At 40.2% G+C, this 144179-nt stretch overlaps 1 protein-coding gene and 2 non-coding genes across 4 annotated transcripts; 1 reads left to right on the top strand and 2 right to left on the bottom strand.

The window, feature by feature from the left end:
- Positions 1 to 81344: 81344 nt before the first annotated feature.
- PPP4R2 (protein phosphatase 4 regulatory subunit 2) lies at positions 81345 to 139298 on the bottom strand. Of its 2 annotated transcripts, XM_070391036.1 has the most exons (9): positions 139040 to 139298; positions 138078 to 138159; positions 98486 to 98656; positions 86815 to 86908; positions 85624 to 85661; positions 84650 to 84724; positions 84294 to 84437; positions 83311 to 83603; positions 81345 to 83099 (listed from the first exon to the last, which is right to left on the bottom strand). In XM_070391036.1, exons 1-9 carry the CDS (start codon positions 139071 to 139073, stop codon positions 82783 to 82785), a joined length of 1248 nt encoding a protein of 415 aa, XP_070247137.1. In that variant the 5' UTR covers positions 139074 to 139298; the 3' UTR covers positions 81345 to 82782. The 2 variants fall into 2 exon arrangements, with proteins under 2 accessions (XP_070247137.1, XP_070247138.1); XM_070391037.1 differs by lacking the exon at positions 84294 to 84437.
- Positions 119884 to 119990, bottom strand: LOC138992834 (U6 spliceosomal RNA). The gene has a single exon (XR_011468162.1). It is a non-coding gene; the product is annotated as a U6 spliceosomal RNA (small nuclear RNA).
- Positions 124010 to 124140, top strand: LOC138992861 (small nucleolar RNA SNORA21). Its single transcript, XR_011468185.1, has one exon. It is a non-coding gene; the product is annotated as a small nucleolar RNA SNORA21 (small nucleolar RNA).
- Positions 139299 to 144179: the final 4881 nt, after the last annotated feature.

Raw genomic sequence — 144179 nt, 5'->3', positions numbered from 1 at the left:
AGACAGTTTTCCTACAGAATCTTCAAGGTTTAAACTGTTTCATTTAAAATAGGCCCGCCAATTCAGCCTCAATTGTAAATAGAAACAGTATTCTCTTTATTTAAAAGATTTTTACACAAAACCTGACCTCTCTAAATATTAACTCTTAATGTTTGAAAGAAATCTCTTCAGAAAAAAGCCAAGAAATTTAGCCGGAATTGTAAACATTATCAGTATTCTCGTCATATCACAGCTTTCTACCTCTAATCTCGTAATTTAACATGGCCTTAAGGATAATATGGGTCTATTTACTTCTATTTCAAGTGTTTCCTACAGGTTCCTAATCATTTCCATGTAGTGTCATTGTGTATTTTAAGAGTGTTACCAAAATGAGGCAGTTTCTTAGAAATATATACATGAATCTTCAGGGTTTAAACTGCTTCATTCCAAAAACGCCAGCCATTTCAGCTTCCATTGTAAATAGGAACTGTATTCTCTTCATTTTAAGGCTTTATACACAAATTCTGAGCTTTATAAACAGCTGTTCTTAATATTTGAAAGCATTTTCGTCAGAAAAACGCCAAGAAAATTAGCCGGAATTGTAATCTTTTCCAGTATTCTCGTCATTTCACAGCATTATACCTCTAATCTTGGTGTTTGACCACGGCCATAAAGATAGTATGGCACTATTTAATGTATTTCAAGTGTTTTTAAACGTTCCTAATCATTTCCATGTACTACCTTTGAGTATTTTAGGAGTTTTACCAAAATGACACAGTTTTCTTAGAAATATATACATGAATCTTCAGGGTTTAAACTGTTTCATTCAAAAAACTCCCGCCAATTCAGCCTCAATTTTAAATAGAAACAGTATTTTCTTTATTTAAAAGCTATTTACACAAAACCAGAGCTCTCTAAATAGTTACTTTTAATGTTTGAAAGAACTCTCTTCGGAAAAAAGCCAAGAAATTGAGCCGGAATTGTAAACATTATCAGTATTCTGGTCATTACACAGCTTTATACCTTTAATCTCAGTGATTGAACACGGCCATAAGGTTAGTATGGGTCTATTGACTTATATTTCAAGTGTTTCCTACAGGTTCCTAATCATTTCCATGTACTGTCATTGTGTATTTTAAGAGTTTTGGCAAAATGAGGCAGTTTACTTAGAAATATATACATGAATCTTCCGGGTTTAAACTGTTTCATTCCAAAAACGCCAGCCAATTCAGCTTCAGTTGTAAATAGGAACAGTATTTTCTTCATTCGAAGGCTTTATATACAAATTCTGAGCTCTATATACTGCAACTTTTAATGTTTGAAAGAACTTTCGTCAGAAAAACGCCAAGTAATTTCGCCGGAATTGTAAACATTAACAGTATCGGGGTCATTACACACCTTTATACCTTAATCTCGGTGATTGAACAAAACCACAATGATAGTATGCCTCTATTTCCAAGTATTTCAAGTGTTTCTTACACATTTATAATCATTTTGCAGGACTATTTCTGTCTATTTAAAAGTTTTACCCAAGATAGACAGTTCTCCTACAGAATCTTCAAGGTTTAAACTGTTTCATTCAAAAAAGGGCCACCAATTAAGCCTCAATTGTAAATAGAAACAGTATTCTCTTTATTTAAAAGATTTTTACACAAAACCAGAGCTCTCTAAATAGTTACTTTTAATGTTTGAAAGAACTCTCTTCGGAAAAAAGCCAAGAAATTGAGCCGGAATTGTAAACATTATCAGTATTCTGGTCATTACACAGCTTTTTACCTCTAATCTCGTAATTGAACACGGCCTTAAGGATAATATGGGTCTATTTACTTCTATTTCAAGTGTTTCCTACAGGTTCCTAATCATTTCCATGTAGTGTCATTGTGTATTTTATGAGTGTTACCAAAATGAGGCAGTTTTCTTAGAAATATATAAATGAATCATCACGGTTGAAACTGTTTCATTCCAAAAGCTCCTGCCTATTCAGCCTCCATTGTAAATAGGGACAGTATTCTCTTCATTCGAAGCCTTTATATACAAATTCTGAGCTCTATATACTGCAATTTTTAATGTTTGAAAGAACTTTCTTCAGAAAAACGCCAAGTAATTTTGCCGGAATTGTAAACATTAACAGTATCCTGGTCATTACACAGAATTATACCTCTAATCTCGAGGATTGAACATGGCCACAATGATAGTAAGGCTCTATTTACTAGTATTTCAAGTGTTTCTTACACATTTCTAATCATTTCGCAGGACTATTCCCGTGTATTTAAAAGTTTTACCAAAGATAGACCGTTTTCCTACAGAATCTTCAAGGTTTAAACTGTTTCATTCAAAAAAGGGCCGCCAATTCAGCCTCAATTGTAAATAGAAACAGTATTCTCTTTATTTAAAAGCTTTTTACACAAAACCTGAGCTCTCTAAATAGTAACTCTTAATGCTTGAAAGAACTGTCTTCGGAAGAAAGCCAAGAAATTGAGCCAGAATTGCAAACATTAACAGTATCCTGGTCATTACACAGAATTATACCTCTAATCTCAGGGATTGAACATGGCCACAATGATAGTAAGGCTCTATTTACTAGTATTTCAAGTGTTTCTTACACATTTCTAATCATTTCGCAAGACTATTTCTGTGTATTTAAAAGTTTTAGCAAAGATAGACAGTTTTCCTACAGAATCTTCAAGGTTTAAACTGTTTCATTTAAAATAGGCCCGCCAATTCAGCCTCAATTGTAAATAGAAACAGTATTCTCTTTATTTAAAAGATTTTTACACAAAACCTGACCTCTCTAAATATTAACTCTTAATGTTTGAAAGAAATCTCTTCAGAAAAAAGCCAAGAAATTTAGCCGGAATTGTAAACATTATCAGTATTCTCGTCATATCACAGCTTTCTACCTCTAATCTCGTAATTTAACATGGCCTTAAGGATAATATGGGTCTATTTACTTCTATTTCAAGTGTTTCCTACAGGTTCCTAATCATTTCCATGTAGTGTCATTGTGTATTTTAAGAGTGTTACCAAAATGAGGCAGTTTCTTAGAAATATATACATGAATCTTCAGGGTTTAAACTGCTTCATTCCAAAAACGCCAGCCATTTCAGCTTCCATTGTAAATAGGAACTGTATTCTCTTCATTTTAAGGCTTTATACACAAATTCTGAGCTTTATAAACAGCTGTTCTTAATATTTGAAAGCATTTTCGTCAGAAAAACGCCAAGAAAATTAGCCGGAATTGTAATCTTTTCCAGTATTCTCGTCATTTCACAGCATTATACCTCTAATCTTGGTGTTTGACCACGGCCATAAAGATAGTATGGCACTATTTAATGTATTTCAAGTGTTTTTAAACGTTCCTAATCATTTCCATGTACTACCTTTGAGTATTTTAGGAGTTTTACCAAAATGACACAGTTTTCTTAGAAATATATACATGAATCTTCAGGGTTTAAACTGTTTCATTCAAAAAACTCCCGCCAATTCAGCCTCAATTTTAAATAGAAACAGTATTTTCTTTATTTAAAAGCTATTTACACAAAACCAGAGCTCTCTAAATAGTTACTTTTAATGTTTGAAAGAACTCTCTTCGGAAAAAAGCCAAGAAATTGAGCCGGAATTGTAAACATTATCAGTATTCTGGTCATTACACAGCTTTATACCTTTAATCTCAGTGATTGAACACGGCCATAAGGTTAGTATGGGTCTATTGACTTATATTTCAAGTGTTTCCTACAGGTTCCTAATCATTTCCATGTACTGTCATTGTGTATTTTAAGAGTTTTGGCAAAATGAGGCAGTTTACTTAGAAATATATACATGAATCTTCCGGGTTTAAACTGTTTCATTCCAAAAACGCCAGCCAATTCAGCTTCAGTTGTAAATAGGAACAGTATTTTCTTCATTCGAAGGCTTTATATACAAATTCTGAGCTCTATATACTGCAACTTTTAATGTTTGAAAGAACTTTCGTCAGAAAAACGCCAAGTAATTTCGCCGGAATTGTAAACATTAACAGTATCGGGGTCATTACACACCTTTATACCTTAATCTCGGTGATTGAACAAAACCACAATGATAGTATGCCTCTATTTCCAAGTATTTCAAGTGTTTCTTACACATTTATAATCATTTTGCAGGACTATTTCTGTCTATTTAAAAGTTTTACCCAAGATAGACAGTTCTCCTACAGAATCTTCAAGGTTTAAACTGTTTCATTCAAAAAAGGGCCACCAATTAAGCCTCAATTGTAAATAGAAACAGTATTCTCTTTATTTAAAAGATTTTTACACAAAACCAGAGCTCTCTAAATAGTTACTTTTAATGTTTGAAAGAACTCTCTTCGGAAAAAAGCCAAGAAATTGAGCCGGAATTGTAAACATTATCAGTATTCTGGTCATTACACAGCTTTTTACCTCTAATCTCGTAATTTAACATGGCCTTAAGGATAATATGGGTCTATTTACTTCTATTTCAAGTGTTTCCTACAGGTTCCTAATCATTTCCATGTAGTGTCATTGTGTATTTTAAGAGTGTTACCAAAATGAGGCAGTTTCTTAGAAATATATACATGAATCTTCAGGGTTTAAACTGCTTCATTCCAAAAACGCCAGCCATTTCAGCTTCCATTGTAAATAGGAACTGTATTCTCTTCATTTTAAGGCTTTATACACAAATTCTGAGCTTTATAAACAGCTGTTCTTAATATTTGAAAGCATTTTCGTCAGAAAAACGCCAAGAAAATTAGCCGGAATTGTAATCTTTTCCAGTATTCTCGTCATTTCACAGCATTATACCTCTAATCTTGGTGTTTGACCACGGCCATAAAGATAGTATGGCACTATTTAATGTATTTCAAGTGTTTTTAAACGTTCCTAATCATTTCCATGTACTACCTTTGAGTATTTTAGGAGTTTTACCAAAATGACACAGTTTTCTTAGAAATATATACATGAATCTTCAGGGTTTAAACTGTTTCATTCAAAAAACTCCCGCCAATTCAGCCTCAATTTTAAATAGAAACAGTATTTTCTTTATTTAAAAGCTATTTACACAAAACCAGAGCTCTCTAAATAGTTACTTTTAATGTTTGAAAGAACTCTCTTCGGAAAAAAGCCAAGAAATTGAGCCGGAATTGTAAACATTATCAGTATTCTGGTCATTACACAGCTTTATACCTTTAATCTCAGTGATTGAACACGGCCATAAGGTTAGTATGGGTCTATTGACTTATATTTCAAGTGTTTCCTACAGGTTCCTAATCATTTCCATGTACTGTCATTGTGTATTTTAAGAGTTTTGGCAAAATGAGGCAGTTTACTTAGAAATATATACATGAATCTTCCGGGTTTAAACTGTTTCATTCCAAAAACGCCAGCCAATTCAGCTTCAGTTGTAAATAGGAACAGTATTTTCTTCATTCGAAGGCTTTATATACAAATTCTGAGCTCTATATACTGCAACTTTTAATGTTTGAAAGAACTTTCGTCAGAAAAAACGCCAAGTAATTTCGCCGGAATTGTAAACATTAACAGTATCGGGGTCATTACACACCTTTATACCTTAATCTCGGTGATTGAACAAAACCACAATGATAGTATGCCTCTATTTCCAAGTATTTCAAGTGTTTCTTACACATTTATAATCATTTTGCAGGACTATTTCTGTCTATTTAAAAGTTTTACCCAAGATAGACAGTTCTCCTACAGAATCTTCAAGGTTTAAACTGTTTCATTCAAAAAAGGGCCACCAATTAAGCCTCAATTGTAAATAGAAACAGTATTCTCTTTATTTAAAAGATTTTTACACAAAACCAGAGCTCTCTAAATAGTTACTTTTAATGTTTGAAAGAACTCTCTTCGGAAAAAAGCCAAGAAATTGAGCCGGAATTGTAAACATTATCAGTATTCTGGTCATTACACAGCTTTTTACCTCTAATCTCGTAATTGAACACGGCCTTAAGGATAATATGGGTCTATTTACTTCTATTTCAAGTGTTTCCTACAGGTTCCTAATCATTTCCATGTAGTGTCATTGTGTATTTTATGAGTGTTACCAAAATGAGGCAGTTTTCTTAGAAATATATAAATGAATCATCACGGTTGAAACTGTTTCATTCCAAAAGCTCCTGCCTATTCAGCCTCCATTGTAAATAGGGACAGTATTCTCTTCATTCGAAGCCTTTATATACAAATTCTGAGCTCTATATACTGCAATTTTTAATGTTTGAAAGAACTTTCTTCAGAAAAACGCCAAGTAATTTTGCCGGAATTGTAAACATTAACAGTATCCTGGTCATTACACAGAATTATACCTCTAATCTCGAGGATTGAACATGGCCACAATGATAGTAAGGCTCTATTTACTAGTATTTCAAGTGTTTCTTACACATTTCTAATCATTTCGCAGGACTATTCCCGTGTATTTAAAAGTTTTACCAAAGATAGACCGTTTTCCTACAGAATCTTCAAGGTTTAAACTGTTTCATTCAAAAAAGGGCCGCCAATTCAGCCTCAATTGTAAATAGAAACAGTATTCTCTTTATTTAAAAGCTTTTTACACAAAACCTGAGCTCTCTAAATAGTAACTCTTAATGCTTGAAAGAACTGTCTTCGGAAGAAAGCCAAGAAATTGAGCCAGAATTGCAAACATTAACAGTATCCTGGTCATTACACAGAATTATACCTCTAATCTCAGGGATTGAACATGGCCACAATGATAGTAAGGCTCTATTTACTAGTATTTCAAGTGTTTCTTACACATTTCTAATCATTTCGCAAGACTATTTCTGTGTATTTAAAAGTTTTAGCAAAGATAGACAGTTTTCCTACAGAATCTTCAAGGTTTAAACTGTTTCATTTAAAATAGGCCCGCCAATTCAGCCTCAATTGTAAATAGAAACAGTATTCTCTTTATTTAAAAGATTTTTACACAAAACCTGACCTCTCTAAATATTAACTCTTAATGTTTGAAAGAAATCTCTTCAGAAAAAAGCCAAGAAATTTAGCCGGAATTGTAAACATTATCAGTATTCTCGTCATATCACAGCTTTCTACCTCTAATCTCGTAATTTAACATGGCCTTAAGGATAATATGGGTCTATTTACTTCTATTTCAAGTGTTTCCTACAGGTTCCTAATCATTTCCATGTAGTGTCATTGTGTATTTTAAGAGTGTTACCAAAATGAGGCAGTTTCTTAGAAATATATACATGAATCTTCAGGGTTTAAACTGCTTCATTCCAAAAACGCCAGCCATTTCAGCTTCCATTGTAAATAGGAACTGTATTCTCTTCATTTTAAGGCTTTATACACAAATTCTGAGCTTTATAAACAGCTGTTCTTAATATTTGAAAGCATTTTCGTCAGAAAAACGCCAAGAAAATTAGCCGGAATTGTAATCTTTTCCAGTATTCTCGTCATTTCACAGCATTATACCTCTAATCTTGGTGTTTGACCACGGCCATAAAGATAGTATGGCACTATTTAATGTATTTCAAGTGTTTTTAAACGTTCCTAATCATTTCCATGTACTACCTTTGAGTATTTTAGGAGTTTTACCAAAATGACACAGTTTTCTTAGAAATATATACATGAATCTTCAGGGTTTAAACTGTTTCATTCAAAAAACTCCCGCCAATTCAGCCTCAATTTTAAATAGAAACAGTATTTTCTTTATTTAAAAGCTATTTACACAAAACCAGAGCTCTCTAAATAGTTACTTTTAATGTTTGAAAGAACTCTCTTCGGAAAAAAGCCAAGAAATTGAGCCGGAATTGTAAACATTATCAGTATTCTGGTCATTACACAGCTTTATACCTTTAATCTCAGTGATTGAACACGGCCATAAGGTTAGTATGGGTCTATTGACTTATATTTCAAGTGTTTCCTACAGGTTCCTAATCATTTCCATGTACTGTCATTGTGTATTTTAAGAGTTTTGGCAAAATGAGGCAGTTTACTTAGAAATATATACATGAATCTTCCGGGTTTAAACTGTTTCATTCCAAAAACGCCAGCCAATTCAGCTTCAGTTGTAAATAGGAACAGTATTTTCTTCATTCGAAGGCTTTATATACAAATTCTGAGCTCTATATACTGCAACTTTTAATGTTTGAAAGAACTTTCGTCAGAAAAACGCCAAGTAATTTCGCCGGAATTGTAAACATTAACAGTATCGGGGTCATTACACACCTTTATACCTTAATCTCGGTGATTGAACAAAACCACAATGATAGTATGCCTCTATTTCCAAGTATTTCAAGTGTTTCTTACACATTTATAATCATTTTGCAGGACTATTTCTGTCTATTTAAAAGTTTTACCCAAGATAGACAGTTCTCCTACAGAATCTTCAAGGTTTAAACTGTTTCATTCAAAAAAGGGCCACCAATTAAGCCTCAATTGTAAATAGAAACAGTATTCTCTTTATTTAAAAGATTTTTACACAAAACCAGAGCTCTCTAAATAGTTACTTTTAATGTTTGAAAGAACTCTCTTCGGAAAAAAGCCAAGAAATTGAGCCGGAATTGTAAACATTATCAGTATTCTGGTCATTACACAGCTTTTTACCTCTAATCTCGTAATTGAACACGGCCTTAAGGATAATATGGGTCTATTTACTTCTATTTCAAGTGTTTCCTACAGGTTCCTAATCATTTCCATGTAGTGTCATTGTGTATTTTATGAGTGTTACCAAAATGAGGCAGTTTTCTTAGAAATATATAAATGAATCATCACGGTTGAAACTGTTTCATTCCAAAAGCTCCTGCCTATTCAGCCTCCATTGTAAATAGGGACAGTATTCTCTTCATTCGAAGCCTTTATATACAAATTCTGAGCTCTATATACTGCAATTTTTAATGTTTGAAAGAACTTTCTTCAGAAAAACGCCAAGTAATTTTGCCGGAATTGTAAACATTAACAGTATCCTGGTCATTACACAGAATTATACCTCTAATCTCGAGGATTGAACATGGCCACAATGATAGTAAGGCTCTATTTACTAGTATTTCAAGTGTTTCTTACACATTTCTAATCATTTCGCAGGACTATTCCCGTGTATTTAAAAGTTTTACCAAAGATAGACCGTTTTCCTACAGAATCTTCAAGGTTTAAACTGTTTCATTCAAAAAAGGGCCGCCAATTCAGCCTCAATTGTAAATAGAAACAGTATTCTCTTTATTTAAAAGCTTTTTACACAAAACCTGAGCTCTCTAAATAGTAACTCTTAATGCTTGAAAGAACTGTCTTCGGAAGAAAGCCAAGAAATTGAGCCAGAATTGCAAACATTAACAGTATCCTGGTCATTACACAGAATTATACCTCTAATCTCAGGGATTGAACATGGCCACAATGATAGTAAGGCTCTATTTACTAGTATTTCAAGTGTTTCTTACACATTTCTAATCATTTCGCAAGACTATTTCTGTGTATTTAAAAGTTTTAGCAAAGATAGACAGTTTTCCTACAGAATCTTCAAGGTTTAAACTGTTTCATTTAAAATAGGCCCGCCAATTCAGCCTCAATTGTAAATAGAAACAGTATTCTCTTTATTTAAAAGATTTTTACACAAAACCTGACCTCTCTAAATATTAACTCTTAATGTTTGAAAGAAATCTCTTCAGAAAAAAGCCAAGAAATTTAGCCGGAATTGTAAACATTATCAGTATTCTCGTCATATCACAGCTTTCTACCTCTAATCTCGTAATTTAACATGGCCTTAAGGATAATATGGGTCTATTTACTTCTATTTCAAGTGTTTCCTACAGGTTCCTAATCATTTCCATGTAGTGTCATTGTGTATTTTAAGAGTGTTACCAAAATGAGGCAGTTTCTTAGAAATATATACATGAATCTTCAGGGTTTAAACTGCTTCATTCCAAAAACGCCAGCCATTTCAGCTTCCATTGTAAATAGGAACTGTATTCTCTTCATTTTAAGGCTTTATACACAAATTCTGAGCTTTATAAACAGCTGTTCTTAATATTTGAAAGCATTTTCGTCAGAAAAACGCCAAGAAAATTAGCCGGAATTGTAATCTTTTCCAGTATTCTCGTCATTTCACAGCATTATACCTCTAATCTTGGTGTTTGACCACGGCCATAAAGATAGTATGGCACTATTTAATGTATTTCAAGTGTTTTTAAACGTTCCTAATCATTTCCATGTACTACCTTTGAGTATTTTAGGAGTTTTACCAAAATGACACAGTTTTCTTAGAAATATATACATGAATCTTCAGGGTTTAAACTGTTTCATTCAAAAAACTCCCGCCAATTCAGCCTCAATTTTAAATAGAAACAGTATTTTCTTTATTTAAAAGCTATTTACACAAAACCAGAGCTCTCTAAATAGTTACTTTTAATGTTTGAAAGAACTCTCTTCGGAAAAAAGCCAAGAAATTGAGCCGGAATTGTAAACATTATCAGTATTCTGGTCATTACACAGCTTTTTACCTCTAATCTCGTAATTGAACACGGCCTTAAGGATAATATGGGTCTATTTACTTCTATTTCAAGTGTTTCCTACAGGTTCCTAATCATTTCCATGTAGTGTCATTGTGTATTTTATGAGTGTTACCAAAATGAGGCAGTTTTCTTAGAAATATATAAATGAATCATCACGGTTGAAACTGTTTCATTCCAAAAGCTCCTGCCTATTCAGCCTCCATTGTAAATAGGGACAGTATTCTCTTCATTCGAAGCCTTTATATACAAATTCTGAGCTCTATATACTGCAATTTTTAATGTTTGAAAGAACTTTCTTCAGAAAAACGCCAAGTAATTTTGCCGGAATTGTAAACATTAACAGTATCCTGGTCATTACACAGAATTATACCTCTAATCTCGAGGATTGAACATGGCCACAATGATAGTAAGGCTCTATTTACTAGTATTTCAAGTGTTTCTTACACATTTCTAATCATTTCGCAGGACTATTTCCGTGTATTTAAAAGTTTTACCAAAGATAGACCGTTTTCCTACAGAATCTTCAAGGTTTAAACTGTTTCATTCAAAAAAGGGCCGCCAATTCAGCCTCAATTGTAAATAGAAACAGTATTCTCTTTATTTAAAAGCTTTTTACACAAAACCTGAGCTCTCTAAATAGTAACTCTTAATGCTTGAAAGAACTGTCTTCGGAAGAAAGCCAAGAAATTGAGCCAGAATTGCAAACATTAACAGTATCCTGGTCATTACACAGAATTATACCTCTAATCTCAGGGATTGAACATGGCCACAATGATAGTAAGGCTCTATTTACTAGTATTTCAAGTGTTTCTTACACATTTCTAATCATTTCGCAAGACTATTTCTGTGTATTTAAAAGTTTTAGCAAAGATAGACAGTTTTCCTACAGAATCTTCAAGGTTTAAACTGTTTCATTTAAAATAGGCCCGCCAATTCAGCCTCAATTGTAAATAGAAACAGTATTCTCTTTATTTAAAAGATTTTTACACAAAACCTGACCTCTCTAAATATTAACTCTTAATGTTTGAAAGAAATCTCTTCAGAAAAAAGCCAAGAAATTTAGCCGGAATTGTAAACATTATCAGTATTCTCGTCATATCACAGCTTTCTACCTCTAATCTCGTAATTTAACATGGCCTTAAGGATAATATGGGTCTATTTACTTCTATTTCAAGTGTTTCCTACAGGTTCCTAATCATTTCCATGTAGTGTCATTGTGTATTTTAAGAGTGTTACCAAAATGAGGCAGTTTCTTAGAAATATATACATGAATCTTCAGGGTTTAAACTGCTTCATTCCAAAAACGCCAGCCATTTCAGCTTCCATTGTAAATAGGAACTGTATTCTCTTCATTTTAAGGCTTTATACACAAATTCTGAGCTTTATAAACAGCTGTTCTTAATATTTGAAAGCATTTTCGTCAGAAAAACGCCAAGAAAATTAGCCGGAATTGTAATCTTTTCCAGTATTCTCGTCATTTCACAGCATTATACCTCTAATCTTGGTGTTTGACCACGGCCATAAAGATAGTATGGCACTATTTAATGTATTTCAAGTGTTTTTAAACGTTCCTAATCATTTCCATGTACTACCTTTGAGTATTTTAGGAGTTTTACCAAAATGACACAGTTTTCTTAGAAATATATACATGAATCTTCAGGGTTTAAACTGTTTCATTCAAAAAACTCCCGCCAATTCAGCCTCAATTTTAAATAGAAACAGTATTTTCTTTATTTAAAAGCTATTTACACAAAACCAGAGCTCTCTAAATAGTTACTTTTAATGTTTGAAAGAACTCTCTTCGGAAAAAAGCCAAGAAATTGAGCCGGAATTGTAAACATTATCAGTATTCTGGTCATTACACAGCTTTATACCTTTAATCTCAGTGATTGAACACGGCCATAAGGTTAGTATGGGTCTATTGACTTATATTTCAAGTGTTTCCTACAGGTTCCTAATCATTTCCATGTACTGTCATTGTGTATTTTAAGAGTTTTGGCAAAATGAGGCAGTTTACTTAGAAATATATACATGAATCTTCCGGGTTTAAACTGTTTCATTCCAAAAACGCCAGCCAATTCAGCTTCAGTTGTAAATAGGAACAGTATTTTCTTCATTCGAAGGCTTTATATACAAATTCTGAGCTCTATATACTGCAACTTTTAATGTTTGAAAGAACTTTCGTCAGAAAAACGCCAAGTAATTTCGCCGGAATTGTAAACATTAACAGTATCGGGGTCATTACACACCTTTATACCTTAATCTCGGTGATTGAACAAAACCACAATGATAGTATGCCTCTATTTCCAAGTATTTCAAGTGTTTCTTACACATTTATAATCATTTTGCAGGACTATTTCTGTCTATTTAAAAGTTTTACCCAAGATAGACAGTTCTCCTACAGAATCTTCAAGGTTTAAACTGTTTCATTCAAAAAAGGGCCACCAATTAAGCCTCAATTGTAAATAGAAACAGTATTCTCTTTATTTAAAAGATTTTTACACAAAACCTGACCTCTCTAAATATTAACTCTTAATGTTTGAAAGAACTCTCTTCAGAAAAAAGCCAAGAAATTTAGCCGGAATTGTAAACATTATCAGTATTCTCGTCATATCACAGCTTTTTACCTCTAATCTCGTAATTGAACACGGCCTTAAGGATAATATGGGTCTATTTACTTCTATTTCAAGTGTTTCCTACAGGTTCCTAATCATTTCCATGTAGTGTCATTGTGTATTTTATGAGTGTTACCAAAATGAGGCAGTTTTCTTAGAAATATATAAATGAATCATCACGGTTGAAACTGTTTCATTCCAAAAGCTCCTGCCTATTCAGCCTCCATTGTAAATAGGGACAGTATTCTCTTCATTCGAAGCCTTTATATACAAATTCTGAGCTCTATATACTGCAATTTTTAATGTTTGAAAGAACTTTCTTCAGAAAAACGCCAAGTAATTTTGCCGGAATTGTAAACATTAACAGTATCCTGGTCATTACACAGAATTATACCTCTAATCTCGAGGATTGAACATGGCCACAATGATAGTAAGGCTCTATTTACTAGTATTTCAAGTGTTTCTTACACATTTCTAATCATTTCGCAGGACTATTTCCGTGTATTTAAAAGTTTTACCAAAGATAGACCGTTTTCCTACAGAATCTTCAAGGTTTAAACTGTTTCATTCAAAAAAGGGCCGCCAATTCAGCCTCAATTGTAAATAGAAACAGTATTCTCTTTATTTAAAAGCTTTTTACACAAAACCTGAGCTCTCTAAATAGTAACTCTTAATGCTTGAAAGAACTGTCTTCGGAAGAAAGCCAAGAAATTGAGCCAGAATTGCAAACATTAACAGTATCCTGGTCATTACACAGAATTATACCTCTAATCTCAGGGATTGAACATGGCCACAATGATAGTAAGGCTCTATTTACTAGTATTTCAAGTGTTTCTTAAACATTTCTGATCATTTCGCAGGACTATTTCTGTGTATTGAAAAGTTTTACCAAAAATAGACAGTTTTCCTACAGAATCTTCAAGGTTTAAACTGTTTCATTCAAAAAAGGCCCGCCAATTCAGCCTCAATTGTAAATAGAAACAGTATTCTCTTTATTTAAAAGATTTTTACACAAAACCTGAGCTCTCTAAATATTAACTCTTAATGTTTGAAAGAACTCTCTTCAGAAAAAAGCCAAGAAATTTAGCCGGAATTGTAAACCTTATCAGTATTCTCGTCATATCACAGCTTTCTACCTCTAATCTCGTAATTGAACACGGCCTTAAGGATAATATGGGTCTATTTACTTCTATTTCAAGTGTTTCCTACAGGTTCCTAATCATTTCCATGTAGTGTCATTGTGTATTTTATGAGTGTTACCAAAATGAGGCAGTTTTCTTAGAAATATATAAATGAATCATCACGGTTGAAACTGTTTCATTCCAAAAGCTCCGGCCTATTCAGCCTCCATTGTAAATAGGAACAGTATTCTCTTCATTCGAAGGCTTTATATACAAATTCTGAGCTCTATATACTGCAATTTTTAATGTTTGAAAGAACTTTCTTCAGAAAAAAGCCAAGTAAATTAGCCGGAATTGTAAACATTAACAGTATTCTGGTCATTACACAGCTTTATACCTCTAATCTCGGGTATTGAACACAGCCACAATGATAGTAATGCTGTATTTACTATTATTTCAAGTGTTTCTTACACATTTCTAATCATTTCGCAGGACTATTTCTTTGTATTTAAAAGTTTTACCAAAGATAGACAGTTTTCCTATAGAATCTTCAAGGTTTACACTGTTTCATTCAAAAAAGGCCCGCCAATTCAGCCTCAATTGTAAATAGAAACAGTATTCTCTTTATTTAAGAGCTTTTTACACAAAACCTGAGCTCTCTAAATAGTTATTTTTAATGTTTGAAATAACTCTCTTAAGAAAAAAGCCAAAAAATTGAGCTGGAATTGTAGACATTATCAGTATTCTGGTCATTACACTGCTTTATACCTTTAATCTCCATGATTGAACATGGCCATAAGGTTAGTATGGGTATAGTTACTTATATTTCAAGTGTTTTATAAAGGTTCCTAATCATTTCCATGTACTGTCATTGTGTATTTTAAGAGTTTTATCAAGATGAGACAGTTTTGTTAGAAATATATACATGAATCTTCAAGGTTTAAACTTTTTCATTCAAAAAAGTCCCACCAATTCAGCCTCAATTGTAAATAGAAACAGTATTCTCTTCATTTGAAAGCTTTTTACACAAAACCTGAGCTCTCTAAATAGTTATTTTTAGTGTTTGAAAGAACTCTCTTTGGAAAAAAGCAAAGAAATATAGCTGGAATTGTAAACATTATCAGTGTTCTGGTCATTACACTGCTTTATACCTCTAATCTCGGTGATTGAACATGGCCATAAGGTTATTATGGCTATATTTACTTATATTTCAAGTGGTTTCTACAGGTTCCTAATCCTTTCCATGTAGTGTCATTGTGTATTTTAAGAGTTTTACCAAAATGAGTTAGTTTTCTTCGAAATATATACTTGAATCATCAAGGTTTAAACAGTTTCATTCAAAAAACTCCTGCCTATTGATCCTTAATTGTAAATAGGAACTGTATTCTCTTCATTTAAAGGCTTTATATACAAATTCTGAGCTCTATATACTGCAATTTTTAATGTTTGAAAGAACTTTCTTCAGAAAATCGCCAAGTAAATACGCCGGAATTGTAAACATTAACAGTATTGGGGTCATTTCACAGCTTTATACCTCTAATATCGGGGATTGAACACGGCCACAATGATAGTAAGGCTCTATTTATTAGTATTTCAAGGGTTTCTTACCCATTTCTAATCATTTTGCAGGACTATTTCTGTGTATTTAAAAGTTTTACCAAAGATAGACAGTTTTCCTACAGAATCTTAAAGGTTTAAACTGTTTCAATCAAAAAAGTTCCGCCAATTCAGGCTCAATTGTAAATAGAATCAGTATTTCTTTATTAAAAAGCTTTTTACACAAAACCTGAGCTCTCACAATAGTAACTCTTAATGTTTGAAAGAACTCTCTTTGTAAAAAAGCCAAGAAATTGTGCTGGAATTGTAAACATTATCAGTGTTCTGGTCATTACACTGCTTTATACCTCTAATCTCGGTGATTGAACATGGCCATAAGGTTAGTATGGGTCTATTTACTTCTATTTCAAGTTTTTCCTACAGGTTCCTAATCATTTCCATGTACTGTCATTGTGTATTTTAAGAGTTTTGGCAAAATGAGGCTGTTTTCTTAGAAATATATACATGAATCTTCAGGGTTTAAACTGTTTCATTCCAAAAATGCCAGCCATTTCAGCCTCAATTGTAAATATTAACAGTATTCTCTTCATTTTAAGGCTTTATACACAATTTCTGATTTCTATAAACTGAAATTCTTAATGTTTGAAAGCACTTCCTTGCGAAAAAAACAAGTAAAGTAGCCGGAATTGTAAACATTATCAATATTCTCGTCACTTCAGAGCTTTCTACCTCTAATCTCGGTGATTGAACATTGCCATGAAGATAGCACGGCTCTATTTACGTGTATTTCAAGTGTTTCTTACAAGTTACTAATTATTTTCCTTGATTATAATGGTGTATTTTAAAAGTTTTATCATAATTAGACAGTTTTCTTAGAAGGATATACATGAATCTTTAGGATTTAAACTCTTTCCTTCAAAAAATACCAGTCAATTCATCCTCACTTGTAAATATAAACAGTATTCTCTTCCTTTAAAGGTTTTATACACAAATTCTGACCACTATGAACAGGAATTCTTAATGGTTGAAAGCACGTTCTTGTGAAAATGCCAAGTAAAGTAGCCGGGATTGTAAACATTATCAATATTCTCGTCACTTCAGAGCTTTCTACCTCTAATCTCAGTGATTGAACACGGCCGTAAAGATAGCACAGCTGTATTTACGAGTATTTCAAGTGTTTCTTACACATTTCTAATCATTTCCCTTGACTATAATTGTGTATTTTAAAAGTTTTACCATAATTAGACAGTTTTCTTAGTAGGATATACATGAATCTTTAGGATTTAAACTGATTCATTCAAAAAACGCCAGCCAATTCAGCCTCACTTGTAAATATAAACAGTATTCTCCTCATTTAAAGGCTATATACACAAATTCTGAGCTATTTGAACTGCAATTTTAATGTTTGAAAGCACATTTTTAGGAAAAACGCCAAGTAAAGTAGCCGGAATTGTAAACATTATCAGTATTCTCATCACTTCACAGATTTCAACCTCTAACCTAGGTGATTGAACATGGCCATAGGATAATATGATTGTATTTACTTGTATTTCAAGTGTTTCTTACAAGTTTCTAATCATTTCCATGGATTATCATTGCGTATTTTAAGAGTTTTACCAAAATTAGACAGTTTTCTTAGAAGTATATACATGAATCTTCAGGATTTAAACAGTTTCATTCAAATAACGCCATCTAATTAAGCCTAAATTGTAAATATAAACAGTATTCTCGTCCTTTAAAGGATTTATTCACAAATTCTGACCACAATAAACAGGAATTCTTAATATTTGAAAGCATATTCTTGTGAAAACACCAAGTAAAGTAGGCGGAATTGTAAACATTTTCTGTATTCTCATCACTTCACAGCTTTCTACCTCTGATCTCGGTGATTGAACATGGCCACGAAGATAGCACGGCTCTATTTAATTCTATTTCAAGTGTTTCTAACATGTTTCTAATCATTTCCCTTGACTCTAATGGTGCATTTTTAAAGTTTTACCAAAATTTGACAGTTTTCTTAGAAGTATATACATGAATCTTCAGGATTTAAACTGTTTCATTCCAAGAAAGCCAGCCAATTCAGCCTCACTTGTAAATATAAACAGTATTCTCCTCATTTAAAGGCTTTATACACAAATGCTGAGCTCTTTAAACTGCAATTCTTAATGTTTGAAAGCACATTCTTCGGAAAAAGACCAAGAAAAGTATCCGGAGTTATAAACATTATCAGTATTCTCATGACTTCACAGATTTCTACCTCTAATCTCAGTGATTGAACAGGGACATAAAGATAGCTCGTCTCTATTTACATGTATTTCAAGTGTTTCTTACACGTTCCTAATCATTTCCATGAACTATCATTGTGTATTTTAAGAGTTTTATCAAAATTAGACAGTTTTTTTAGAAGTATATACTTGAATCTTCAGGATTTATACTGATTCATTCAAAAAAGGCCAGCCAATTTCAGCCTCGCTTGTAAATATAAACAGTATTCTCCTTTTAAAGTCTTTACACACAAATTCTGAGCTCTTTAAACTGCAATTCTTAATGTTTGAAAGCACATTCTTTGGAAAAAGGCCAAGTAAATTAGCTTGAATTGTAAACATTATCATTATTCTCGTCACTTCAGAGCTTTCTACTTTTAATCTCGGTGATTGAACATGGCCAGAAAGATAGCACGGCTCTATTTAATTCTATTTCAAGTGTTTCTAACATGTTTCTAATCATTTCCCTTGACTATAATGGTGTATTTTAAAAGTTTTACCAAAATTTTACACTTTTCTTCGAAGTATATACATGAAACTTCAGGATTTAAACTGTTTCATTCACAAAAATCCAGCCAATTCAGCCTCACTTCTAAATATAAACAGGATTCTCTTCATTTAAAGGCTTTATACACAAATACTGAGCTCTTTAAACTGCATTTCTTAATGTTTGAAAGCACATTCTTTGGAAAAAGGCCAAGTACAGTAGCCGGAATTGTAAACATTTTCAATAATCTCGTCACTTCACAATTTTTCACCTCTAATGTCGGTGATTGAACAAGGCCATAAAGATAGCACAGATCTATCTATGTGCATTTCAAGTGTAAATTACACATTTCGAATCATTTCCCTTGACTATATTTGTGTATTTTTAAAGTTTTACCATAATTAGACAGTTTTCTTAGAAGAATATACATGAATCTTTAGGATTTAAATTGTTTCATTCAAAAAACACCAGCCAATTCAGTCTCACTTGTAAATATAAACAGTTTTCTCCTCATTTAAAGGCTTATACCCAAATTCTGACCTTTTTGAACTGCAATTCTTAATGTTTGAAAGGACATTCATTGGAAAAACGCCAAGTAAATTACCCAGAACTGTAAACATTATCAGTATTCTCCTCACTTCACAGCTTTCTACCTCTAATCTCGGTGATTGAACATGGCCACGAAAATAGCACGGCTCTATTTACTTCTATTTCAAGTGTTTGTTACACATTTCTAATCATTTCCCTTGACTATAGTGGTGTATTTTAAAAGTTTTACCAAAATTAGAGAGTTTCTTAGAAGGATATACATGAATCTTTAAGATTTAAACTGTTTCATTTATAAAAAAGCCAGCCAATTCAGCCTCAAGTGTAAATATAAACAGTATTCTCTTCATTTAAAAGCTTTGTACACAAATCCTGAACTCGATAAACAGAAATTCTTAATGTTTGAAAGCACGTTCTTGTGAAAACGCCAAGTAAAGTAGCCGGAATTGTAAACATTTTTAGTATTCTCCTCACTTCACAGCTTTCTACCTCTCATCTCGGTGATCGAACATGGCCATAAAGATAGCATGGCTCTATTTACTTCTATTTCAAGTGTTTCTAACACATTTCTAAACATTTCCCTTGATTATAATGGTGTATCTTAAAAGTTTTACCAAAATTAAACAGTTTTCTTAGAAGGATATACATAAATCTTTAAGATTTAAACTGTTTCATTCAAAAAAAGCCAGCCAATTCAGCCTCACTTGTAAATAAAAACAGTATTCTCCACATTTAAAGGCTTTCTACACAAATTCTGAGCTCTTTAAAGTGCAATTCTTTTTTTTAATTAAATCTTTATTGTTCAGATTATTACATTTGTTCCTCTTTCCCCCCCCCATAACTCCCCTCCTTCCAGCTCCCACCCCATCCTCCGCCCTCACTCCCCACCCACTGTGTTCATCCATAGGTGCACGATTTTTGTCCAGTCTCTTCCTGCATCTCCCACACCCCTTTTCCCCCCAAGAATAGTCCATTCCCTTTCTATGTCCCTGATTCTATTATAATCACCAGTTCATTCTGTACATCAGATTATTTATTCACTTGATTCTTAGATTCATTTGTTGATAGATGCATATTTGTTGTTCATAATTTGTATCTTTACCTTTTTCTTCTTCTTCCTCTTCTTAAAGGATACCTTTTAGCATTTCATATAATACTGGTTTGGTGGTGATGAACTCCTTTAGCTTTTCCTTATCTGTGAAGCTCTTTATCAGACCTTCAATTCTGAATGATAACTTTGCTGGATAAAGTAATCTTGGTTGTAGGTTCTTGCTATTCATCACTTTGAATATTTCTTGCCACTCCCTTCTGGCCTGAAAAGTTTCTGTTGAGAAATCAGCTGACAGTCGTATGGGTATTCCCTTGTAGGTAATTGAGTCTCTTTCTCTTGCTGCTTTTAAGATTCTCTTTGCCTTTTGCTCTTGGCATTTTAATTATGATGTGTCTTGGTGTGGTCCTCTTTGGATTCCTTTTGTTTGGGGTTCTCTGCGCTTCCTGGACTTGGAAGTCCATTTCTTTCACCAGGTGGGGGAAGTTTTCTGTCATTATTTCTTCAAATAGGTTTTCAATATCTTGCTCTCTCTCATCTTCTGGTACCCTTATAATTCTGATGTTGGTACGTTTGAAGCTGTCCCAGAGGCTCCTTACACTATCTTCATATTTTTGGGTTCTTTTTTCATTTTGCTTTTCCGGTTGGGTGTTTCTCGCTTCTTCGCATTTCAAATCTTTGACTTGATTCTTGCGCTCCTCTGGTCTGCTGTTGGGAGTCTGTATAATATTCTTTATTTCAGTCAGTGTATGCTTACTTTCTAGATGATCCTTTATCACACCATCAAGGGTCTCATTAGATTTCCTGTACATCTCATCAAGTTTATCGACAGACTCTAGAAGCCTCTTGAGAGACCTCAAAAGTGTGGTTCTGAACTCAATATCCTCCCTTGATAGTTTTGTCCTGTTTCTTTGTCTCCGCATTTTTTACGCTTTCTTGGTACACCCCCTAGTGGTCTTTGTGCGCAGTCTTGTTGTAGTTAAGCCTTGATTGTTATAGTTAATACTAGAGGGATTTGACCTCCAGGCCGACTGGCTGTGGTAATCAGCTGTGTCTGCAGTAGAAGAACTTGTGTCCTCTAGGGAGGTGCTAATCTAGCCTTTGCCTGAGGCTATCCAAAAAATGCCTCTGTGCAGGGCTTGGGCAGGGCAGGTCCCACCGGATCAACATGGCAGAGGAGGGAGCAGTTATGGCTGCTCTCAGTCCATCCCCAGTGGCTCTGCCTCTCTGTCCCAGCAACAGCTGCAAACCTCGGAGGGACCGTAGCCAGACAGTCCTGCTTCTCCCATTTGAGTCTGGGTCCCTAGAGACTCGCCTGGATCTGGATCTCTGAGTCTGAGGCTCCCTCTGGATTAAAAGAGACAAATACGCCCTCAGCCACCAGCCTGCGCTGCGTGCACTCCCCACCTTAGTATTTTACTTCAGCACTGCGCCTCCTCTGATTCTCGGTTCCTCCTAGTTGTAGAACTTCCACTCAGCCAGCCTTCCTGTGGTTCTTGATGATGTCCGTTCCGTCTTTTAGTTGTATTTTTGAAGTGGTTGTTCGAGGCAGCAAACTCCGGTGTTAACCTATGCCGCCATCTTGGTTTCTCCCTAAAGTGCAATTCTTAATGGTTGAAAGCACATTCTTTGGAAAAAGGCCAAGTAAAGTACTCGGAACTGTAAACATTATCAGTATTCTCATCACTTCACAGCTTTCAACCTCTAACCTCAGTGATTGAACATGGCCATAATGATAGTATGGCTCTATTTACTTGTATTTCATGTGTTTCTTACACGTTCCTAGTAATTTCCTAGGACTATCATTGTGTATTTTAAGAGTTTTTCTACAATTAGACAGTTTTCTTAGAATATACATGAATATACAGGATTTAAACTGTTTCATTCATATAATGCCAGCCAATTCAGCCTCATTTGTAAATATAAACTGTATTCTCTTCCTCTAACGGCTTTATACACAAATTCTGACGTCTATAAACAAGAATTCTAATGTCTGAAAGCACTTTCTTCTGAATAACGCCAGGTGCAGTATCTGGAATAGTAAACATTATCAGCATTCTCGTCATTTTACAGCTTTCTAATCTCGGTGATTGAACATGGCCATGAAGATAGTTTGGCTGTATTTACTTGTATTTCAAGTGTTTACTACACGTTTCTAATCATTCCTATGGACTGTCATTGTGTATTTTAAGAGTTTTACCACAATTAGACAGTGTTCTTAGAAGTATATACATGAATCTTCAGGATTTAAACTGTTGCATTTAAAAAATGCCAGTTTTCAAAAGAGGACATTCAGAAAGCGAAGAGACATATGAAAACATGCTCAAAGTCACTAATCATCTGAGAGATGCAAATCAAAACAACAATGAGTTACCATCTCACACCTGTCAGAATGGCCATCATCAACAAATCAACAAACGACAAGTGCTGGAGAGGATGTGGAGAAAAAGGAACACTTGTGCACTGCTGGTGGGAATGCAGACTGGTGCAGCCACTATGGAAGACAGTATGGAGTTCCCTCAAAAAACTAAAAGTGGAACTCCCATTTGACCCTGTGATCCCACTTCTAGGAATATATCCCAAGAAACCAGAAACACCAATCAGAAAGGATCTATGCACCCCTATGTTCATAGCAGCACAATTCACCATAGCTAAATCTGGAAACAGCCTAAGTGCCCATCAGTAGATGAATGGATTAGAAAACTGTGGTACATCTACATGATGGAATACTATGCTGCTGTAAAAAAGAAGGAACTCTTACCATTTGCAACAGCATGGATGGAACTGGAGAGCATTATGCTAAGTGAAATAAGCCAGTCAATGAAGGAAAAATACCACATGATCTCACTCATTCATAGAGTGAGACCATTATAAACTTTTCAACAATAATAGATACAGAGGGAGGGCTGCCTCAAACAGAATGTCAAACTGTAGCAAGAAGGCCGGGGAGGGTTGGGGGGCAGGAGGGAGGGGGGTAAAAGATCAACCGAAGGACTTGTATGCATCCATATAAGCATAACCAATGGACATAAGACACTGGGGGTTATGGAAGGCCAGGGAATTATCAAGGGGGGGGGGGAGGACACATATGTAATACCCTTTGTAATACTTTAAGCAATAAAAAATAAGAAATAAACTATAAAAATAAATTAATTAATTAATAAGAGTAATGCAAAAAAAAAAAAAAAAAAAGACGCCAGCCAATTCAGCTTCACTTGTAAATATAAACAGTATTCTCCTCATTTGAAGGCTTTATACACAAATACAGAGCTCTATAAACGGCAATTCTTAATGTTTGAAAGCACTTTCTTTGGAAAAATGCCAAGTAAAGTAGCTGGAATTGTAAACATTATCAGTATTCTCATCACTTCACAGCTTTCTACCTCTAATCTCGGTGACTGTACACATCCATAAAGATAGTATGGCTCTATTTACTTGATTTTAAGTGTTTCTCACACGTTTCTAATCATTTCCCTTGACTATTGTGGTGTATTTTAAAAGTTTTACCACAATTAGACAGTTTTCTTAGAAGTATATGCAAGAATCTTCAGGATTTAAACTGTTTCATTCATATAATGCCAACCAATTCAGCCTAAATTGTAAATATATACAGTATTCTCCTCATATAAAGGCTTTATACAAAGATTCTGAACTCTATAAACAGAAATTCTTAATGTCTGTAAGCACTTTCTTCTGAATTACGCCAGATAAAGTATCTGAAATTGTAAACATTACTAGCATTCTCATCATTTCACAGCTTTCTACCTCTAATTTTGGTGATTGAACACGACCATAAAGATAGTACACCTCTATTTACATGTATTTCATGTGTTTCTTACACGTTCATAATCATTTCCCAGGACTATCATTGTGTATTTTAAGAGTTTTACTACAATTAGACAGTTTTCTTAGAATATACATGAATATTCAGGATTTAAACTTTTTCATTCAATAAACACCAGCCAATTCAGCCTAAATTGTAAATATATACAGTATTCTCCTCATATAAAGGCTTTATACAAAAATTCTGACCTCTAAAAACAGGAAGTCTTAATTTCTGAAAGCACTTTCTTCTGAATACGCCAGATAAATTATCCGGAATTGTAAACATTACTAGCATTCTCATCATTTCACAGCTTTCTACCTCAAATTTCGGTGATTGAACATAGCCATAAAGATAGTACACCTCTATTTACATGTATTTCATGTGTTTCTTACACGTTCATAATCATTTCCCGGGACTATCATTGTGTATTTTAAGAGTTTTACTACAATTAGACAGTTTTCTTAGAATATACATGAATATTCAGGATTTAAACTTTTTCATTCAAAAAACGCCAGCCAATTCAGCTTCAATTGTAAATATAAACAGTATTCTCCTTATTTAAATGCTTTATACACAAATTATGACCTCTATAAATAGGAGTTCTTAATGTCTTAAATCACTTTCTTCTTAATATAGGCAGGTAAATATCCAGAATGGGAAATATAATCAGTATTCTTGACATTTCACAGCCATCCAACTCTAATCTCGGTTATTGGACATGGCCCTAAAGATAGTATGGCTGTATTTACTTGTATTTCAAGTGTTTCTTACACGTTCCTAATCATTTCCCAGGACTATCATTGTTTATTTTAAGAGTTTTACCACAATTATACAGTTTTCTTAGAAGTATATACATAAATCTTCAGGATTTAAACTGTTTAATTCAAAAAATGCCACCAATTCAGCCTCAATTGTATATATAAACAGTATTCTCGTCATTTAAAGCCTTTATACACAAATTCTAAACAGTATAAACAGGAATTGTTAAAGTTTTTAAGCATGTTCTTTGGAAAACGTGAACTACTGTTGCCTGAATTGTATATGCTTACTTTCTAATTTCTTTATCGTAGCATCGAGGGTCTCATTAGTTTTCGTGAGGCTCTGCACAAATTTATGGCAAGCCCTCAAAATTGCGATTCTTAGCTCCATATCCTCCATTTCTGTCATGTTTTTTTGTCTCCGCATCTTTTATGCTTTCTTGGTGCACCCCCTTGTGGTCTCTGTGCGCAGTCTTGTTCTAGCGAAGCCTTAATTGTTGTAGTTAACACTAGAGGGATTTGACCATCAGGCCCCTGAATTGTAAACATTATGAGTATTCTCGTCATTTCACAGCTTTTACCTGTAATCTCAGTGATTGAACACAGCCATAGATATGTTACCTCTCTATTTACTTGAATTTCAAGTTTTTCTCACACTTTCCTAATCATTTCCAGGGAGTATCATTGTGTATTTTAAGAGTTTTACCACAACTGGAGAGATTTCTTAGCACTATAGAATGTATCTTCAGGATTTAAACTGTTTTATACAAAAAACGCCACCAATTCAACCTCAATTGTAAACATAAACAGTATTCTCGTCATTTAAAGGCTTTATACACAAATTCTGAACTTTGTAAACAGGAATTCTTAATGTTTGAAAGCACTTTCATCTGACAACGCCAACTTCTGTTGTCGGAATTATAAACATTATCAATATTCTTGTCATTTTACAGCTTTCTACCTGTATCCGGGTAATTGAACACAGCCATAGAGAAATTACGAGTCTATTCATTTGAATTTCAAGTGTTTCTTACACTTTCCTAATAATTTCCCAGAAGTATCATGTGTAATTTTAAGAGTTTTACCACAATTAGACAGTTTCCTTAGCAGTATATACATGAATCTTCCGGATTTAAACTGTTTTATTCAAAAACAGCCTCCAATTTCCCCTCAATTGTAAATATAAACAGTATTCTCGTCATTTAAGGGTTTGTACACAAATTATGAGCTCTATTAACAAGAATTCTTAATGTTTGAAAGCACTTTCATCTGAAAACGCCAAGTACGGTTTCTGGAATTGTAAACATTATCAGTATTCTCATCATTTCACAACTTTCTCTTATAATCCTGGTGGTTGAACATGGCCATAGAGATATTCCGTCTCTATTTACTTGAATTTCAAGTGTTCCTTACAGGTTCCTAATCATTTCCCAGGAGTATCGTTGTGTATTTTAAGAGTTTTACCACAATTATACAGTTTTCTTAGCAGTACATACATGAATCTTCAGGATTTAAACTGTTTTACTCAAAAAATGCCATCAATTCAGCCTCAATTGAAAATATTAACAGTATTCTCATCATTTAAAGGCTTTATACAAAAATTCTGAGCTCAGTAAATAGGAATTCTGAATGTTTGAAAGCACTTTTCTTTTTTTTTTTAATTTAATTTTTCGCTAAAAGTATTACAAAGGGTATTACATAAGTGTCCTTTTTTCCCCCCCGCCCTTGACAAACACCTGCCCTCCCTTACCCCCCAGTGTCTTATGTCCATTAGTTATGCTTATATGCATGCATACAAGTCCTTCGGTTGATCTCTTGCTCCCCTCCCTCCTGTCCCCCACCCCTCCCTGGCCTTCCCACTGCAGTTTGACAATCAGTTTGAGGCAGCTCTGCCTCTGTGTCTATTATTGTTCAAAAGTTTGTAATGGTCTTAATTATCCATGAATGAGTGAGATCATGTGGTATTTTTCCTTCATTGACTGGCTTATTGCACTTAGCATAATGCTCTCCAGTTCCATCCATGCTGTTGCAAATGGTAAGAGTTCCTTCTTTTTAATAGCAGCATAGTATTCCATCGTGTAGATGTACCACCGTTTTCTAATCCATTCATCTACTGATGGGCACTTAGGCTGTTTCCAGATCTTAGCTATGGTGAATTGTGCTGCTATGAACATAGGGGTGCATATATCCTTTCTAACTGGTGTTTCTGGTTTCTTGGGATATATTCCTAGGAGTGGGATCACAGGGTCAAATGGGAGTTCCATTTCCAATTTTTTAAGGAAACTCCATACTGTCTTCCATAGTGGCTGCACCAGTCTGCATTCCCACCAGCAGTGCACAAGTGTTCCTTTTTCTCCACATCCTCTCCAGCACTTGTCGTTTGTTGATTTGTTGATGATGGCCATTCTGACAGGTGTGAGATGGTACCTCATTGTTGTTTTGATTTGCATCTCTCCGATGATTAGTGACTTTGAGCATGTTTTCAAATGTCTCTTGGCTTTCTGAATGTCCTCTTTTGAAAGGTGTCTATTTAGATCCTTTGCCCATTTTTTGATTGGATTGTTTATCTTCTTTTTGTTAAGTTGTATGAGTTCCGTATAAATTTTGGAGATTAAGCCCTTATCAGATATGACGTTGGCAAATATGTTTTCCCACGAAGTGGGTTTTCTTGTTGTTTTGTTGATGGTTTCTTTTGCTGTGCAGAAGCTTTTTATTTTGATGTAGTCCCATTTGTTCAGTTTCTCTTTAGTTTCAACTGCCCTAGGAGCTGTATCAGTGAAGAAATTGCTTTGGCATATGTCTGAGATTTTGTTGCCTTTGTATTCTTCTAGAATTTTTATGGTTTCCTGTCGTACATTTAAGTCCTTTATCCATTTTGAATTTATTCTTGTGTATGGTGTAAGTTGGTGGTCTAGTTTCATTTTCTTGCATATATCTGTCCAATTTTCCCAACACCATTTATTGAAGAGACTACCTTGGCTCCATTGTATGTTCATGCCTCCTTTGTCAAAAATTAATTGAGCATATTGGTTCGGGCTAATTTCTGGACTCTCTATTCTATTCCACTGATCTATATGTCTGTTCTTGTGCCAGTACCAGGCAGTTTTGAGAACAGTGGCTTTGTAATACAGCTTGATATCTGGCATTGAGATCCCACCTACTTTGTTCTTTCTCAGGATCGTTGCAGCTATTCGGGGTCTTTTTTTATTCCAGATGAATTTTTGGGGAGTTCGTTCTAGATCTTTGAAGAAGGCCATTGGTATTTTAATGGGAAGTGCGTTGAATTTATAGATTGCTTTGGGTAGTATGGACATTTTAATGATGTTGATTCTACCAATCCAAGAACATGGCATGTTCTTCCATCTGTTTTAGGTCTTCCTCTATCTCTTTTTTCAACGTCCTGTAGTTTTCTGAGTAGAGGTCTTTTACCTCTTTAGTTAAGTTTATTCCTAAGTATCTTAATTTTTTTGGTGCAATGGTAAATGGGATTGTTTTTATAATCTCTCTTTCTGAAAGTTCACTATTGGTGTATAGAAATGCCTCGGATTTCTTGGGGTTAATTTTGTATCCTGCTACATTGCCAAATTCATGTATTAAGTCTAGTAGTTTTTTGATGGAGTCTCTAGGGTTTTGTATGTATAATATCATGTCGTCTGCAAATAAGGACAGTTTTAGTTCCTCTTTTCCAATTTGGATGCCTTTTATTTCTTCTTCTTGTCTAATTGCAATGGCTAATACTTCCAGTACTATGTTGAACAGGAGTGGTGAGAGTGGGCATCCCTGTCTTGTTCCTGTTCTTAGGGGAAATGGTGTTAGTATTTGACCATTGAGTATGATGTTGGCTGTGGGCCTGTCATATATGGCTTTTATTATGTTGAGGTATGATCCTTCTATTCCCACCTTGCTGAGAGTTTTTATCAAAAATGGGTGTTGGATTTTGTCAAATGCTTTTTCTGCATCAATTGATATGACCATGTGGTTTTTTTCTTTCAATTTGTTTATGTGATGTATCACGTTTATTGATTTACGGATGTTGTACCATCCTTGCATCCCTGGGATAAATCCTACTTGGTCATGGTGTATGATCCTTCTGATGTACTGCTGGATCCGATTTGCTAAGATTTTGTTGAGGATTTTGGCATCTATGTTCATGAGGGATATTGGCCTGTAATTCTCTTTCATTGTGTTGTCTTTACCTGGTTTGGGTATTAGGGTGATGCTAGCTTCATAGAAAGTGTTTGGAAGTGTTCCATCCTCTTGAACTTTTTGTAGTAATCTGAGGAGGATAGGCTTTAGTTCTTCCTTGAAAGTTTGGTAAAACTCCCCTGAGAAGCCGTCTGGTCCTGGGCTTTTGTTTGCTGGAAGCTTTTTGATAACTGCTTCAATTTCTTCCATAGTTATTGGCCTATTGAGGTTTTTAGATTCTTCCTGATTGAGTTTTGGAATGTTGTATTTTTCTAGGAATTTGTCCATTTCCTCCAGGTTGTCTAGTTTGTTGGAGTAGAGCTGTCTGTAGTATTGTTTAACAATCATTTGTATTTCTGTGGGGTCTGTTGTTATTTCGCCTCTATCATTTCTGATTTGGTTTATTTGGGACCTCTCTCTTTGCTTCTTGGTGAGCCTGGCTAGGGGTTTGTCAATCTTGTTTATCCTTTCAAAGAACCAGCTCTTGGTTTCATTGATTTTCTGTATTGTTTTTTTGGTCTCTATTTCATTGATTTCTGCTCTAATCTTCATTATCTCCTTTCTTCTGCTCACTCTGGGGTTTTCTTGTTGCTCTCTTTCTAATTCTTTGAGTTGTAGAGTTAGATGATTAACTACCATTTTTTCTTGTTTTTTGAGATAGGCCTGTAGAGCTATAAACTTCCCTCTCATGACTGCTTTCATTATATCCCATAGGTTTTGGATTGTTGTGTTTTCATTGTCATTAGTTTCCAGGATGTTTTTAATTTCTTCTTTGATGTCATTGGTAACCCAATCAATATTTAATAACATGCTATTCAGCTTCCAAGTGTTTGAGTATTTTGGGTTGTTTTTATTGTAGTTTATTTCTAACATTATGCCATGTGGTCTGAGAAGATGCTTTTTATGATTTCAATCTTCTTGAATTCTGGAGACTTTGTTTGTGACCCAATATGTGGTCTATTTTTGAATATGTCCCGTGAACACCTGAGAAGAATGTATATTCCAGGGCTTTGGGGTGAAGTGTTCTGAAGATGTCAATTAAGTCCATCTGATCTAGTGAGTCATTTAGGATTGCTGTTTCTTTGCTGAGTTTTTGTCTAGCAGATTTATCCAGTGATGTCAGTGGTGTATTAAAGTCCCCTACTATGATTGTATTGTTGTCGATCTCTCCCCTGATATCTTCCAGGAGTTTTCTTATGTATGTGGGTGCTCCTGCATTGGGTGCATATATGTTTATCAGGGTTATATCCTCTTGTTTTATTGATCCCTTTAGTATTATGAAGTGGCCTTCCTTATCTCTGGTTATGGCCTTCACTTTGAGATGTATTTTGTCTGATATAAGTATTGCTACCCCAGCTTTCTTTTCATTTCCATTTGCCTGAAAGATATTTTTCCATCCCTTCACTTTCAGTCTGTGTGAGTCCCTTCTAATGAGGTGGGTCTCTTGTAGACAGCAGATGTATGGGTCATGTTTTTTTATCCATTCAGCCACTCGATGTCTTTTGATTGGACCATTTAGTCCATTTACATTTAAAGTTATTATTGAAAGGTACTTGTTTGTAGCCATTTCTATTTTTTTGTGGCTGCTTTCTTTCTGGGCTTTTTATTTCTTCTTTTTACACCAGTCCCTTTAGCATTTCTTGCATTGCTGGCTTGGTGGTGATGAACTCCCTTAGCCTTTTTTTGTCTGTGAAGCTTCTTATTTCCCCTTCAATTTTGAATGATAGCCTTGCTGGATAGAGTATTCTTGGATTCAGTCCTTTGCTTTGCATCACTTTGTAAATTTCCGTCCATTCTTTTCTGGCCTGATGTGTTTCTGTTGAGAAATCGTTTGATAATCTGATGGGGGATCCTTTGTAGGTAACTCTCTGTTTCTCTCTTGCAGCCTTTAAGATTCTCTCTTTGTCTTGTACATTTGCCATCGTTATTATGACATGTCTTGGTGTCGGTCTTTTGGGGTTCATCTTGCCTGGGACTCTCTGTACTTGTGTAACTTTTTTCTTCCCCATATCTGGGAAGTTTTCTGTCATTATTTCTTCAAATAGATTTTCTAATCCTTGCTGCTCTTCTTGTCCTTCTTGCAGCCCTATTATGCGTATGTTACTTCGTTTCATGTTGTCCCGAAGCTCCCTTAGGCTCTCCTCCTGTTTTTTAATTTTTTTCTCCAGTTGCTGTTCAGATTGAGCTTGTTTCTCTGCCTTATCTTCTAACTCACTAATTCGGTCTTCTGCTTCTTCTAGTCTGCTGTTGAAACTTTCCATGGTGTTTTTGATTGTAGCTATATCACTTTTCATTTCTTCCTGATTCTTGCATAGGTTGTTGATTTTCTCATCCATCCGGTGAATGAATTGTACAACCATTATTCTGAATTCTTTTTCTGTCATGTTGCATGCTTCAACTTCATTAATTTCCTTTCTTGGTGATTCCTCATTATCTTTCCTCTGGGTGTTGTGTCGTCTCTTCATTCTGATTTTCTCCTGATGGTTCAAAGGTCGAGTTGCGTGGGCCTGGGCCGTGTGCAGTGGGAGGCTCCCACCACCCTAGTGTCACTGAAGAGCTCTGACACTAAGATGTGTGGTTGTTGTTGGTTGGTGGGAACCAGGCTCGCTCTGTGTCAGTGTTGCCAACACTCAATGTGGCCTCGCACGTGCCCTTAGAATTAGGGACCCTGCCTGCACTGTGCTGAAATAGAGACCCTCCTGGAGCGTGTTGAAAATCAGAGGAGAGCCCCCTAGCTTGCGCCAGGAGTCAGAGTTCCCCAAGAGTCCAGTATCAGAGTCTCTGTTGTTTCACGTGACCTCACCTTGAAAATCAGGGTCCCTGTGTGCCCTTGCACCAGGAATTGGATTCACTGGCTCTTAGTATGAATGCACAGGAAATCAGGATCTCAGGCGCAGGTGATAAGAAACACAGTCAAGTCACTGGTGCTTGGTGCTGCCTCCTGCCCTGAGAAACAGGGTCCCTGGGCCTGTGCTAGGCGGACAAACTCCCATTTGCGCAATTGCTCCCAGCCCAGGGCTCCGATGCCAGCAGGTCACGCAGGATTAGTTCCTGGTGCTGTGCGCGCTTTTGTTCCCAGCCCAGGGCTCCAAAGCCAGCAGTGCGCACAGGAATAGTTCCTGGAGCTGTGCGCGCTTTTGCTCCCAGCCCAGGGCTCCGAAGCCCGCAGTGCGCGTAGGATCAGTTCCAAGGTACTCGCGCACTTCCAGGCCAAAGTTCCCGCAGCGCTGAGGCCCCGGCAAGGGGTAGGTCTATCAGTTAGTTACTCTGGCGCTGCCCGCGAGCCTGGGGGAAGGGGGGATGGGCTCTGGTACTCACAGATCTCCCGCAGGGATTTCTGAACTTTTGTTGTCCGAAGGTCTTTAGCTGTGGTCGCAGGTCTCTGTCCCCAGTAGCTGCAGGGTCCTGGTATGCTTCTGAGATCAGACTGGGTGGTGCTGAGGCCAGGATCCTAGTCTCAAGCAGCTCTGTTTCCCAAGATGGCGTGGTCGCTGTGCCTTTGCTGGCCGCCCAAGAGTGTCCGCACCAGGAGCGGGACTCCGCCGCCTAAGACTGCCGGGTTTAGCAGCCCCTTAGAACACCTGCAGAGTCTAACTGTCCCTAGCTCATACACACTCACCACACTCGTCCACACACTCCTCTATCACTTCCTTGCACTCTCACACTCTCTCCCTCCCTACCTTCCTGCTGGTCGCCACTTTTCCTCCCCTTCGAAAGCACTTTTCTTTGGAAAACATGAACTACTGTTGCCTGAATTGTAAACATTATCAGTATTCTCATCATTTCACAGCTTTCCACCTGTAATCTCGGTGATTGAACACAGCAATAGATATGTTACCTCTCTATTTACTTGAATTTCAAGTGTTTCTTACACATTCCTAATCATTTTCCAGGACTATCATTGTGTATTTTAAGAGTTTTACCACAATTAGGCCATTTCCTTAGCAGTATATACATGAATCTTCGGGACGTAAACTGTTTTATTCACCAACCGCCACCAATTCATCCTCAATTGTAAATATAAACAGTATTCTCATCATTTAAAGGCTTTTTATTAAAATTCTGAGCTCTATAAACAGGATTTCTGAATGTTTGAAAGCACTTTCTCCTGTAAACGCCAACTTTGTTGTCGGAATTATAAACATTATCAATAGTCGAGTCATTTCACTGCTTTCTACCTATATCCAGGTGATTGAACACAGCTGTAGAGATATTTCCTCTCTATTTACTTGAATTTCAAGTGTTTCTCACACTTTCCGAATCATTTCCAGGGAGTATCATTGTGTATTTTAAGAGTGTTATCACAATTAGTTTTCTTAGCAGTATATACATGTATCTGCAGGATTTAAACTGTATTATTCAAAAAACGGCAACAATTCAACCTCAATTTTAAATATAAACAGTATTCTCGTCATTTAAAGGGTTTATACACAAATTCTGAGCTTTGTAAACAGGAATTTTTAATGTTTGAAAGCAGTTTCTTCAGAAAACGCCAACTAATGTAGCCGGAAATGTAAATATTATCAGTATCCTCATCATTTCACAGCATTCTACCTGCAATCTCCGTGATTGAACACGGTCATAGAGATATTACGGCTCTATTTACTTGTGTTTCAAGTTTTTCTTAAACATTCCTAATTATTTCCCGCGACTATCATTGTGTATTTCAAGAGTTTTACCACAATTAGACAATTTTCTTAGCAGTATATACATGAATCTTCAGGACTTAAACTGTTTTATTCAAAAAACACCAACCAATTAAGCCTCAATTGTAAATATAACCAGTACTCTATCATTTAAAGGCTTTATACACAAATTCTGAGCTTTGTAAACAGGAATTCTTAATGGTTGAAAGCACTTTCTTCTGAAAACGCTAATAATAGAGCTGGAATAGTAAATATAATCGGTATTGTCATCATTTCACACCTTTCTACCTGTAATCTCGGTGATTGAACATGGTCATAAAGATATTACTGCTCTATTTACCTGTATTTCAAGTATTTCTTACACATTCCTAATCATTTCCTGGGACTCTCATTGTGTATTCCAAGAGTTCTAACCACATTCAGAGAGTTTTCTTAGCCTTATACAAATGAATTCTTAAGTTTTAAACCACTTTATTCCAAAAACGCCAACCAATTAACCATCAATTGCAAATATAAACAGTATTCTCCTCATTTAAAGCCTTTATATACAAATTCTGAGCTCTATAAACTGGAATTCTTAATGGTTGAAACCACTTTCTTCTGAAAACCCCAACTAATGTAGCCGGAATTGTAAATATTATCTGTAGTCTCCTCATTTCTCAGCTTTCTACATGTAATCTTGGTGATTGAATATGGCCATAGAGATATTACGGGTTTATTTACTTGTATTTCAAGTGTTTCTTACACGTTCCTAATCATTTTCCGGGGCTATCATTTTGTATTTTAAGAGTTTTACCACAATTAGACCATTTTCCTAGCAGTATATACATGAATCTTCAGGATTTAAAGTATTTTATTCAAAAAACGCCAGCCAATTCAGCCTCACTTGTAAATATAAACAGTATTCTCCTCATTTAAAGGCTTTATACACAAATTCTGAGCTCTATAAACAGCAATTCTTAATGTATGAAAGCACTTTCTTCAGAAAAGTCCAACTAATATAGCCGAAATTGTAAATATTATCAGTATACTCATCATTTCACAGCTTTCTACCTGTAATCTCAGTGATTGAACACGTCCATAGAGATATTACAGCTCTATTTACTTTTATTTTAAGTATTTCTTACACATTCCTAATCATTTTCCGGGGCTATCATTTTGTATTTTAAGATTTTTACCACAATTTGACAGTTTTCATAGCTGTATATACATGACTCTTCAGTATTTAAAAAACTTTATTCGAAAATCGCCAACCAATTAAGACTCAATTTTAAATATAAACAGTATCCTCATCATTTAAAGTCTTTATACACATATTCTGAGCTCTATAAACATGAATTCTTTTTTTTAAAAAATATATTTTATTTGATTTTTTACAGAGAAGAAGGGAGAGGGATAGAGAGTTAGAAACATTGATGAGAGAGATCGATCAGCTGCCTCCTGCACGCCCCCCACTGGGGATGTGCCCGCAACCAGGGTACATGCCCTTGACCGGAATCGAACCCGGGACCCTTGAGTCCGCAGGCCAATGCTCTATCCACTGAGCCAAACCGGTTCGGCAACATGAATTCTTAATGGTTGAAACAACTTTCTTCTGAAAACGCCAACTAATGTAGCCGGAATAATAAATATAATCAGTATTCTCATCATTTCACAGCATTCTACCTGTAATCTTGGTGATTGAACACAGCCATAGAGATATTAAGGCTTTATTTTTTTGTATTTGAAGTATTTCTTACACATTCCTAATCATTTCCCGGGACTCTCATTGTATATTCTAAAAGTTCTAACCACATTCAGACAGTTTTCTTAGCCTTAAGACCCCACTGCTGCTGAGTTCCATCCAGAACCTGATAGAGAGCAGCTGCTGCTGTAGCCGGCCCTCATCTGAGTGTGCTCCAGCTTCATGCAGAGCACAAGTCATGTCTGCAGGTGTCCCAGAGCGTTCCCCTAACTGGGAATGGCCATCAGCGTGGAAAAGACGGTCTTTAGTGAAACAGATCTCTCCAGAGACGTCAGCCAGCCATGCAAAGTCTATAGAGTTATTCCAGGATCCGAGATCAGATCTGCAGGCTTTGTAACAGCCAGAGTCAATGGCTTAAGGTATGTATTTAAACTCCAATATCTTCTCTTAGACTCAGTGTCATAGAAAATATGTGAGCAAATTTGTGTGGCTGTATTCCCATAAAGCAGTATTTGTAGACACCAGAGTGTGTGTTTCACATAATTGACATGTTTTGGGCTGCAAGGCATAGTTTGGGCTCCAAGACAGAGGCCCAGGCTGCCTGGGTCCTGGGCCACCATTGAACTCTCTGAGAGAGGAACAGGCCCCACTGTGGGCCTCACTAGGCATCTCTGAATGAGGAGCTGGGCTCTTCAATGCTGCCCTCTGCTCTTTAGGATGAGATCAGGATCTATAGGGCTAGGTTTTGCCCTCTGATGCCCCAAGGATTAGCTCAGTGGCTTTGGAGCTAGTCTGGGCTGCCAGGCTGATGTCATGCTGCACATTGACACGTCCCAGGCTTTGTTGTGTGTTCGCATTGGCAACTTACAATTAGTTACATAGAGCACCAGGCTGGCCTGCAGGGAACAGACACTCATTCCAGCCCACCCACTGCTGCCGAGTTCCATCATGAGCCTGTGCCAAGAGCAGCAAAGGCCATGGACTGGTTTCATTGGAGTGTACCCCAACTTCACACAGAAGTATAAAAGCATTTACAGATGGTCCAGTGTTCCTATTATCAGGAATGTCTAAATATTGCCTAATTAGATTGTAAAAGATTGTTCTTAGGGAAATTGACTTCCAAAATTATTAACCAGCTCAGTAATGGAGTCCAAGCCTTAGCTGGTTTGGCTCAATGGATAGAGCATTGGCCTGTGGACTGAGGGGTCTTGGGTTTGATTGCAGTCAAGGACACATGCCCGGGTTGCGGGCTCGATCCCCAGTGTGGGGCGTGCAAAAGGCAGCCGATCCATGATTCTCTCATCATTAATGTTTCTATCTCTCTCTTTCCCTTCCTGTCTGAAATCAATAAAAATATATTTTTTAAAAATGGAGTCCAAGATCCTAGAGCAGAGGTCTGCAATCTGTAACAGCCAGAGACTCGACGTCTGTTGGTCTCTGTAGAAACTCCAAGCCTCTCCTCATAGTTTGACAGCAACCATAGACCTTGTGTAAGCAAGTAGCTGTGGTTCTATTAGAATAAACCTTTTTGTGGAAAATTGAGTATCTTTCATAAATCAACCTGTGTTAGGCAAGAAGACATCCCTGAGAACCTGAGAGAAATAAGCACAGGGCCTAGGCTGCTGGGCCCTGGGACTCACGGGGACATTTCTGCTTCAATAAATGGAGCAACAATGTAATGGGCTTCCTCTCCCCACCGCTAGGAACACATGACTCTTTAGCCAACACTGTACGTCAGTGCCAACAGACTCACTAGATCCTGCTTGGATTTGCTGTATTTCAGGCTGATCAGATCCACCGTGAGTTCAGTGACTGGACAGGGCCCAGTGCCCCTGCTTTTGGGGTTCAATGTCTCCCGTCACATTTAGACTTTCCCATTGAGAGGGTGCAGTTCCCAAGTTCTGGTTTTCATAGAAGAGTCTTCGTGCAGCCCTTCAAATACGCTGTTTCCAGTCATCAATATAGTTCCCAATGTATTGGTGAAAGGTATGCCATGTGCGCACTCCCAGAGTAGGCAATAGGGCTCAAATGATCAATACACTCCAACAATTCCACCTCCCTACACTACTGAACTGCTTCTTTATTTAAAAGAGACCATGGGAAGCACTTCCATGCTGCCCCCTTTGGGCCATCCTTGGATGCATTTGTCTACCAACCATCCCAATCAACTTGTAGAGCCTTGTGAAATGACCCACACTGCAGATATTAATGCAGGCTCTTCCTGTGGGCCCAAATGAATAGGTTCCCTCTCGTCCAAATTTATGTTTCTTTGAACATGACCTCAACCATTAATTATTTCCACACAGATTGCATAATTTTCTGCCTGGGGAAATTACAGTACTCACATAGTTCTTCCATAGAGTAGCACACTACCTCAAGGTCAAACTTTCCCTTCACCTCAGTTCCCTGCTGGGGTTTGAGTCTAGTCAAGGTGGCAACTGCCACAGGAGAGGTCACTGCCTTTATTACTATTGGTCCTTCCTCTTGCACATTTCTCCAGTCTCTGACAAACCCTGAATTATTCCAGTTTCATCCAATACCGGTTACAACACTTCCATGATCCATCCCATTTTTTCTCACATCTGGGTTAAAGCCATTATGAAAAACTAGAGGCCTGGTGCACGGATTCATGCACCAGTGGAGTCCCTCAGCCTGGCCTGTGCCTTCTCACAATCCGGGACCCCTCGGGGATGTTGGACTGCCAATTTTGGACCGATCCCTGCAGGCCTGCGGGGATCGGGTGCTCAACATACCCCGAGGGATGTAGATACTTGAAGTGGCAGGTGGCTGGGGAGGAGCCCGTGTCAGGGCCAGCCTGACAAGGTTGAGCCAGGCTGAGACAGGGAGGTGGGAATTGAGAAAAGAAAGAAAGACAGGAAAGCGGGATTGGGAGGACTCCAATTCTCGAGGAACTGAAGTGAAGTTTATTAGTCACACAATCTTATTTATACACAACACACTGAATAGGAGGTCTGTCAAGAGGAATGTATTCTTTGTTCCTCTTAATCTCTAAGGGAGAGACACAGCAGAAAGACAAGTTCTCGGTACAGCATATCTCAGTAAATAGTTACAGACTTCTTGGTAAGCCATGAAAGGCTGTTCTCACTCTACTGATAATTGCCATCCAAACAAGTCTGGGAAAACTGTGTGGGTAAGGGTCACAGCCTTGTTAGCCCCTTTAGGTGCAAGGACCTTGCCAGCTTACATCTGGCCCCCAACAGATCCCCCTTCTTTGTTTTTTAGGTGAAGTTCATGTTTCAGTGTCCGACAGTTTTTTATGTGTACATGTCAGCAGTAATATTTCAGTTCTGGATGGTGGACAAATGGTGGCAATGCAGGTCCAACCTTCTCTGGTTTGGTCCTGGGCAACCTGCAGCGACGCACAGCTGCTGACCGCTAGCATGGGAAAGCGTCTTCACCATCTTCATTTCTGGACTGCTTCTCTTCTTGTTGTCTCACGGGGACACTGCTGTTCTGTGGCTGGAGCAGTCCTGATAATTCTCTTCTGTTGCAGGAATTCACATGGTCTTGGAGTTGTTTTCTGAAAATATACAAATGTATTCTCGACCAAAGGTTAATAATTATTTTTGGGGTCCTATTTGTTTTTGCTAAATGAATTTCCTTTGGCTATTTTTGACACCACGTATGTTTTTCATGTGTGTCTTGCTGTTAGCATTACAAATGAAAAAAATTTTTCTAGATGTAAATTAGTTACAGGATATTTTTCCTTATATGGTATTCTTCCACTATCTTTCCACTATCCTCCCCTTTTTTATTTTTTAATATTAGGAGGTTTTTGGAAATTTTATAATGCAGTCTAGATAACTTTAAATTTTAATTTTTTGTACAAAAATATGACTGCTTTAGGTATATTGTATGTTAAGCAATTTTTTCATGAAATGAAAATTTTAGTTAATACTTCTTAAGCTAATTTTAATTAATCTGAAAACTAGACTACTATTTTACTGTTAAATTTAATAATCTAATAACAATCTTAGTTTACACTGTAAATATTAATGGAAAGGATTATTCTGCATCCTTGAGAAGGCCCTGAGCATTCCTGGTGTTAAGCTGGATTTAGATATAGGGTAGCTGCTGTTAGCTAAGTCTCTGTGTTTTCTGGGTATCGATCTCGGCTGGGCTAAGTCTCTTTCTGTTATCTGGGTCCCAATTTGGGCTGGGCATGGGAAGCAAGAAATAGCCATGAGGACAGGAGACCTCCCTCAGAAGGGGCGAGTGTTCAAGCCCCTGTATAGTTGGGGGGATGAGGATCTCTGCCCCACCTCTGTTGGCCCCCAAGTTCTCTCCTGAGGCCCCCTGCAACTGTGCCTAGGTCGTTCCTCCCTGAGGAATCTTACCCGTCATTGACTAACCAGCCATCCTCCGGGGCCAAGCAGGGTGATGTGAGGTTTAGTTCTGTCTCCTTGATAGCCTATGCCCCTGTGGCCTCCATTCCCAGTAACTGCCTTTGGATCCCCTTGCCTGCTGATGGGGCCCCGGCATTGAGCATGGGGAACCCAGGTTTCTTCTCTAGAGAGGGCCCAGCTTACGCTATTGGGCAAGAGACAGATCTATGGTACCAGCCACCATGAGGCTTCAACCTCAGTATGAACAGAGAGCTTAGGTAACAGCTATGGGCAATTGAAGAGGGACCCCCTTGGTAAAAAGGTCAAGAGAGGTCAATATACAATGCTTAAGTGCCTTCCCAGGGGGCCTTCCACACAGTGGAAGGGATTAAATCCTTTCCTCTTCTTAAATTATATTGCTGCCAAACATCTAAAGAGTTAGTTTGTAAGTTTGTTTGGGATAAATGTACAATATGCTGTTGTAAAATATTAAAAATTATTAATGAGCTTTTGTTATTTTAAATTATATCTTAAAATTCTACTGCTGTATTTTAAGAAATATTAAATAAAATAACTTGTTTTGCCCTTAGAGGCAAAAACTTAAAATATATATTTATTAATATTTATTTGATAAAGCTTTCTATGTGATTTCAAGTATTTTAAATTGGCTTTATTTACAAATCCTTTAAGAAGAGAGAATAAACTTTTGAAAACATTTCAGGGCCCATGAAATGTCCTAAAGTCATTCCTTGGTTATAGTTTTGAAATCTAACTTGAAAGACTATTAAATATATATGTGTATATATAATTTAAAGATTATATACCTTTTATAATTATTAAGAGATATCAATTAAATTAAAACTGATCTTTGTATTTAAAAATTTCGGTTGGGATTATAGAATTTATCCTCTTTTTTCAATTAGATAAATGTTGAAATTTATTATAATTATATGATTTCTCCTAATTTATTTAACCAGAACTTTAAACTCTTAGCTGGCAAGTTAAATATTTAGTATTTCTTAATCAGTAACATTTTTTAAAAATATACTTCAAAAATACAAGACATAATTAATAGATTTAATTCTGTCCTCTAGATTTTTCATGAGGAAAATTTAGATTAATATTTTAGCATTTTGTTATTTCAGAATATCTAATTTAATTTAGCAAACTCCTAAAGCCTTGGGCTGTCATTGACTGGAAACAGGTAACCATTAAAATGCAAATTAGTTACATTCTTTCTACTAAGGATGGGAAACTGGGAAGCAAGCCTCTCTTTAGAAGTTGCTATTGGTAGGAAATGTATGGCCTACCTGCTCTGTTGGGGGAAGGGAGGCTAGCCCTTCCTCCATTAGAAATTGCTTTGGGAAGCCAGCTTTAATTAAAGGGCGTAACCATCTTTTACCTGGGCTACTTAGATTTTTATAATTAATATATTTTAATAATTCTTGAGATTTAAATCTAATTTATTATTTTAAGGTATATTCTTTAGCAAATCCTTGTAACAGAGAAAATTGTACTGAATTTCCTTTTTTGGCCTTAAAGTTAGCTTTTTAACATCCTTCATTAGCATTTAAAAACTGTTCTTTATTATGGAAATGCCAATCCTGCTGCTAGAATCTAGCCAGCATCTTTTTTCCTTTGGGTCAAATTTGCCATTTTTTTTTTTAGGAAATAATCAGTCTTGGGTTTTATTTTGTATATTTGTAAAGAGATTTCAGCTCAAAACTCTATCTAAATGTCCAAAATCTGACAATGCGCACATTAGTTCCAAGCCTGTTTTTCTCTTTACATGTGCACAGAAATCTCAGACGTATTTTTAAATTTCAGATCCTGTGGCATTTGCTGTAGCTGTATCAGAAATGCAAGGAAATCATTATTTCTTCTCTATGTGGGAGGTTTTAAACCTAATGATATGTTGTTTATTTTAATAAGCAATGGCAGCACTGTGGACGGACAGAATGTCTCATCTCTATGGATCCAAGGTCCAGCCCGGTACTTCCGGGGGTTGTATGGAATAGCTCTTGTATCTATTTTGTTTTCTGGGGCAGGCTGGCTGTGCTGACGCAGGGCACACTTTATAAAGATAATGCCTCCACACTCCCAGGGTAGGTTCCTGCCTCAAACCCCGCCCTTACAGGAAACAGCTCTGGGAAACAGCTTGGGGGAGGGCACAGCCATTGCCAAGACAACCCCTGCAGGACTGACATCCTTCCGCTTGGTCGTGGCAGTCGTGATGAACACCACCCAGGGTTTTTATATTAGTAGATACCTATTCATGTCCTGAATCTCTTCAAGCTAAATGAGTTGTGCTGGATATAAATCAGGGAAACCACTCATGTAGGCTGTTGTGGATTACTAAGACATTTTCAGAATGCTTATGTCATCCCCTCAGGAAACTTTCTAATTTTCTCCACATCTGGCTGGAAGCATAGAAGTAAATTATTGATGCCCTGAAGCTCCTCAGGCAGCATCAGGAGCCCTGGACATGAGCTCAGCAGGTGATCAAGTGATGAGAGGGAGCATGTTCATGTGTGCTACTGGGGGCCACTCAGAACCAGATTGCATGTCATCACCAGAGACACGGGAACTGGATGCAGAAACCCTGCTGGTTTCCACCGCAGTCCTCATGCCTTCGTCTAGGGCAGCCGTGGGCAAACTACGGCCCGAGGGCCGGATCCGGCCCATTTGAAATGAATAAAACTAAAAAAAAAAAAAAAAAAAAGACCGTACCCTTTTATGTAATGATGTTTACTTTGAATTTATATTAGTTCACACAAACACTCCATCCATGCTTTTGTTCCGGCCCTCCAGTCCAGTTTAAGAACCCATTGTGGCCCTCAAATCAAAAAGTTTGCCCACCCCTGGTCTAGGGACACTGTAGCCCAGTGTCTAGCTCTTGCCTTGCTTGGCAGGAGCCAGGAATCAAAACTGGGTTTTGTAACACTTAGCCATTGACTTATTTTCCTTTTCAGAGATGCTGTTGCTCACTAACTGTCTGAGGGTTAATGCACAATTGCTGTTGCCCAGCTGCAACAGATTATTCACCTGATTTTTATTGAACAAACTAGAGGCCTGGTGCATGAAATTCATGCACTGAGAGGGGGTGTCCCTCAGCCCAGCCTGCACCCTCTCCAATCTGGGACCCCTCGGGGGATGTCCTACTAGCCCTGCGGGATCGGGCCTAAACCAGCAGTCAAACATCCCCCTTACAATCCAGGACTGCTGGCTCCTAACCACTCACCTGTCTGCCAGCCTGATCACTCCCTAACTGCTCCCCTGCTGGCCTGATTGATGCCTAACTGCTCCCCTGCTGGCCCAATTGCCCCAACTGCCTTCCCCTTGTGTGAGTAGTACAAAATGGTCTTACCGCTCCTTTTACCAGAGAAATTATGACTAACATTTCTGAAGCATTCTTATCTCCTTATGATTGGTACTCTCTGGCTCATGCAACTCTGGATGGAGGAGGTTATTTACTATAAAAGGGAGAATTTTTAGAGAAATGTCAGTAGTAAGCTCACACAAACTGTGGGCTGAATGATAAAATAACTTATGAAATGTTAGCAAAGCAAGAACAATTCAGTGACTTGCAGAATCAGCTACATTATGCACAACAAGCTTATGAGAAAATTAGACTTTGTGGAAGAACAGGACATTTCAAAAAAGCATATAGGCAACCAAGAAGGACACAAGTTGGCACCCCAGGGAAAGGTGTGAGCATTCCACCTCCAGTGTGGAAAGGCTCAACAGCTAGAGAAAATGGGAGAGGCAGATTTTAGCAAAAATAACTTTGGACGCCACTCAATGCTCCGCAGGGCAGAGTTTGACATTTGTGAACTGGGTGTTTGTCTGTTGATTGTTGTTTTATCTGTTTTCATTGTTTATTGTTAGTTTATTAAGCATGACTTTAATTTAATTTAATTTAATAGAAAAGAAACAGTAGATGGCCAGGCCATTACTAAATTTCCCCAGAGCAAACAGAATGTGAGAATGGGGAGAGAGAATATAAACAGTACACATAGCCGATAATATAGGTTTTAAGAAAATTCCCTGGACAAAAGGAACTAACTAAAAAAGGCTCCAACCCATTAATTACTAGGTGTTTTGGTGATCCTGTAAAATGAACGCTCACTCTCGAGAGTGTTATTAAAAGTCTTATTTTTGCCATGTTTTTATTTCCCAGTCCATCATTTGAAATTTAGACAAATAAGACATTTCTCAGAATTTAGGGATACGTCTGGGATTTCAGTATCCATGAAGAGAAAGGCTAAGAGAAAGGATGCCCTGCCCAATTTTGGGTGGCTCTTGGGAGCCCAATCTCTTTACCGATGCTATAGAATAAATCCAAGGCTGTTTTTTCTTTAAGAGATGGTGAAAATGACATAAGGAAAATATACAGGCTGGATTTAGGCAACAAAATTAGTGTTTCCATAATAAAGGGTCATTCTTGAATAATAATGTACCACATTCCAAGGTTGCCTCCCAAATCTTAGGGGCATTCCTGTTTTTAAAAATGAAAATAAAATAATACTTTAACATTAAAGCCACTGAAAGTCAGTAAGTTATCTCTGTTACAAAATTTGCCACAAGAAAGTGCCTTGGACAGTAATTGACTTTAAAATCTCAAAGTTGTTAAAACATAAATTAATAAATGTAACTAAAATGAAGAATTTGTGGTGAAGCTTTTCAATAATAATTATAAATATACTAGGGCCCAGTGTGCCATATCATCTGCAGTAGGCTGCAGTAGGTGCCCGCAGCTTCCACGGGAGCTGGCAGGGGGAATGCGCCGCTTCCACAGCAGCTGGGAGGGACCTGCACTGATTCCACAATTCCATAGGAGGCAGGAGGCAGCCGCACTGTGGAGGGGGGGGGGCGTGAGGAAGTGAGCAAGTAGCCTGTGCCTGTGGGAGCCAGGAGGGAGCTGCGCCGCTTCCACGGGAGCCAGGAGGGACCCACATCGCTTCTGTGGAAGCCAGGAGTGAGCCACCGGCGCCTGTGGGAACCAGGAGGAAGCTGCGCAGCTTGGGGAGGCAGGAGGGAGCCGCTGCCACCGCCCGTGGGAGCTGGGGGCACGGGGACCTAGAGGTGCTCCATGCATGCACAGCCTCAGTCGTTACTGTGACACTGTAACAGACAATTTGCATATTACCTCTTTATATATATAGATTAATGATGAAAATCCAGTCACTCTTCTTCCCATAAGAGCAGAGAAGCTGGCAGCAGCAACCTTAGATGTTATGTCTAAGGAAAAATGTGGCAGTTTTATAATTCAAGTGGGCCTGCTCCCTCTTCCTTCTGCCTTTTCGCCAGAAACATACTTTTCCAAAGTCTTTGGTAAATTAAAACTTTAGAATATTGCTGAATTAAAAAATAAAAATCATTAAATATCTAGGTATTTTAAAACGACAAAAATACTGGAATATTAACCTGAGTTTGCCTCATATGAAAAATCTAGAGGATAAAATTGAATCTATTAATTAAATATGCCTTGTATTTTATTTGAAATATATCCTTAAAAATGTAAAAGTATTACTAATCTGAGAAATGCTAAGTATTTAACTTGCCACCTAAAATTTGAGGCAAAGTTCAAATTAAGTTGGAAGAAATTATATGGTTGTAATAACAAAATGTATAGAAATTCATTTTTGAAAAAATAATTTTTATATTTTCTCTGAAGAAATTAGTAGTTCAAAATATACTGTAGTCCTCATGTGTACTACATGTGGTAAAATTTCAATCTAGAATATAATATTTTATTGGCCTAATTAAAAAAGAGGGTTAATTCTAAGGTCTGAACCAAATTTTTAATATAAAAACTGATTTAAATTTAATTGATGTCTTTTAGAATAACTACAAAAGGTGTGTTGATAAATGTCAACCTAAAAAATGCTGGCTGTTTACTTTTAATTATCATTGGAAAATTAAGATTTAAACATTGTATAGTTTTAATAATAGAAGGCAGGACATACATTTTAAAGGAAAAGGATGAAAAAATTCTATACAACTAGCTGAAGGTATATACAAGTTAATGACAGAAAGAATATTAGAGTAGAAATACATTTTTAAAGGACATAAAAGAAGGTTTGAAAACTAATTTAAAGCATGAAATTTATAGTTATATATATAATGAGAAGGAAAAAAGAAGTTTTGAAAGAGAAAAATAAATTCTAAAGTTAACTATTTGCAAAAGTTGTACAAGGGTCATAAAATCTCAGGGAAGTTTAAACAAAGGCTAGACCACTACCCTTGTCAAGTTAAAAAGGCTAACAAAGTCCAAAGCAAAATTTGCATATGTATGCCAATGAGCACTAGCCAAAAAATATGCTGTTTAAAAGTAAATTTTAAGCTTAATAAAAAGGAGAAATTTTTAAATCTCTTCTACTGCTATTTACAAAATAAACTAAAAGTTATTGTTCAAGCATTAAATCTCACCATTAATGAGACACCATAAGTAAAAGAGAGTCACTTGAAATGTATACATGGCAGTATTGGCCAACACCTGAAAAGCAACCAAGTTTGTTGCTCTGTTTAAAAGAAAGAAAAAAGGTTTTTAAAAGAACTCCCTAAATATAGCTTAAAGATCACTCTGGGAAGAAATAAAGGGAAATGCCCTTCAAATATTTAAAACTGTAATTAAAAGTCAATGTATTAGGCCTTAAAAAGTAGAAATACAAAAAGAATGGCCTTAAAACCTTAAATAACTTTTTAGAAGTTATTAAAGGACATTAATTAGTTAAGACTTTATCTAAAAATCTCTATGGAAAAAATGACAAATTTGTTACTCAATTAAAATTACTCAGTGACACAAGCTGTTGTTTCCAGCAATTTTGCAAAAATTAGAAAATTCAGCACATTACAGGAATACTATATAATTCCCAAGGACAAGCAATTATAGAATGCCAACATCAAAAGCTAAAATCTCAACTTGAAATACAAAAAGGGGGGATTATGGAAAAATCACCTGTAAGTAGACTACACCAACCCTTAATTAATTACTTTAAATTTTTTCACTTGTAATGCTGACACCCATGGAAATACACTGGTGTCAGAATAAGCCAAAGGAAAATGGTCTAATTAAATGGAAAGATCCGAGTCTGGTTTATGGAAGGGCCCTGAACCCTGTTAACATTTGGTCAAGGATACGCTTGTATATTTCCAGAAAATTTCTCCAAGCCCATGTGGATTCCCGAAAAAAATATTAAACTTCAACATGGATTAGAGGGAGGAACTGGCCAGGTTAATGAGGACCTCACACCTGGAGCCACACCTTGAAGCTGCAGACAATCTACCAGAGCCACAGATAGCAGCAGCCCCAAGCAACCCACTGAAGATAAGGAGTGGGAGGAGGACGAGGCGGACCACAAACAGCCCGGAGGTGACCTGGGGTATAATGAAGAAGACTGTCCAGAAAGCTGAGCAAATTTGTGAGGAAACTAAAACCCCAAGAATGCCCGAGAACGTCTTTCTTGCAATGCTAGCAAGTCATCAGCTGTGCAGTAATACTACCAGGGGCAAGTGGGGAAGTATATTGGACTTATGTTCCTGACCCTCCATGGGTAACACCCCTTACATGGGCTGATCCTCCACCTAATGTAGTCACCAATAATACCAAACAACTTGGTCATCCGTGGGACTGTGCCAGCATGGCCAAGGGTGATCCTGAGGTGGGGGCAGTGAAGGATTTAGAAAAGACAGACAAGAGAATGAAAGCTGGGTCTCAGTGGGACACTACTTCTCTGATGAAGAGACAGCGACAGGGCCCGCAAACCAAGTCTTTATTTTATAGCCAGATTCCACGAGGTAAAGTAAGGGCGTGGTCAAGATGTTAACAATGTTCTAATCTACTCAATTACAAGCATCTGAACTCTATCAAGCGCACATCACTCAGACACGTGGGACCACATGTTTGGAGGAGGATTTTTTGGATCTCAGTTACAACATGACAATTGGCCCCTACAAAATATGCAGTGGAAATTAGCTGCTGAACTTGCACCTATTAAATGGTATAGTTTTAATTATAGCTCAGATAATTCCATTCGTACCTTATGGAGAACTCCCAATAGGACAGTATTTGCCACCGCCTGTGTATTTGATCCTGCTGTACTCCTCTCAGGCCCCATCCAGATGCACCTTAATGCAACAAGCCATCTGTATGAGGTGTCATGCACAGGCTTCACACCATCCCATTGTATTAATTCTACATTCCAAAAGGATTCCCTCATGATTTTAAAACAACCTGCTTTCTTGGATTCCTACTAACCTAACCGAGCCTTGGGAATCTCATCAAACCTACCAACATGATCTGGTAAAAACGAAAAAAAAGATTTCTTGGAATGTTAATTGCAGGACTCTTTGCCCTCGTAATGTTACTTACTTCTGTGGGCATTGCTGCTTCATCCAGGGTACAAACTGTTCAAACTTCTCAGTTTGTACAACAAGTTAAGGAAAATGTAACTAAGACCTTGTCTATACAAAAAAGAATTGACAGCCAGTTTGAGATAGAATTATCAGCACTAAAGTCTACAGTCTTGTGGATGGGTGATAAAATCCACAGCTTAGAGCAAAGAATATCCTTGCAGTGTCATTATAATTTTTCCCAGATTTGTGTTACCCCTGTTCCCTATAATAGTACCTTGCACCCTTGGGAATCAATAAAAAATCATCTTCTTGGTGCTTGGGGTAAAGGTGACACAGCCCTTGATATTTTAGAATTAAAACAGCATATTGTACAATTATCCCAGGAAAACTTACAAACGAATTCCTTAGATGCCTGGCAACAATTTAAAAAGGACATGAAAGAATTTAATTACTTCCACTGGATCTCCTTACATTTGCCTCTTAGCATAACCACTATTGCCTGTCTCATTCTTGTTCTTACATGTTTATTTCTAGTCTGCAGATGCGGAATGAAGAGTCTTGAAAGGACTTGAACCCTTCAGGTGGCATTCACTTTTCAAGATTTATTAAGGAAATGAAAAGGGGGACATGCTGGAAGCTATCCATTGTCTACACTATCAGGAAAGTGCAAACAAGGAAAGTGCTGATGGACCTTGAGTTTTGGCAAGGGCTAAAGCTATGCACCCATTGTTCTGTTGAGCCAAATGGTGGCTCAAGCAACTTCCTGACCTAATAGTCTCAAAGTAAATCTTTACTAATATTTACTGACCTTTAAGATAGTCTGTCTGCTACTGGAATTGCTTGCCTGACTAAGGGCAAGATGTGTATCTAAAATTGAATAAAAAGCTAGCAGGGCCTGGGCACCAGTGAATCCTTTCCTCTTGAGAATGACTCCCTACTAAGCCCCCTGTAATTTCCAAATTCATATTTCTTGTCTAATCTCTTCATTTGTGTGTGGCCTTTCTCCAGGCCCTGAACCCAAGCCACGCAGGTCAGAGATTTCAGAATCCTACACATTTCACAGCTCTTTAGTCATGAATTCTAATGTCCCTACAGATTTCCAAGCCCTGTAAAAGTGAATTCTAAGTATTTCAAACAGTTTCCTAAACATCCCAGCTCTATCAACATGACTTTTTAAGTACTTCAAACACTCTCATAAACATTTCCCAGTGCATTCAATGATAATTCTAAGTGTTTCAAACACTTGCCTACACATTCCAATCTCTTGAAACGTGAAATATGAGGATTTCCACCACTTTCTGACATATATCCAAGCTCCTTTAGCATGAATTATAAGTGTTTTTAAAGACTTTCCTACATATATCCCAGTGTTTTCAATGTGAATTCTGTTTTAGTCACTGTCCACAAATTTCCAGCTCTTTAAATGTGAATTGTCAGTGTTTCAAACATTTCCATAAACATTTCCCAGCATTTTTAAAGATAATTTAAGTGTTTCAACGAGTATCCTAACCATTTCCCAGCTCTTTCAATGTGAATTTTAAGTATTTCAAACACAATCCTACAAATTTCCCTACAACAAACACTAAAGGATAAGCTTAAAAGTAAGCCCTAACTCTAGCCCAAACCCTGTGCCCTAACCCTAAGTCCTAACTCTAACCCTAAACCTAACCCTAATTCTATCCCTAACCCTAACCCTAAACCTAACCCTAACCATAACTCTTAACCATAACCCTAACATGATCTTACACATTGCAAAGCTCTATCAATGTGAATTCTGTGTTTTAAATACTCTACTACACATTTCCAAGCTTTAAATGAGATTTCTAAATGTTTTGACAACTTTCCTACACATTTCACAGCTCTATAAACATAAATTGTTTCAAACGCTTTCCTATACATCTCCCAGTGTATCAATGTGAATTCTAGGAGGAGGAAAAATGGCGGAGGCTTAGACGGACGTGTTGGTGCTTCGTCCCGGAGCAGATAGGGGCGAGCAGCTGAAACGGGTAACAATCAGCCCGATCAAGCTGGGGAGGTTCAGCTGAGAGACAGTCTGCAGCCAGGAAAGACAGAGAACTCCTAAAAAATGCGGATGGTTAGAGATTGAGGCTGAAACTTCCCCCTGGGCGCCAGCGCAGTGGCGAGACCGCGCCATCTTGGGAAGCGGTTACCGGCATCCAGAGATCGGCTACTAACCCGGCGGCTACTAACCCGGAGGCAACGACTCGCAAGCAGCGCGACTGCAAGAGCCCAGAGGAGACCTGCACCCCTCCACGGAAAGGTTAGACTTACCCCAAAGGTGCGGTTTGCAGTTCAGGTTGGAGCGAGCAACGCGCGCGCGCGGGCGCAGGGGGAAATCTCCGCCCTCCAAAATCCGCACCCATAGAGGCCAGCGTGACTCGCAAGTGGGGAGGGCTCCCGCAGGGCTGCTGCCAGAAGGTAACACTATAAATGAGCCCATAGTTGGACTGGATGCAAAAGGGCTGCCTCAGAGTTTCCCTGATAGTCGGCTACTTGTTGCCAGGGGCTTGAGCGCACGCAGACACTCCGCGCAGACACTCCGCGCAGCTCTGGAGGGTGGAACCCTGCGAGTTCGAACAGCTTCCCAGGCTCTTGTTTGCACACTTCCTCTTACTTCTGTGAGTTTGATTGTTGACCGCAGTACATGTGATTGCCCAGTTGGGGCCACTAGCAGAGCTTGTAGGGGAAGATTGTTTTTGGGGAGCCTGGGAAACAGAGCTGGGAGTGGCGCCTGGGGAACAAGCTCTGGGCGGAGCTGGTTCAGGTACAATAGAGAACTGGTCAGAGAGAACTTATAGCCTCGGAGGTCAATCCAGACACACTGCCACCCAGAGGCAGAGCCACGAACTGACTCTTCTGTAAATACAGATAAGGCAATAAGGGGATTTTACGGCCGACTTTAAAATCAGGACTGTGGCTTACAACACGGAGGAACAGTGTATCAGAGGGAAACTCAACATTCTCCTGAATTCCAGGCGTGCCAATAAGAAGAGTAGAAGATCTGAAGCACCTGCATTACTCCACATTTTTATTTTTATTTTTTTAAATTACTTTTTCTCCTTTTAACTAAGAAAACATTTTTTTTCTTTTTTTTCTTTTTTCTTTTTCTCCATCACCTGATTTTGCCCCTTCAGCTACTACATTTTTATTTTTAACTAGTATTATTACTGCTACCATTTTACCATTTTTTAAAGTGTCATTTTATTTTGTCTTTATTTTATTTTGGGACTAATGTTCTCCATTCTATTTTCATCGTTCCTTTAGCAACATTTTTCTCTACCTCAATTTGCCTCTGTGCTAAACAATCTTCCCCACTTTTTCCCTTTTGCTGTCCTGTTTCTCTTACCCTACTCCAGCTTTTGATTTTCCCTATTCTTTTTACCCCGTCAAAATTTAACCCTGCTTATATATCCTACGTCCAATCCCCTGTTCTAAATCCTTATACACCTTTCCCTTATCTTCCTTCACTATCCAATTTTTTTTTCTCTTCTTCTTCTTTTCTCTCTCTATTGTTTTATTTTTGTTTGCTTGATTGACGAGTATATTGGTTTTTTTTTTTTTTGGATTGTTTGAGAAGTTAGACTGCTTATTCTTTTTATTTTCCTGCCCCTCCCTCTCCCCCCCCTGGTTATTTCTGTGCTTCTGTTTCCCTGTGCGTCGCTTGATATTATTGGTTGTTTGTAGTTTGTATTCATCTCCAGGAATCTGTTGCTGTAATTTGTTGGTATTAGTGGCGGACCTATAGGAGTTTTCTCCTCATATAAATAGTCTCTTCCCCTTTTATACTTCATTCTCTTTTCTCTCTTACTTTTTTTTTTCCCTCCTCTTTTTCCTCTCCCTTTTTCCAATTTCATTTTTGCACTCCTTTTTTTCTTTCTTTCTTTTTTCTCTTCTACATTTTGCTCTTCTTTCCCCCTTATCTCCCAAATCTCTTAGCTCGGGTGGCCACCTTTATTTAGGGTTAGTAATGTCGTAAATACAATAGTGTTCAGTGCCTGGTACGTTGTGCCTTGTTGTGTTGTATTTTGTGCCTTTAAATCAACGCAGCAGATTCAAGCAACAGCGGCCTCCTGATCATCACAGGCTCTGCCTGGGGAACAGTTGCTGTGTGTGAAGCCTCCCTCCACCAGCCAGAAGAGCCACCACAACTGTGAACAGCACCCACCAGAGGCTCTGCTACCAACAGAGGAGCCGCTGCTACCACAACCGCCCAAGGAGCAACCACAGCCCGAGGAGCCACTGCCACCCAGGGAGCAGCCACTGCCACCCAGGGTCCAGCCACTGAACGACTCAACAACTAGACATGTCAGTGAGATCAAACATGGGTAGACAAAGAAACCCCCAAAGGAAAGAAAAGGAGGACTTGCCAGAAAAGCAGCTAAGTGAGACAGAGATATGCAACATGACGGAAAAGGAATTCAGAATAAGGTTCCTAGAGTACATGCACCAGATGTTCAAGAAGCAAGAAGAAACAGATGAAAAAATCAACTACTTATGCAAGAAGCTAGAAGAAACACATGAAAAAATCAACAACTTAAGTAAGTCCCAAGAAGAAATGAAGAGCGACATAGCTGCAATAAAAAACACCATTGAAAGTATCAACAGTAGACTGGGAGAAGCGGAGGACCGAATTAGTGAATTAGAAGACAAGGAAGCAAAACACACTCAAACTGTACGGCAAATGGAGAAAAAAATTAAAAGACAGGAAGAGAGCCTAAGGGAACTTTGGGACAACATGAAACGAAACAACATACGAATAATAGGGGTGCCAGAACAACAGAAAGATGAACATGGATTAGAAAACCTATTCGAAGAAATAATATCAGAAAACTTCCCTGAGGTGGGGAAGAAAAAAGTCACACAAGCCCAGAGAGTCCCAAACAAGGTGAACCCGAAAAGACCCACACCAAGACACATCATAATTACCATGGCAAATGTTCAGGATAAAGAGAGAATCTTACAGGCTGCAAGAGAGAGACGGAAAGTAACATACAAGGGAGCTCCCATTAGATTATCAAATGATTTCTCAACAGAAACTCATCAGGCCAGAAAAGAATGGACGGAAATCTACAAAGTGATGCAAAGCAAAGGACTGAATCCAAGAATACTCTATCCAGCAAGGCTATCATTCAAAATTGAAGGGGAAATAAGAAGCTTCACAGACAAAAAAGGGCTAAGGGAGTTTATCACCACCAAGCCAGCCATGCAAGAAATGCTAAAGGGACTGGTGTAAAATGAAGAAATATCAAGCTCAGAAAGAAAACAGCCACACACACACACAAAAAGAAATGGCTACAAACAAGTACCTTTCAATAATAACTTTAAATGTAAATGGACTAAATGCTCCAACCAAAAGACATCGAGTGTCTGAATGGATAAAAAAAACATGACCCATACATCTGCTGTCTACAAGAGACCCACCTCATTAGAAGGGACTCACACGGACTGAAAGTGAAGGGATGGAAAAATATCTTTCACGCAAATGGAAAGGAAAAGAAAGCTGGGGTAGCAATACTTATATCAGACAAAATACATCTCAAAGTGAAGGCCATAACCAGAGATAAGGAAGGCCACTTCATAATACTAAAGGGATCAATACAACAAGAAGATATAACCCTGGTAAACATATATGCACCCAATGCAGGAGCACCCACATACATAAGAAAACTCCTGGAAGATATCAGGGGAGAGATCGACAATAATACAATCATAGTAGGGGACTTTAATACACCACTGACATCACTGGATAAATCCGCTAGACAAACAATCAGCAAAGAAACAGCAATCCTAAATGACTCACTAGATCAGATGGACTTAATTGACATCTTCAGAACACTTCACCCCACAGCTGTGGAATATACATTCCTCTCAGGGGCTCATGGGACATATTCAAAAATAGACCACATAGTGGGTCACAAGCAAAGTCTCCACAAATTCAAGAAGATTGAAATCATAAAAAGCATCTTCTCAGACCACATGGCATAATGTTAGAAATAAACTACAATAAAAACAACCCAAAATACTCAAACACTTGGAAGCTGAATAGCATGTTATTAAATATTGATTGGGTTACCGATGACATCAAAGAAGAAATTAAAAACATCCTGGAAACTAATGACAATGAAAACACAACAATCCAAAACCTCTGGGACACAATGAAAGCAGTCCTGAGAGGGAAGTTTATAGCTCTACAGGCCTATCTCAAAAAACAAGAAAAAATGGTAGTTAACCATCTAACTCTACAACTCAAAGAATTAGAAAGAGAGCAACAAGAAAACCCCAGAGTGAGCAGAAGGAAGGAGATAATAAAGATTAGAGCAGAAATCAATGAAATAGAGACCAAAAAAACAATACAGAAAATCAATGAAACCAAGAGCTGGTTCTTTGAAAAGATAAACAAGATTGACAAACCCCTAGCCAGGCTCACCAAGAAGCAAAGAGAGAGGTCCCAAATAAACCAAATCAGAAATGATAGAGGCGAAATAACAACAGACCCCACAGAAATACAAATGATTGTTAAACAATACTACGGGCAACTCTACTCCAACAAACTAGACAACCTGGAGGAAATGGACAAATTCCTAGAAAAATACAACATTCCAAAACTCAATCAGGAAGAATCTAAAAACCTCAATAGGCCAATAACTATGGAAGAAATTGAAGCAGTCATCAGAAAGCTTCCAGCAAACAAAAGCCCAGGGCCAGACGGCTTCACAGGGGAGTTCTACCAAACATTCAAGGAAGAACTAAAACCTACCCTCCTCAGACTACTACAAAAAATTCAAGAGGAAGGAACACTTCCAAGCTCATTCTATGAAGCCAGCATCACCCTAATACCTAAACCAGGTAAAGACATCACAATGAAAGAGAATTACAGGCCAATATCCCTCATGAACATAGATGCCAAAATCCTCAACAAAATCTTAGCAAATCGGATCCAGCAGTACATCAGAAGGATCATACACCATGACCAAGTAGGATTTATCCCAGAGATGCAAGGATGGTACAACATCCGTAAATCAATAAATGTGATACATCACATAAACAAATTGAAAGAAAAAAACCACATGGTCATATCAATTGATGCAGAAAAAGCATTCGACAAAATCCAACACCCATTTTTGATAAAAACTCTCAGAAAGGTGGGAATAGAAGGACCATACCTCAACATAATAAAAGCCATATATGACAGGCCCACAGCCAACATCATACTCAATGGACAAAAACTAACACCATTTCCCCTAAGAACAGGAACAAGACAGGGATGCCCACTCTCACCACTCCTGTTCAACATAGTACTGGAAGTATTAGCCATTGCAATTAGGCAAGAAGAAGAAATAAAAGGCATCCAAATTGGAAAAGAGGAAGTAAAACTGTCCTTATTTGCAGATGACATGATATTATACATACAAAACCCTAGAGATTCCATCCAAAAGCTACTAGACTTAATACATGAATTTGGCAATGTAGCAGGATACAAAATTAACCCCAAGAAATCTGAGGCATTTCTATACACCAATAGTGAACTTTCAGAAAGAGAGATTAGAAAAACAATCCCATTTACCATCGCACCAAAAACATTAAGATACCTAGGAATAAACTTAACTAAAGAGGTTAAAGACCTCTACTCAGAAAACTACAGGACGTTGAAAAAAGAGATAGAGGAAGACATAAACAGATGGAAGAACATACCATGTTCTTGGATTGGTAGAATCAACATCATTAAAATGTCCATACTACCCAAAGCAATCTATAAATTCAACGCACTTCCCATTAAAATACCAATGGCCTTCTTCAAAGATCTAGAACGAACTCCCCCAAAAATTCATCTGGAATAAAAAAAGACCCCGAATAGCTGCAACGATCCTGAGAAAGAACAAAGTAGGTGGGATCTCAATGCCAGATATCAAGCTGTATTACAAAGCCACTGTTCTGAAAACTGCCTGGTACTGGCACAAGAACAGACATATAGATCAGTGGAATAGAATAGAGAGTCCAGAAATTAGCCCGAACCAATATGCTCAATTAATTTTTGACAAAGAAGGCATGAACATACAATGGAGCCAAGATAGTCTCTTCAATAAATGGTGTTGGGAAAATTAGACAGATATATGCAAGAAAATGAAACTAGACCACCAACTTACACCATACACAAGAATAAACTCAAAATGGATAAAGGACTTAAATGTACGACAGGAAACCATAAAAATCCTAGAAGAATACAAAGGCAACAAAATCTCAGACTTATGCCAAAACAATTTCTTCACTGATACAGCTCCTAGGGCAGTTGAAACTAAAGAGAAACTGAACAAATGGGACTACATCAAAATAAAAAGCTTCTGCACAGCAAAAGAAACCATCAACAAAACAACAAGAAAACCCACCTCGTGGGAAAACATATTTGCCAACGTCATATCTGATAAGGGCTTAAGCTCCAAAATTTATAGGGAACTCATACAACTTAACAAAAAGAAGACAAACAATCCAATCAAAAAATGGGCAAAGGATCTAAATAGACACCTTTCAAAAGAGGACATTCAGAAAGCCAAGAGACATTTGAAAACATGCTCAAAGTCACTAATCATCCGAGAGATGCAAATCAAAACAACAATGACTTGCCATCTCACACCTGTCAGAATGGCCATCATCAACAAATCAACAAACGACAAGTGCTGGAGAGGATGTGGAGAAAAAGGAACACTTGTGCACTGCTGGTGGGAATGCAGACTGGTGCAGCCACTATGGAAGACAGTATGGAGGTTCCTCAAAAAATTGGAAATGGAACTCCCATTTGACCCTGTGATCCCACTTCTAGGAATATATCCCAAGAAACCAGAAACACCAATCAGAAAGGATATATGTACCCAGATGTTCATAGCAGCACAATTCACCATAGCTAAGATCTGGAAACAGCCTAAGTGCCCATCAGTAGATGAATGGATTAGAAAACGGTGGTACATCTACACGATGGAATACTATGCTGCTGTTAAAAAGAAGGAACTCCTACCATTTGCAACAGCATGGATGGAACTGGAGAGCATTATGCTAAGTGAAACAAGCCAGTCAATGAAGGAAAAATACCACATGATCTCACTCATTCATGGATAATAAAGACCATTACAAAATTTTGAACAATAAAAGATACAGAGGCAGAGCTGCCTCAAACTGATTGTCAAACTGCAGTGGGAAGGCCAGGGAGGGTTGGGGGGGAGGAGAGAGGGGATTAAGAGATCAACCGAAGGACTTGTATGCACCCATATAACCATAACTAATGGACATAAGACACTGGGGGGTAAGGGACGGCAGGGGCTTGTCAAGGGCGGGGGGGAAAAAAGGACACTTATGTAATACCCTTTGTCATACTTTAAGCGAAAAAAAAAAATGTGAATTCTAAGTGTTTTAAACACTTTCCAACACAATTCACAGCTCTTTTAACATGTATTTTCAGTGTTTCAACACTTTCCTACTTTTCACATTTCTTTAAGTATGAATTCTAAGTTTTTCAATCACTTTCCTACATATTTTCTGTTGCTTTCAACATGAATTCTAAGTTTTAAGCTCTATCCTACACATTTCCCAGCTCTATAAACATGAATTATCAGCATTTCAAACAGTTCCATAAACATTTCCCAACCTTTTCAAAGATAATTTTAGGTGTTTCAATCAAAAATCCTAACCATTTTCAGCTCTTTCAAGTGAATTCTAAGTCTTTCAAATACAATCCCACACATTTCCCTAACCCAAACACTAAATGCTAACCCTAACAGTAATTCCTAATTGTAGCCCAAATCCTATTCCCTAACCCTAACTCCTAACTCTAACCCTAACCTTATACCTAACCCTAAACCTGATTCTAATCCTAACATGAACCCGAACTGTACTTAACTCTTACTCTAACCATAAACCTAAAATTAACCCTAATCTTAACTCCTAACCATAATTCTAACCCTAACACTCTCCTACACATTTCCAGGGTCTTTGAACATGAATTTTAAGTGTCTTAAACACTTTTCTAACCATTTTCAAGCTCGTTAAACATGAACTCTAAGTGTTTCTACCACTTTCCTACACATTTTACAGCTCTTAAAATGTGAATTCTCAGTGTTTCAACACCTCCCTACACATTTCACACCTCTATAAACATGAATTCTAAGCGTTTCAAACACTTCCCTAAACAATTTACAGCTCTATCAACCTGATTTCTAAGTGTTTCAACACTTTCCGACACAATTCACACCTCTTTAAATGTGAATTCTGAATGGTTCAACCACTTTCCTTTATATATCCCAGTTCTTTCATCATGAATTGTGTTTTCACTTTCCTACATATTTCCCTTAGCTTTCTTTTAAAAAATATATATATTTTATTGATTTTTTTACAGAGAGGAAGGGAGAGGGATAGAGAGTTAGAAACATCGATGAGAGAGAAACATCGATCAGTTGCCTCCTGCACACCTCCTACTGGGGATGTGCCCACAACCAAGTTCCATGCCCTTGACCGGAATCATACCCGGGACCTTTCAGTCCGCAGGCCGACGCTCCATCCACTGAGCCAAACCGGTTAGGGCTCCCTTAGCTTTCAACATAAATTTAAGTGTTTCAAACAGTACCCTACACATTTTCCAGCTCTATCAATGTGAATTCAAAGTGTTTCAAACACTTAAACCATCGTAAAGAGGTTTTTATTTTTTTATTTTTATTGATTTCAGAGAGGAAGGAAGAGGAATAGAGAGATAGAAACATCAATGATGAGAGAGAATCATTGATTAGCTGCCTCCTGCATGCCACCTCCCCCCTCTCCCCCCCCCACCCCTGCTATGGGGATTGAGCTCACAACCTAGCATGTGTCCTTGACCTGAATCAAACCTGGGACCCTTCAGTCCAAGATTTACACTCTTTGCACTGAGCCAAAGCGGCTAGGGCCAAAGATAAAGTTAAGTATTCCAAACACTACCCAAAACATTTCCCAGCTCTGTCAAAGTGAATTCTCAGTCCTTCAAACACCATCCAGCACATTTCCCTAACCCTATCACTAAATGCTAACGCTAATAGTAAGACCTATCTCTAGCCCCAATCCTAGTCCATAACACTAACCCCAAATCCTAACCCTAACCCTAACCCTAACCCCTAATCCCAAACCTAAACCTAATCCTAGTCCTATCCCTAACCCTAACCCTAACTCCTAACACTAACCCTAAATCTAACCCTAACTGGTTCACTGTTCTACACATTTCAAGTCTCTTTAAATGTGTATTTTCAGTGTTTCAACACTTCCCTAAACATTACCCAGCTCTATCAATGTGAATTCCAAGTGTCTTAAACACATTCCCACACATTTCCAAGGAATTTAAATGTGAATTCTAAGTATTCCTACCCCTTTCCTACATATCCCAGCTCTTTCAGCATGAATTATAAGTGTTTTCAAACACTTTCCCACATATTTCTTAGCACTTTCAATGTGAATTCTCCATGTTTAAATATTATACTACAAATTTCATAGCCCTTTAATTTTGAATCCTCAGTGTTTTATATTTCCCTACATATTTCCCTGCTGTATAAAAGTAAATTCTAAGTATTTTAAACACTTTCCTGAACATTTCCCAGCTCTACCAGTGTGCATTCTAAGTGTTTGAAACACATTTCCATGCTCCTTTTTACATAGTGGTAGCTTTAGAATGTCCTGGGACATTAGGTTGGACAATTGTTTTGGTAAACAATTGGTGGCAATTTTTATAATTGCCAATTGTTTCAGTTGCTGTATGGCATCTAAGAATTCCACAACTGGTTTCCCATTTTTTATGCGCTGCCCTGAGGACATTAACAAGCCTCACTGCTTCCATAACATTCCACAGTCACAAGCTACACCAAATGCATAGCAACTATCAGTTAAATATCAGCTACTGGATCTTTGGCCAATTGACAAGCCCGAGGTAGGGCAATTAGTACAGCTTGCTAGGTGGATCTTATTTCAGGTAGATAAGAACTTTCAGTTATGTCCACCATGGAAGTTCCTGTGTGTCCAGCTCAGTGATTTCCTTGTTCATCTTTGAGATAAAATACATTTGTAAACCAAATTAAGTCAGCATTATCAATAAAAGATTGATGTAAATCATTCCTAGGAACAAGAGGGTGCTCAGTAAGCACAACACAAGTGTGGGTGTTTTCATCCTGTAAAGAGGGTAACAAAGTTCAGGATTAAAATGATTGCACCAAGTTAAGTAATATTAGGTGCAGAGAAACCAATCAACTGACAGAGAAGTGTTGAGTATGAGGGTCAGTAAAGATTAAAGAGAATGATGCCCAGCTGGCATAGCTCAGTGGTTGAGCGTCGACTATGAACCAGGAGGTCACAGTTCAATTCCTGGTCAGGGCATCTGCCTGGGTTGTGAGCTCGATCCTGGTGTGGGTGTGCAGGAGGCAGCCAATCAATGATTCTCTCTCATCATTGATGTTTCTCTTTCCCTCTCCCTCTCCCTCTCCCTTCCTCTCTGAAGTCAATAAAATTTTATTTTAAAAAAAAGATTAAACAGTAAACACTGGAAATTGCTGCCTCCCACAACAACTTCAAAAATACAACGAAAAGACAAAACGGACATCATCCAGAACCACAGGAAGGCTGGCTGAGTGGAAATTCTACAACTAGAAGTAAAGAGAAAAGCACACTGAGACTCAGAGGAGGTGCGGACACAGAGGTACGGAGGTGCACGTGGAAGGGCTGGCAACTGAGGACGCGGCTGTCTTTTTGAATCGGGAGGGAGTCACAAGCCCCCAACTGCTCTGAACTCCAGTTCCGGGAAGTCTCTGGGGACCCAGACTAATACGGGGAGAATCAGGACTATCTGGCAGTGGGCAGAACTCAGAACTCGAGGGCGGCTTTCTCTCAGAGGTACTTGCAGCGATTACCGCGGAACAGTGAGACCTTGGGCCTCTTAGGGCAGGGCTGAGGATCAGCCATAGCTGTTTGCTCCACCCTGTTGATTCCCTGAAACCCCGCCCCACCCAAGCTGTGTGCAGAGACTTTTGCATATGTATGCCCTCGCCCTTTGCAATCTGAAAATTACCTAACAAACTGCAGCTGGGCCAGACAGACCCAGAACTTGCAAGAGAAGGCCCAAGGCTCCACAGCAGCTTGCATTACTTCACAGCTGGGCCTCACATGGGCACCTCCAAACCCCAAACAAGGAAGGGGAATCTGCAGATCTCTTCATAGCTCCTGCTGGGTAGCCTCAGGCAGAGGCTAAATTAGCACCTCCTTAGATCCAAGAGCAAGTGTACCCAGTGGTCAGAGTGGGACCATCCAGATTACAACTCCTCAGATCCATAAGGGACACACTCAGGGGGCAGACTCAGTGAGCACAAAAGCCCCACTGAAGCAAGTCTTGCCCCAGAAGGGTGTCTTCAGCACAGAAGTTCTCCCACTGGAGACACAGCTGATTCTCACAGCCAATTGGCCTGGAGGTCAATTCCTCTCAGTGAAACCTACAACAATCAAGGCTTAACTACAACAAGACTGTGCACAAAGCCCACAAAGGGGTGTACCAAGAGTGTCCACCTCAGGTAATTGGGGAGGCTGAACCACTGGGCCCTATAGGACACCTAGCACAGAAAGCCACTCTACCAACACAGGGAAGCAGCCAAAATGCAGAGACAAAGAAACAGGTCACAAATGACAAAAATGGAGGAAAGCAAACTACTGGATATAGAGTTCAAAACCACACTTATAAGGTTTTTCAAGAATTTTCTAGAAACCACCGATAAATTTAGTGAGACCCTGGAAGATATGAAAAAAGACCAACTAGAAATTAAGCATACACTGCCTGAACTAAAGAATAATATACAGAGTTCCAACAGCAGACTAGAGGATCCCAAGAATCAAGTCAAAGATTTGAAATACGAAGAAGCAAAAAATACCCAACCAGAAAAGCAAAAAGAAAAAAGAATCCAAAAATATGAAGATAGTGTAAGGATCCTCCGGGATAACTTCAAAATGCCAAGGGCAAAAGACAAAGAGAGAATCTTAAAAGCAGCAAGAGAAAGACAGTCAGTTACCTACAAGGGAGTACCCATATGACTGTCAGCTGATTTCTCAACAGAAACTATGCAGGCCAGAAGAGAGTGGCAAGAAATATTCAAAGTGATGAATAGCAAGAACCTACAACCAAGATTACTTTATCCAGCATAGCTATCATTCAGAATTGAAGGTCAGATAAAGAGCTTCACAGACAAGAAAAAGCTAAAGGAGTTCATCACCACCAAACCAGTATTATATAAAATGCTGAAAGGTATTCTTTAAGAAGAGGAAGGAGAAAAAGGTAAAGATAAAAATTATGAACAGCAAATACATATCTATCAACAAGTGAATCTAAAAATCAAGTGAAAAAATAATCTGATGAACAGAATGAACTGGTGATTGTAATAGAACCAGGGGCATAGAAAGGGAGTGGACTGACAATTCTTGGGGGGAAAGGGGTGTGGGGGTTCAGGAAGAGACTGGACAAAAATCGTACACCTATGGATGAGGACAGTGGGAGGGGTAAGGGCAGAGGGTGGGGTGGGAACTGGGTGGAGGAGAGCTATGGGGGGAAAAAGAGGAACATCTGTAATAATCTGAACAATAGAGATTTAATTTTAAAAAATAAAAAAATAAAAATAAAAAAAAGATTAAACAGAATGAGGAACATAAATAGTTAAAGGAGAGCCGGTAAGTATCTCTTCTGTTTGTTTATACAACATGGCTGTAGCAGAGATGGCCCTCCTACAGGGAGAGAGCCCTTTTGCTGCAGAGTTTAGTGGCAGACTATAATCTCCGATAGGTGATTATGATGATCTCCATGTTTCTGAGCTAGAACTTGTAAAGCATTTCCTTTATTTTTTACGTGAAAAAGAAAAAAGGTGTATAATTAAAATGCCCTGAAGCTGGAGCTTCACACAGCACTTCCTTTCGGACTTCTGTAGCTTGTTTCCCCGCAGGGTTCTGTTGAATTGGACCAGATGGATCTGACTTTAATAGGATGCATAGAGTCTGGGCTATTAATGAAAACTTTGAAACCCAGTTTTGATAATATCCAGTCCAACCCAGGAATCCTCTAAACTGCTTTCTTGTTTTGGGAAGAGGGAAAGACAGGAATCCTCCGAGTCTCTCAGGGCTAATCAGTAGCCCATCTTTAAATATGAGATGGTCAAGGTATTTTACATGAGGCAAGCAACATGTAAGCTTACCTTCTGAGCCATATGTCCTTTTAGAGCTGGCTGTTGTAATGGGTAGACGGTGTCCTTTTGGAAGTGTAGTAATGTCCTAGAGCAAGGGTGGAGAACATCTGGCCTGTGGGCCGCATAAGGCCCAAGAAATCATTTGGTCTGGCCCTGCCAAGGCATTAGAGGTGATTTAATTAAATGTTTGACCAAATACAGCAGGCTAATTTCTAAGTTGATAATTTTGTATGGTCTATAAATGATGTGGATTTATAGCTCTGAGATCCTGTACAAATCTCCATCCTTACCCATTTGGTTTCTTTACTGGAAGGATAGGAGAATTAGAGGGGCTTGCACATGGAATTGTAAGTCCCCTTTTTAAGTAATCTTGTATAATGGGGTTATTTCGGCTAATGCATCAGGTCTTAAAGGATATTGGTGAATATCAGGTAAAGACAACATATTATCAATAGTTACTTTAATAGGAGTGACTGACTTGATCTTGCCAATGTCTGTGCTGCAAAGGGCCAAAAGTTGCGTTGGAACATCCTGCAACAAATGTTCAGTTTCAGGATTATGTTCCTCTTGTGGAAGTTCCTTTAAAATCATTACTTTCCCAATTGGTTCAACATCTGATTCATTTAGTTCTAAATAAATTTCACCCTTTGGGGGAAAGAATATGTGGGCAGCATGAATTTCAAGAAAATCACTCCCTACTGGGTGAACTGAGGCCAATTTGACCAGTAAGCATATACACTGAGTGGCCAGATTATTATGACCACCTGATGTTTGTAGGCAAATTAGCTGTACACTGCATCATATGGGATATGGAAGCTGAAAGCCTGTTCGAACACCTTTGCTGTCTGCTGTTACCAAGATAAAACGTCTCCAATTTGCACAGGAACACAAGGATTGGACAGTCGAGCATTGGAAAAAAGTCATGTGGTCCGATGAATCACGTTTCCAGTTGCATCATGCCAATGGCAGAGTGAGAATTTGGCGGAAACAGCATGAAAGCATACACCCCACATGCATGAGTACAACCCTTCAAGCTGGTGGGGGCAGTGTTATGGTTTGGGGCATGTTTTCCTGGCATGATTTGGGCCCTTTAATTCATGTGGAACAACATCTGAATAGCACAACATACCTAAGTATCGTTGCTGATCAAGTTCATCATATGTTGATGGCGTATCCCAATGGAGATGGCTTCTTCCAACAAGACAATGCGCCATGCCATGGTGCTCGTATTGTGCAGGAGTGGTTTCAAGAACATGAGGGAGACTTTACCTTGCTTAGGTGGTCCCCATAATCACCAGATCTCAATCCAATTGAGCATTTGTGGGACGAAGTTAAAGAGCCATCAGGTAGCTTGTTGCACAACCATCAAATCTCACAGAACTGGACAGTGCTATTCATCAGGCATGGTGTCAGATTCCTCGTATCAACTTTCAGCATCTTGTGGAGTCAATGTCAAGAAGAATCGCCGCAGTATTGAAGGCAAAAGGTGGCCCAACAAAGTACTGGTGGGTGGTCATAATAATCTGGCCACTCAGTGTATGTTGCCCCATAACATTCCCTGGCTGAAAGGGGACGGGTTCTGATTTTAAAAGTCAGTGGCTGGCCCTAGCCAGTTTGGCTCAGTGGATAGAGCGTCGGCCTACGGACTCAAGGGTCCCAAGTTCGATTCTGGTCAAGGGCATGTACCTTGGTTGCAGGTACATACCCAGTAGGGAGTGTACAGGAGGCAGCTGATCGATGTTTCTCTCTCATCGATGTTTCTTACTCTCTATCCCTCTCCCTTCCTCTCTGTAAAAAAATCAATAAAATATATATTTTTTAAAAAGTCATTGGCTGGTTAGACACCCTACCATTTGCACAGAAGCTTTACTCTGAGGGAGAGGGAACCTTAGATGGGAGGGTTAAGAACAGATAAAATAGCCCAGTATCTACAAGGGCCTTAGTAACTTACCTTTTTATGATAATTTCAACTTATCCTAAAGTATTAGTAAGGAGAAGGGGAAATGCCCTCTCCTAGTTCTCAGATCAGCCCTATGTTTGCTTCTGTTTGTTTTCTCTTTGTAAATCCCATTTCCATTTTCTACAACCCTTCTTATGGTGACCTGGCCTTTTACAGTAAAAACAGACTCCCCCCCCCCCCCCCCCCCGCCTCTGTCTAAGAAACCTCTAAGTAGATCTGACTTATTGCTTAATTGTTGGAGCTATAAGTTTATAATTTTGGCAGCTTTATCTTTTTCTCTCCTTTGAATAGTTTTAGATTGTTGATCAGCCAGAATAGCCAGTTCATCAGCATGGGTTGTCTGTCAATTTAATTTATGTTGTTTGATGAACATGTCCTTCAAAAAATGCTGAATTTAGTAAGGGATCATTTTGATGATCCTTAAAATTGTCTGGAGACAGACAAAACATTCAAAGAAATCAAGCACTGGTTCTTCCGGCTTTCTTTTACATTATGGATCTTGGTCCAGTCCATTCTACAGGGTAAAATCTCAGGTATGGCTTGGTAAAGCTAATGAGCTAATTCCTCGCATGTTCTCAGTCTGTCTTTCTTTGTGTGCCAGCAAATCTTATTTGGCCATTTTGTTGCCTTTTTCTCAGAAACCAGTAAGTGTATTAATTAGAATAGGTCAGAATAGCCAGGATCAGATGTTCTAACAGTTCAATCAGATTTCTTTGCAAACCCATCAGGGTCCTAGAGAGGGTCAGGGAAATCTTTAGATTTCTTAATTCTCTTCTAGTCCAAGGAACATATACAGTCACTGGTTCCCCTTTACCAGAAACAGGTTTTCCCTGAAGGAAGCTGCTAGAATCCCTGGATTATCCCTGTCTGAATTTCTATTCTAAGTTTCCCCTAGGTCAGCGGTTCTCAACCTGTGGGTCTCGACCCCTTTGGGGGTCGAACGAACCTTTCACAGGGGTCACCTAAGACCATCAGAAAACACATATATAATTACATATTGTTTTTGTGATTAATCACTATGCTTTAATTATGTTCAGTTTATAACAATGAAATTGGGGGTCACCACAACATGAGGAACTGTATTAAAGGGTTGCAGCACTAGGAAGGTTGAGAACCACCACCCTAGGTCAATAGGGAGTGTTAGTGGAGGAGATATAGGAGAAGGAAGAAGGGAGATGGAGGGCAAGTCTGCACAAGGAAGCTCAGAGAGCAAAGGATATAGTGGAGGAGCTACAGAAGGGGAAGGAATGGTTTCTTGGCCCTTACTGGTTTCAGAAGCCTTCTTTGGTTCAGAGATAGTCCTTAAATTTTTCTTATTAACTTTCTGAAGAGAAGATATTTTATCTGAGACTCTCCTAAAAACTTCTACTTTCTAATCAAGACAATTTTCCCATTCATTCTATTTAAAGCTGGCTCTTTCTAATTGAGCACACATAATAATAAATCTGGAGGTGTGAAAAAGTTTTAAAGATTTCAACAGTTCCCTATTTGGGCTATTTCAAGCTAATATTAATTTTAGTTAAATTTTCCCATTTCTGTAGACACAAATTATATATATAAATTGTGGGGTTATTAATGGGGGACTGGGATTCTTGGGGTTCATCAACCTTATAGGCACAATTTCCCATTTTAATTTTAGTCTTTATTTGGATATCTGCAGTGTCTGAACACATTCTCTAGGGCTATTGTGTAGCAGGTCGAAGTGAGCTGCTTATGGGTTGAACGCCACAAGGATCTTACCCCCTGAGTTGCATCAACCTTCTTTCATGCCTCAGTTTCTCTCCCTGGCTGTTTAATTCAGCCATGAGGACTCAGAGTGCTACGTGACCAACTGTTAAATGTGCAGGGAAACGAGTTGGAATTTCCCTATGAGGCTCCTATATGTCATGAGGAATGCCCTCTGACACCTCTACAAAGATTCTTAGTTGCCCAAGAATTCAGGCTGGAGGGAGAAAGTGCCTTGTCTTTGGAACTGAATGAGTTCAGGCTCTCATTTCAGCAAAAGGTTTTGTTCAGAGTTATAGTAAAGTAATTTCAATTGAAAAGTTGAAATTAAAACTAGCAACTTGTCTCAACTCCTAACATTTAGTGCCACCTTGAGGATTTTCTAAGAACAACAAAGGGAAGGTCTTGGATTGTAAGAGAAAACTCACCCATGTTTACCTGATATAGCAGGGCAGCCAGTGGGGCTCAATGGGTCCCTTGCAGGATCCTAGCACTGGGTCCGGGTCCACGGGGTGGTCCTGGGTGAGCTTCTTTGGAATCCTGCCACACTGCACCAAGTAAATGTAACATAAGTAACATTCAAACCTGTGGAGGATTTTTGTGAGTTTTATTTGAGCTAAATTGATGACAATTGCTGGGAAACAAAATCTCAACAGATTGAGAAAATGCTCTGGAAAACGACAGTTCTGCACCTTGATTTATACATTAAAATAAAAAGAGAAGAGCTAAGTGGGTTACATGAAACCCATTGATGATAGATGAGGGAAGCGGGATAAGCAAAAACCAGGGTTGGATAAAACCTCTGGGATTGGATAAAAAGTAAAATGATAGACACACTTCTTTTACACAGATGGGTACAGGATAGTTGACAGTCAACAATTACATCATAACAATAACAATGGGGGTTTGTGGTCTCTGGTGTGGTGACTGTGCTTTGAGGGGTCTGGACTCAATTAAGGTAAAGATTGCCCTTTGTCAGGGGAGATTCTAGCCTAGAACATGACTATGTGCAATAAACAGCTTTTAGTTAAAAAGTTTTAATTTCAGATCATTCTATGTGGTTACTCTGGTCTCTTAGTTTGTAAGACCACCATGCAGGCCTCCCCTGAAATTTCGGGAATAGTATGTGGCCCCTTTTCATCCACATTTGGATGCTGGATGGAACAACGAAGAACCTACAGAATATCTCATAACTGTGTGTGAGTGACATTATGTTTAAAGCAAAAAGCAGAAACATCTTGTGACTACTGATGTTGTTTAGCTCTCACTGTTTTGTGCTTAACTAGGTCTATTTTTTATTTTCCCTTAAACACTTATCCTGGAACTTGCTGTATAGATAGTCCTTCAGAACATGATTAACATACTTAGTCTTTGACTATAAACTACACGACAACCGAAGAACTGGAAACATTTAAAGCCTGTACCTACATCTCCAGATGTTGACTGTCACCTTCGGTCACTTATATAAAATGACATGGTATTTGCATATTTAACTATGCACAAACTCCCATATACTTTCTTTTCATATTTTTATTTTTATTTATTTTATATGTATATTTTGTTCACAGTATTACATATGTCTCCCATTTACCCCCACCTTTAACCCTCTCCTCCCAGCCCCTATTCACCATCCCAAGTCTTCACCACATTATTGCCCGTGTCCATGGGCTATGCATATCCTATATAATAAAAGCCCAGCTGTTGGGGTCCAACCCCAACGGGTCCAGGGATCCCCAAAGGTGTGGACAGAGTCGGTGAAGAATGAATGACATGGAAACTGGTTTCAATTCATCAGCATAGCAAGGTTCTCCCTCCAGGATCTCCAGCGAAGTTCTCGTTAGGAACTTCAACCAAGTTCTGGTCAGGATCTCCAACCAAGTTCTGGTGCCATGTTCTCTCGCTAGGTTCTCCAGCCAGGTTCTCCAGGTTCTCCAGCCAGGTTCAGTCACCAGATTCTTTAGCCAGGTTCTATCCAGGTTCTTTTGCCATGTTCTGTCTAGGTTCTCCAGTGAAGTTCTGTAGCCAGGTTCTGTCCAGGATCTTTTGCCATGTTCTCTGGCTAGGTTCTGGTTAGGATCTGACGAGGATCTGATGAGGATCTGATGTTTATTGTCTTGTTACATCCGTATTTGTACCAGCTGATTTTAATCCTGTCAATTTCTATTACAAAGGTTAGGGCATTTCTTATCTCCATTCCAGGGAGTAAAGATTATGTAGCTTAACTACCCGCCTGGCACTTAATTAAGGGGTTGTATCCCCTCCCTAACCTCAGGGGAAAATCCCCACCTGGGGAAACAACCTTTCTCAGAGAGGTGACCTTGGTTAAAACACATGGCACTAAGGAGAGCAAACATTAACACGGTGTCTTATAATTGCCCAAATATAAGATGGCGCGGGCAATTATTTAGGTTTCCCGCGCAAAATCAGGGATTTTTATGATACCTATTACCCCAATGGGTATGAAACGGTTCGCATACGCAGGTAGGTATCTTTGTGAACGGCAAACAAACAAATATTTGGTAATACGCAGTTACAATCGGCCCGAGTTTACACGTTTCCCGCACTCCACCGCAAATCTATATGAACCGAGTTAAGACGGCTCCCGCGGAGTACGCGCAATTCACGCGAGCCGACTTAACTCGTTTCCCGCACTCCAAGTGTTAAGAACAATATGCTATATACGCCAGGTCCCTTGAAACATGCTGTGCAGATGTTTCTTTCCTGCAGCGACTGTGTCAAGCAGCAAGGATGGACCGGCTTCCGGCACCCAGCGACCAAAACGGCAGAACAACCAGAGATCAGAACGACCACGGCCCCTCACCCCAGCCAGCCGCCCCCAAGCAAGCAGTTAGGGGTGATCAGGCAGGCAGAGTGGTTAGGGGTGATCAAGCAGGCAGAGTGGTTAGGGGTGATCAGGCAGGCAGGTGAGCAGTTAGGGGTTAGCGGTCCTGGATTGAGAGAGGGATGTCCGACTGCCGGTTTAGGCCTGATCTGTAGGGATCCCTGTGGGATCAGGCCTAAACCAGCAGTTGGACATCCCCTGAGGAGTCCTGGATTTTGAGAGGGTGCAGACCAGGCTGAGGGAACTTCCCCTACCCACTGTGCATGAATTTTGTGCACCGGATCTCTAGTAAGTATATAAGTTCTTTGGTTTATCTTTTCTCATCCCCCCAACCCCACATTGAGGTACATCAGTCTGTTCCATGTATCCTGGCTTCGGGTCTTATTTTGTTCATCAATTCATTTTGTTCACTAGATTTCACAAACAAGTGAGATCATGTGATATTAGTCTTCCTCAGATTGTCATATTTCACAGCATAATATTTTCCAGGTCCATCCATGCTGTCCCAGAGGGTAGAGATCCCTCTTTTTTACAGCTGCATAGTATTCCATAGTGTAACTGTCCCACAGCTTTTTTATCCACTCATCTGCTGATGGACACTTGGGCTGTTTCCAAAGCTTAGCTATTGTAAATAATCCTGCTATGAACATAACAATGCCTATTTTCTTTCTGATTGGTGTTTTGGGGTTTGTAGGATATATTCCAGAAGTGGGATTGCTGGGTCAAAGGAAGTTCCACTTTTAAATTTTTGAGGAAACTCCATACTGTTTTCTATAATGGCTGTACCAGTTTGCATTCCCACCAGCAGTGAACTAGGGTTCCCTTTTCTCCGTATCCTCGCCAGCCCTTGCTATTTGTTGATTTGTTGATGGTAGTCATTCTGACAGGTGTGAGGTGATACCTCATTGTCATTTTAATTTGCATTTCTCTAATGATCAGTGACTTTGGGCATTTTTTCATATGTCTCTTGGCCATTTGTATGTCCTCTGGAGAAATGGCTATTCAGGTCCTCTGCCCATTTATTATTATTTATTTATTTATGTTTTTATTGATTTCAGAGAAGGGAGAGGGAGAGATAGAAACATCAATGATGAGAATCATTGATCAGCTGCCTCCTCCACACCCCCCACTGGGGATCGAGCCCACAGCCTGGGCACATGCCCTTGATCGGAATCAAACCCAGGAACCTTCATTCCTCAGGCTAACGCTCTATCCACTGAGCCAAACCAGTTTGGGCATCTCTCTGCCCACTTTTTAATTTTTGTCTTCCTTTTGTTGAGTTGTATGAGTACTTTATATATTTTGGGTATGAACCTATCAGATGTATCATTGGTAAATACGTTCTTTCATACAGTTAGCTCCCTTTCCATGTTGTTGATGGTTTATTTTGCTGTGCAGCTTTTTATTTTGATGTCGTTCCATTTGTTTATATTTTCCTTTGTTTCTCTTGCCCTAGGAGAGGTATTGGCAAAAATACTGCTACATGAGATGTCTGAGATTTTACTGCCTACGTTTTTCCCCCCCTAGGGTTTTTATGGTTTCTTCGCTTACATTTATATCTTTTACCCATTTTGATTTTATTCTTCTTTATGGTATTAGTTGATGGTCTCATTTCATCTTTTTGCATATCTCTCTCCAGTTTTCCCAATACCGTTTGTTGAAGAGACTCTTTATCCCATTGTATGTTCTTGCCTCCTTTGTCAAATGACTGTAATGGTGTGGGTCAATTTCTGGGATCTCTGTTCTGTTCCATTGGTCTATATGACTGTTCTTGTGCTGGTACCAGGCTGTTTTGAGTACAGTAGCTTTTAGTATAACTTGATGTCTGATATTGTGATCCCTCCAATGTTGTTCTTCTTTCTCAAGATTGCTGCAGCTATTTAGTCTTTTGTGGTTCCATATAAATTTTTGGAGTATTTATTCTAGTTCTGTGAACTATACCTTTGGTATTTTAATAGAGATTGCATTGAATCTATAGATGCATTGGGTATATGGACATTTTAATTATGTTAATTCTTCCAATCCATGAACATGATATATTCCACTTTTTTATATCTTCCTCTATCTCTTTTTTTCAATGTCCTGTAGTTTTCACAGGACAGGTCTTTTACCTCCTTGGTTTATTCCTAGGTATCTTATTTTGTTTTTGTTTTGTAACAATGGTAAATGGGATTGTTTTTGTTTTTCTTTCTTAGAACTCATTATTGGTGTATAAGGGGGCTAGTAAACTATGGCTCATCTCTTCACTGAAATACTACACAGCTATTGAAATGACTGGTACAGCTTTCTGGGTGCTGGTGTAGAAACATCACAAAAAAAACATGAAACATTTTCATAGAGACAAGTTGCATTTCAATGTGTGTAATGCGTACTCATTGCGGAAAGGAAAACTTTGGGCTTGTAATAGTATGTTACCTTTGGACACATATAGCATATTTCTTTTAAAATGTTAATTTTTATAAATGCATATGCATGTAGTGCATGCTATATGCCAGGCTCTTTTCCAATGGTTAATTCATAACAGCCCCATGCAGTAGGCACTCATCCTTATCTTACAGAGATCACACAGCCAGCAAAATGGCAGAACACACAAATATACAAAAAAACCTGTTTTTAAATTAATAAATCTTTATTGTTCAGATTATTACAGATGTTCCTCTTTTTTTCCCCCATAGCTCCCCTCCAACCGGTTCCCACCTCACCCCATGCCCTCATCCATAGGTGTAAGATTTTTGTCCAATTTCTTCCCGCATCCCTCACACACTCTTCCCCCCAAGAACTGTCAGTCCACTCCCTTTCTATGCCCCTGATTCTATTATATTCACCAGTATATTCTGACTTAATTTTTAGGTTCACTTGTTGTTAGATATTTATTTGTTGTCACTTCGTTGTTCATAATTTTTATCTTTACTTTTTTCTTCTTCCTCTTCTTAAAGAATATTCTTCAGCATGTCATACAATCCTGGTTTGGTGGTGATGAACTCCTTTAGCTTTTTCTTGTCTGTGAAGCTCTTTATCTGACCTTCAATTCTGAATGATAGCTTTGCTGGGTAGAGTAATCTTGGTTGTAGGTTCTTGCTATTCATCACTTTGAATATGTCTTGCCACTCCCTTCTGGCCTGCATGGTTTCTGTTGAGAAATCAGCTGACAGTTGTATGGGTACTCCCTTGTAGGTTACTGACTTTCTTTCTCTTGCTGCTTTTAAGATTCTCTCTTTGTCTTTAGCCCTTGGCATTTTAATTATGATGTGTCTTGGTGTGGTCCTCTTTGGATTCCTTTTGTTTGGGGTTCTCTGCGCTTCCTGGACTTGGAAGTCTATTTCTTTCACCAGGTAGGGGAAGTTTTCTGTCATTATTTCTTCAAATAGGTTTTCAATATCTTGCTCTCTCTCTCCTTCTGGCACCCCCATAATTTGGATGTTGGTACGCTTGAAGTTGTCCGAGAGGCTCCTTACACTATCTTCATATTTTTGGATTCTTTTTTCTTTTTGCTTTTCCAGATGGGTGTTTTTTGCTTCTTCGTATTTCAAATCTTTGACTTGATTCTTCCAATCCTCTAGTCTGCTGTTGGATCTCTGTATATTACTTTTTATTTCAGTCAGTGTATGTTTAATTTCTGACTGATCCTTTTCCATTTTTTTTTTTTTTTTTGCATTCTCATTAAGATCCTTGAAGGTCTCACTAAGTTCCTCGGAGGTTCGTAGAAGGTTCTTGAGTAACCTTATAACTGTGGTTCTGAACTCTATGTCCTCCATTAGTTTGCTTTCCTCCATTTCTTTCATTTGTGATATGTTTCTTTGTCTCCACATTTTTGGCTGACTGCGTTGACCCGCTGTGTCTACAGTGGAAGAACTGCTGTGCTGGAGACACCCTTATGGGACAGGACTTGCTTCAGTGGGTCTTTGGTGCTCACTGAGTCTGCTTCTTGAGTGTGTCCCTTATGGATGTAGGGAGTTGAAATCTGGTATCTGGCCAGGTGTACCCTGGCTCCTGGATCTCCAATTCAACCACTGTGTGAGTCCACCCAGCAGGAGCTACAGCAATACCAGCAGATTTCTCCTCTCTGTTTGGGGTTTGGAAGTTTTGGAGCTCTCTGACACAGCTGCAGTTTGTTATGTTATGCTGCAAAAGTGCAGGTGGTTCCTTTGCGCCACTGCACACAGCTTGGATGGGGATGTAAATTGAGTGGGGCGGGGTCTCAGAGAATCACCAGGGTGGAGCAAACAGCAATGGCTGTCTTCAGCATCTCAGCGACTCCACGCCTCTGCGTCCCCCAGTCCCTCTGCGTCCCGAGTCCCGCGCTCCCACAGCAACAATGATCTCTGCGAGAAAGCCACCCTCGCTTTCCCACCCGATGCAAGACAGTTCAATTTCTCCCCATAGGAGTCTAGGGCCCAGAGTCTCGCCGTAAATGGGTTCAGTGCATTCGGGAGCTTGTTTCCCCTTCCGATCGGAAAAAACCGCGCACCCAGGTGCAGCCTCCTCGCGCGTACCTCCGTACCTCTGCTCTTGGCGCCTCTGCACCTCCTACCCAGTCTCAATGCGCTTTTTTCTTTCCTTCTAGTTGTAAACTTCCACTCGGCCAGCTTTCCCGTGGTTCTGGATGATAGCTGCTTTGTCTTATAGTTGTGGTTTTAATGCTGTTGTGGGGGGGGCAGCACATACAGGCTTATACCTTATGCCGCCATCTTGGTTCTCTCCCCCCAAAAAACCTCTTGATAAACTTTAAGGGGGAGATTGACACCTCACTGACATCACTGGATAGATCTTCTAGACAAAAACTCACCGAAGAAACAGGCCTTAAATAACACACCAGATCAGATGGATCTGATATTTATAGAACATTTCATCCCAAAACAAGAGGATATACATTCTTCTCCGGCCTTCCCAGAGCGTCTCAGCTGCACTTGTGGGTCTCACCTGTGTCTCTTTAAGTAGAGGGACATTGCTATTGTTCGCCAAAGGGAACAATAGTTCTGACCTTTGAGAACTCTTCCCCAAAGACTTCTCAAAGCTCAGAAATCTGCTCTTTTAGACCCCAGTACTAACAACTCACACAGGCTGCCTCCTCACAAAGGACAAATACTTGTTCGCACCTGTATGTCCTGTGTACTTTTTCTTTCCATTTGTTGGAATAAGTGAAATTTGAAAACATAAGACTCCAAACTGAACAAACACTTGGAATTCTTAAATATATTGGAATTTAACACCAATCTCCTATACCTGCAACGTATTCCTAATATTCAATACAAAAACATAATGATCACAAGGCATTGCAAATCCTATTGATTATGAATCACCAAATATTAAGATATATTTAGTAGTTTGTGTTACCTCCATAAACCTTCTTTAAGAAACATCTAGGCAAGCTGCTGGATCCCCCTGACACACCTCAATCTATGGAGTTCAAATATACTGCTAACACTGTGGGAGGCATCTTAACAAACCCCCATTAGGAACTGGGCCACATTTCCCAACAGATGCTTAACTAACTACTAAATCACTCATAGTAAGGACTAAACAGCTTCATGTGTAGTGGCCTGAAAATTTGCTACACTTCTAATAATTTATATAAGAAACTGTATTCTGGGAGAAAACCAAGATGGCGGCATAGGTAAACACCGGAAATTGCTGCCTCGCACAACCACTTCAAAAATACAACTAAAAGACAAAACGGACATCATCCAGAACCACAGGAAGGCTGGCTGAGTGGAAATTCTACAACTAGAAGGAAAGAGAAAAGCACACTGAGACTCAGAGGTGTGGAAGTAAAGTGCAGAGGTACGGAGGCACACGTGGAAAGGGCTGGCAACTGAGGATGCAGCTGTCTTTTTCAATCTGGAGGGAGACACAAGCTCCCAACTACTCTGAACGCCAGTTCCAGGCGAGTCCCTGGGGACACAGACTCATACTGGGAGAAACTGAACTGTCTGGCATTGGGAAGAACTCGAGGGCGGCTTTCTCTCAGAGATGCTTGCAGCGATTAACACAGAACAGTGAGAACTTGGGCCTCTTAGAGCAGAGTTGAGGATCAGCCATAGCTGTTTGCTCCACCCTGTTGATTCCCTGAGACCCCGCCCCACCCAAGCTGTGCGCAGAGGCTTTTGCATATGAATGCCCTGGCCCTTTGCAATCTGAAAATTACCTAACTAACTGCAGCTGGGTCAGAGAAAACCAGAACATCCAAAAGAAGGCCCAAGGCTCCACAGCAGCTTGCATTACTTCACAGCTGGGCCTCACCTGGGCACCTCCAAACCCCAAACAAGGAAGGGGAATCTGCAGATCTCTTCATAGCTCCTGCTGGGTAGCCTCAGGAAGAGGCTAAATTAGCACCTCCTTAGATCCAAGAGCCAGTGTACCCCGTGGTCAGAGTGGGACCATCCAGATTACAATTCCTCAGATCCATTAGGGACACACTCAGGGGGCAGACTCAGTGAGCACAAAAGCCCCACTGAAGCAAGTCTTGCCCCAGGAGGGTGTCTTCAGCACAGTTCTCCCACTGCTGACACAGCTGATTCTCACAGCCAATTGGCCTGGAGGTCAATTCCTCTCAGTGAAACCTACAACAATCAAGGCTTAACTACAACAAGACTGTGCACAAAGCCCACAAAGGGGTGCACCAAGAGTGTCCACCTCAGGTAATTGGGGAGGCTGAACCACTGGGCCCTATAGGACACCTAGCACAGAAAGCCACTCTACCAACACAGGGAAGCAGCCAAACTGCGGAGACAAAGAAACAGGTCACAAATGACAAAAATGGAGGAAAGCAAACTACTGGATATAGAGTTCAAAACCACACTTATAAGGTTTTTCAAGAATTTTCTAGAAACCACTGATAAATTTTGTGAGACCCTCAAGAAATCAAGTGAGACCCTCGAGGATATGAAAAAGGACCAACTAGAAATTAAGCATACACTGACTGAAATAAAGAATATTATACAGAGATCCAACAGCAGACTAGAGGACTGCAAGAATCAAGTCAAAGATTTGAAATACGAAGAAGCAAAAAACACCCATCTGGAAAAGCAAAAAGAAAAAAGAATCCAAAAATATGAAGATAGTGTAAGGAGCCTCTCGGACAACTTCAAGCGTACCAACATCCAAATTATGGGGGTGCCAGAAGGAGAGAGAGAGCAAGATATTGAAAACCTATTTGAAGAAATAATGACAGAAAACTTCCCCTACCTGGTGAAAGAAATAGACTTCCAAGTCCAGGAAGCGCAGAGAACCCCAAACAAAAGGAATCCAAAGAGGACCACACCAAGACACATCATAATTAAAATGCCAAGGGCTAAAGACAAAGAGAGAATCTTAAAAGCAGCAAGAGAAAGAAAGTCAGTAACCTACAAGGGAGTACCCATACAACTGTCAGCTGATTTCTCAACAGAAACCATGCAGGCCAGAAGGGGGTGGCAAGACATATTCAAAGTGATGAATAGCAAGAACCTACAACCAAGATTACTCTACCCAGCAAAGCTATCATTCAGAATTGAAGGTCAGATAAAGAGCTTCACAGACAAGAAAAAGCTAAAGGAGTTCATCACCATCAAACCAGGATTGTATGACATGCTGAAGGATATTCTTTAAGAAGAGGAAGAAGAAAAAGGTAAAGATAAAAATTATGAACAAATACACATCTATCAAGAAGTGAATCTAAAAAACAAGTGAATTAATAATATGATGAACAGAATAAACTGTTGAATATAATAGAATCAGAGGCATAGAAAGGGAATGGACTGACTATTCTCGAGGGGGAGGGCTGAGAAGGGGTGTGTGGAGTGCGGCAAGAGACTGGACAAAAATCGTACACCTATGGCTGAGGACAGTTTTGGGGGCGTGGGGGTAAGGGCAGAGGGTGGGGTGGGAACCGGGTGGAGGGGAGCTATGGGGGAAAAAAGATGAACAACTGTAATAATCTGAACAATAAATATTTAATTTTAAAAAAAAGAAACTGTATTCTGAATCCAAGTAACTTAAGTTTAGGTACCCAGCCAGGCTGAAGGTGGGGCTTTGTGCACTCTAAATGCACAGAATGGTCAGTCACCAGCAAGGAAGTTTACCCTCTGTGCTGCAGCAGTATGAGCAATGCAAAGAAAAACAACCATCTGAAATGAAGACAGCCAAATACCATGTTTATCCCTCAAATAGGCAGCATTAAGACTTGGAAGGCTACTCAACCACAAATACTTCTTGATACCAGCATCACTGACCAAATACCAAGTACCATTACACCATATCTAAAGCAAAACTTGGCCGGCTTAATGATACTTTCCACTCGTAGAAACACCTGTCCCCCACCATGGCGGGGGAGTGTTGTGCCCCTCTATGGTCGGGGTAACTGGTCTTGTCACAAAAGTTTTGTTACTGTGATGCACATTTCTTAGTGATTCACAGTCTGCCTGCGGCTCCCAACAGCACAAATCAAGCTTCAGGGATAAACTCAGCACCTTGAAGTGGGAAGTAGTCTCAGGATACATTTTAGTTTTAATAAATGTATTGCCTTTGGAAAAACCTTGAAGTTTACAAATAAATTCAAAGATCGGATACGCAAATGCTCAATATTAAACTAAAGGGTAAAAATATCTGTTGTTCTAAGACTTAGATCACAAGGGAACAGTATACTCTTCATTCTAGACAGCCAAGTAGCCAGACCTCTCATCCTAGTCAGTTGAAGAATCAGTCTTACTATCATTAATTCAAAACTCTGTATTAGCTATACCATCTAATAAATAAAGTGGGGATAAGTGAAATTAGATATGACCTAAAATTCAAAAGCATTTCCATGTAGAAACATACTAGTACCCCATCTTTTTTTTTTTTCCTTCAGAGTATCACCTTCGGTGCAATATGTATAAAGAAACAAGAATCCAGAATTGAGAACAAGATACGCACTTAGGGGAATTTGACACATCTTACCATGTAGTTGTCTGAAAGTGAGCTCTCTAAAATGATTCTAAACAAACGTTATAGTGACAACTTAATGCCAAGAGAAATTTGACATAGTAAATATAAATTCTGTCAGATATTAAGTTTGAGTTGCTCAGCAAAGAATAATTGTCCATTCAACTCAGATGCATCCTCTTTGCAAAAATAGTACCACTTAAGCAGCAGAGCTATAAAGTAATGAATACATTAACCTCCCTCCCTGTAGACCAGGAAGTGCGAATGGATCCTGAACACGAGGTCAGCAGGATGGGGGAGCAGGGGAGGGCTTTGTGAATCACTATAGCAAATAAAATATTCCACACAGACTTCTAATTCATGTTTTATTGCATTATGAAAATAATACTTTTGGCAAAGTAATCTAGACTCCAAGTTGAAATAAAAACCCTCAAAAGTGTACTGATTTTTTAAAATGTGAAATATTAGATGTGTTCTAACATCCTAGCATTCATATTAAGCCGATAATCCAGTAAACCTAATAATTGCATATGAAATGACAAGGTGATTTTGCATTCATCCATTTTAATAGCACAAATCTCGAGAGAACTGAACTTCATTTGATCAAAACCAATGCATTAAAGAAATTCCTGTTCAGAAGACAATTTGAAACACTATCCCACTTTTTATTTCCTTTGCTTCTACAAGTTGCATTTTCATCCGTACCACAAGATACATTTCTCATAATCACACATTGTAGCGGTTTTAGTTGCTGCCCAACTATCTTTACAGGTAAACTAGTATATTATTTAAAAAATTGCTGATTTTGCCCTGGCCGATTCCTCAGCGGCAGAGCCTCAGCCCATAGATGGAAGTGTCGCAGGTGGATCCGGCCAAGGGCATGGACCGCAATTGTAGGCTCAATCCTCTACCCTGCTGGGGGCACATGCAAGAAGCACCAAATCAATGTCTCTCTCACGTTGATTTTACTCTTTCCCTCTCCCACTCACTCTAAAAAATGTTAAAAATATCCTCATGTGAGATTAACAACAAAGTTGACTTTACAAATGTAAAAATGCATAAATACATGCCTATCTACACTAGCAAAGCGAAATACTCTTGAGCCTCAATGTTTTCACAGGTCACACCTTCTGGCCACGATTTCATGGATGACTTTTCATGCTAAAGTGTTATGGCCCACTACCACTGCTCACAGCACACTGTTGACAGATATAGTTAATAAATCCTAACTGGATTAAATTTATCTAATAATTAACACTTTCCCACTAATTTCTCCCCTAAAAAAATGTAATAGGATAATGTTTTATTTTAAAGGGAAAAGTGCTACAGATGCATTACCTGTATATTTTTACTGTTTTGACCAGCAAGAATTTCAAATTCTTTTTGCATGCTGGCCAAAAAGGAAATTTTAATCATTGAAATTAAAATTAATCATTACAATTCTTTAGATCATTTCATCTGACTTTGCTGGTGGTATGTTAAGAAAATGTGCCTAAAATTAGTCTTTTAAAAAAGTCACACCTGACCCTGGCCGGATTTCTCAGTGGTTAGAGCATCAGCACATGGACTAGAGGGTGGCAGGTTCAATTCCTGGTCAAGGGCACATAACTCGGCTGCAGGCTCAATCCCTGGCCCTGGCCAGGGCGCATGGGGGAGGCAACCAATCCATGTGTCTCTCTCACATCTATGTTTCTCTCTCTCTCTCCTTTTCCCCCTCTATAAAAATTAAATTTAAAAATCAATGGAAAAATATCAGTTGAGGATTTTAAAAAAATTCACATCTAAATCAGTTACGAGTAGAACTGACATTTTCATGAAGCAAAGTCTAAGTGCACCTATGCACACCTGTGGAAATTTACTTCCAAATGGGCATCAGTATCTTAAATCAGTGGAACAAGGTTCCTCAGTTTAACTACAGAGGTAGTCCTTCTATCCTAAAGATATTCATGAGCATTCTACAATTTTCTGTATAAAAAGCAACAAGTGTGATCTATGATCAACATATGAAACATAAATATGAAATTAAGCTATAGATCAAAATGCAGATCTCTCATAGAGTTAAGTGACAGCATTTTGGTACATTCACCATTGTTGTACTTTATTTAATAAAGATATACATTTGCCCTTGCAAAAATAACAATCGCAAGTTTACAAATAAACCACAGACCTCAAAGTCATGATTGCTAAAACTTCAACCTAAAGCAACAAAGTAAATCTATTTGTTTACAAATGGTCCATGGCACAATTAAAATAAAAATATCAAAAGGTCACAGGGTCCTAAAGAACAGGTTCATTGACAATAATTTCATAAATATGCTAAAGAAAATTTCAAGATTTCTTAACATGTTTACAATCTCTTCTCCTTGGCAAAATACCCCTCAACAAAATAAGGTTAATAGGTCACTAAAAAAAAAATATTGCATTTAAAATTTGCTTCATTTTAACATTTTTGCAACATTAAAAAGTGTGTGTGATTTTTCTCCAGTACAGTAAATCAGTATTGTTCTTATTTCGACTACCACATATTCATAGATATATCTAGCTGCTGTGAACCGAAGTCAAGCCAGTCAGTAGTATGTTACCCTACAAACATAAACGGAGCCAAATCGTCCTGGTATTTTTAGTCATAGCAATTTAAGTGGTCAAAATGCAAAATTGTAGTTGCCATCCAAATCACCCAAAAACATTATGATACAGTGTCAGAAATTGTTTGCATCAGTTTTATAAGTTCATCTGTTTACTTCAGGTATCTGAAACTAAAAAAGAGATTTTATTTTTGATAAAAATGTACTCAAATATTTCATAACATTAGTATTTATTGCTTTATATGAATACTGTATTGAAAGCCCAAGCATTCAGTTTACACACAGAAATTTACAGTTATATACCGCGTCACAAAGGCAGTGAACACATTACATCCTACAAAATCTACTTTACAGAAATTTAAAAATTCTAAATATCAAAAGGTACAGCCAAAGAAACAGGTATAAATTTGGCAGCCAGTAATTTGACAGGAAAATTGCATCTTACATGACATTAGATATGTGAATTTGAAAATATTGAGTTTACAGTAATTATTGTGCTTTCTGTTGATCTGAAAAATATAACACTGGCTGTTGAAGAAGCATGTTCAAAAATATTTAATTCACTTCAAAATGTCATACAAATTATGGTGATTTCTATGCACCCCTAAAGCTTCAGTCATTTAGCTCCAGTACATTACTAAAGTAATATATTAATTCTTCCAGTACAGTGGTGTTTCATATCATTGACATATTATACTCTAGAATAATTTAGAAAGAAATGTGTAATATTCACAATGTTCAGAAAAGCAAGCAAAAAAGTTAAGGAAACTGCTCAGTTCTGAGACGTTCTCATGTCAGCTTTATAAGCATTCATTCTACAAAATAGTAAGCTCATGTTTGAATACAATTTCCAAGATAAAGCACATTTTCTCATAAATAATGAAGTCGTTTCAGGCACCTCAGAGGTATACAAAAGAATTTGTTTGAACAGATCTCTTGGAATGTGTTTAACCTGGTTTTTCAACAGACTCTAGATTTCCAGGGTTTCACAAGGGCCAAATTTTATTTGAGTTACTTAGAAGAGAAAGAAACTGTCTTCTGAAAGAGTGAACTCAGTCATGACCAATAGAAAAAGTATCCACTGTATTTATTCATCTCTTATAGAAACAGAAAAATATAACATTTCCCCCCTTAGAATAATATATATGTGTATATATGTATATATATATATATATATATATGTATGCATATATGACTTAAAGTTCCATTGTACAGTCAAACAATAAAATCTGGAAATCAGCATGAAACCCTAAAATTCACGTTAAAATGCTGAAACTATGACCAAAATATGAAAACTGCTAGAGCTGTCAGAAAAAGACAAGACAAAAAGCTTTTTTGTGTATGTATAAACTAAATAATCTCCAAAAGGTTTTCAAAATTATAATTACTTTCCAGTTAAAAAACTTTAATTCTAAAAAAAAAAAATCTATACACACAAACCACTGATTTGACCAAAACCAAAACAGTCAGCGGTAAGCAGGACCTATGGAACCAATATTCATAGTTCTTACATGTACAACTCTTTCAGGATTTATCCCACAAAATACTTTATATTACAACCTGCTTCTCTTGTAAAACTAAAGGTCCACTTTATTACATAAAAGTTTTATACAGTGTAAAACCAGAACTGTATGTAAAATACTGTCTCTAATTAGTCTTGTTCCATTGGTTCCTCTGTGACCTCTGTGGCTGCATCATCGTTTTCCATGGATGATTCTGAGAGAACCTCTCCAGTCTCACTAGAGCTGGGTTCTGCCAATTCCTCTGTTTCATGGCAATCAGAGCCACCACTGCCAGGGCCTGTGTTCTCACTACCTTCAGAATGGAAATCTTTCCCGGCTTGAGTCAGACCAGATTCCTCCATTTGATTATTTTCCTCAGAAGTCTCTTCATTCACAGTTAAGGCATCAGATTCTTTTTCTTGATTTTTTCTTTCAGGGATCATTTCTCTTGATGTCATAAAAGACTCTAAAAATAAGCAAATGTTGTTGTAGTTAAATTTTATTTTCAAAATACCTCCAATTTCATGAATTGTGATATTCTACAGTTCAAAATCATATTCCCTGAAATTGAGCAGCAACTACATAAATGTGGGATAAAAGCCCAACATCAGCATTATGTTACGTTCTTTATTTGAGGATCTCCTTACTCCACCCTTTTACAGATGGTTTCTAAATACCTTCTTCTTCCTCCTCTTCCTCCTCCTCTTCCTCCTCTTCTGTACAGTGTTGCCTGGAACAACCACTTTCTTTGTCTTTATCCTGAGATGAAGATGATGCATCTGTTTCTTCTACCAGAATGGAAGAAATTTCACTGGAAGATGTCTGACTGGCTGTCTCCCTGACTTCACTTTCTCGGTCAAACCGAAGTCTTTTTACCTCATGCCCCTCAGCGTCCACAGCATCTTCACCTGGATGTTTATTTTTCATCGGGCTCACTGAGGAGCTTTCTGATGCAGGTGTCGGAGAATGACTGTAAATGGTTTTTTTAAGTGTCATTAATAAAATAATTTTCTTCATCCTCTACATTCTCATTTTAAAGATCTAATTATTTTTTTTAAATTGTATTTCAGTGTCAAAGTTAAATTATACCACCTGGGCCAAGAGAACACGAGAAAATTTTCAAGGGAACCTAAACTGTTTAATGAATATTTACCATTTGGAACTAGTCAACAAGTTATATGACCTTTCTGGTTCAATTCTCCAGTAAGTTAAATGTTCTCCTATAATAAAACTACAAGTCTTCCATATGGGCATGCTCTTTAAATCCTCTCACTCATTCAGTCTTCTTTCCCTTAAATGATGTAGAAAATTTGATGAGATATAAATGTTTCATTTTATGATCTATATAATAAGAAATTATTCACAAAATTTCAACTCATTTACAAATATATTTTCTAGTAACTTTCAAAAAAAAATTAAAATACATCATGACCACCTTATTTTCTTAAGACCCCATTATAAGGAGGACCTCCCTAATTTAGCAGTTTTAGTCTTTTCTATGCCCATCTTCAGTATGTGCTAAAAGCTCCTATCACATTAAAACCTGTCCTATACCTCAAAACCTTAGTAAATTATAGATAGTAAACAATGAGTGCTGAAAATCACTAATGTTAATATTTTATAAACAGTTTTTGTTTTTAAATATAAATCTAAAACACACCTGTGACTTTTGTCCTCAGTTTGCTGTAAGTTTGACTCTTTGTCATCTGTGCTCTCAGGCAAGCCATTGGTTGTCATGGGGACTGACATAGAAACCTTTGGTCGATTAAGTGGCCTAGGTGTTCCTGGCCCATTGATATTAGCCCTGTGGTAAGACAAGTGAACATCATTTTCCCATTTTGCTGAAAGTCATCCCTTTCAAGGTCATTCTGACTTTCAGATCCACATTAACTAATTCTGTTTAGTATATTTTATTATCCTCTTAATGCCTAATTTTTAAAAAAGAATATCGAGCCTGCTACTCAAAACTAAAATATGTAAACTCTTTCTTTGGATATTAAAAATCAAGAGTCTTACCTTTCAGTATAAGTTGGTGAATTTCCAGGAAACATAACACCATTCATTCGATTTAAACTATTAGAATTGTTTTTCCTATGAGACAAAACAAACACTGTTATGGATGGTTTCATGTATTAGTTTTGACAAGAATCAAGAATTTACATCTTTTGTAAGATATCACTGTTGCAAAACCAAACAATAAGACCTCTGTGAGAAGTAACAATTGTGGGATTATCTTAATAACATGTATATTCTTGAAAAAATTCTGAAAAGAAATTCAGTTTTTGTCTATTAAATCAGAGATTTTTTTAACCTTAACACGTTAAACGCCCAGTCAGTCACTGGTGACTGACACTATACTTTCTGTCCAGAAGACAAAACAGGCTGGCGCTTAACGTGTTAAATCAACTTTTCTCAATGGGAGGCAATGTCCTCTTCACAATCCCTCTACCCCACACTGCATCCCGGAAGACACTGGACAGTGTCTGAAGACTCTTTTGGGGGAAAAGGGGATACTAGTGACAGCCAGGGAGTAGAGGCCAGGGGCACTGCTAAACTTCCTGTAATTTCCAAGATATCCACTCATTAACAAAACATTAATAGTGCCAAGGACTGTACCCTTAACCGGTATCTTAATTTGCTATATAAATCTGGAGAACTGGAAACAGTTTTCCATCATGAAGAGGAATGTAATCAAGTAGCCAAATTTCTAAAGATGCCCTGGAAAGGTATCTAGATAAGATCCCAGGGCCCTGAGTGCCATGACAATACATAAATCCAACAATGTGAAGATTATGGTAAATCACAAATCTCCTTAACCCAAACCCCTTCATTGCAAAAACACACAGGTAATATTATTGGTAATATTCAATTTTGGAAACTGGGTGATAGATTCACAGGTATTTATAAGTGTAATTATGTTTCATTATATATAAAATAAATGCAACTTTTTAAGACTAACATATTAGAAACAGAAAAGTCTCTCTACTTACTCTGAAGAAGGATATACACAGCTAACCACCATCACATTCTGCAAGCAAAAATTGGTGATTTAACGAGGAAAAGTAATACAGCGTAAGTTTAATCATTTGTTTTTAATTTCTCAAATTCATCCTGGTAGGTTAAGTTTCTATTTATTCTGATTTTACTAACAAAAATTTTAAAATAAAACTTACAAACAACAAAAGACCAAAATCTAATATCCTACTAATGCATTTATTTTTTTTTTACTCTACTTTAGTTACTTTGGAGCCCTAACATTATATATTTCATGTAATAAAGTAGAACCACCCTCTCCTTATTGTAGTTAGAATCACCCCCAAGATACTTAGACATTGAAGTTTTAGGCCAAGTATAAATGAATTTCCTTATAAAGCAGTACCAATCAAAGCCTGATGTATAGTATCATATACCACAAGAGATTAAAAACATTAACCTGGTAAGGCCTTTTGATCTACTGTAAATGACTAAGTAACAGTTTTGGATTCCAGCTCCCAGGGTAAATAAACTGAATTTGAATTATAATCTTAAAATGAACACTGGACTAGGATCAATCACCAAGTGAGGGGATTAGCCACCCACTGGTCCCATCTTGGTTTCCAGGGCTCCTTCACCTTCTTTACCCAAGTCAACTTCCTCAAACACCTTGCTGTCTTCGCTCATCATACTTTTCCCTCAGTCCGAAATGCCCTTTCCTTATTACTAATATCACCTCACTCACAGAAAACCTAGTGTTTTCTTCATTCTTCAAGCTGACCTTTACCTTTCTCAACATCTAATTTAATGCTTTGTATCAGTGATTTTCCAGAGTTGTGTACATCTCAATTCCAGAACTGAAATAAATGAATTCCATGGATTAACACGTTTGCAAAACACTCTATTAAACTTAAAATATCAATTACAGAACTTCATAGAACATTTAATATATTGATGTATACTATGAATATCCAGGAGAGAATCCTAAGTTGCTTTCCTAAACTTAATTGATCATAAGCCCTCCTCTGCCCCTCTATTAAATTCTCCGAAACTCTGACCACAATTCAGACAACAATTTGGGAAAAACTTCAAGTAGGTTGCGAAACTTATTTCAAGAAAAGGTGACTACAACAACTCTTACTCAATGCGTTTTTTCTTAAATCTATTATGCTATAGTTTAATATAATTTCAATTAACAAAATATATACCTTCTCTACTCCTCTGAGAAATTTGTCTGTTCCTGTATAATTTCTCCTTGGATCTGTTAGCAATTCACATAGCCGCTGAATAGTGAAAGGGATACTGTAAAAGAATATAATTTTATAGTTTGAGGTCCATTAATTATCAAGAAAATTAGAAACATTATCAGTCTCACTTTTTAAAGCTTTTATCTAGTCAAGCATGTGTTAAGCTACAAAAGAAAATGCTACAATAGCGGAATGAATGAGTCATTTAAAAACAGGCAAGACAATAGGCACACCTATCTTTTTATTTACAAAGAAAACAATTTTCCCTTCCTTGCCTTAAAAAGCAATACAGAATATCCAAAATTAACAGAAAGTTTAAAAACTGAAAAAAAAAAAACTGTTCCAACTCAAAATTTTTTCCTCAATCATTCTTTTGCACACAAAGATTTCTTTAAAGTCTTCAAAAAAACTATGTTTTGTTATCAGATAGAATAAGACAAATCACTCCAATGGAAAAGTACCAGAGGTATGGTTCTGCTTTATAATTATAACTAGAGGCCCGTTGCATGAATTCGTGCACAGTGGGGTCCCTTGGCCTGGCAGGCAATCGGGGCTGGCTGGCTGGGGGGAGGGACTGCGGGAGGTTGGCCGGCCACGGGAGATTGGCTGTGGGAGTGCACCTGATCACCAGGGGGCAGCTCCTGTGTTAAGCATCTGTCCCCCGGTGGTCAGTGCGCATTCTAGCTACTGGCCGGCTGTCTGGTCATAACAGTCGCTTAGGCTTTGATATATACAGGTACATCTTAAGTGTACTACATGATTTCAGAGTATAGCAATATACCTGAACCTTAGCCTCTCTTCTAGATCACTACTCTCCAAACCTTAAACACACACATCGTCACCACCACCACCTGTTACTTCCTCAGTAAATATCTCATAGTGACACTGTAATTAAAAGTCTATATATTAACCAAAAATAAACAAAAAAGCACCCGGTGTTAAGAATTTTAAAATCCTTGCCCTGCCTGGTTTGGCTCAGTGGATAGAGCCTCGGCCTGTGGTCTAAAGGGTCCCGGTTCAATTCCGGTCAAGGGCATGTACCTTGGTTGCAGGCACATCCCCAATAGGGGGTATGCAGGAGGCAGCTGATCGATGTCTCTCTCATCGATGTTTCTAACTCTCTAACCCTCTCCCTTCCTCTCTGTAAAAAATCAATAAAAGAACATGCTTTAAAAAAAAAAAGAAATTTAAAATCCTTAACTGGCAAATACTTACACAGATAATGTATTTCCATCAAGTAAATTTCTTTCACACATCAAAAGCTAATACTTTCTCTTAAATTAAGATGAGCTTTAAAAAATGAGTATATTTAAGCTTCCCATTTAACACATTTACACTAAATGTTTGGCTAATTTTCTCTAGGAAGGTTAAGTAAAACTGCAGCCAATTATGAACTATTTATGTTTGGGTGATTATCATTACCGCTTTCAGGAGGAAGATGCACATTACGTTGCATAGCAATGTCGGCAAAATTCATTTTCATTCACAGACACTTTCAGAAGCCTTTAAAGTCATTTTGTCGAATGCCCAAGAGATGGCACTAAATGTCAAACACTTCCCTTCCTCACTTGAACAGGATTATATATTCTCTACTTGTAAATAACAGAATCCGTTGGAAATTTTAACATTGTAATTTTGAACACTGCACTAAAAGGTGTTTTTACATACAGTTAATATTTTCAGAGAACCAATTGGCGGCAAAAGGTATAGACCTGTGCACAACAACATTGAAACTACCAACTATAAGACAAAACAGCTATCATCCAGAACCATGGGAAAGCTGGCCCAGTGGAAGTTCTACAACTGGAAGGAAAGAAAGAAGCACACTGAGACTGAGTAGGATGTGCAGAGGCGCCAAGAACAGAGATATGGAGTCGCGCGCCAGGCAGGCTGCAACTGGATGCGCGGTTTTTTTGAATCGGAAGGGGATACAAGTTCTCGAATCCACTGAGCTTGTTTGGGGCAGGATTCTGAGGTCCCAGACCCCTACGGGGAGAGGCGGGACTGTCTTGCAGCAGGTCGGAGAGCAAGGGTGGCTTTCTCGCAGAGCTGCTCACAGGCACTCGGGGACGTGGGGACGCGGAGACTCGAGGAGTCTTGGAGAAGCTGACGACAACCATTGTTGTTTGCTCCGCCCTGGTGATTCTCTGAGATCCCGCCCTACTCAATTTACATCCCCACCCAAGCTGTACCAGTGGCACAAAAGGAACCACCTGTGCTTTTGCAGCATAACCCAACAAACTGCAGATTTCAACTCCTCGCATCCATAAGGGACACACTCAAGAAGCAGAATCAGGTTCGGAGGAAGCCGGAGCCTGAGCTGGACCCGGCTGGGCCGGCGACATGGAACCGCTGTACCAGCAAAAGCACAGGCAGGCCCACCAGATCCAGTCTCACATGGGACGCCGGGAGACGGCAGACAAGCAGTCTGTGCACTTAGTAGAAAATGAAATCCAAGCAAGCATACCAGATATTCAGCCAGCAAGAACACCTGGAGATTTTGTCCAGCAAGGAGCCTCCCAACAAAAGACAGAATGCCAAACTTCGTGTTGACCAGTTAAAGTATGATGTCCAGCACCTGCAGACTGCTCTCAGAAACTTCCAGCATGGGTGATACGCAAGGGAGCAGCAGGAGAGACAGCGAGAGGAGCTTCTGTCTCGCACCTTCACCCCCAACGTGGGATGCGGCGCCCCCTGCGGGGCTGCGACGGCCCCTTCGAGGCTGCGTGAGGCTGCCACACCCCCTGCGAGGCTGCGACAGCCCCTGGGAAGCCGGCGGAACCGAGTGAGCCGCCCAGACAGCTTCGTCGACTGCCCACGAATCAGCTCACAGCCCCACGCACAACTATCACCCGAAGGGCGAGAGGGCGAGACCAGCTGTAGTGTTGCTTTCTCCTCACTTTTGGTAGCGAAATCCTCATTTTAAACATAAGAGGATACATTATTTTAAAAAGCCGTTACGTGGCTCCATACCCTTTCTGAGTAGAGCGTGAACAAGTCGTGAGAGACCTTACCGAGCACAGGGACACGTTGCGGATGGAAATAGCTACATTTTCCATGTGTATGACCTTTGACCCGGCGACAAAAAGCATACACCTATGGATGAGGACAGTGGGGGGGGGGGGGGGGGTAAGGGAAGAGGGTGGGGTGGGAACTGGGTGGAGGGGAGCTATGGGGGGAAAAAAGGGGAACAACTGTAATAATCTGAATAAAGATTTATTTAAAAAATATATTTTCAAATAAATAAAAGGGCCTATTATACGCTATAAAAACTTACTGGCCAAGCAGATAGACATGTAAATAATTACATTAATAAAAGGTAATAATAATATTAGGTACACAGTGCAATGAGGATAGAAAAAAATGCATGCCAGGGAAGTAAGCATGAACGTGGGAACATTTAATTCGAGGTAGGTCTTTGAAAGGAGGCATAAGAATAAACCAGATAAATCAAAATGAATGCTTGGTTTCTGTTACTCTCCCATTACACATAGCACACAAAATAGTTTATATTTTATCTCCTGAAAATATTAAGGCTTTCCCCAATAAAATTCACTAAATTAAGATACATGTGCCAAAAAAAAGGGAACAAAAAAGGACGCAACTCACTTTCAATGAAAAACATGAACCAGAATCCCTAAATTTGGGTAATGGGGGAAAGATGTTCATTAGAAAAGGCATACTATAAAATAACTTAGTAGAAAAATATTTTGGGTTATTTCAAAAATAATGCATTCAGTTTACTCTGTAATATATTACCTTTATTTTGCCCACATTGTAAGATGGAATTTTTTATAGTACTTAAGGAACTGAAAAAAACACATACGTTTAAAAAGGCCATGACTAGCCAGCATTTTTTTTAAAAATAAGAATGCCTACAAAATCCAACATACACACACACACACTGGCTAGGTGACTGGGGGACCTTGCCCAAGTTGAATTTACTTGTCTTAAATCATGATGTTCTTATATCAGGAAAACAGGGATTCTGAAAGCACACTTCTTACATGATATACATAAATCACTTAATAGTACCTGAAATATTTAATGAAGCGTTCAATAAATCTTAGTTCCTATTATCATCCTGGTCCCACCTACTATTTAACGGAGAATGTAGGAAGACACAAATGCTCCAAAAACCAACTACAGAGGCACAAAACCAAAGATATATCTGTTTTAAAAAATATTCCTTTTAATTCCAAGGAAATAAGGTTACACATTTTACATTAGTTATATATCTTAGTATGATTGTAATCTGTCCCTGTTTACTGAAAAATTGTAAATGGAAGATTATAAGAGAGGGTTTCGAGTGCCAGCAAAAGTTACTGGCGTGCCATGTTTGGCACGCGTGCCAGGGGTTGCCCACTCCTTACCTAGGGCAATGGAAACCAAGGAGAAAATAAACAAATGGGCTGACATCAAAATAAAAAGCTTCTGCACAACAAAAGAAACCATCAACAAAACAACAAGAAAGCCCACTGCATGGGAGAACATATTTGCCAATGTTATCTCCGATAAGGGTTTAATTTCCAACATTTACAGGGAACTCATACAACTTAAAAGGAAGATAAACAACCCAATCAAAAAAATGGGCAACAGACTAAATAGATACATTTCAAAAGAGGACATAAGGAAGGCCAAGAGACATATGAAAACATGCTCAAAGTCACTAATCATCTGAGCCCTGGCTGGTTTGACTCAGTGAAGAGAGCCTCAGCGTGTGAACCGAAGGGTCCCTGGTTCAATTCCAGTCAAAGGCACATGCCCAGGTTGAGGGTTCGATGTCCAGTGGGGGGCATGCGGGAGGCAGCCGATCAATGATTCTCTCTCCTCACTGATGTTTCTTTCTATCTCTCTCTCCCTCTCCCTTCCTCTTTGAAATAAAAAATATATTTTTTAAAAAGAGAGATGCAAATCAAAATAACAATGCGGGTACCATCTCAAACCTGTCAGAATGGCTATCATCAACAAATCAACAAATGACAAGTGCTGGTAAGGATGTGGAGAAAAAGGAACCCTCGTGCACTCCTGGTGGGAATGCAGACTGGTGCAGCCATTGTGGAGAACAGTATGAAGTTTCCTCAAAAAACTAAAAATGGAACTCCCATTTGACCCAGTGATCCTACTTCTAGGAATACATCCCAAGAAACTAGAAACACCAATCAGAAAGGATATATGCACCCCTATATTCATAGCAGCACAATTTACCATAGCTAAGATCTGGAAACAGCCCAAGGGCCCATCAGCAGATGAGTGGATTAAAAAACTGTGGTACATCTACACAATAGAATACTACACTGAGGTAAAAAAGAAGAAATTCTTACCACTTGCAACAGCATTATGCTAGGCGAAATAAGCCAGTCAGAGAAAGATAAATATCACATGATCTCACTCATTTATGGAATATAATGAACAACATAAACTGATGAACAAAAACAGATCCAGAGACAGAGAAGCATTGATCAGATGCTCAAACCTCAGAGGGAAGGTAGGGGAGGGTGGGGGTAAAGGGGAGAGATCAACCAAAGTACTTGTATGCATGCATACAAGCATAACCAATGGACACAGACACCACGAGTGTGAGGGCATAAGTGTGTGTGTGGGGGTGGGGGGGGGGAATAGGGGGCGGGATAAGGACACATAAGTAATACCTTAATCAATAAAGAAAAAAAGTGAAAAAAATGGCAGCAAATACATATCTATCAACAATTGAATATAAAAATAAAAATGAACAAGATATCTAATGAACAAAATAAACTGGTGAATAAAATAGAATCAGAGGTATGGATGCATGGAACAGACCGACAAATCTCAGAGGGAAGGGGGGAGGCAGGAACAGGAAGAAATTAACCATAGATCTTACCTATGGACATAGATAGTAGGGTGGTGAAGGCCTGGGGTGGGACAGGCACGGGTTAAAGAGGGGCAATGGGGGACATCTCTAATATTCTCCACAATGAAGATTAAACACAAAATAAAATAAAAATATTAAAAAAATAAATATGAATTTGACTTGAAGTCCAAGATAAACAAATTCAGATAATTAACTACCTCATCTCTATGTGTATAAGCAACTTTCTTCACAAAAAAGATAAATACAGCCCAGCCGGTGTGACTCAGTGGTTAAGCTTGACCCAGGAACCAAGAGGTCACGGTGTGATTCCCTGTTAGGACACATGTCTGGGTTTCAGGCTTGATCCCAGTAAGAGGGTATGCAGGAGGCAGCTGATAGATTATGTTTCTCTCTCATAGATATTTTTATATCTCTATCCCTCTCCAGTCCTCTCTCTCTCCAATCAATAAAAACATAATAAAAAAAAGATAAATACAAAATATAAGAAAGAGGCCAGTAGAGTAAAAGACTAAAGAGATAATCATTAAACCAGACATCTTATTTAAGAAAAAAGCTACAATAGCCAATTCACTTTTGTTTTGTGCTTTAGTTAATTTAGTTAACACTATTTAGGTGGAAACTAACTTAAATATCACAATTTTTAAAGGCTGAATGGGTTCAGTTTTGTTGCCTCTGAAGTCCCACAAAAGACAGAAATGCCACTCGTTTTCTGCAGTATTATCTTTAAAGTGCAAGCATATCACACTCGCGGTGCGCCAACCGCGAGTTTGACATGCTTGACATCAATAGGTTCTTTCTATACTCAGACTTTAACATGTGGATAAAATATACACATACATCAATATTCATATACATATACTAGAGGCCTGGTGCACGAATTCGTGCACAGGTGGGGTCCAGCTGGCCCACCCTGATCAGGGTCAATCGGGCCGGCCAGCCGGCCCCACCCCCTGGTTGAACTCCAGTCAAACTCCTGGTGGAGGGGACAATTTGCATATTACCCTTTTATTATATAGGAGGATTTTATATCTTAAACCAAACTGCAGAAATTTAGATTTATTGAAGATGTCATTGTGAAATGGTAAGTATAAAAAATAGTGGCTCAGTGGATAGAGTGTCAGTCTGTGGACTGAAGGGTCCCAGGTTTGATTCCGGTCAAGGGCACATGTCCAGGTTGCGGGCTCAATCCCCAGTAGGGGACTTGCAGGAGGCAGCCAATCAATGATTCTCTCTCACCATTGATGTTTCTATCTCTCTCTGAAATCAATAAGCATGTTATTTAAAAAAAAAAAAAAAAATTTAAGAAAATAAAGAAGCAGACTCTTTCAATAAGGATAAATAAACTAATATCTGTACTATTTCCCATCCCAAAATAAATCTGTAGCAAATGTCAATACTTTTAATCAAGTTAATCATCTTTTACAGAGCCTACAGTAGTAGGAATTATTTTACTTGCATCAAATAAAGTCGTCAAGAAAAAATTCATTAGATTTCTGCTAGTTCCTACCTTTCAATTTAAAAAATTTATTAGAGAGATCATCACCTCAGACCATATTACCACGAGACAACATTGGTTGTTTTTTTTGGGGAGGGGGGGTAGAGTAAGGAGGGAAGGTTACTAAATTATTCTGATTAGCAATTAGTTATGCTAATAGAATGCAAGGGAGTGAAGAAAAAGTAAATAAACACATTTTAACTACTAGAGTAAATATGTTCAACCAGCAATGACACAAATACATTTAAAAGTGCAAAAACTCTATTTTCCAAACTGACCAAGCAGCAGAAAATCCAGTAAGCACTAATAGGTCAGGGAAGTAAGAGAACAAAGTAACAAAGAAGGCTAGAATAATCTTAAATTGTAAAGCAAACAAAAATAAAATATGAAGTATGTTTTATATCTACAAGCCAGACCTAAGAGTATAAAAATCTCACATATGACTTTTAAAAGACGTGTAAAGAGGTTCTGAAGTGCAGAAACTTACAAGAAATGTCTGTGTTTGTGCGCACACATAAAACAATGTGAAACTTTTCAGGACTAAGCAAAATCTGATTAATCATGTATATTAAAATAACTTTAGAGAAGAAATTCAAAAGTTGGAAAGACTATCATGCCAGAAGATGATAAGCACCTCTCAGTTATGACTATGCCGTCCTTAGAGATGATGTAACAAACGTTTTTAGGTATCAGGTGGTTCTGTACTTTTTCCAGACCCCTCTTGTATAGCCACATTACATTTTAGTCAACTACCCCAAATAAGTAAAACTTCCTGCTTATTATTCACTAGAGGCCAGGTGCACGAATTCACGCACAGGTGGGGTCCAGCTAGCCCACCCCAATGGGGGCTGCAGGCGATTGGCAGCTGGCCCCGCCCCCAATCGTGTTTGCGGGGCTGATCAAGACCCGGATCAGGCTGGTTGGCTGCTGCAGTGCACATCATAGCCACCGGTCGTTCCGCCATTCTGGTCACTGGACTTTTATATATATACTAGAGGCCCGGTGCACAAAAATTTGTGCACTCAGGGGGAAAGGGGGTTCCTCAGCCCATCCTGTGCCCTCTCCCAGTCTGGGACCCCTCGGGAGATAATGACCTGCTGGCTTAGGCCTGCTCCCGCGTGGCAGAGGGCAGGCCCAATCCCTGGATGCAGCCCCTGGTCGGGCTCAGAGCAGGGCCGATTGGGGAGTTGGGGCGCCGCCCCGACACGCACAGAGCAGGGCCCATCAGGGGGGTTGGGGCTCCATACCCTGTCACACACAGAGCAGGGCCCAACAGGGGGTTGAGGAGCTCCCCCCTCTCACTCACAGAGTAGGGCCAATAGGGGAGTTGGGGCACCGCCCCCTGTCACACATGGAGCAGGGCCCATCAGGGGGGTTGGGGCTCCATACCCTGTCACCCACAGAGCAGGGCCCATCAGGGGATTGGGGAGCTCCCCCCTGTCAAACACAGAGCAGGGACCATCAGGGGGTTGAGGAGCTCCCCTCTGTCACTCACAGAGTAGGGCCGATAGGGGAGTTGGGGCACCGCCCCCTGTCACACACACAGCAGGGCGGATCAGGGGGTTGGGACGCCGCCCTCTATCACCCACAGAGCAGGGCCAATCAGGGGGTTGGGGCACCGCCACTGTCACACTCAGGGCAGGGCCGATGGGGAGGTTATGGTTTACCGTCACACACAGAGCAGGGCCCGTGGGGTGGGGGTGGGGGTGGTGGGGGGGGGGAGTTGGGGCGCCGCACCCTGTCACACACGGAGCAGGGCCCCGTGGGGGGGTGGGAGTTGGGGTGCCGCACCCTGTCACACACAGAGCAGGGCCCGTGGGGGGGGGGGGGGTTGGGGTGCCACCCCCTGTCACACACAAAGCAGGGCCGATCAGGGGGTTTGGGCGCTGCCCCCCGTCACGCTGATCCGGTGCCAGGAGGCATATTACCCTTTTACTATATAGGACAGAGGCCTGGGGGCCAGCTGGTTTGCCCTGAAGGGTGACCTGGATCAGGGTGGGGGTCCCCACTGGGGTGCCTGGCCAGTCTGGGTGAGGGGCTGAGGGCTTCTTTCAGGCTGGCGGTTGTTGATTGAAGCTCCCAACGGCTCCTTTTTTTTTTATTTTATTCTGGGCCAGCTTTAGCTCTGGCTCTAGCTCTGAGAGCAGGTATCTGGTTTGTTTCGGTTCTATAATCAAAACAATGTATAACTTCAGCTCTGAGATCCTGGCCTATATTTGTTAGAATGTTTCAAACTGCCAGCTCAGAGGCCGGCAGCGCAGGCGGGGAATGTTGGAGTCCTCCTTCACTGCAGCAAGGAAGCCTCATGTTCGCTTCCAGCTGCCTGCCTGCCAGCCGCCATCTTGGCTGACAGTTAATTTGCATAAGGATATGCTGATTAGCCAATGGGAAGGGTAGCGGTCGTACACCAATTACCATGTTTCTCTTTTATTAGTGTAGACTAGAGGCCCGGTGCACAAAAATTTGTGCACTCGAGGCGGGGGGCAGGGGGGAGGTCCCTCAGCCCGGCCTGTGCCCTCTCGCAGTCTGGGACCCCTCGGGGGATGACCACCTGCTGGTTTAGGCCCGCTCCCTGGGTGATTGGGCCTAAGCTGGCAGTCACACATCCCTCTGGCAGCCCAGGAGCCCTCAGGGGATGTCCACTTGCCAGCAGGGAGCAGGCGAGGCTCCCACCACCACCGCTGTACTGGCAGCCATCAGCCTGGCTTGCGGCTGAGCAGAGCTCCCCCATGTGGGAGCGCACTGACCACCAGAGGGCAGCTCCTGCATCGAGCGTCTGCCCCCTGGTGGTCAGTGTGTGTCACAGTGACCAGTCATTCCCAGTCTTTTTGCTGTTAGGGTCAGTTTGCATATTACCCTTTTACTATATAGGATAGAGGCCTGGTGCACGGGTGGGGGCTGGCTGGTTTGCCCTGAAGGGTGTCCTGGATCAGGCTGGGGGTCCCGCTGGGGTGCCTGGCCAGCCTGGATGAGGGGCTGATGGCTGTTTTCAGGCTGCCTGCACCCCCTTTAGGGTGGGGGTTCCCACTGGGGTGCCTGGCCAGCCTGGATGAGGGGCTGAGGGTTTTCAGGCTGGCCAAGCCCACCGGCGACTGAAGCTCCCAGCCTCTCCTTTTTTTTTTTTTTATTCTGGGATTTATTTCCCTGCTATAATTGAAACTTTGTTGCCACTCCAGCTCGGAGGCAACGGCCTGCTGAAAGCAGGTATCTGGGGTTTGTTTAGCTTCTATAATTGCAACTTTGTTGCTTAAAGTGGAGCTCAGAGCCGGGCCGCGGCAGGCGGGGAACCTTGGCTTCCTCCATCACTGAAGCAAGCAAGCCTCCTACTCGCTTCAGCTGCATGGCTGTCGGCCGCCATCTTTGTTGGTGGTTAATTTTCATATCTCGCTGATTAGCCAATGGGAAGCGTAGCGGAGGTATGGTTAATTTCAATCTTTGTCTATTATTAGATAGGATGAGACATGACAAAACTCAGATCATGCTAGTTATAGAAATGACCCAGAGTGGTATTTTTTTGTCAGTGAAGACAAAGGCAGCCTTAAGACCATCTACCTGCCCTTCCCTTTGGGAGAAAATTCAGCCTTAACTCAGATCCCATCCCCAACTGTCAACAGGACAATGTCCATATTGAGACTTCTTAAGAATGAGCCCTCCTAGTGCAGTGAGACCACACTATTGGACCAAAAGGTTCATCAATGAATCTTTTGAACTGATTTATGACCAAATAAGGGAACTGTAAATGTAAAAGGGGTTCTATGGAATATAACCTAACAGGGTGATCTGATCATCAATTCATCACTGGGCAGGTCATGGCTGGTAGTCACGCCCCAGGCATAAAACTTCTTTACTCAACAACTTATCTTTGCCTTAAACAAGCCCTGACCACTGTTTCTCTGCATGTGAAATAACACCTTTTGAAATGTCTCTTTACAGACCCCTTCTTCTGGAGAGCAAATGATTTATGCTGCAATTCAATCCCCAACTTGCTTTTTCTCACCTTCTCTAATCTTCCTTACTCCCCTCCTTAATTTCAAATGCATGAAAGAAACTGTAAAACTGTCATCTGCATTTGAGATCTTGCTTTCCAGCATGTGTCATCAGTTTGGCTCAAATAAACTCTTACCAAAAAAAACTTAATACTGTACATATTTTAAATATTTGTAAGCTGAAAATCAGTAACTATATCACAGAACTAAATCTAATGGATAGTCAGGCAACCAGATGCATCAAAACTTAAAGAAAAATCTAAAGAGCAAACCTTTAAAATAGTATTAAGTGCATACCCATTAAATCCAGTGACAATTTTCAGTATTCTTTCCTTCATTTCATCAAAGGGAATATATTCGACATTAGGGTTGGGTGGACCTCTTGGTTCAGGAGCTGAAGTTCTGAAATCATCCATCACTTTCTCCAGTTTGAAAGTAAAATAGCCTTTAAATTGGGACCACTGAATCCTGCAAGAAAAAAAATTAAAAAAACTGAATACCATGTAGCTTTACAATTCTTAAACACAAAGCACAAATACAGAATTTACCATCACTAATGCCACTAAAATGAAGATCTAATAAGTAGTAGAAGTAAAAATGTCTTTGTTCAGCAGTATGCTCCATGCCTAATCAATCTGGATCATAAGCTCCGACCTGGTTCCATCCATTTCTCCCAACTCTCGACCCAAATGAAATCTAATCCCTGATAAAAATTTTTTTAAAATGAACTACTTCTGGCTGAAAGCCAATTATGTGCTATACCCTATTCTTAGCATTTATAACACTATTTTGTTTACATTCTCTGCCACATAGCAAATCTAACCAGGAAGGTTTAACCGTCCCATTTAAAATACATTATTAGATATTGGCCCAAGTTCACATTTATAATGTCAAGTGTACGAGTCAAAGCGAAGCCATACCCTAAGCTATAATCCTATATAATAAAATCCTAGATGGCATTATGCCCTCTTGCGATGTCATCACACGATGGCCGCCCTCATGTTGTCACAGATGGCTGCTACAAGATGGCCGGCAGGGGACGGCAGTTGGCGGGACCAGGCCTGTAGGGGAGGGCAGTTAAGAGCAACCAGGCTGGCAGGGGAGGGTAGTTGGGGGCGATTAGGCCAGCAGGGGAGCAGTTAGGGGGTGATTAGGCTGGCAGGCAGAAGCAGTTAGGGGCAATCAGGCAGGCAGGCAGGTGAGCGGTTAGGAGCCAGTAGTCCCGGATTGTGAGAGGGATGTCTGACCACCAGATTAGGAATCGGGCCTAAACCAGCAATCAGACATCCCCCAAGGGGTCCCATATTGGAGAGAGTGCAGGTTGGGCTGAGGCACACCCCCAAACCCCGTGCACACATTTCATGCACCGGGCCTCTAGTGCTCATATAACCTAGTAAAGAATCCTACCTCACCCCCATTTGTTAACATAACAAAATGTCTCTGTGTTGATTTGGGGGCTATTGATGCAAAAATAGCAGTGGGTAAAAATGATGACACTTCACCACAAATCAAGGCAGCAGTACCAAACTGTACTATTAGTAGTCATCATCATCTTCACTACAATAATTTCACAGTAAACCTGTTTCACTGAAAGTTTAATAAACAAAAAATTACTAATTTTGTTAAATATTAACTTTTTAAAAATATAGTTTATTGATTTTTTTATAGAGAGGAAGGGAGAGGGATAGAGAGTTAGAAACATCAATGAGAGAGAAACATCAGTCAGCTGCCTCCTACACACCCCCTGCTGGGGATGTGCCCGCAAACAAGGTACATGCCCTTGACCAGAATCAAACCCGGGACCCCTCAGTCCGCAGGCCGACGCTCTATCCACTGAGCCAAACCGGTCAGCGCTAAATATCAACTTTTAATACACATCATTTTCGTTTTAATATTCTGTGTAACAAAATGAGAAGTACAAAGCACTTCTGCATAGCAAAATACTATGGACATCTCAAGAACAAACAACTGATTATTGTCCTTTTCTCAAAAATAAATGTTTATCACTTCAAGATAAACAACTCAAATATTTGTGGCCAATGATAAAACTAACACAAAAAATTAGTCTAAAAAATGTTTATTCGTCACTATGAACTTTGAAGGTTCCTGATACATTCATATGAGGTACTAGTATAGTCTAATTCAAAGAGACAGAGAGCAGAAAGGCATTTGCCAGGGGTTGGGAGACATCAATCAGTATTGATATAAAAGATATTGTGACATCAAAGATGAATAAACATTTTTCCAAAGATGGCCAATAAGCACATCGAAAGATGCTCAACACCACTAATCATTAGGGATATTAATCAAAACCACAGAGATAGAATTCCACCTATATTAGGTTGGCTGTTATTTAAAAAAGGGGAAAAAACCCCACAAGTATTGGCTGGCAAGGATGTTAAAAAGTTGGAACACTTGTGCACTGTTGAAGGGAATGAAAAATAGTGCAGCCTCTGTGTAAAACAGTATAGTAGTTCCTCGATCTGGCAATTTCATTCCTACGTAGATATCCAAAAGATCTGAAGGCAGGTACTCGAGCACATACATGTCCCCAATGGACACAGCAGTATTATTCACAATAACCAAAAGATGTAAACTACCCAAATGTCCCATGGCATGCGGGGGGGGGGGGGGGGGGGGGGGGGGGGGTGTGTGTCCTGGGTCTCACACAATTGGTCACTAGTGAATTAAGATTTCCACATACACATGTTTTTTCTTACCCCATCTTTCCATTAAGCACTTGCCAATCAACCTGTGACACCCTGCCCCAAACCCATGTGCCTATGTACAAACACATACATGCATGCACCGATTAATGGAAATAATCAGAGAAGAAGTGATGAGGCCCAGGTAAAGCAAACTGTGGGGAGCTTTAAAAACCCTATGAAAGCCCTAGCCACTTTTGCTCAGTGGACAGAGCATCGGCCTGAGGACTGAAGGGTCCCGAAATCGGGCACATGCCTAGGTTGCTGGCTCAATCCCCAGTAGGGGGTGTGCAGGAGGCAGCCAATCAATGATATTCTCTCATCACTGATGTTTCTATCTCTTTCTCCCTCTCCCTTCCTCTCTGAAATCAATATAAATATATATATATTTTTTTAAAAAACACAAAAAACCCCTATGATGTTAAATTATCAGTCAGAAATTCAGTAGCTCAACTGGAATAAATTATGAACACACTGTATTTTAAGTTTCAAATATCTAGTACAGTTACTCTAAATTAGATCCAAGAGATGCAATTTGAATTACACCATGGAAAAACACACCTTTATAATAAAAACAAAAAATGCTTTCCTGCCAATTATATAATTTGAGTACAAAAACAAGTCTTGAGCAAATCAACTGAAAATTTGATGACAAAAATAATTTTCTCAGAAATGTACTTATTTATTGGGTGAGTAGAAACCAGATAAGAACAACAAAAAAACCTTATTTTCAACATGAAAATAAATTTATTCTAAACAGTCAGGTGCTCAAGAAACATTTTCAACTTTAGAATCAATTCCTCCACATAAAAAAATTCCTCTCCAAAATACATACTCAGATTTTTGTTATTGTTGTTAATCCTCACCTGAGGATATTTTTCCATTGATTTTTTTTAGAGAGAGTGGAAGGGAGGGGGAGAGACAAGAGAGAGAGAAACCCCTCATGTAGCTGGGATAGAGCCTGCAATCTGGTATATGAGAAAACACAGATCTATTCAGTAAGATTACTACAAAATTTATTAGAGTTTAAAAATAAAAGATAGGTGTGTGTTTCCCTTTTCTGGTTATAGCAACCGTAGTCATTGTAAAAAAGTAGAATTTACAGAAAGAAACATAATAAAAATAGTCCATAACCTGCCTAGCAATCAAGTACATCTTCATGTATTTTTCACTAACCTTTATTCTATTCTTTTTACTTCTTAAATTTGGCATCCTAGTTTAATATTCCTTAGTTCCTCCACCTTATGCATGGGATAGTCTCTAAAGACTTTTAATTTGCATCACATATGGTTGCACCATTACTGAACAGCTACCATTAAAAAAAAAATCTAGGGAGTGACAGCCCCCTTGGTCTCTGCCCTGTAAGTTACAACTTGAACAGCCATAATTTAACAAAAGATTCCCTGCTCAACACACAAACATTTCTGAGAGATCCGTGCATTGAAACATCCAAAGATGGGAGAGTGGGAGGGTCCAAGGGAGGAGGGAAGAGAAAAAGCTGAAATGACGCCTTGGAAACAGCCAGCAGCCCAAAGCTGGAACTCAGATCTCACTTTCCAGTCTTAAGAGAGGGAGGAATCAGGTTGCCTTCAGCCAGGAGTAGTAGAAAGATACAGTGAGCAGAGAGATCAGTGAGTGTTTCCAGAGGAGTGTTCTGTAGGCCCTGTGCTGAACCAAGTGACCTGAGCAGAGAGAGCACAGAAGTGCCGCTCTGGTTGTCTGGTAACCACCATCTCCAGATAGATAAACAAAGCCACAGAGCCTGGCAGCCTCCCCTTGCCCTCTCAGAGGTAGTGAGTGTGTGTGTGTTGTGTGTGTGTGCGTGTGCGGAGTTTGAAGGTGGGGGTGGGGGGTGAGACAGAAGAAGCTGTAGCCGTGAGTGTCAGGTTGCAGAGCATATTATCTGCAAACCTGAGAACTAAAGCCACAGAAACATTTTCCCCCTGAGAGACAGGTGGGGATAATCCCAGGGTGGAGATACAAAGGTGAGGCTGCTGAGGTCTGCCAGTCATCATCATGGGAGAATAAAGCCACAAAGGCAGTAGGCAGCACTGGGATTTCACTTTCCCTACAGGGGCGGTGCCCTGAGACCCAGAAAGCCTGGTCACAGAAGAGATGTCCACTTTCCCACATAATACAGGGCATTTTCCTCCACCCCTACCACCCCCACAAAATTTGAGAAGCCAGATCACTGCAAAAGAAACTAAAAAGACTTTTGCTTCACCACCACCTATTGGAAAACAAAAGCAGAACTTCTTATCAACCTATTACAGATGTGCCACTCTTTAAAAAAAGAAAAGAAAAAGAAAAAACCTATTTCATTACCATAGATGTCTAGACAGATATCAAATACCATGGATAACCAAGGAAACAAGGCAGCTCAAAAAGAAAATAAAAAATCTTCAGAAAGTAAACTTAAAGACTTAAAAATATATGATTTAAATGGCAGAGAATTCAAGACTGCAGTTCTGAAACTCAGAGATGCAAGAAAATACAAATAGTTAAATGAACTCAGAAGTAAAATCAACAAACAAAATGAATACTTTATCAGGTAAGAATTTTAGAATGAATTGGCAAGCTTAGGAAATAGAACTGACTAGATGGAGAAAAGAACTAGTGATATGGAAGACATATCTAGAAATGAGGCAGATGAAGAGAAACTATCTGACTCCATCAGTAAGAATAATCCTATCTAATAAAGCAGGGATATGCAAATTGACCATCACAGTGTAACAAAAAGGCAGCCCCCCACAGCAGAGGCAGGAATCCCATAACATAAGATGGCTGCGCCCACAGCGGAGGTGAGGTTCCCATAATGAGCAATCAGCAGGGACCTGAGGCTGCCTGGCGCCAGGGCGAGGTACCTCAGGCCACACACCCCCGCCCCAGTGCTGGGCTGGGGGACCGGAGGTTGCACGCCCACACTCAGTGAGGCTTGATCGAGGACCTCAGGCCATGCCTCCCCCGCACCCAGCAGAGCTTGACAGGGGACCTCAAGCCGCACTTTTCGCCCTGGTGCTGTGCCGGGGGACCTCAAGCCACACACCCCCCCACCCCGGCGCCAGGCTGGGGGACCTGAGGTTGCACCCCTCGCCTGGCAGGGCTTGACGGGGGAGGGGCTGGCCGGGTCTGGATCTCGCCCAATGGGTGTGGGGCCGGCCGGGTCTGGGTCTCGTGTGATTCTGAGGTGAGCACGGGTGGGTGGGGACTTGACTCTGGGTCCTGCAGTGCGCCCCAGACTCTGACAGGAGGAAGATTTTCATATACATTTTACTAATTTTCTTTCATCTCTGACACTTCTATTATGGAGAAAGGGCAAATAGCAATATTAAAATATTTCCTCTAATTAATTCCCTTTTAATGTGCACGAATTTCATGCACCGGGCCACTAGTTTAAGAATAATAGGTATACCAGGAAGCGGTAGAAAGGGACAGAGAGCCTATTCAAACAGTTGGCAACAACTTCCCAAACCTATGGAAAAAACTAGATCCTCGAATCCAAGAAACAAATAGAGCATTTCAAAAAGGCCTTCTCCGAGGTACATTGTATTAAAGCTGTCAAATATTAATGACAAAGAAAATTCTCAAGGCAATCAGGGAAAATAAGGCAATTGCCTATGAAGGAAATCCCATTAGATTAACGTCAGATTTCTTAGCAGAAACTCTACAAGCAAGGAGAGTGGAATCAAATATTCAAGCTACTGAAAGAGAGGAATTGCCACCCAAAAGTAATAGGTAAAGGTCTGAATTTTGCAAAGTGAAATAGAGATCAGATGCATTCAGGAATAAATGACTACTGTACATATGAAACTTCCCTCTGCATAAATCTAATGGTAACCCTCCCTAACACACACACAATCCAAAACTGAGGTGCTTAACTTAAAAAACTCAACCATATGCTGCCTTCAGGAGACACATCTCATCTATAAAGACACATATAGAGGCTGAAAGTGAAAGGGTGGAAAATGATTCTCAAAGCAAATGCCATTCAGAGAAAAGCAGGTGTAGCCATATCAGACAAGAGATTTCAAGATAAAAAAGGTAACAAGAGACAAAAATGGACATTTTATAACGATAAAAGGGGCAAAAAATAAAACACTGATATATATGCACCCAATCAAAAAGCACCAAAATAATTTATATAAAGCAACTACTAACAGAACTAAAGGGAAAAACTGGTAAAAACAAAATGATAACAGGGTACCTAAATACCCATTAACAACTACAGATAGTTCATACAAACAGAAAATCAATAAGGAAACACTGGCCTTAAAGGACACATTAGACCAACTGGACATAATTGATATTTACAGAGCCTTTCATCCTAGAACACCAAATTAGATAACGTTCTTCTCCAGCGCACATGGGACATTCTCAACATATGCTGGGGCACAAAACTAACCTTAAAAAATTTAAGAAGAATGAAATCATACCAAGCATGTTCTTCAACCACATTAGAAATCAACTGCAAAAAGTGGGAAAAACCACCAATGTGGACATGAAACAATATGCCACTAAAACATGACTGGGTCAAATAAAGAAATAAATGACATAAAAAGATACACAGAGACAAGTAAGAATGGCAACACAACATATTAAAACTTTTGGAAAGAAGCAAAAACAGTAATAAAAGAGAAGTTTATGTCATCACAGGTTTATCTCAAGAAACAAGAAAAATCCCAAGTAAACAACCTAACACTACATCATAAAAAACCTTAAAGAGAGGAACAAAAGCAGCCCAAGTCAGCAGAAGAAAGGAAATAACATTAGAGCAGAATTAAATGAAACAGACTTGGGAAAAAGACTCTACAAAAAAATAATGCAACAAAGAGTTGGTTATTTGAAAAGATTAATAAAATTCAGAAAACCCAGGCTAGACTCAATAAAGAAAAAAGATAAAAGACAAAAATAAAATCAGAAATAAAAAAGGCAACGTGCCCTAGCAGGGTGGCTCAGTTGCATGGAGCATCACCCCCTACACAAAAGGGTTGCGGGTTTGATCTCTGGCTGGGGAGCATATGGGAGGCAGCCAAACGATGTTTCTCACATCAATGTTTCTCTCTCTCTAAAACAATAAAAATAAACAACAACAACAACAACAAAACCCAGAAAACATATCCTCAGGTGAAGATTTTTTAAAAAAGAAAAGGAAAAGTTACAATACAACCGACACCTGAGAAATACAAAGGATCATACAAGAATACTAGGAAAGATCGTATGCTACCAAATTCAGTCACCTTGATGAAACAGTTAAGTTCACAGAAATCTATAACCTTCCTAGACTGAATCATGAATGAGTAGAAAATCTAAATATACCAATCAACAGTGAGAGAATTGCAACAACAATAAAAACCCTAACAGTCCAGAAACAGATGGTTTTACTAGTGAATTCTACCGAACATTCAAGAACATTTAATGCCTGGTTAGTGTGGTTCAATGGTTGAGCCTAGACCCATGAACTAGGTCAGGGTTCGATTCCCGATCAGGGCACATGCCCTGGTTGCAGGCTCAATCGCCAGTAAGGAACATGCAGGAGGCATCCGAGCAATGATTCTCATCATTGATTTTTCTATTCCTCTCTGAAATCAATAAAAATATATGAAAAAGAACATTTAATACTAATCCTTTTCTTTTCTTTTTTTTAAAAATATATTTTTATTGATTTTTTACAGAGAGGAAGGGAGAGGGCTAGAGAGTTAGAAACATCGATGAGAGAGAAACATCAATCAGCTGCCTCCTGCACACTCCCTACTGGGGATGTGCCCGCAACCAAGGTACATGCCCTTGACTGGAATCGAACCTGAGACCCTTGAGTCCGCAGGCTGACACTCTATCCACTGAGCCAATCCGGTTAGGGCCCTTTTCAAACTCTTCCAAAAAATTGAAAAAGAATCAATACTTCCTTAACACTTTTTATGAGGTCAACATAACCCTGATGCCAAAACCTGGCAAGAATAACACAAAAAATGAAAACTACACACTAATATCTCTGATGAATACAGATGAAAAAAAATCCTAAACGAAATACTAGCAAATTGAAATAGGGTTCATTCCAGGAGCACAAGGATGGTTCAACATACGCAAATCGAACACTACAATACACTACATTAACAAAATGATGGATAAAAATATACTAGTATACAGATTCAGAAAAACGTTTGACAAAATATATCCATTTATGACTAAAACTCTCAGTAAAATGGGTGTAGAAAAAAAGGTATCTCAACACAAGTAAGGCCATGTATGACTAACCCTCAGCTAATATCATACTCAATAGTAAAAATAGTTAAAAACTTTTTTCTAAGGTCAGGAAAAGGACAAGGATGTCCACTCTCACCACCGCTATTCAACATAGTACTGAAGGTCCTGGCCAGAGCAATCAGGCAAGAGAAAGAAATAAAACGCATCCAAATTAGGAATGAAGAAGTAAAATAAGTAAAATTGTCATTTTTTGCAGATGATATGATTTTTTAAAAAATATCTTTTTATTGATTTTTTTACAGAGAGGAAGGGAGAGGGATATAGAGTTTAGTTAGAGACGTCGATGAGAGAGAAACACTGATCAGCTGCCTCCTGCACACCTCCTACTAGAAATGTGCCTGCAACCAAGGTACATACCCTTGACAAGAATCGAACCTGGGACCTTTAAGTCTGCAGGCCAATGCTCTATCCACTGAGCCAAACCAGTTAGGGCGACATGATTCTTTAAAAAATACAGTCAAGTGTAGGATTCAAAATCAATGTACAAAAATCCTGTGCAACAATGAAATTTTAAAAAAAGGAATGAAAAAAGCAATACTTCTGCAATTACAACAGATGAAAATACCTAATACTAACCTTTCAATACACTGAAAAGTACAAGACATTATTAATAAGATACTAGAGGCCTAGTACACGAAATTTGTGCGGGGCGGGGGGGGGCGGGCCCTCAGCCCAGCCTGCACTCTAATCTGGGACCCCAGTGGGATCGGGCCTAAACGGGCAGTCGGTCATCCCTCTCACAATCCAGGACTGCTGGCTCCCAACCACTCGCCTGTCTGCCTGCCTGATTGACGCCTAACCACTACCCTGCCAGCCTGATTGACGCCTAACTGCTCCCCTGCCGGCCCGATTGCCCCTAATTGCCCTCCCCTGCCGGCCTGGTTGCCCCTAACTGTCCTCTCCTGCAGTCCTGGTAGCCCCCAACTGCCCTCCCCTGCAGGCCTGGTTCCCCCCAACTGCCCTCCCCTGCAGGCCTGGTTACCCCCAACTGCTCTTCCTTACAGGCCTGGTCCCTCCCAAATGCCCTCCCCTGCTGGCCTGATCGCCCACAACTGCCCTCCCCTGCCATCCATCTTGTGTCCACGTGGGGACAGCCATTTGTGTGTTGAAGTGATGGTCAATTTGCATACTACCCCTTTATTAGATAGGCTTTTGTGTTCATGGATTGGAAAAATCAACAGTTAAAATGGCCATATAACCCAAAGCAATATACAGATTTACTATAATCCCCCCAAATATACCAATGCATTTTTTAAAGAAACAGGACAAAAAAGTCATCAGATTTATGTGGACCCAGAAAAAAACCTGAATAGCCTAAGCCAGTGATGGCGAACCTGTGACACGCATGTCAGAGGGACACGCGAACTCATTTTTTTCGTTGATTTTTCTTTGTTAAGTGGCATTTAAATATATAAAATAAATATCAAAAATATCAAAAAATTTCTATATGTGACACGGCACCAGAGTTAAGTTAGGGTTTTTCAAAATGCTGACACGCCGAGCTCAAAGGTTCGCCATCACTGGCCTAAACAAACCTGATAAAAAATGACCAAAGCCGGAGGAATCAACCTGACTTGAAATTATACTACAAAGTGACAATAATCAAAATGGCATGGTGTTGACAGAAAACAGACACTTAGAATAAGAGCACAGAAATAAACCCACATGTATGTAGGCAACTAGTTTTTAACAAAGGAGCCAAACACATTCAATAGAGAAAGGAAAGCCACTTTAATAAACGGTGCTGGGAAAATTGGAATGCCACATGCAAATGAATAAAACTAGATTGCTGTTTGTCCCCATATAAACATTAACTCAAAATGGATCGAAGACCTAAATATAAGACCTAAAACAATTACATAAATTACATAAAAGAAAACAGAGGTACTATTAAACTTACAGACCTTGATTTTAGAGATTTTATAAATTTGACTCCAAAGGCAAGGGAAGGTAAAGCAAAAATGAATGAATGGGACAATACCAAACTAAAAAGCTTCTGCACAGCAAAAGAAACTGTCAATAAAATAAAAAGACAAATGACCTAACGGGAAAAGACATTTGCAAACAGCTCTGAAAAGGGGTTAATATCCAAAATCCTATCTAATAAAAGAGAAACATGGTAATTAGCATACAGCTGCTACCCTTCCCATTGGCTAATCAGGGCGATATGCAAATTAACTGCCAGCCAAGATGGCGGTTAACCGCCAACAAAGATGGCGGCTAATTTGCATATTGAAGGCAGGGTAGGACAGCGTAAGCCACCATCTAACCCCCCGATTGCCATGGGGGTTGCCGGGGGCTGGGGCCAAGGCAAGCGGTGCTGATCACTGAACCGGAGCCCTCCCCCGTGTGCGATCTGGGTCGGGTGGGGGCTGGGGCCCACCTACCAGAGACAGGGGCCCACTCCCGTATGCCATCCGCGGGCGGGGGCTGGGGCCAAGGCAAGTGGTGCCAATTGCTTAGCCCGCCTACCAGAGATAAGACACAACACGGGGTTGGTGGGGGCTGGGGTGAAGGCAAGCAGTGCAGATCGCCTTGCTGGAGCCCTGCCTGCCCACTGCAGACATGTCCCAATGTGATCTGGGGGGCGGGCGGGGGCTGGGGCAATGCAATCGGTGCAGATGCCTCGCCGGAGCCCTCACCTGCCCACCGGAAACACATCCCAATGAGATCTGGGGGCGGGCAGGGGCTGGGGCAAGGCAAGCGGTGCCCATTGCCTCGCCAGAGCCCTTGCCCGCCCACCAGAGACACGTGCCAATGCGCGTGGGCTGGGGCGAAGGCAAGCGTTGCAGATCGCCCCGCTGGAGCCCTTGCCTGCCCACCAGAGACACGTTCCAATGCGCTGGGGCTGGGGCGAAGGCAAGCAGTGCGGATCGCCTGGCTGGAGCCCTAGCCTGCCCACTGGAGACATGTCCCAATGCGATCAGGGGGCGGGCGGGGGCTGGGGCGAATGAAAGCGGTGCAGATTGCCTCGCCGGAGCCCTCACCAGCCCACCAGAGACACGGGGCCCACTCTGAAAGAGAGAGAGAGAGAAAGAGAAAGAAAGAGAGAGAGGGGCGGAATTTTGCATCCCGCATCCCTCCCTGATTGACCACTGTGATTCCAAGCCAGTAATGGCTGCCTTCAGGACAGTGCTCCACGTCCCTCACCCCCACCCCAGGCCTGAGAGTAGTGCTGGGCAGGGGCATCCAGGGGTTTGGGAATGCAGCACGAGGGGCCCGCACAACATGGGGGTGGGCTGTGTTTACACCGCCAAGTTCCCCACTTCTACCCTGGCCGGGCATGCCTCATCCTTCCTCTCAGAGGCCCAGCTCCTGCCTACATGCTTGCTGGGCAGGCCCAACTGCACCGGGGAGTGAGCCATGGTGATCAGGATGGCCACTTCCTGGGATGGGACGGCCGGACCACGGCAATTCATGAGGGCGATGAGGCCCGTGGGGCATGTGCAGGGGGTGGCCGGCCAAGCCCATACTGACTTCAGTGGGGCCAGTGGGAGCCCATTGAGGCCACCCCAACTCCCACAGGTCTCAGGTGGATGGTGGCACAGTGGAGAGCGGTTTCTCCATGCACGGTGCCCAGGGATGGCTGTGAGCTGCTGCAACCCCGCCCCACGCTTCAGGGTGGGGGAGAAGGCTCGCAACCACCAGCACCCTAGGCTGCACCTCCTGTGCCTCAGCCTGCCAGGTTGGCAGGGTCCAGAGCAGGTGAGCTGCTCCCTTCCCCCAGTGGTAGAACAGGGAGGAGAGCGCTGGGTGCAGGGAGGGGACCTCAACTGGGATCCTCCTGGTGTGGGGAAGGGGCCTGGCCTGGGCCCGGTGGGGAGCTTAGGATGTCTGGCTAAGCAGGCGCTGGTTCATACCAACTCTTACTCTGCCATCTTCCTCCAGCTCTTCAAGCTAGCCCCCCTGCCCCACCTGTCCGAGGCAACGGGCTCTGGGTGACCTCCCTGAGCTCAGACTGTGGACCCAGAGACCTCAAGGAAGAGTGCAGGGACCGGTGCAGAAATACCAGGGCAGAGTTGCTTCGGTGTCTTGGTGAAGTGTGCAACTGGCCCACGGTGGAAGCCCCAGAGGGGAAAGGCCAGGAGGCATGAATTGCCAGCACTTTAGCCACTTGAAAACAGCTCCACTTGGAATGTGAGGCGGTTATATGTTCAGCTGAGAAGTAAGAAGGCTAAACTCCACCATCGCTGGGCTCCTGTCAGTCCGAGGCCCAAGCGTCTACCATGACAAGGAAAGAACAGAGTGAGGGGCCTGGAGGAAGGGAGGACAATTGAAGAAAACCATGTCTAGACTTTCCCCAGTCCTCTCCTTCTTTCTGCTGCCTACAAGAGCCCCAGGCCCGGCCACAGTTCTGTCTCCACCTTTTAGTACCCTATTCTCCAACCACAGAGGAAAGAAATAAGGAAGGAGTCTGTACAGCCTTCAGAAAGTATCTATATACCTGATCAGCCAGTTGCCTTCCAGAGGGAGGCCAGACTGTGGTTTAGGCCCACTCCCCACAGGGACATCAGTAGGACATCCTGTGAGGGCTCCCAGACTGTTTGAGGGGGCAGGCTGGGCTGAGGGATGCCCCCCGAGTGCACGAATTTTTGTGCACCAGGCCACTAGTATATAAATAACTCATAAAACAGAACAACCCAATTAAAAAATAGACAGAGGACCTGAACAGACACTTCTCCCAAGAAAACACACAAATGGCCAACAGATATACAAAAAGATGCTCAACTTCATTAGCTATTAGAGAAATGCAAATAAAAACCACAATGAGATACCAACTCACACCTGTTAAAATGGCTATTAGACAAGTAATAGCAAGTGTTGGAGAGGATGTGGAGAAAAAGGAACCCTCATTCACTGCTGGTGGGATGTAAACTGGTACAGCCATTATGGAAAACAGTACGCAATTCCTCAAAAAATTAAGAAGAGAGTTACCATATAACCCAACAATCCCTCTTCAGGGTATCTACTTGAAAAATTTGAAAACCTTTATTGGTAAAGATATATATGCACCCCTATGTTCATTGCAACATTATTCACAGTGGCCAAGACATGGAAACAACTGAAGTGTCCCTCAACATTATGACTGGATAAAGTTGTGGCACATATATACAATGGAATACTACCCAGCCACAAGAAAAGAGGAAAGGTTGCCACTTACAACAACATGGATGGATGGATCTTGAGAGTATCATGCTAAGTGAAAAAACTCGACAGAAAAAGAACCATATCATGATTTCACTCATGTGCTCTACAAGTGAACAAATGAACTAACAAGACAAACAAAAACTCAGACACACACAACAGTATGGTGGTTACCAGAGGAAAAAGGGATTAGGTGGGTTAGTGAAGAGTACAGGGGATGGAATGTATTATGACAGAAGGAGGTTTGTTTGACTTTGGGTCATGGGCACACAATGCAATATACAGATGATGTATCTTAGAACTACATTTCAAACATATAATTTTATAAACCAATGTCAACCCAATAAATTTAATTTTAAAATAATCCCAAAAAACAAACCAGCAAAAAAAATTTAGGTTTACTTCCAGTTCATTACAATGAAAAATTATTGTATGGTTAATATCCTAACTTTGCAGGCATCTGTTTATTACCTTAGGATAGATTCCTCTAAGCGGAATAACTAAGTCACGAGTCTGAAGTATAAATATCAAAACTTTGACACCTACTTTCAAAAGCCCTTCCATAATGCTGCAGCACTTTTACAGTGCCATTGGTATAGAAACACCTGATTCATTCCAGTATCATAACCTTTTAAAACTCCAATTATCAGACAGTAGAAAAACACTTTATTTTGCATTTTACTTACTGCTGGTGAAATTGAATATTTTAACCTATATTTACTGGCCACAAGACATTTGTGTGTGTGTGTGTGTGTGTGTGTGTGTGTAGATCCCTTACCATCCCTCATTCTGGGGTTCATCTATTTGGCATTAATGACATTGTGAACTGAATAATTCATTGTCAAAGGGGGATGTCCTGTGTTATAGGATGTGAAGTAGCATCTCTGGCCTCTACCCACTAGAAGTCAATAGCACCCAATCCCCCAACACTCCTAAGTGTGACAACCATAAAGTTCCTAAACATTGCTAAATGTTCCCTGGGAGAGAAAAATTGTCCCCACTAAGAATGACAGTCCCACCCCCACCCATTTAAAATGGTCTCTTTCTTACTCTGATTGTATTATGGAAAAAGTATTTACCATGTGACACAATTATGAACATAATTTTTGGACTCACATTTGGTACTGACTGCTTCAAAAACAAAAACTTTTTTTAGGAGAATTTTTTATTTTTGTAATCCTCACCCAAGGATATTTTTCCACAGATTTTTAGAGAGAGTGGAAGAGAGAGGGAAAGACTGAGAAAAACACTGATGTGAGAGAAGCACATCAATCAGTTGCCTCCTGCATGAGCCCCAACCAGGGACTGGGCCGGGGAGGATCCTGCAACCGAAGTACATGCCCTTGACCGGAAACAAACCTGGGACCCTTCGGTACCGAGGCTGACACTCTATCCACTGAGCCAAACCAGCCATGGCAATAAAAACTGTTTTTATATAAATGTGGAAGTGATGTTAAAATATATATTTGTCTAATTTTTTTCTATTTTAAAATTACCTTTGAAATATTACACATTTCCTTGCTTAGAACAGAAGTTCATATCTGAAGATGGTATAGTACCTGATCCAAAGCAATAAACTTATGACAAAAATTCTGAAGAGAATTTGTCACCAAAAGTGAATTTTTCTTCTTTTTTTAATCCTCTCCCGAAGATATGTTTTTACTAATTTTAGAAAGGAAGGGAGAGAGAATGAGAGAGAGAGAGAGAGAGAGAGAGAGAGAGAGACAGAGACAGAGAGACAGACATTGATGTCAGAAGAGAAACATCAATCAGTTGCCTCCTAGAAATGCCCCCACCAAGATCAAACCCAAAACCTGGGCATGTGCCCTGACCTGTAACCCTTAGGTGCACAGGACAACACTCCAACCAACTGAGCCACCCTGGCCAGGGCTGAAAGTGAGTTTTTCAAGTTAGAGTTACAAATATCTCAGGATGGCTGTACACATAAAGAATGCAATCAGATGAAAATGAACACTTCAAAATAGGTAAAGAAAACATTCGGACAGGACCTCAGTGTAAGCTCAGGTTTCTTTTTTGGCAACTTGTATATTCATGGTAAGGATTCTATCTAACATTCTAAAGATTCAAGTTACTTTACTCATCTACCTCCTCATACCAATTAAAACAAAAAAAGTGTGTTTGGGTTAAGCTGATTTGCACTTGACTCCTGGCTCAACCTTCAGCCCCTTATTGAAAATCTCTGTAAAATTTATTATTTATTGGTGTTTGGAAGTTTGACCCAGAGTTGTGTGCTACTTTAAAATTTCTAAGGAAATTATTTAAATAAAGATATGCCCTTGCCAGTGTGGCTCAGTTGGCTGGAGCGTTGTCCCGTATATCAAAAGGTGGCAGGGTTTGATTCCCAGTCAGCACACAAATCCAAGTTACGGGTTTGATGTTTCTCTATCTCTCAAACAAACAAATATATAAACAAACAAATAAAAAAATAAATAGATTTAGAAAGTTTTTTTCTTTATCTACATAATATCAAAAAGGGGAAAAAAATCATTTAAAGCACAGCATTACTGCAAGAAACATTTGTACTCTGATCTAAGAACTGCATGAACATGGATAATCCTTCCTCAGAATCTCCACCTACATATAATAAAACTAAGAAGATAAACTGGAAAAAAATTTAATGGAAATGTTTTTAAAACAAAACTGACACAGCTAAAGTCATACTTGATGGTGAAAAACTGAAAGCCTTTTTTCAAATATCAAAACAGGTGTGCCCTTTTATTCAACACTAGAGGCCCGGTGCATGAATTCATGCATGAGCGGGGTCTGGCCAGCACACCCCAATCAGGGCCGATCAGCCAGACTGGCCCCGCCCCCTGTTGAACTCCTGGTCAAAGGGAAAATTTGCATATTAGCCTATTATTATATAGGATAGTGCTGGTAGTCCTAGCCAATTAGGCAAGAAAAATAAACAAAAGGCAACTAAGTCAGGAAAGAATAGTAAAACTGTCTCTATTTACAAACAACATATTATTATATGTAAAACACCCTGCCCTGGTCGGGTTGCTCAGTTGGTTAGAGCACTGTCCCAGTACACCAAGGTTAGGGGTTTGATTTTTGGATAAGGCACACATGAGAAGCAACCAATAAAGGCATAAATAAGTGGAACAACAAATCGATATCTGTTTCTCTCTCTCTGTCCCCCTCTCTAATGCTTCCTCTCTAAAAAAATTAATAAATTTTAAAAGAAAACAATTCTATTTACAATAGCCTCAAAAACAATGAAATACTGAGAATTTACCCAAGAAACTAAAAGATTGGTATACTGAAAACTATTAAGACAATGATGAAATAAACTTAAGACACAAATAAATGTAAAGATTCATGTTCATGGATTGGAAGATATTGTTAAAATGTCCACACAACCTAAAGCAATCAAAAGAGTCAAAGCAATCCCTATCAAAATTCCAATGTCATTTTTCATGGAAATAGAAAAAAAATCCTAAATTTGTATGGAATCACAAAAGACTCAGAAAAGCCAAAGCAATCTTGAGAAAGAACAACAAAGTGGAGGCATCATGCTGCCAGATTTCAAACTATTCAATAAAGCTACAGAAACCAAAACAGTATGGCACTAGCAAAACACAGAACAAAAAGCCCAAAAACAAAGCCAAGAATATGGGGTCAATCAAGTTTTGGCAAAGGAGCCAAGAGTATACAATGGGGAAAGGACTATCTCTTTAATAAATAGTGTTGGGAAAACAGCTACATGCTAAATAAAGAATGAAACTGAAAGATTCCAAAATGGTGGCAGAGTAAGTGGAAGCTACACAGACACTCTCCCAGGTCCAAACTGGAAATACAACTAAAATACAGAACCACCCTGAAAAATCAACCGAGGACTAGCTGGAGAGAACCCTGACAGCCAAGGACAGAAAGTGGAGACCTCACCGAGACGGGAGTGTGGAGACAGGAAAGGGGTGGCTGGGCTCCCACAGACAGCAACTGAAGTTCTGGAGGGACATCTCAGCTATGGGAGGATTCCCACTGAGAATCCCAAGCCCATACCACCAGAACTGAGAAAGGTGCCCACAAAACATCTGGCTATGAAAAGCAGCAGGGCTCTTGTCTGCCAGACAGCTGGAGACAGGGCTGGAAATACAGGCACCATCTTAAAGGGCCAACACACAAAATTTCATGTGAGGCACTCACATTGGGTTCTGGCAGAGGGAGAGCTGAGTAGACTGGAGTTGTGTGAGGGGAGTCCAGGCTTGGGGTTCTGGGGTTAGAGATTGGAGGGCAGCCACCTTGGTTTCCTTTCCTGAGTCATTCCCTCACCCTGTAGTGGAAATATTTAGATACAATTTTGATATCTAAGCAGTCTTCGCCTGGGGGTAAAGAAGCTGTCCCACCCTGTTGGAAGACTTCTCAACCTACCCTGTGATCAAGAGCCTAAGGCTAATCAAGTCTAAGTGTTGATGGGACTGCAAAGCAGAGGCTGGTCTCTGGAGGCTCTGAGTCTTTCCTTGCATGATAATCACAGGCCCTGGGCTAGGAAAAGCAGACCCTGGTGCACATCTTGGTCCCAGTCCCAGCAGAGGGAGCAACAAGCTGTGGATTGCTAATAGCTTCAAACAGGGTACTTAGGATCAGTCACAAACAGCGTCTGACATTGTCCTGCTCTAGAGATTGGGAGTCACAGCAGATCTACCTAATACAGACACAAATCCAAACAGGCAGCCAAAATGGGGAGAAAAAAAGTCCCAAACTAAGGAACAGAATTCTTCAGAAGAGCTAAATGAAATGGAGATAATATATTTATCACATAAAAGTTCAGCATAATGATGGCAAAGATGCTTAACAGCATGAGACAAGATATAGTAGCAATGAAGAATGACATAGCACTAATAAAGAACACTGGAAGGAATACACAACCTATTCGGAGAAGATGAGGATCGGATCATTGAATTAGAAGACCGGGCAGAAAAGAATAACTCAATCAGAGAACTAAAAAGAAAAAAAACAAAACAATTTAAAAACAGGAGGACAGCTTAAGGGAGTTGTGGGACAACATGAAATTTAATATTCACATCACAGATATGCTAGAAGGAGAAGAAAGTAAGAAAGAGATAGAGACCGTGTATGAAGAAATAATGGCAGATAACTTCCCTAACCAGGTGAAGGAAAAAGTAACACAAGTCCAGGAGGCACAGAGAGTCCCAAGCAAGAAGAACCCAAAAAGACTCAGACCCAGACACATCATAATCAAAATGCCAGAATTAAAGACAAAGAGAGAAGGAGCTCCCATAAGGCTGTCAGCTGATTTCTCACGAGAAACTCTACAGGTCAAAAGGGAATAGCATGAAGTACTCAAGGTAATGAAAAGCAAGGATCTAAAACCAAGATTACTATATCCAGCAAGGCTATCATTCAAAATATGTGGTGAAATAAAGAGCTTCCCAGACCAAAAAAAAAAAAGCTAAAGGAGTTTAACACTACCACTGTAAGAAATGCTAACAGGACTGCTGTAATGAGAATAAATGGAGAGAAACATAGGCATAAAGAATTAAAATAGCAATAAATAAGTACCTATAAAAAAATAACCTTAAATGTAAATGGGTTAAATGCTCCAATCAAAGGCATAGGGTAGCTGAATGGATAGGAACACATGACCCATATATTTGCTGTCACCTCAGAACAAAAGACACATAGAATGAGAATGAAGGGCTGGAAAAAAATTTTCCATGCATATGGAAATGAAAAAAAGTTGGGGTGGCAATACTAATATCTGACAAAACAGACTTCAAAATGAAGGCCATCACAAGAGACAATAAAGGTCACTACAAAATACTAAAGGGACTGACCCAACAAGAGCATATAACCCTGGTAAACATATATGCACCCAACATAGGAACACCTAAATATATTACAAAAAAACTTCTGGAGGACTTCAAGGGAGAGATCAACAGCAATAGAGTCAGAGTAAGGGACTTTAACAGCCTGCTGATATCACTGAATAGAGCTTCCAGACAAAATACTGACAAGGAAAAAGTGATTCTAAACAACATACTAGACAAAATAGATTTAATTGACATTTATAGAACATTTCACTCAAAAGCCTCAGAATGTACATTCTTCTCAAGTGCACACAGGTCATTCTCAAAGGTAGACTACATGTTAGGACACAAATCATATCAAGCACCTTCTCAGATCACAATGGAATGAAATTAGAAGTCAACTACAATAAAAAAAAACCTCCAAAACATGGAGGCTAAATAGCAGGAAAAAACAAGATCAAGAAATAAATAAAAATTTCCTGGAAACAAATGAAAATGAAACACAACAACCCTAAATCTGTAGGACACATCAAAAAGCAATCTTGAGAAGTTTATAGCACTAAAAGCCTACCTCAAAAAAATTAATAATAAGCGATTTAACCCTACAACTTAAAGAACTAGAAAGAAAACAACAAGAAAAGCCCAGAGTAAGTAGAAGGGAGGAAATAATAAAGATTAGAGTAAAAACTAATGACATAGAGCAGGGGTGGGCAAACTTTTTGACTCGAGGGCCACAATGGGTTCTTAAACTGGACCGGAGGGCCGGAACAAAAGCATGGATGGAGTGTTTGTGTGAACTAATATAAATTCAAAGTAAACATCATTACACAAGACAGAACCTGGCTGGAGAACCACACCAGAACCTAGCAAGAGAACCTGTACACAGAACTTGGCTGGAGATCTTGGACAGAATTTGGCTGGGGATCCTGGAGGGAGAACCTCGCTATGCTGATTAATTGAACCCTGTCTCCATGTCATTCATTCTTCGCCAACTCCGTCCACACCTTTGGGGATCCCTGGACCCGGTGGGGTTGGACCCCAGCAGGACACAAAATAAAATTTAGGGAATGATATATAGGAATCAAGATCATTGGAATTTGTTTGTATGCAGATGAACAGATTGGAAGGCACCATCAGGGCTGTCTGTGAATTAAATCCTTCCTGTTCATTTCTGACATTCCTAAGAGAACAAGGAGGAAAATGACTTATATTTAGGAGAAAAGATCTTGATTTGTTAACAGAAGAGAATTTTTTTTTTGAATAAAACACTGGGGTGGCCCAAATAAAACACTGAAGGTGGACCTTCAGATGTCTTGCCACCTAAAAAAAAAAAAAAACAAACAAACAAACAAAAAAACATCATTACATAAAAGGGTACGGGTTTTTTTTTTGGTTTTTTTTTTTAGTTTTATTCATTTCAAACGGGCCAGATCCGGCCCGCGGGCTGTAGTTTGCCCACGGCTGACATAGAGGCTAAAAAAATCATACAAAATATCAAAACCAAGAGCTGGTTCTTCGAAAAGATAACAAAATTGATGAACCTATGAACAACTATATGCCAACAAGCTGGACAACACAGATGAAACATACAAATTCCTAGAAAAATACAATCTTCCAAAAACATAATTAGAAAACCTGAATAGGCCAATAAAAAATGATGAAAATGAAGCAGCAATCATCAACAACAACAACAAAAGCCCTGGCAGTCCATTAGGCCTCACAGGGATTTTACAAACATTCAAAGAAGAACTAACACCTACCCTCCTACAACTATTCTTTTTTTTTCTTTTTTAATATGGAACGCTTCACAAATTTGCGTGTCATCCTTGCACAGGGGCCATGCTAATATACTCTGTATCGTTCCAATTTTAGTATATGTGCTGCTGAAGCGAGCACCTCCTCCAACTATTAAAAAAAATCCACGAGGAAGGAACATTTCCATGCTTTTTAGGAGACCAGCATTACCTAATTCCCAAACCAGATAGACACTTCAGAGAAAGAGAACTACAGGCCAATATTCCTGATGAACATTGATGCTAAAAGCCTCAACAAAATATTAGCAAATCAGATCCAGCAATGTGACCAAGTGGGATTTATTTCTGGGATTCAAGGCTGGTAAAATATTCACAAATTAATAAGCATGATACATCACATAAATTGAAAGACAAAAATCACATGATCATATCAATAGATGCAGAAAAATGCATTCAACAAAATCCAACACCCATTTTTAATAAAAATTCTTAGCAAAGTGGAAATGGAGGGACTATATTTCAACATAATAAAGGCTATATATGACAAACCTTCAGCAAACATCATACTCAATGGGCAAATACTAAAACCATTTCCCCTAATAACAGGAACAACAAGATAGCGATGTCCGCTTTCACCACTCATATTCAACATAGTACTGGAAGTCCTAGTCACAGGAATCAGACAAGCAGAAATAAAAGACACCCAAATTAGAAAGGAGGAAGTAAAACTCTCATTACTTGCAGATGACATAATATGGTACATAAAAAACCCTAAAGACTCCACCATAAAAACTACTAGATTTAGTAAGTGAATTCAGCAAATTTGCAGGCTACAAAATTAACACCCAGAAATCAATGACATTTTTATACACCAATAGTGAATTAACAGAAAGAAGAAACTAAAACAATCCCATTTATCACTGCAACAAAATAAATTAAGATGCTTAGGAATAAACTTAAACAAAGGGGCAAAAGACTTACTTACACTCTGAAAACGAAAGGGCATTGAAAACAAAGACAGAGGAAGCTATAAACAAGAGGAAGAATATTCTGTATTCATGGATTGGAATAATTAACATAATTAAAATGTCCATAACTACCCAAAGTAATCTCTAAATTCAATGCAATCCCTATTAAAATACCAACAGCATATTTCACAGATCTAGAATACTCCAAAATTTATATGGAACTAAAAAAGACCCCTTTCTCATGACAGCTGTAGCAATCATGAGAAAGAACAAAGTTGGAGGGTTCAAAATACCAGATATCACGTTATATTACAAAGCCACTGTAGTAACAGCCTGCTACTGGCATAAGAACAGGCATATAGATCAATGGAACAGAGACCCTAGAAATCAACCCAAGCCATTACATTCAACTAATATTTGGCAAAAGAGGCAAGAACATACAAAGGAGTCAAGACAGTATCTTCAATAATTGGTGTTGGGAAAATTGAACAGATGCATACAAAAAAGTGAAAACTAGACCACCAACTTACACCATTCTCAAGAACCAACTCAAAATGAATAAAAGACTTAAATGTAAGTCATGAAACCATAAAAAAAAAAACCTAGAAGAAACCATAGCCATCAAAATCTCTCCTAGGTCAAAGGACACTAAGGAGAAAATAAACAAATGGGACTATATCAAAATAAAAAGCTATGCACAGCCCCAGCCAGTTTGACTCAGTGGACAGAGCATCAGCCTGTGGACTGAAGGGACCCAGGTTCAATTCTGGTCAAGGGCGCATGCCCAGGTTGCAGACTCGATCCCCAGTAGGGGGCATGCAGAAGGCAGCCAGTCAATGATTCTCATCATTAATGTTTCCATCTCTCTCTCCCTCTCCATTCCTCCCTGAAATCAATGAAAATATATTAAAAAATAAAAATAAAAAAGCTTATGCACAGCAAAAGAAACCATGAACAAAAGGAAAAGGAAGCACACTGTATGGGAGAACATATTTGCCAAGGATACATATGATAAAGAATATCCAAAATAGCTGGGCCAGTGTGGCTCAGCAGTTGAGCATCGACCCACGAACTAAGAGGTCATAGGTTCAATTCCCGGTCAGGGCACATGCCCAGGTTGTGGGCTCGGTCCCCCATGTGAGTTGTGCGGGAGGCAGCCAATCAATGATTCTCTCTTATCATTGATGTTTCGATCTCTCTCTCCCTCTCCCAACCTCTCTGAAATCAATAAACATACATTAAAAAAAAAAGAACATACAAAATATATAAGAAACTCATACAACTTAAAAAAAGGAAGTCAAACAATACAGTTAAAAAATGGGCAAATGACCTAAATAGACATTTCTCCAAAGTGGACATACAGATAACCAAGAGACATATGAAAAAATGCTCAAAGTCACTGATCATCAGAGAAAAGCAAATTAAAATGATAATGAGGTATCACCTCACACCTGTCAGAATGGCTACCATCAGCAAATCAACAAACAGTGAGGGCTGGCGAGGATGTGGAGAAAAGGGAGACCTAGTACACTACTTGTGGGAATGCAGACTGCTACAGCCATTATGGAAAAAAAAAAATTGAGTTTCTACAAAAAATTAAATATGGACCTGCCATTTGATTCCACTTCTAGGAATGTGTCCTAAGAAGCCTGAAACACCAATCAAAAAGAATATATGCACCCCTATGTTTATAGTAGCGCAATTTACAATAGCCAGATCTGGAAACAGCCCAAGTGCCCATCAGTAGATGAGAGGACAAAAACAAAACAAAACTGTGGTTCATTTACACCATGGAATACTATGCAGCAGGGAAAAAAAGCAGGATCTCTTATCCTTTGGTACAGTATGGAGGGACCTGAAGAGTATTATGCTAAGCGAAATAAGCCAGTCAGAGAAAGACAAGTGTCACATGATCTCACTCATACGTGGAATCTAACCAACAAAATAAACTGTAGAACAAAATAGATCCAGAGACCGAGACACATGGAACCAACTGTGGAATCTCAGAGGGAATGCTGAGCTGGGTGAGAAGAAATTAACCAAAAAACTTATATGCACACTAGTGGCCGGTGCACAAAATTTGTGCACATTAAAAGGGGATTAATTAGAGGAAATATTTTAATATTGCTATTTGCCCTCTCTCTATAAGTGTCAGAGATGAAATAAAATTAGTAAAATGTATATGAAAATCGTCCTCCTGTCAGTGTCTAGGGTGCACACGGGACCCAGAGTCTAGTCCCCACCCACCCACGTGTGCCTCGAAATCACGCGAGACCCAGACCTGGCTGGCTCCACCCCCATTGGGCTAGATCCAGACCTGGCCGGTTGCACCCTTGTCAAGCCCGGCCAGGCCAAGGGCACAGCCTGAGGTCTCCCGCCCAGCCCCGTCGGACGGGGGGGCGCAGTGTGAGATCTCTGGCCCAGTGCCGGGGTGAGGGGCGTGCCTTGAAGTCCCCCGTCAAGCCCCACTGGGCAGGGGGCACAGCCTTAGGTCCCCTGGTACTGGGGTGGGGGGCATGGCCTGAGGTCCCCTGGCCCGGGGTGGGGAGAGCAGCCTGAGGTCCCCTGGCCCAGCATCAGGGCGGTTGGCCCACCTGAGGTCCCCCGTCAAGCCCCACCAGGCGGGGGACAAGGCCTGAGGTCCCCCGACCTGGTGACGGGTGGGGGGCGTGGCCTCAGGTCCCCTATCAAGCCCCACTGGGCGGGGGGCGCAGCCTCAGGCCCCCCATCACTGGGCGGGGGGCACAGCCTTAGGTCCCCCAGCACTGGGGTGGGGGGCACAGCCTGAGGTCCCCTGCCCTGCATTGGGGCAGGGGGGGTGCACCTTGAGGTCCCCTGTCAAGCCCCACCGAGCGGCAGGGCGCGGCCTGAGGTCCCCTGTCAAGCCCCACGGGGGGTGGGGAGGGTGGTCCAGCCTCAAGTCCCCGCTGATTGCTCATTAAGGCCTGTTATAGGAACTTGGCCTCTGCTGTGGGTGCCGCCATATTTGTGATGTGTGATGGTCAATTTGCATATTCTCTCTTTACTATATAGGAAAGATATGCATAACTTATGGACACAGACAATAGGGTAGTGAAGACCTGTGGGAATGGGACTTAGAAGGGGTCAATGGGGGGTAAAGGGGATATATGTAATACTTTTAACAACAATGATTAAATTTTTTAAAAAGTCATGAGTCAGACAAAAGTCATTTAACTTTTTCCAAGCATTAAATGTTGCAAACCTACCCACTGAACCATCAAGAAAGGGCAAAGGAAAAACACCGCTTTTGGGTGAAGTGGCAGCGTATTGTGTTGTTTTGCTTCAATTGGTGGTGTGACAAGGTGAAAAGAAAAAAGAAAAAGAACTAACTAAATAAATAAATATTGCAAACCTGAGGGAAAAAAATAGAAAAATGCAAAAAAAAAAAGAATAAAACTTGAGTACTCCACTTTATGCCATACACAAAATCAACTCAAAATGGATTAAATACTTGAACGAAAGATGTGAAAGTGTAAAACTTCTAAAAGAAAACATAGAAAGTAAGTTCCTTGACATTGGTCTTGGCAATGATTTTTTGGAATTGACATCAAAAACAAAATTAAACAAATAGAACTACATCAAACTAAAAAGCCTCCATTGAGCAAGGGAAACCATGAACAAAATGAAAAGGCAGCATATGCAATGAGAGAAATGTTTTCAAGCCACATATTAAATACAGAGTTAGTATCCAAAATCATACAGCTCAATAGCAAAACAAAACAACAAAATGAGCAGATGATCTTAATAAAGATTTTTCTAAAGAAAACATACAGATGGCCACAGATACAAAAAAGGTGCTGAACATCACTAATCATCAGGGAAACGAAAATCAAAACTACTAGGAGATAGCCCTACCTGATTGGCTCAGTGGATAGAGCATCAGCCTATGGACTGACAGGTCTCAAGTTTGATTCTGGTCTAGGGTACATGCCCAGGTTTGCGAGGCTCGGTCCCCAGTAGGGGATGTGCAGGAGGCAGCCGATTAATGAATCTCTCTCATCACTGATGTTTCTGTATCTCTCTCTCTCCCTTCCTCTCTGAAATCAATCAAAATATATATTAAAAAAAAAAACTACGATGAGATAACACCTCATTAGGTGTTAGGATGGCAATTATGAAAAGGACAAGAGGATGTACAGAATGGGAACCCTTTTGTACATTGTTGGTGGGAATGTAAACTAGTGCAGTCACTGTGGAAAACAGTATAGGGATTCCTCCAAAAAGTAATAATAGAACTATCATATAATCCAGCAATCCCACTTCTGGGTATATACATAAAGGTAAAAAACAACCATTATCTTGAAGAGATATCTGTACTCCCACGTTCATTACAGCATTGTTCACAACAGCCAAAGGAAACAACCGAAGTGTTTGCAACAGATAAATGAATTTAAAAAAATGTAATGTATACAACAGGTCCTCAAAAAACATCACTTCATTCAAGATTGTTTTGTTATAACATTAATGAGATGCCATAGGAACTTAACTCTTGTTTTATATCAATTAGCCTACGGTAAAAATGGTTCATTATAGGTCTTTTCACGTAAAGTGGCAGAGCCTATAGACAACATTGAGATTCACTGTGCATACAATGGAATATCATTCACCCTTTAAAAATAAGAAAATCCTGTCAGTTCTAACAACATTAATGAACCAGAGGGCATTATGCCAAATGAGATAAGCCAGACAGAGCAAGACAAACACTGCATGGTATCATTTATATGTGGAATGTTAAAAAAAAAAAAAAAAGTAGCCCTAGCCGGTTTGGCTCAGTGGAGAGAGTGTCGGCCCACAGAGGAGTCCCAGGTTTGATTTCGGTAGGTCCCAAGGGTACATACCTCAGTTACAAGCTTGTTCCTCAGCCCCAGTCGGGGTGCTTGCAGGTGGCAAGCAATCAATGTGTCTCTCTCTGTCTCCCCCAATTCCTTCAACTCTCTCTTTAAAAATTAATGGAAAAATAGAGTGAGGATTAACAACAAAATTGCCTGTAGATGAAAACCATGACCCTGAACTGACCTTTGTTTTATTAATACACTCACTAAATTGTGTGGATGTAAAATTTTGATGACAATACAAACAAAAAGGTAAAAAAAAAAAACTGTTTAGAAAGAATTGGGAAGTGCTAGAGTCTAGAACAGGGGTGGGCAAACTTTTTGACTCAAGGGCCACAATGGGTTCTTAAACTGGACCGGATGGCCGGAACAAAAGCATGGATGGAGTGTTTGTGTCAACTAATATAAATTCAAAGTAAACATCATTACATAAAAGGGTACGGTCTTTTTTTTTTTTTTTTTTAGTTTTATTCATTTCAAATGGGTCGTAGTTTGCCCACGGCTGGTCTAGAAGCTTGGTTGGGTTCAAATTTCCGTTCAGTCATTTTTTCATCTGTATGACCTAAGACAGGTAAGCCTTCCTTTGTTTCCCCATCTGTAAAATGGGGATAACAGCATCTACCTCACAGGCCTGCTGAGGACTGACATCAGTGTGAACAGAGTGCATCTCTAAGCTACTCTGTGGTAGGAAAAGATACAAAAAGAAGAGTCTAGTTGTCTTCAGAGAATTCATACTCTAAATAAAAATGATAGCATAGCAAAATATAGAAGTATAATAATCATTAAATACTATAGGGGGCTAAGATATGCTTAACCAGGGTCAAGAAAAGTTTTCTAGACCCCATAGTACATTATCTTAAAAGATTATCTTAAAAGATGAACACAAAGGAAAAGAAAGATCTGTTCTAGAGAGAGAGAGCAGTATGTAGAAACGCACTGGGATGAGGGAGCATGATATACTGGAGAATTTGTGAGTACAGTACAGTAAAACCTTGATACAACGGAATAATATGGGCTAAGTGGTGTCCATTAAAGCTGAAGGTCCGTTATTTCCTGAATATGTATGTTAAAAATTTGGCAAATTAGTTCACCAGTTTTTACTTATGTAGACACATTTATGTAATTAAAATTAAATATGTGTGAAAAGTTTAACTTCACAGAATAGTATTTTATATATATTACTGTAATTTTAAATTTATACTGAATAGATCTAGTAAATACATGCATTCACCAGTCACCACGAGCAAACAAATGCACATGGCTGGAGCGTGGCTTAGTGTGCATTGGAACATCAGCTGGCACACATTAAAACGGCTGCAGAAAGCCACACCATGCCAAGACAATCAATTACCAGCGCGATACGGTGTGATTATGTGCTAACCATTCCCCAAACATTGTTTACGAACATTGATTTCTAGATTTAAAAAGTAGACTATAGTTGTAGAAAAAAAATAACAACATGTTAATTTATTTATAAAGATATCTTGGTTAAAAACATTTTAAAATTAAGAGAGTGTTAATTTTCACATTACATAACAGACCAGAAATTTTGTCCGTTAAATCCAAAGTCTGTTAAATCCAGGTCCGTAAAATTGAGGTTTTACTATATTTAGGAGAGCAGGAAAACAAAGGGATAGCAAGGTAAGTAGAGATTCGATCATAAATCTTAAAATGTCATAAGGATCTAAATTTTAACTTCAGCAAGGAGTAGGGTGGCAAGATTTTAATCATGGAAATATTATGAAATTTACATTGTTGCACAACCACTGCTAATAGCAGAGATTAGAGACTAGACCACACAAGCAAAACTGAAGTTAGGGAACCATTTAGAACAGCGGTTGCCAACCTTTCAGACCTCACAAACCACCAGTTGGTGAACACTGATTTAGAAAGCCTATACAGAAACTCTGGCAAGATGAGAATGATGGAAAGATAAATGTCTACAGAACCATAACCATATTGCTGTCTGAGTCTTGATGTCCATTCCCAATAACACTGCTGTATTTCAAATTCTCATTTCTTCTAGTTTAAAGTCCCATAATAATCTCCTTGACTTTCCTGAATTAGACACAAGCTACCCAAGGGAAAGCTCTGATTTATCTCCCCCTGCTAAAAAACCTTCAATCACTACTTTTACGAAACCTAACTTTTATTTTCTTACATGTCAAAACTGGCGAACAAAGAACGTGAAACTACAGGGAGGTAAAAAAAAAAAAGCAGACTCAATAGAAGCATTATTAACATAATAACTACTACTAGTTACTGAGCTCTTACTGTTAACCAAGCACTTAAGTTTTCCATGTATTATCTACTCATACTATGAGGTACTTTTCATAGATGAGGAAACTAACTTAACAGGACCTGACTTTAAAATTTTTCTTAGCTGGTATGGCTCAGTGGATAGAGTGTCGGCCTGCGGACTGAAGGGTCTCAGGTTTGATTCTAGTCAAGGGCACATGCCCGGGTTGTGGGCTCATTCCCCAGTAGGGGGCATGCAGAAGGCAGCCGATCCATGATTCTCTCTCATCATTGATGTTCCTACCTCTCCCCCTCTTCCCTCCTCTCTGAAATCAATAAAAATGTTAAAAATAAGTAAATACATAAACAAATGTTTTCCTAAAAAGTGTAATTCTCAGAGGATGGCAGTGGTGCTATAGTTTTCTTCTCCCCAAAACCCTACATATCGGATACAATGAGACAGCAAAGCCTAAAACCAATAAACAAAAACTTTTACAACTAAACTAAACTAGCTAACAAGGTAGTTACACACACACACACACACACACACACACACCCAAAAATGGGTCAGGAGCAAGTGATAGTCGCATGACCTGTGCATTATCAAGACCTGTGCAACGAAAAAAAGAAAAAGAAAGACCTATGCAGAGAAAGCAGAGAAAAGTCATGGTGCACCTGAAGGACCTAGGAATAAATAGAAAAACCACAAAAATCCAATAGGTATTGACTAGAAGTCATGGCAGGACAATTTGGGAACAGCAGCTAAAAATGAGATGGGTTCTGCCTACTCCAGAAGTGAGCCCACAGAAGAGACATGCAGGGAGAGATGAAAGGAAGAAGCCATCTTGCCCCCATGAGTTCTTGAAAGTGATCCAACCAACTCCCATCCAGAAATGACCCCAAAATGAGAAAGGAACAATAGAGACGAAGGTCTAAATGAAAGTAGAAGTAGAGAAGAAAGGACACTGCCATGTTCTTAAACACTTCACAAAAAAAACAATGAAAGAGCTCTGGGAAGTTAGAAAAGATACTCTGAACCATGCGCCTCCTCCTCAAAGTTCAGGAAAACTAACTTCATGTAAAAACACACAACAAAATATATTCAATATGAAGTTATAAGAAAAAGTGGAGAATAAGGAGCAGAGTAACATCCCTATAGACAACAAAAGGAAGCTAAAAATTTTGGACTTGTCCAAAATCAGATCACAATTGTATGATACTATTTCAAAATGAACTAAAGACACTCAGAAAAATGATATAAGTCAGAATTAGAAAATGAAGCAATAAAATTCAGCAAAGAATTTGAAATAAAAGAAAAAAATTACTTTGGGAAATAAAGACTAAACTAGAAAGTGCACAAGAACAAATGAACGTAACAGGTAATACAGTCCTTCAAAGGAGGAAATTCAAAAAAATTCAAAATGGAATTAAAAGAAAAATTTTCACTCTGAAAGACACTGTTGAGAATGAAAAGACAAGCCACAGAGTAGTACCAAATTATCTATGTATATAAAAGGCTAATATGCTAAGCGTCCAACCGTCCAGGTAATGATGTCACGTAGCAACACCCGGCTTCCTCTCCCTAGCGACTAGCCTCCTTGCAGTTTCTTCAGCACAGGAACAGGACCTGCTTTATAGCCAAGTGGAAACATTTTACACTTTAACCAAATGTCTGTGAAGCGTTTCCTATGCCTCATCTCATTTGATCCTCACAGAAGTCCTGGAGTAGGTAGATAGAAGACTCAGTGGAATTCTATTTTCTTTTCATTAGCCAGAAAACAGAGATTTTAAAAGCTTAGAAACTTGACCTGACTGAAAAGAAGAAACGGCGGACCTTGAAAATGATTTCAGGTTTCCTCACTGTGCAGAATATAGTCAAACACTGCTGCAGCTAAATATTTTACCCTTTGTTCTCCCTGCGTGATCTACAATAATAATCTGCTTCATATTGATATTTACTGCTGTGTTACTGACAATCACCTGAAAGAGAAGTTGGGGTGCTTCACTGGGCTGGAAAAAGTTTAGCTAAATCAGAAAGCAGGTCTAATTAAGCAAGTTTGTTCTATATCTATAAAAGGCTAAGTTGACACACATGCGTGATACATATAATGCTCTCGCTGGTGCCAATTGCATGTGAGTGTTTCGATCTGTCATTGTTGATTGTGAATTTGGTTGACACTTCTATTACAGGGAAAGGGCGAATAACGATATTAAAATATTTCTTCTAATTAATTTCCTTTCAATGTGTACAAATTCGTGCTCCGGGCCACTAGCATCCTACCTAATAAAAGAGAAATATGCAAATTAACCATCACTCTGTCACAAAGATGGCGGTGCCCATAGCCACAAGATGGCGGCGCCCCGCCAGAGTCCTCCAGTCCCAGAGGGCGGCCACTGAGAGCGGACAGCGTGAGCAGCCTGGCGGAATGCTTGCTCCGTCGCCGCAGCAAGTACAATAAAAGTTGACTCCAAAACAGCCTGTTTCTTGGCGAGTCCAGGCAGGAGGGGGTCCTGAGAACTCTTCTGCTGGCTGCTCAGGAAAGAGCGCTAACGCCGCCAAGGAAGCCATTGGGGAGGAGGCGGTAACCGCCACTGCGGAGCCAGAGTAGAGGAGGCCGGGGAGCCAGAGCGGAGGAGGCGGGCCGCCACGGGAGCCGGAGCAGAGGAGGCAGGGGAACAGGAGTGGAGGAGGCTGGAGCCAGAGTAGAAGAGGTGGGCCACCACGGGAGCAGGAGTGGCGGATGCAGAGCTGCCTCTGCTCCCGCAGGGGTGGTGGTGAGCCGCAGTTCAGGAGCCTCCAGGAGTGGAGGTGCCAGGCCATCCAATGCTGCATCTAGTCCCTGAGGCATGCCCGCCAGTGCCGCAATGCCAAGTGCCCACAGCCGTCCTGCCAGAAGATGAGGTGGGTTGTGCAGCACACCAAGGGCTGCCAGCACAAGGCCATTGGAGGTTGCAGAGTGTGCAAGCAGTTCATGGACCTTTGCTGCTACCATGCCAAACACTGCCAAAAAACACATGCCCCATTCCCTACTGGCTCAACATCAAGCAGAAGCTCAGCCAGCAGAAGCTACAGCACCGCCGGCAGCACACGTAGCTCATGCGCCAGCGGATGCCACCATCAACACCCGCACTGTGCCTCAGCCAAGTCTTCCTTCCCCTCCTTCAGCACCAACCCGATCCCCCACACTGCATCCCAGCACACCCTGGACACCACAGCCCCGACTATGCTCCAGACCTTGCCTGTGAGCATGTCACTAGCCGACTTCTCCAGCATGGCCAGAACTCAGGCCCCCACCACAGTTTGCACTGGGAAGCCCACTAACCAGGTGCCAGCCCCACCACCCACCGCCCAAGCCCTCCTGCAGCAGTGGAGGCGCCCAGCAGATTGCACATGAGGCACAGCAGCAGCAGCAGCATCTGTACTGGGTGAGCACCAACAACAGTATGCCCCTGAGGCTCAGTGACCCCTGAGAGCCAGATGGCCCCCATGCGCCTGAATGTGACTCAACCAGGTCAGTGGGCCTGTTATTCTGCCCCCCAACCCCCAGCAGTGGCAGCCGACACCCATCCCCCAGCAACTGTCAATGTGAGGCATGCCCAGACCCGTGATGTCTATGCAGACCCAAGGTGCAACCACCTCAGAACATCTCTCCAGGTGCCCTGCAGGACCTGCTGCGGTTCCTGAAGTCTCCCAGCTCCCCAAGCAGCAGCACATGCTCAACATCCTCAAGTCAAACCCTCAGCTGATGGCAGCTCTCATCAAATAGCACATGGCCAAGTAAGCGGCCAGCCAGCCCAGCCTTCAGCTCTAGCCCAGCCTGCTGAATCTGAATGCCAAGCAAGCCAGCGGGGCACGACCTGCTGTCCCTCCGCAGCAGCAAGCAATGGGAGGCCTGAACCCCCAGGGCCAGGCCTTGAACATCATGAACCCGGGGCGCAACCCCAGCGTGTCAAGTATGAGCCACAGTACAGAGAGATGTCACGGAGCAACAGCAGCAGCAGCAACAACATTGTGAGAGGCATGTCCGACTGTCGGTTGTGATGGGGCGTCGCCTTCTCCTGATTTGGGAGAGGCGGGTTTTGGCCTAATTCCCACAGGCCAGGCCAAGAGACCCCACAGGTGCACGAATCCATGCTCTGGGTCTCTAGTAGTTTAGAAAAATTACTGCACTTTAAAGAAAAAATCCATTGTGAATCTAGGCAAAAATAATAGGTGGTTTACAAAGTAAAGAAAATCAGGTTATCATCAGATTATTGACAGTAACTCTTTCAATTGGGGGAGGGGAACAAACAATGAAATTAACATATTTAACCTACTCAATGGCAAAAAATGTAAAATAAAGATTTTATTTTCAGACAAACCGAACTTCAAGAACACAGGCACAAAATGTTAGCAACACACAAGAACTCCGTAAATACTGTTTCCGAGAGCCTAAAGAATCCACTAGAGCAGCGGTTCTGTGGGGGTCGAACGACCCTTTCACAGGGGTCGCCTAAGACCATCGGAAAACACATATATAATTACATATTGTTTTTGTGATTAATCACTATGCTTTAATTATGTTCCATTTGTAAGAATGAAAATACATCCTGCATATCAGATATTTACATTACGATTCATAACAGTAGCAAAATTACAGTTATGAAGTAGCAAAGAAAACAATTTTATGGTTGGGGGTCACCACAACATGATGAACTGTATTAAAGGATCGCGGCATTAAGAAGGTTGAGAACCACTGCACTAGATAATGAGCTTCTGACAACCAAACTGACCAGATACACCGAAGTAAGGATTAGTGGTGAACACTACATATATAACTAATATAAAACTACAAGTAAATGATTGATAAACAATCATGCTCAGATAATGTAGACACCAACTAATTTTTTTTAAATTGTAGCTAAAATTGGGAGAGTGCATGTAAAAAAATTTTTAACATTCTTAGTAGTAATTATATTGGTGGTGTATAATGTTAAAGTCAGTAATTACGGAATATCCTAAATCTACTATGCCCTTAAGAACCAGGATTTTTGGTGTGGAAGAAGTAAAAAACCCTGAAGTCCTAATTTTGAATTTGAAGTATCAATATGAATCATGAAGTATTTTATCTAGTTCTGTCCATTGAAGAGGCTAGAACAGTGATGGCGAACCTTTTGAGCTCGGTGTGTCAGCATTTTGAAAAACCCTAACTTAACTCTGGTGCTATGTCACATATAGAGATTTTTTGATATTTGCAACCATAGTAAAACAAAGATTTATATTTTTGATATTTATTTTATATATTTAAATGCCATTTAACAAAGAAAAATCAACCAAAAAAATGAGTTCGCGTGTCACCTCTGACACGCGTGTCATAGGTTCGCCATCACTGGGCTAGGATGACCAACTCAACATAATAAGCATCTCTAGCACCCAGATTGTAGTCTTTAAGCTCTATTTTCCACTAAAAGAAGACAGGGCTTCTTCAAGAAATGGCTGATTCCAGGTCTGGGGCTGGAAATAAACTTAGAACATATTCTCATACCACAGATAACGATTCTATCAAAGACTATTATGCTCAAGTCAAAAGACTCTAAAATCAATTAGAAGTGGTTCCCACTGGCCAAAGAGACAATTTGATTATCAAGAAGAATAACTGCAACTAAAACCCATCAAATTATTTATATCATTATTAAAACCACCACGTTTCTGTTTATTCAGCACTTATTAAGTTAGAATCTGTAACCTTTGGAAAAGTGTCGCTCCATTTTCAGAAGAAAGTAACCTTTCAACATAAAAGTAGTATTTTTGAAATTGCCAAAAACAACCCAGGGGTTGTTACGGATGGACAGATAAGAAGCTATCTCCCTCTTCATAACAGTTTGGTACCCCATGTTTTGGCATCTTCCCCTACTTCCTACAACAGATGTTCACAGGTAGTTTTTAATAGACTAAGAAGGAAAATTGTTCCAAAGCTTTTTAATTTTCCACCAACCTCCTCCTCAGTAAGAACCTGTACTTATAATACTAAGATCTCTCTAAAGCTAAAAACACAAAGGTCAAATCAACTAAAAAAAAAAAAAGAATAGCCTAGGCCAGTGGTTGGCAAACTGCGGCTCGCGAGCCACATGTGGCTCTTTGGCCCCTTGAGTGTGGCCACGAAATTTCAATCGCACTGTACGTGCGTGCCCACACGTGGTATTTTGTGGAAGAGCCACTCTCAAGAGGCCGCAGTTTGCCGACTGATTTTCATTCTATAAACAAAGTTTGTAATATTTATTTTGTTAATGATGCATCTTATTGAGAATAAAAACAGAACTATAGAATTCTTATCTTAAGCAACTCATCCATCCTAAAACATGAGACCTGACTTCCTGTTCTTTACATTTTCATTTTATGTTATAACCTTAAAAGTTAGACAAAGCTCAGTTTAGCCATAAATGACGGAAAGTGCAAATTTCAGTATTAAAAGTTAAGGCATACCCATGTTGATTTAAAAAATAACAACAAAGGCTAAATGTATAATAAAGCTAAATGTATAAACATCAGTTGCTTAAATGATAAATTTAAAAAAATGTTTCCATAATAGACAACCTACAACTACCAATCATCCTATCCTATATAATAAAAGCCTAATATACTAAGTGTCTGGTCAGCCATTCAACCAATCGAAGCGTAATATGTTAATGATATGCTAAGGCCGCTCAACCGCCCACTATGATATGCACTGACCACCAGCGGGCAGACTGCCGACCTATCAACCAGTTGCTATGATGTGCACTGACCACCAGGGGGCAGACACTGACTGGTAGACTGTAGGTTAGGTTGCTGCTGGGTTCGGCCCATCAGGACTGAGTGAGACAGGCTGGACACGCCCTGGAGCCCACCTGTGGTCCCTCCCCGGCCCTAATAGTGCACCGGTGGGGTCCCTCGGCCTTGCCTGCGCCCTCTCGCAATCCGGGCTGATGGACACCCCCTGAAATCGAGTGCACGGATTTCGTGAACTGGGCCTCTAGTCTATATATGTTAAAGCCTAATATGCAAAGCGTCCCCTCAGGAGTTTGACCGAATGGGAGTTCGATCGCTTGCTATGAAGTGTGCTGACCACCAGGGGGCGGCGCAGAACGAAAGAAGGCCCCAGCCAGCGGCTGCTAGGGACCCTACCCATGCACAAATTTTGTGCACTGGGCCTCTAGTTTTAATACAAAATACTCTTAAAATAAATGTACAAATACCTAATAGGGATGGCAGAGACACGTTGTTTAAGTCCTCTAATAAGAACAAAATAATTGTCTAGAAACATCAGGTTAAATTCATCTAGCCACTTGGTAATCCAGTCAGGATATTAAAAAGCTGTATTTTAGAAACTTTCAATTATTTATACATTTATGACCAATGTATTTTATCAAAAAGGGAAGGCAGTTTGTACAGACCTGATAAGCAGAATAATGGGAGAGGTTTTAAAGTATTAATCTCCAAATAGTTAAACATAATCTTGTGTATCAAAACTCTGAAAGTAAAAAATACTTTTTGTAGAAAGGGGTAAGTATACACCAAACAGCAACTTGAAAGAAATAGTGGCAATCTAAGCATTTATGATTTAGACATCAATTTATTTTTGAAACCGGACATGTACTCATTTTTAAGCTTATCTATATGGTCACCAGTCGGTTATTTTGAAATTTTTTAGAGATTATAATGACTTTTTTCCCCTAAAACCTAAATGATTCCATTATTTAAATGCAACAAATACAAATATAAAACTGAACAACACATCATAATCACAGTCCTAACACATTGCGGACTACTAGTTTTATTGCTAGCTTTACCCAGTGGCCAGATACGTTTCTACTGAATGAGTACAAAAAACGTTTTACATAAATGTTAAAGGCACACTTAAAATTAAATACCCATTGCATTTTGAATTTATTACATGTTCTTACAAGCTAATATCATTTTAAAGAATTCTTGTGATTGGCCACAAGCCTTAGAACAGAAAACATGAGAATTCTCGTGATCCGTCTGCAATGTGTTAAGTTGGCTGGTAATTTTAATAAAGCATTAAGGAGGTTCAGCTTGTGCATGTTACCACTAAAGCAACGAGTTTTTTCTTCTTCTTCCTAAAATTAGGCTAGTTAATGCCCTAGCTCAGTGGTCAGCAAACCGTGGCTCGCAAGCCACATGCAGCTCTTTGGTCCCTTGAGTGTGGCTCTTCCACAAAATACCACCTGCGGGCACGCACATACAGTGTGATTGAAACTTCGTGGCCCATGCGCAGAAGTCGGTTTTCAGCCTGGGCGAGTCTATTTTGAAGAAGTGGCGTTAGAAGGGGGGGGGGGGGGGGGGGTGTAGATCAGTTGGGTGACGGGAGACGCGGCACGGGGGAGGTGCGCGTGATTCATGTAAGAGTTGAGTGAGCCAGTCAGCCAGCAGTCTCATTGTGCAGTGGTTAGTGCTAGTCGCGTCGCAAATTGCGCACGGGTGACAAAAGTAAAGTTTATTAAGTTAATTTTAGGGAATGTTGTGGAGTGAAAGAAAATGTAGTGTCGAGGATTGAGAAAGGTATGTTGAGATGGTTTGGACGTATAGAGAGGGTGAATGGAAGGAGATAGATGAAACAAGTATACAAGACGAGCGTGGATGGGAGAGTTGGAAGGGGTCGACCTCAGCGAACGTACCTCAATCAGATTGAGGACGTTTTTAGCAAAGGCCAGCTTAGGAGTACCCTAATTAAGTTAATAACAATAGACCTACCTATATAGTTTAAGTTTAAAAAATTTGGCTCTCAAAAGAAATTTCAATTGCTGTACTGTTATTTGGCTCTGTTGACTAATGAGTTTGCTGACCACTGCCCTAGCTGGTTTGGCTTATTGGATAGTGTCAGCCTGCGGATTGAAGGATCCCAGGTTCGATTCCAGTCGGGGGCACATGCCTGGGTTGTGGGCTCGGTCCCCAGAAGGGGGCATGCAGTGATTCTCTCCCATCACTGATGTTTCTATCTCTCTCTCCTTCTCCCTTCCTCTCTGAAATCAATAAAAATATAGTTTAAAAAAATAAAATTAGGCTAGTTAAGGTTACACTACAACCATAAGCAAATCTTGTGAGTAACAAGCATCCTCCTATATAATAAAAGGCTAATATGCAAATTGTCCCCTGGAGCAGGAGTTCGACCAGGGGGCAGGGCTGGCTGGCCAACCTCCTGCGTCCCCTCTCCCCCGCTGGCCCCACCCCTGATCACCCCCAATCAGGGCACCCAGTTGGACCCCACCTGTGCACAAATTCATGCACTGGGCCTCTAGTTTGTTAATAAAGCCAAAGAAAATATTCACCACTTGTTGAAGCTTACATTCTTAGAGTACAGACTTCAAAAAGAAAATTTTAAAATAGGCAAGAAGTAGGGGAGCCCAGAGAAATTCCACTTATTAACCCTGCATCCAAAGAAAGCTTTCTCCCTCCAGCTCCCCACTCCCTATCCAATGACAAAACTACAAGAAAGTCACCTAAACTACACTGCTCTCTAGGAATTAACTTTGACAGAGTGAAAACAATTCCTGCTAACCAAATATACAACAATGCAATGAAATGTTCCTTTTGAAAACAGAACTAACTTCATTGTCTAAGTTTCAGATTTACAACATTTGGAAACAAGCCTAATAAAATGCTGAGCAGATATAACAAGTTAGCTATCCTAGAAAGTTTACAGGACACTCAAAACTATAGCATCTGGAATCTGCCAGATTTATCACCCTGGTTTCTGAAGAGAATATATAGAACTGACACCTTAAATACCCACATGCATAAATATGACAACAAAAGCTTGGATGTAGGACGATATGAGAAAATACCACCAACAAAAGAATCTGAAATAGAATCAAGCCACAAAATCCTGGAAATAAGCCTGTTATGGCCAAAAAAGGGTCATAAACGGAATACCCATCCTCCCTTTCTCTGGCTCTTTCAGACAACTACGTTTTCCAAATGTACCAAAGCATAAGATACATTTTAAAAAGTTTAACAAATTTTTTAAATTCATTACAAATCATGCATAAAGTATATATGCACTAAATAACTGCTTTAAATGACTAGGGCTTTACACAGATTCAGTTCTTCTGAAATACACTTTTTCCCCCTTTCCCAAACAATTTTGAATGATACATCGGTCTATAACAAGGCATATGTTTTCAACTCACATTGTTTCTCCAGTCTTGGCCACGTGAGAAAGAAACTGATCCAGGACCGGACAAACTTCCTTTTTCCCTCTCTTCTCAAAATCTAGGTAAGGGAAGAGAGAACAGTTATCAGTATTCCTCATCAGCCCACCAACCATTTCCAATGCCCTCTAAAAACAAAGTTTCTTTCCAGTCCTTCCTCATATTAAGAACAAAGGAAAAAAATTAGCCTTCAACCAAATAGCCACTTCAACTCTCCTAGCTGTACTTCCATGTAACATCTGCCTAAAGAAGGCACTCACTTCACAAACCATCCTTAACTCAATGTTTCTCAGTGTGTTCCGGGGAACAACAGCAGGAGCTCCATCTGAAAATCCTATTGAAATTAATGTCCAAGGACCCAAGGCATTGTTTACCCAACTGCCTTTCAAACATCTGCATTTGAGGAAACCCCAGCCATCTCGCGCAGCTGTCCCCAAATGATTCCGGGACCAGAGCACAACTCTCCAAAGGCTGCTATCACACTGTTAGAAAACCAGTTCTCAAACCTGTTGCTCGGAAGCCGACCGACCACCTTAGCATTAGGATGGAATGGTGACTCCAGAAGCTCTGAATTTCCTGAGACACAATTTAAAGTTGCTCCCCGTACCCCCAAACCTTTGCTTTTTTCTCTAACTCGACGCCGGGCGTGCGGGGCCTGGCGAGAACTGAGCCAGTGCCCGGAGCAGCGGGGCCGGATCAGGGCCCCGGCTCGAGCTCCCGGCTCCCCTCCCCCAGCGGGACGCCGGCGGCGGACACAAAGCCCAACTCCGGCGGGAGGGAGCTGCCCAGCGCTCCCGGCCCCGGGGAGGCGGGAGGGGGAGGGGAGCCGGGAAGCGCACCTGCCCCCGCGCCCGGCCCGGCCCGAGGAGCCACCCGCCCCGAAGGAGAGGAGAGAGGGCGGCGGAGCGTGAGGAGGGAGGGAGAGCGGCAGCTACCCCCACCTTTCAGCGCCTCCTGCAGCCTCTCGACGTCCATGGCTTTCCGGAGTCCCTCGCAGCCTCCGCGTCCCTCCGCGGGTCTCCGGGGACCGGAAGGCCTACCCCCACCCCCCGACGCCCTCCCCCTGCCTCGCACACACTCCCGCACGCAGGCGACCAGGGGGTGGGGGGACCGAAGGGAGCCGGGGAAGCGAGCGAGAGAGCGAGACCGAGAGAATGAGCACCTCCCGAGCCGCTACTGCCAGCCCTCCAACATGGCGCCGGCACGTCACCGCGCGCACGCTCCCCGCCGCCCCCGCGCACGCTCCCGACGTCCCGGCGCACGCTCCCCACGTCCCGGCGCACGCTCCCCGCCGCCCCCGCGCACCCTCCCGACGTCCCAGCGCACGCTCCCCGTCGCCCCCGTGCACTCTCCTGGCCGTCTCCGCGCACGCGCGAGCCGACCCGGAAGCGGAAGTCGCGAGGCAGAGGTGGGCCGCTGGGCGCTGGCCTCTCTGTGGTGGGTGGCTCGGACCCCTGCCCTGGGCCCTGCCTTTGCTGGCGTGTGGCTGCGAGCAGCTGGGATCCTCGCGGAGCCGCGCTCTCCCGGGAGTGGGGAGGACACGGCACGGGCCGCCCACAGCTGCTGGGAGAGTCGCGGCCTGAGGTCGGGGCAGAACTGCACTCGGTATTAGAATCATAGTCACCAGCACGCTCCCTGCCTGAAGCTAACGCTCCTGACCGACCCACCCTTGAAGAGAATCAACCTCAACAGCAAAGTAAAAAACGTAGGGATCGGAACTAGCTGACATCAAAGCCCAACTCTAGTATTTACTCCCCGTGTGACCTGGGCTGCTTACTTAAAACTCTGGGAGCAAAGGCGCAGGCTCCTCATCTGAAAATGGAAGTTTGTAAAATAGCCGTGAGGCTTGAGTGAAATGATATGAAGCATTTAGCACAGTGTCTAGAACTTGTAAGCTCTCAGTTAACTAGCTGTAATTTTCATCATAATTCTTATTACGATACATGAGCGCCCAGGAAGTTAGGGCAGAGACCTCAGAAGTCCTCTCCAGCCCTGACATTTCGCAAACGCATAGCTGAGGTGTAGCTAACTGGTCTGTAAAACAGCACCGAACCCAGAACATTTGGCTCCCAGTCAGTGTGTGGACATTTTTATTATCTACTCTTGTCTGTAAGCTTCTCACAAAAAAAGATACTGAATGATTCCCCCTTTTCTTCAATGCCAATAGGAATCAGCAATTTGGAGTGCAGTGAAGAAGGAAACTTTATCCAGTGGAGCAGCAGGGCTGCAGGGCACCTCTCTGACTGGACATCTCTGATCCAGTAGGAAAAGCACAGTCTTCACGGGGGAGAAGGGGGGGGGGAGGTAAAGTGGCTCCCGGGGTCAGAGGGGAGCCAGCAGCCCTGGTCCTTGATTGGCTCATCCTTATGCAAATGAGGATCCCCAAACCTCACCCTCTGATTGATCTAGAAAGCACTCTCATGGTGGGTCAGAATGGAGCTGTTCTGGAGGCTGGTGGGGTGAAGATGCTAAGGGGGATATAGCTGCACAGCTCTGATCTGACAAAAAAAGTTTTGGTCCTATTTTTTGAAATACAATTCCAGGCACTTTTATAAAGGTTGGCTCAGCCTCATACTAATGATTTTCCCTGAAAGGCTGTTCATGTGAGAGGCCCCAGTTTAGACACAGTTGCTAGGCTGTGCTTTTAAATTTGAGCCCAGTTTGCCACAGGAGCCCCTTTTGGTAAGTAACTTCTTTCTTGGGGTCAACACTTCTCAAAGCCTAGCACAAAGCCATGAAAGGAAAGAGAGAGAAGGGAGGGAGGAAAGAAGGCTATTTCTTGACTTGTCTTAAAGGTGCAAATTTGGAGACAGCCATTACAACTGTTGACCCTCTTAAAAGATAGTGGTTCTGACCCTGAAGCAGGGTGGCAAATGTGACAAAAGCTTCCCTACACCCATGCCCCACAAAAAAGTGACCCACAAAAAATAAACAACACACGCACAAAAACTCTCTTGATATTACCAGCAGACAAACAATCCCTGTGTCTTTAGACCCTTTCATTGTTCAGAGCATTCAGTTCAATTACAAATAGCCTTGCAGGAGGTTGTAATACTACTTGGCAAGCACTTGCCTAGACTGGATTTAGTTTATCATGATTGCCTCAGGTCTGAAGGGGCCTACTCTCCATGTAGCAAAGCTTAGCCTCCATTTCTCTCCACTACCCTGTCTATCCAGGCAGGTCTGTTCTTTTAATAGCTGTGTGGGACAATACAGGTCCTGAGTTTTTCAATAGAATTCAGTTCTTCAGTCACACTAGCTTCATTGGCTAGTGGCTTCTGCATTATACAGCATGAATGAAAAAAATCCCATTATCACAAAAGGTAATTTTGGAACTTCTATTAGAGAACATCCATGCTAATTTCTTCCACCTTCACCTCTTTTCATCAGATGTTCTCCTCACTTGTGGGTGCCTGAATTTCAAACACTGGTTAAGGTCCTTTTCAGGAGACAAAGTACACACAGCAGTGACAGCCTAAGGGAATCGGGGAAAGTTTCCCAGAGAAAGTGGTGTTTAAGCTGAGTCCTGAATTATGAGGAAGTAGCCAAGTGAAGTGGAGAGGAAGAGCTTTCAAACAGAAAAACCATAGGTGCACAGGCCTTAAAATGAGAGAGAATAGCCAGGTGGGTTCTGAAGAGCCATAAAAAATTCAGTGTGACTTAAACTGAGAGTACAAGGAGAGAAGAGGAAAAGAGATGAGGCTGTAGAATTATTTCCTTTGGTTGATTTCTTCCTTTAAGTTCTCTAGCCAACATGCATCCCAATATCTGCAGTTGCTAAAGCCTCATACTAATGCTAATTCCCTTGGAGGAAAACAATATAAATGTGACAGCCAGTCTCCAGAATCACCCTCAGTGATCCTTCACTCCTGGGATTCATGCCATAGGGCAGTATCCTCCCACTTTAATCAGAGCTGGTCTGTGTGACCGATAAGAATATGGCAGAAGGGTCCTGGCTGGGTGGCTCAGTTCGTTGGAGCATTGTCCGGTACAGCAAAGGGTTTTGGGTTCCATTCCCAGTCAGGGCACATATATAGGTTGCAGGCTTAATCTTCAGTTGGGTGGGTACAGGAGGCAACCAATGTTTCTCTCTCACATCAATGTTTCTCTCTCACATCAATGTTTCTCTCTCTATCCCCCTTCTTCTCTTTATAAAATCAATAATGAAAACATACCTTCCAGTGAGGATTTAAAAAAAAAAAGTATGGAAGGAGGGATGGTGTTTGACTTCTGAGGCTAGGTCATAAAAGGCACTGTGGCTTCTGCCTTGAGCTCTCGAATTATGCATGCCAGAGAAACCTAGCTGCCATGTCATGAGAAAATTAGAGTAGCTCCATGGAAAGGTCCCAAGGGAGAACTGAGGCCTTCGATGTGGGTCTTTCAAATCCAGGAAGCCCTTAGGATGACTGTAACTGACATCTGGGCCATGAACTTATAAGGATACAAAAATATATAATTTGCCCTGGCTGATATGGCTCAGCTGGTTGGATGTCGTCCTGTCAAAAGGTTGCTGGTTTGCCCTAGCTGGCTTGGCTCAGTGGATAGAGCGTCGGCCTGCGGACTGAAGGGTCCCAGGTTCTATTCCAGCCAAGGGCACATGCCTGGGTTGTGGGCTCAATCCCCAGTGGGGGTGTGCAGGAGGCAGCCGATCAATGATTCTCTCTCATCACTGATGTTTCTATCTCTGTCTCCTTCTCCCTTTCTCTCTGAAACCAATAAAGAAATATATTAAAAAAAAAAAAAAAAAAAAAAGGTTGCTGGTTTGATTCCCAGTCAGGGCACATGCCAAAGTTGTGAGCTTGGTCTCAAGGGGGCAGGGGGTATGCAGGAGGAAGTCCATTGATGTTGCGCTCTCAAGTCGATATTTCTCTCCCTCTCTCTCTAAAGATCCATAAACTATTCCTTTATCTATATATATAAAAGCCTAAGTGACAGTCTGACCGTTTGACTGTCCAACTGGTAGCTATGATGTGCAATGACCACCAGAGGGCAGACACTCCAACCAGTAGCTATGACACGCACTGACCACCAGGGGGCAGACACTCAACGCAGGAGCTGCCAAGCTGTGGTGACTTGGAGCTGCAGTTCTCAGGTGATGCACCTGGAACCAGAGAGGAGGGAGCCCGATTCCGGGTGCGTCACCCGAGAACTGCCCTCTCACAATCTGGGACCCCTTTGGGGATGTCAGAGAGCCAGTTTCAGCTTGATTCCTGCAGGCCAGGCTGAGGGACCCCCACCTGCCGGAGGGACCCCGCTCACTCTGCAGATGCCCTTCGAGCCACGGTGCCACCCCAGGTGTGGCCGGATAGGGAGGGACTGCGGGAGGTTGGCTCCAGGGTGTGTCTGGCCTATCTCGCCTAGTCCCACCCCACCAGCCACCTTCTGATTAATTTCTTTTCAATGTGTACTAGTCTATAATAATAAAAGTGTAATATGCTAATTAGACCAAACAACCAAACCACCTTCTGAACATCATTCCAGACGTCCTTCTGGATGAAGCTGTGGTGGCGGGGCCAAGGCAGAGGTGGTTTAGGGCGATGAGGCTGGCAGGCAGAGGTGTTTAGGGGTGATTAGGCAGGCAGGTGAGCAGTTAGGGGCAGTCAGGCAGGCAGGCAAGTAGTTAGGGGTGATCAGGCAGGCAGGTGAGCAGTTAGGAGCCAGCGGTCCCAGATTGCGAGAGGGTGCAGGCCGGGCTGAGGGACGCCCCACTCCGTGCACAGACTTCGTGCACCAGGCCTCTAGTGTGTGTGTGTGTGTGTGTGTGTGTGTATAAATTTAATCCTTGCAAAAATTACATGAGATAGGTGATATTATCCTCACTTGACAGAAGAGAAAACTGAGGTATAAAGAGGTGAACTAACTTTCCCAAGGTCACACAACTGCACACAAGTGACTGACACATCATTCAAACTTAGACTTCAAAGTTCCCAAACACTTTCTTGTCATCAAGAAGCTTGCAAACTACCAGGAGAGATAAGATGTGAGTATTGACTCTGAAAAAAGTAGAAGGCAAGTGTGTAGACCTGTGAAATCTCTTCCAGGCAGGAATAGAAGTTGCCCTTTAGAGAGGCTTCATTTAAA

The sequence above is a fragment of the Myotis yumanensis genome, unplaced genomic scaffold, assembly GCF_028538775.1.
Source record: "Myotis yumanensis isolate MYYU_CA2020_CCGP unplaced genomic scaffold, mMyoYum1.0.hap1 SCAF_14, whole genome shotgun sequence".
Taxonomy (NCBI): Eukaryota; Metazoa; Chordata; class Mammalia; order Chiroptera; family Vespertilionidae; genus Myotis; species Myotis yumanensis.
This window is presented reverse-complemented; position numbering and strand designations above follow the sequence as displayed.

What these genes read in the sequence shown, in the direction of transcription:
- PPP4R2 (XM_070391036.1), bottom strand. Translation starts at nt 139,073, where the DNA reads ATGGACGTCGAGAGGCTGCAGGAGGCGCTGAAAG. An exon ending in TTCTCAGAGGAGTAGAGAAG is followed by an intron (nt 85,662 to 86,814) that starts GTATATATTTTG and finishes TTTTGCTTGCAG; the next exon opens with AATGTGATGGTGGTTAGCTG. An exon ending in GGAAGAGGAGGAAGAAGAAG is followed by an intron (nt 83,100 to 83,310) that starts GTATTTAGAAAC and finishes GCTTATTTTTAG; the next exon opens with AGTCTTTTATGACATCAAGA.